Source organism: Cetorhinus maximus, chromosome 31 (assembly GCF_964194155.1).
Source record: "Cetorhinus maximus chromosome 31, sCetMax3.hap1.1, whole genome shotgun sequence".
In the NCBI taxonomy this organism is placed as follows: domain Eukaryota; kingdom Metazoa; phylum Chordata; class Chondrichthyes; order Lamniformes; family Cetorhinidae; genus Cetorhinus; species Cetorhinus maximus.
The window spans coordinates 16,085,282-16,200,102 of record NC_135909.1 but is presented as its reverse complement, the minus strand read 5'-3'; the positions used below and the strand labels follow the sequence as shown (position 1 = coordinate 16,200,102).

General features: G+C 44.0%; 11 non-coding genes across 11 annotated transcripts; 3 read left to right on the top strand and 8 right to left on the bottom strand.

Moving 5' to 3' along the window:
• Positions 1–16,808: 16,808 nt before the first annotated feature.
• Positions 16,809–16,882, top strand: trnat-agu (transfer RNA threonine (anticodon AGU)). Its single transcript has one exon. It is a non-coding gene; the product is annotated as a tRNA-Thr (tRNA).
• Positions 16,883–27,709: 10,827 nt separating this feature from the next.
• trnam-cau (transfer RNA methionine (anticodon CAU)) lies at positions 27,710–27,781 on the bottom strand. The gene has a single exon. It is a non-coding gene; the product is annotated as a tRNA-Met (tRNA).
• Positions 27,782–37,670: 9,889 nt separating this feature from the next.
• trnap-ugg (transfer RNA proline (anticodon UGG)) lies at positions 37,671–37,760 on the top strand. The gene is given in 2 exon segments: positions 37,671–37,706; positions 37,725–37,760. It is a non-coding gene; the product is annotated as a tRNA-Pro (tRNA).
• Positions 37,761–38,390: 630 nt separating this feature from the next.
• trnas-gcu (transfer RNA serine (anticodon GCU)) lies at positions 38,391–38,472 on the top strand. The gene has a single exon. It is a non-coding gene; the product is annotated as a tRNA-Ser (tRNA).
• Positions 38,473–41,491: 3,019 nt separating this feature from the next.
• Positions 41,492–41,564, bottom strand: trnaf-gaa (transfer RNA phenylalanine (anticodon GAA)). Its single transcript has one exon. It is a non-coding gene; the product is annotated as a tRNA-Phe (tRNA).
• Positions 41,565–50,344: 8,780 nt separating this feature from the next.
• On the bottom strand, positions 50,345–50,416 carry trnag-ucc (transfer RNA glycine (anticodon UCC)). Its single transcript has one exon. It is a non-coding gene; the product is annotated as a tRNA-Gly (tRNA).
• Positions 50,417–59,960: 9,544 nt separating this feature from the next.
• Positions 59,961–60,050, bottom strand: trnar-ucg (transfer RNA arginine (anticodon UCG)). The gene is given in 2 exon segments: positions 59,961–59,996; positions 60,014–60,050. It is a non-coding gene; the product is annotated as a tRNA-Arg (tRNA).
• A 9,377-nt stretch (positions 60,051–69,427) lies between these two features.
• trnar-ucg (transfer RNA arginine (anticodon UCG)) lies at positions 69,428–69,518 on the bottom strand. The gene is given in 2 exon segments: positions 69,428–69,463; positions 69,482–69,518. It is a non-coding gene; the product is annotated as a tRNA-Arg (tRNA).
• Positions 69,519–73,960: 4,442 nt separating this feature from the next.
• Positions 73,961–74,042, bottom strand: trnan-guu (transfer RNA asparagine (anticodon GUU)). Its single transcript has one exon. It is a non-coding gene; the product is annotated as a tRNA-Asn (tRNA).
• A 7,631-nt stretch (positions 74,043–81,673) lies between these two features.
• Positions 81,674–81,757, bottom strand: trnal-cag (transfer RNA leucine (anticodon CAG)). The gene has a single exon. It is a non-coding gene; the product is annotated as a tRNA-Leu (tRNA).
• A 7,819-nt stretch (positions 81,758–89,576) lies between these two features.
• On the bottom strand, positions 89,577–89,666 carry trnar-ucg (transfer RNA arginine (anticodon UCG)). Its single transcript is given in 2 exon segments — positions 89,577–89,612; positions 89,630–89,666. It is a non-coding gene; the product is annotated as a tRNA-Arg (tRNA).
• Positions 89,667–114,821: the final 25,155 nt, after the last annotated feature.

Below are 114,821 nucleotides of genomic sequence, written 5' to 3'. Positions count from 1 at the left end.
AATTTCACTACGATTGATGTTAAGCTAACTGGCATATTGTTTCCTGCTTTCTGCCTCCCGGCCTTTTTGAATACAGGTGTTAAATTAACTATTTTACAACTTAATGTAGCCTACCCCGAATCTAGAGAATTTTGGAAAATTAAAACCAACTCTTTAACTACATCACCAGGTACTTGTTGAAAATGTTGTTTCTCTCGGCAAATTACATTTCCATCACATCAGGTCACGGATTTTTATGAATGGGCTGATGTGAAACACTGCAAGACCATGTGCAACATGTTTCGTCACATTGTAAATATAACATCGCGGAATAAGCGGAAGATCTAATCATTGGATCGCATCAACATGGCCATCACACAGACGCCTTAAACATTAAGCCATTTTCGAAGTAATGAGTCTTCTAATATGTTTTAAAATGCCAACTGACAGGACGAGTTGATTTAATTCCACATGAGTGGCGAGGCGCAGCCTCAAGCGACGAGGCGGATGGTGCTGCTGATCTTCACCAGAACAGACAGTGAGACGGAACATTGGTCATCAACCAGACCGTGAGAGAATTCAACAAAACAAAACGTGCGGAAAAACAATGAGAAATAACAAATCGATTCGATTGGAATGTAAAATATCGTTTAGAAATGAGAAACCATCGATGGAAAAGGAAAGGAAATTGGAATTCCCGTTATTTTCTAGACCCGGGAGAGAAAAGAGAAACGGAGGGAAAAAATGTCGATAGGAAGAAAAGAAATGATGGAGCTGCTCCCTTGTTTTCTGTTTATCCGGTCGCCAATCAATACTGCATTAAAACATGTAAAAAAAACTGGGTGAATTTAACGGAAAGTGATTTTAATCGCTGCCCGATTGCGCCTGACCTCTCCAATTGGATTTGTTGGACATCGCTGGATTTGAGCTCCAGAACTAGCTGCCAACTAGAGACAGAAGAGGCATCTACACGCCAATGTGCACAAATTCCGAGGCATGTTCTGTCCAGAAGAAGCAGAACAAATCCACCCCATCCTAATACTGCTCCATTAGTTTATTCTTCATCATGAACAAAGTGATGAAAAGTGTCGTTGACCGTGCTATCACCACTTACTGCACTTACCCAGCAAAAACCTGCTCACTGACTCTCAGTTTGGGCTCCGTCTGGGCCACTCAGCTACTGAAATCATTGCAGCCTTTGTCCACACATGGACACAAGAGCTGAACTCAAGAGGTGAGGTGAGAGTGACTGCCGTTGACATCAACGCAACATTTGACCCAGTGTGGCAACAAGGAGCCCTAGCGAAACTGAAATCAATGGGAATCAGCTGGACAACTCCCCATCAGGGGGAGTCAGGCCTAAAAGAAAGGAAGGTGGTTGTGGCTGTTGTAGGACACTCAGCTCAGTTGCAGGACATCACTGAGGGAGTTCTTCAGAGGAATGCCATTGGCCCAACAATCTTCAGTTGCTTCATCAATGAACTTCCCTCCATCATAAGGTTAGAAGTGGGGATGTTGGTGGATGTTGTGCAATGTTCAGCACCATTCATTCATCGGATAGTGAAGCAGTCCGGACATATACAGCAATATCTAGACAATATTCAGGCTTGGGCTGATAAGTGGAAGATAACATTCGTGCTATTAATTTTAGGAAATGACCATCCACGACAAGAAGTAATCTAATCATCAGTTCTTGACATTCAATGGCAGTTCTGCCTCAGAATCTCCCACTATCAACACACTGGGGGCTACCATTGACCAGGAATCGAACTGCACCATCCACTTGAATGCAGTGGCTGCAAGATCAGAGGTCAGAGGCTGCGAATTCTGTTGAGTAACTCACCTCCTGACTCCCCAAAGCTGCTCCACCATCTTGAAGGCACAAGTCGGGAGTGTGATGGAATGCTCTCAACTTGCCTGGATGAGAGCAGCTCCAACAGCACTCAAGAAGCTCGATACCACCCAGGGCATAGCAATCCGCTTGATTGGCACCTCATTCACCACAATACACATGCACTCTTCCCACCACTGACGTACAGTGGCAGCAATATGTACAAGAGGCACTACAGCAACTCACCAAGGCTTCTTCAATCGCACTTTCCAAACCCGCAGCTCTACCACCTCGAAGGGCAAGGGCAGCAAAATCATGGGAAGGCCACCATCTGCAATTTCACCTCCAAGCCACACACTATCCTGAGATAGCACTTTTCCGTGGTTACTTCACTGTTGCTGGGTCAAAATCCTGGAATTTCCTCCGAAACAGCACTGTGGATGTAACTACAACACACGGACTGTAGCTATCACAACAGTATAATAATTCTCATAATGTTATTGTGATTTGTTTTAAAAGTGAGTTAATAGCGCGGTATGAATAGTTTTTGTGCGCGTGTGTGGGCTTTAATTGAGTTAGAGACAGCTGGTCTGGAAGCTTGACTCATCAAGAGGAAGCTTTGTTTGAGATGCTAATTTCGTAAACATGGCTGAAATTTTAGAATGTGAGGTGAGGAGAATTTGTATTTTTAGATAAATCAGGGTAGTATGAATTTCAAAGAGATGATAGAATGTTACGCCTAGCCAGAGAAGCTAGGCCATGCACTGTAATTATTTTCCCCCAGAGGTTTCTGATAATATGAGCACCATGCAATGATTTATATTATGAGAAAAGTAAAGTTCCAAAGGCATATGGGAAAAATGGAATATACATTAAAAGGGAGAAACTTGTCTAAAGGAGATAGAAGTTCTGTGTAAGGGAAGGCATTGCAAGATCCACCAGAAGTGTGAAAAGCCACCAGTGTTTGCTCATTAAGGCACTGTCTATAGAAACCGAAGCTGGGAAAAGCCACTTTGAATTCTACTGTTCAGGGTATTGTGTTTGACTTGGCTGGAGCAGTTTAAATCTATTTTTTAACGCTGCCTTAACGGGGGTGTAACTGGAAGCCATATTAATTAGCGGATTTACAAGTTATTGTAGCAGTAATGTGTAGACCTATGTATGTACTTGAAATAATTTATTTTGCTAATAAATGTTTAATTTAGTTTTGAAAACACCTTTATAGTCTTGGTAGATATAATACTACTGAATTCAGGGCACGCACCTTGAAATAAAATGCAAATTGCGAAATCGTTGTGACCGAGTGATCAAGTTTCCTTTGTGGATTTGATCCGCTTGGCTCACGCCATCTGCCGCGTCATAACAGTAGCGGATTAAGAAGGCAACACACCTCCATCTTCTCAAGGGCAATTCAGGATGGGCAAAAAATGCTGGCCGATCCAGCGATATCAACATCCTATGAACGAATACCAAAAATAGATGGGGGAGCTGTGAAATATTTAAAGGGAAAACTTTTTCACAGATCTTCCTGCTTCCCTCCCTCTCAATCACACAGAACAGCAAACTCACGGAATCGTAACATACCCAGAGACGGAAAATTCAGAGCTAAACACATCAAATACACCCCCAAGACTCCTCAGATCAAGTCTTCAAGCTCCTCTGCTCTGATTCTATGAGAATTTAGTTAAAATATCCTCCTAACAAACAGGCTGTGGTTAAATCCCTGTCGAAGAAACTAACATTTGGATTAATTTGTGAAGTTGAGCAAAACAGGGCCGAATCATTTTCTTTTCAGAAAGGTTTTCAGAATGGCTGTTTGAAATTGTCCCTTCTCATAAAGTAATTCGCTGCACAAATTCACAATTCAAAGTTGCCGCAATCCCCCACAACTTCAATCAACGATTCTTTTTGCGATTGCATTGGACCTGGAAACCGCTCTCGGCATTAATCTCACTGAACCAGTGCGTGACCACCTTGTATCTGTCAGCGTGGAGGTGACGGTGTGAGGGTCGCTTTGGGCCACTTAAAATGAGACTGGGGCACGACGCAAGGGGGAAGGGCGAGTGTTCACCGAGGTTTCTCATACATTCCAAAAGCGAAATAATGAAGATGCTGCAAATCTGAAGAAAACTCAGAAAAAGCTGGAAATACACAGCAGAACTGGGAGCTTTTGTGGCGGGACAAACAGAGTAAACGTTTCAGATCGGGATCCGTTTGGTTAAATTCATCCAGTTATTTCCATTCTGTTTTATCCAGTATTGAAGGGTGAGTGAAGAAACAGATAATAAGGCAGCAGTTTTAGTTTTCATTTCTTATCGTTTTTTTTTCATTTTTCATCAGTTTCTCTTTTCTCTTCCGGATCTATAAAACGACGAAGATCCAATTCAATTGGCTGTTTGCGATATATCAATCGAAATTCAACATTTCAATCCAATAGATTTGTTGTTTCAGGTTATTTATCGCTCTTTGTGTTTTATTGTGATTTAATCTCTCGCGGTTTGTATGATAATCAATGTTACATCTTACTGCCTGTCCTGGTGAAGGTCAAAAACAAAAACGACATTTCCAACATTGCACATCTGGCTGCACAGTCGGATCCGTTTTCACGGACAGGACGGGCCTCATTCTGCGCTGTTGTAAATCTTAGAGTTTATGTTTCCCTCTCTCTGGCCAAACTGCACAAACTTTATTCTCCTTTTATCTTTACTGATTTCCAATACATCGCAGGCTGCCGCTTTTGCTTTTTTCTTGCGTTTCACTGATGTGAAACGTGAACATCGGTTTCACTGTTCTTATTACTGCCCGAGATGCGGAGTAATTGCCAAAATGTCTGATTTCCCAATCACGATGTCCAAAGATGTTTGGTCGCCTGTAGGTGCCATTGAAACGATTCCTTAGTTGCACCAGGGGTACGTTACCGGCTGGCTCGTTGGTCTAGGGGTATGATTCTCGCTTAGGTGTCTTCATTGTGTGAACTAGCGAGAGGTCTCGGGTTCAAATCCCGGACGAGCCCTGCTTGTTTTCAAATTCTAATTGCGGAAATCAGGGCGAGATTGAAACACCCTAGAAGTTCATTGCAGAGAATACTTCACTTCACCGGACGTGAAGAAAATGAACGCAAAGCCTCCTCGTGTTATGGGACTCTGAATTCATCCCACTGCACCAAATGCAGCAACTCCTTCCTTGTGGATTCAGGTGGGATGCCCAATGCAGTCACTTGCAATTTTGCCTGAACGAACACACAGCATGGCATAATTTGATTTATTTTTTCGATATTTGAGCTGTTTTCTAGTATTTGCACTGAGCAGAAAGTGAGCGTTTCAGCAATCCGGTTCAGGGGGAATTAACAATCAGGACACCTGGGCAGGACTAAAATTGTGGAGCAGCAAAGTGTTTCACTCCCCGCATTACAGCCGGAGCTGAGCTGGAATTGTTCATTGCTGTCTTTTCACTATAACAATGTAAATGGGTAACTGAAGCACTTTGATGGCAATCAACATCTATATTCATTGAAGCGGGTCATCTCCGCTGGCTCTTTGGTCTCGGAGTGCGATCCTTAATTAGGGATTCTTGTTGAATTGGTTTGCGAGAAGTGAAGGGTTCAACCCCCAGCCAAACATCATTGTTTGTGGCTTTTGGTCCAAGATGTGGGCCGCGTAAGGAAAACAATGAAGAGCTGTGCTCTGGAAGGTGGGATTTACCGAAATCGGGAGCAGGTTTGAGAATCCGGGTCGTTATTGCTTAGAATTTATCTACGCTGCACATGTGGGGAAAATAAACACAGGCCTTATAAATGTTTGCCTATATAATCTGACTCTGAAATTATCCCAAAACAGCAATTCAGGTAACCCCATGCTTGTGAGTTCAGGTTGCAGGCTGATGAGTTCTGTTTTAATATTATCTGAAAGAACTGACAGAGCTGGTAACCCCGCAGCTTGGTTTTTATTTGACCGCATTTACACTGTATTCCAGGAGTTTCACTGAGGAGAAAATGGGCATTTATATGGTTCCGCAATCTCGTTCAGAGGGAATTAACAACCAACATGTAGTTGTAAGTAAGCATTTCCTTGCAGACGTTAACGTGTTCCATCCCGCGCTCATATTCACATTTGAAAATGAACAGTGTAACCAGCTCCCTTTCCTCGATGTGCTATTTGAGAAATCCGCTAAATGATTTCTCTGCTACTGTCAACTTCAAGCCGATCATCACTGTTCAGATTAGTGTGGGTAGAAAATTGGCAGCTGGCAGAAAACAGAGAGCAGTCATAAATGGGTAATTTTCTTCTGTTTGGCAGGATGTGACGAGTGGAGTCGCGCAGGGGTTTGTGCTGGGGTCTCAACTTTTTACAATTTATATCAATGACTTAGATGAGGGTAGGCAAGGCATAGTTGTTAAAATTGCAGAAGAAACAAACATAGGTAAGTTGCGAAGAGGACATAAGAAGTTTGTAGACGGATATAGATAGGTTGAATGAATGGGCAAACATTTGGCAGATGGTGAAGTTTTTCGGTTTGGCACAAAGATAAAAAAAAACAGATTATTATTTAATGGGGTACGCCTGCAGAATTCCGAGATGCTGAAGGATCTAGCTGTTCTAGTTCTCGATTCACAGGAAGTTAGTGCAGGCACAGCAAGTAATTGAGAAACTCATGGAATGCTACCCTTTGTTACGAGAGGAATTGAACATAAAAGTAACAATGTTATGCTTCAGTTATAAATGGCATTGATGAGAGCATATCTCCCACCCTTTGTGCAGTTTTGGTCTTATTTAAGGAAGCAGGTAAATGGGTTGGAGGTGGTACAAAGGAGGTTGACTGGATTAATAACTGCAATGAGCGGGATGCCTTATGGGGAAATGTTGTACAGACTGGGCTTGTTTCCACTGGAGTTACGGAGATTGAGGGGTGACTTGGTTGAAGTATATAAGATCCTGGATGGTCTTGACAAGGTGGACGTGGAAATGATATTCACTCTTGTGGGTGAGTCCAGAACTAGGAGTCACAGTTTTAAAATTAGGGGCCGCCATTTTAGGACAGAGATTAGGAGAATTTGTTTTCTCTAAGATGGTTGTGTGACTTTGGAATTCCCTGACTCAGAAAGCGGTAGAGGCGAGATCACTGAAAATTTTTAAGGCAAAGGTACAAATTTTCATGTTAGGTAAGAGAATCAAAGGTTGTCGGAGGTAGATGGGAATGTGAAAATCGAAACACAAGCAGAGCAGCCATGATCTTATTGAATGACGGAGCAGGCTTGAGGGGCTGAATGGCCGACTTCTGCTCCTATTTCGTAAGCTCGCATGTTGATATGTTTGACCAATCAGAGTTGGCTTGCCTTTTTTTGGAATTAAAACAAAAGCTTTGGATTAACTGTTTCTTGGTGCATTGTCCATGGCAACGCCTTAACCAGTCAGATTCCACATGCCAACCAATCAGCACCCTATTTATCACATACTTTTCAATGTTGTTCCCTTTGAAATTTGGCGTTCGTGTGTTTGTCCTGATAAGTGCAAGATGAAAAACTTCGACAGCATGTCTCTTTTTTTATCAGAAACACTCCAGTTCTGTGCCACCAAGTGGCTATTTACCTTAAAACTGGGTCCTGTGGTTACTGACCCTTCTGTCACTGGATTAAAAAAAAGTTCTCCTTATTTAGTCTACCAAAATCATTCATCATTTTGTGCAACTCATTACTGTTTTGTCGACATAGGCGACATGAGGAAAATGCAGGGGACACTTTCTTAAGATTGAAGAAGAATGTGTGTTTATCCACATTCAGGCCATTTCAACACCGTGCAGTCGTAAACCCGACCAAGGAGCTTTCCAGGAGAGGCAACAAGCAGCATTTGATACCGATACATGTATTAGGCCAGGTGGCCAAACACTTCATCAAAGAGGAAGATTTTAAAGAGATCGTTAAAGGAGAAAGGAGGGGTGGGAGGTTTAGGGAAGGAATTGAAGAGCTGATGGTTCCGACAGCTGAAGGCACGGCCTCCAATGGTGGAACAAGGAAATGCGCGAATCATCAAGGGACCGGAATTAGATTCAGATCGAGTAAGGGAATTGTCTGGAAATGGACGCGAAACTCCAGCCTGACAAGTGAGGAATCTACCCCCGGCCCTCCAATATTCTCACTGCCGCTCGCCCCATGTATCCAGTTGGAAAACATTCTGAAGCAGCATGTCATCTGACAGGGAACCCGGGATAACCCTCCACTGTCTGATCGAAAACTGCAACAGGAGCTGTTCATTACAGCTGTGAGAGCCGCGTGGTAATGGTGTTGGTCTTGATATCCAGTGGTGTAGGTTCACATCGGCCTCATCATGTTATTGTTTAAAGGTGTCTCCCAGAAACAGTCTGGAGAGATGACAGGGCAGTTCTGAGAGGCAGTGTCATGCTGCATGTCACTATTACCAACTGGCTGCTTATGAACAGGTTGAAGTCTGCCTGAGGGCTGAGAAAACTGACTGCGTTCGAACAATTCTCAATGTGTTTTGGAGGATTCGTCCGGAGAATTTGATGATTCTGCTCAATGGTTCGGAGGGAAAGTGAATAGTAACTTGAGTCACCATCGCCAACCGACATTAACGAACCAGTTTCTCATTTAAACCACAATCATGGAGTTATAGAGTTTTACAGCACGGAAAGAGACCCTTCGGCCCATCGTGCCCGCGTCAGTCATCAATCCCCTATCTACTCCAATCCCATTCTCCAGCACTTGCCCTTTCTCCGGTACATCGATGACTGCTTCAGTCCCGCTACATGCCCTCGTCTGCATCTGGAAAAATGTTTTAATTTTACTTCCAAATTCTTCCCCTCCATCATTTTCACCGGTCCATCACTGACACTTCTCTTCCCTTCCTTGACCTCTCAGTTTCAATTTCTGGTGATAGACTGTCCACCAATATCCACTACAAGCCTATCGACTCCCACAGCTACCTCGAATACAAATCCTCACACCCCGCTTCCTGTAAGGTTTCTCTCCCATTCTCTCAGTCCCCTTGCCTCCGTCGCATCTGTTCTGATGATGCCACCTTCAAAAACTGTTCGTCTGACATGTCTTCCTTCTTCCTTAACTGAGGTTTTCCATCCACGGTGGTTGACAGGGCCCTCAACTGTGTCCCGCCCATCTCCCGCGCATCTGCCCTCACACCTTCCTCTCCCTCCCAGAACCATGATAGGGTCCCCCTTGTCCTCACTTATCACCCCACCAGCCTTCGCATTCAACGGATCATCCTCCACCATTTCCGCCAACTCCAGCATGATGCCACCACCAAACACATCTTCCCTTCACCCCCCCTGGCGGCATTCCGCAGGGGTCATTTTCTCCGGGACACCCTGGTCCACTCCTCCATCACCCCCTACACCTCAACCCCCTCCCATGGCAAAATAAATTTTTCCAGGTCAAGACGAGAGCATAAAGCAGCACCGAAGTAATCATCGATGTATCGGAGAAAGAGTTGTGGGAGGGGGCCGGAGTAGGACTGGAACAAGGAATGTTCCACATAACCCATAAAGAGACAGGCATAACTGGGGCCCATGCCGGTACCCAAAGCCACATTTTTTATTTGGAGGAAGTGAGAGGTGTTTAAGGAAAAGTTGTTCAGTGTGAGAACAAGTTCACCCAGAAGGAGGAGAGTAGTGGTGGATGGGGATTATTCGGGCCTCTGTTCGAGGAAGAAGCGGAGAGCCCTCAGACCATCCCATTGAGGGATGGAGGTGTAGAGGGATTGGACGTCCATGGTGAAGAGGAGGCGGTTGGGGCCAGGGAACTGGAAATTGTTGATATGTAGGGTGTCAGAGGAATCACGGAAGTAGGTGGGAAGGGACTGGACAAAGGGAGAGAGAATGGAGTCAAGATAGCACGAAATGAGTTCCGTGGGGCAGGAACAGGCTGACACGATCTGTCTGCCGGGACAGTCCTGTTTGTGGATTTTGGGTAGGAGGTAGAAGCGGGCCGTCCGAGGTTGGGCGACTATCAGGTTGGAAGCTGTGGAAGGAAGATCCCCAGAGGAGATTAGTTCAGGAACAGTCCGTGAAACAATAGCTTGATGTTCAGTGGTGGGGTCATGGTCCAGGGGGAGGTGGGAGGAAGTGTCTGTGAGTTGACGCTTAGCCTCTGCGAGCTAGAGGTCAGTGCGCCAGACAACAACAGCACCACCCTTGTCAGCAGGTTTGATGACAATATCAGGGTTGAACCTGAGAGAACGGAATGCAGCAAGTTCAGAGAGAGAGAGATTAGAGTGGGTGAGAGGAGCAGATAAATTAAGACGACTAATGTCACGCCGACAGTTCTCAATGAAAAGATCAAGAGAAGGTAAGAATCCAGAGGGAGGGGTCCAACTGGAGGGAGAATATTGGAGGCGGGTAAAAGGATCCGTTGAACGGGGAGAGGACTCCTGCCCAAAGGAGTGAGCATGGAGACGAAGGCTGCAGAAGGAAACTGCAGCATCGTGCCGAGCCCGAAATTAATTGAGATGAGGGCGTAATGGTTTGAAACTAAGTCCCTTGCTGGGCACTGAACGTTCAGCATCGGAGAGGGGAAAGTTAGGGGGTATGGCGAATACACGGCTGGGGCTGCGATTGGAAGATGGGATGGGGACAGAGGGACATGCAGGGGTGGAGGGTCCTGGATGGGTGTTGGTGTCGATGAGTTGTTGGAGCTTGCGTTCCTCTGCACCTGAAAGAAAGAGACAAAGTTTCTTGTTGAGGCGTCGGATGAGACGAAGAACAAAATGAAACTGGGGGCACGGGCAGCTTAGAAATAGGGTGCGGCGGTGCTGCTGGATGGAGAGGTTGAGTGTGTTCATATGGCTCTGAGTGTAGATCTCAGAAGGCGACGAGAACAGCAGTCCAAGGAGTATTGTATGGCCCGGAGATACTTGTAATCCTGGGTGGATTCGAAACATGAGGGTTGGAGCTTCAGTTGAAATCCCTGTGGGGTAAGTCGGAGACGGAGACAGTCACTGAGAAAGGAAATATGGCTGTGAAAGCGGGTTTTAGTAAACACCTTGTCAAACACCAGGAGAGAAATGGAAAGCAATGAAAGTGAACAAGGAATAAGAGAGATACGGAAAGCCTGATGGAGAGAAGAGCAATACTTCTTCAAGGTAGGCATTCCTTGAAGTGAAGTGGCAGTCAATTAAACAGAGAGTTAAAAACAAATAACTGCGGATGCTGGAAAGCCAAAACAAAAATAACAGTACCTGGAAAAACTCAGCAGGTCTGGCAGCATCTGCGGAGAGGTACACAGTTAACATTTCGAGTTCGTATGACTCTTCAATAGAACTAAGTAAAAATAGAAAAGAGGTGAATATAAGCTGGTTTAAGGTGGGGGGCGGGGGGGTGGGGTGGGGGGGGTGGGGGGTGGGGGACAGGTAGCGCTGGATAGAGGGCCAGTGATTGGTGGAGATAGCCAAAAGTTGTCATAGACAAAAGGACAAATACGTGTTGAGGGTGCCGATATTATCTAAGGAATGTGCGAATTAAGGGTAGAAAGCAGGACAAACAAGGTACAGATAGCCCTAGTGGGAATGGGGGGGGGATGAAGGGATCGAAATAGGCTAAAAGGTAGATAAAAAACAATGGATGGAAATATATTTATAAATAATGGAAATCTGTGGGTAAAGAAAAATCTATATAAATTTATGGAAAAAAAGGGGAATCGGAAAGGGGGTGGGGATCGAGGAGAAGTTCATGATCTAAAATTGTTGAACTCAATATTCAGTCCAGAAGGCTGTAAAGTGCCTAGTCGGAAGATGAGGTGCTGTTCTTCTAGTTTGCGTTGAGCTTCACTGGAAAAATGCAGCAAGCCAAGGACGGACATGTGGGCATGAGAGCAGGGTGGAGTGTTGAAATGGCAAACGGCAGGGAGGTCTGGGTAATGCCTACGGACAGACTGAAGGTGTTCCACAAAGCGGTCACCCAGTCTGTGTTTGGTCTCTCCAATGTAGAGGAAACCGCATTAGGAGCAGCTAATGCAGTAGGCTAAATTGAGGGAAGAGCAAGTGAAATGCTGCTTCATTTGAAAAGAGCGTTTGGGCCCTTGGATGGTGAGGAGAGGGGAAGTAAAGGAGCAGGTGTTGCACCTTCTGCGGTTGCACTGGAACGTGCCGTGAGAGGGGTTGAGGTGTAGGGGGTGATGAATGAGTGGACCAGGGTGTCCCGGAGGGCACGATCCCTGTGGAATGCCGCCAGGGGGGTGAAGGGAAGATGTGTTTGGTGGTGGCAACATGCTGGAGTTGGCGGAAATGGCGGAGGATGATCCTTTGAACGCGGAGGCTGGTGGGGTGATAAGTGAGGACAAGGGGGACCCTATTATGGTTGTGGGAGGGAGATGAACGTGTGAGGGTTGATGCACGGGAGATGGGCAGCACACAGTTGAGAGCCCAGTCAACCACCGTGGGTGGAAAACCTCGGTTAACGAAGAAGGAAGACATGTCAGAGGAACTGTTTTGGAAAGTGGCATCATCAGAACAGATGCGACAGAGAATGGGCTGGACTCCTTACAGGAAGCGGGGTGTGAGGAGCTGTAGTCGAGGTAGCTGTGGGAGTCGGTAGGCTTGTAATGGATATTGGTGGATAGTCTATCACCAGAAATTGAGACAGCGAGGTAAAGGAAGGGAAGGGAAGTGTCAGAGATGGACCTTGTGAAAATGATGGAGGGGTGGAAATTGGAAGCAAAATTAATAAATCTTTCCAGTTCCAGATGAGAGCATGAAGCAGCACTGAAGTAATCATCGATGTACCGGAGAATGAGTTGTGGGAGGGGACTGTGTTGTGCTGCGTGCCACTGTTCCCGCTGGCTGTATATGTCAACTTTGGAAACTGTTTGAAGAATGAACAGACTGATTCTGGCCAGGCCTGGTGTTTTCCAGTTTCATGAAAAGTTGCCGTGAGAAGGTGAGATTCTTCTGGTCAGTGGTTCAGATAGAAAGTGGGGGCGGACAGGAGCCCCCCCCCCCCCCCCCCCCCCGCCCCCCCGCACCTGTGGAGAATGAAACAGAGTTAACAGAGTGATAGCGGACTCGAAACATTAACCCTATTCTCCCTCCACAGACGCTGCGAGACCTGCTGACTTTCTCCAGCATTTTCTGTTTGTCTTTCAGATTGCCAGCATCCGCAGTGTTTTATTTCTACTTGCATGAATGATGACTCATTGATTTGCTTGTAACCTGATCTAAAATCCGACTACAGTGGGACTGTAAACCACAACCTTTGAATACCTTAATTATCACTGCCTAGAAGTTCAACCCGCTTTCCATTGCGCCGCAGAACCACTTCGGTTTGCGTGTGTTCCTTAAGGATTTCCAACAATGTATAATTGTTCCAAAGTTCAGCAATTTCCAACATTAGACCATTAATTAGACTTGAAAAGTGTTTCATTCATTGTAACGCGTATTGAGACCCCTTGTGGTTGTTACAACAGCTTTAAAAAGGCAAGCATTCAGTTCAAATGCCTCCTTGATATCAAGGGCAGTTGCTGTTACCTCGCCAGTTAAGCTCAGTTCTTCTCCATGTTTGGGCCAAGGTTGCAGTGCAGTCAGGAGCTGAATGGTCCTGGTGTATCCCAAACCAAGCATCAATGAACAGGTTATTGCTGAGTAACTGTTGCTTGATGGCACTGTCGAAGTCCCCATCCATCATTCTTTTTTTGATCAGGAGCAGACTAATTGGCCGGGTTGGATTTATTCTGCTTTTTTTGTGGACAGGGCACATCTGCTGGCCTCGCCAGCGACGCCCACATCTCTGCAAAAAAAGGAAATGTTCCAGTTCTTGTGTACAAATCTGGTTAAACGACAATGGGATTAATGTCTTCAAGACTCGGCTGCATCTGTTAATCGCTGGGAGTAAATTTGATTGTGGGATTCATGTCATATCCATAAAACTCTGCTTCTGTACCTGAATGAGCTTTGTTCACTCTGGAACCGTTTGTGAGAGTAGAATTCCTTCTTTATGTGTCTTGTACTGTAAGTGAGGGTGGGATAAATTTTGTATCAGTCAGTGGTACTGATTGCCAATGTGGGAGTCATTCTGTATCTATCAGCCATTATTACTGTTAGGGAAATTGGGATTAATTCGTTGGCCAAATGTCTATGGTATTTTCTTATTCACAGTGTAAGAAACATATTTTCTCATTTCTGTTGGGCTGTTGTAAAGAACATATCTCTTTATTTCCTGTTGGACTGTGGATTAGAATTACAATGGCTGCATGTTGAAAGACATGCTCATTGGAACAGAATGAGAGATATATACAATGCTGCAATCCCGGAACAGAGTGTGTCATGAAAGACAGGATGGTGCCAGGAAGGATTTCTGGACCAAGGGAGCTGTCTGCCAACATTTTCATTGGCTCCTGACCTGGTGATCAAGGTTTTGTGTGAAGAGTGGTACAGCAGTTAGCTCTTGGCCTGCAAAGAGAAAACATTTAAAATCTCTTTCCTCATATCTCTATAACCAGCTCTCTCTCTGAGGAAACCAGTATAAAAAGGGAAAGGGAAAACCACTGTTAGAGACATTGAAAGGCAAGTTGTCATCCAATTAACTAAATTCTGAAAGTGCTGGAAGGCCACCTCGTGTCATCAACAAGATCTGAAAGGAATTTCGAAGACATCAATCAAAATCAACCCATTGAACCCTGTACTCCAGATTGGTGCTAATGAACTGTTTTTTCCAACCCTTAAAATACATGTTTTGTGTGCCTTGTGTGTATGTGTGTGTGTGTGTGTGTGTGCGTGCGTGTGTATGTAGGGGTTTAAGAAGGGGGTGGAGTTTAAGTTATCGTGTTATAAGTTAGCAGCTATTTTTTTTTCTTTTGCCATTTGTTAAAGACAATTTGATCAAAACAATTATTTACTTATTAAGTTTACAAACCTAGTGCTCATATTCTGTTAGCCTAAATTAAACAGTTAGGTAGGATTGGGGCAATCTGGTGGCTGATCAAACTTTTTCACATTTGTCGCTGCTCGGGGAGCAGTGGGGTTTGATATTGCAGCGAACTATCCCCAATGAGTCGTGACATTCGGCAGAGCCTCGGTATACAGGTTGATTCCGCCGTTTGATGGGAATATTAGGGTGGGTGATGTGCTGGGCCAGGAGCGTATCAATTATGGTCGAATACAATTCTGCTGCTGCTGATGGCTCTCAGAGCATGAGCCTGGGATCGCTGGATTACTCTTCCAGTAACAGGATCAGATTTCTGCATCTGTCATTCCCAGACACAATATATCTTCGTCATATTCAGTATGTATCTTTGCATCTTCTGATACTTTATGAGGTTTTGGGCATAAGTTGAGTCTGTCAGTGGAGCTGTACGTGTGCAATTGATTTGCCTGACAGTCAGCTTCCGGTGCTTTAAATGACCGGGTTTGTTCTGTATTAGTCAGTCTTTGGTATTGTAAGCAACTTTCTGAATCTCCTCATCCTGAATCTCACAATGGCGCTGTGTGTGTCTGTGTGTGTGTGTGTGTGTTTGTTGGGTGGCGGTTGGGGGCTGGGGTGTGTGTGGTTGTACGTGTGTGTGTCTGTGTGATTAACCCATTATCACTCAGTGCTACTGAATGTGAGTGTGGATTAATTCTCCCCTCGTCTTTGCGAATTCCTAAGAAATGCTTAGACTGCGTGAGGTGTAATTGCGTGGCGGGGGGTGGGGTAGGGGGAGGTGTGTCGGGGAGGGAGGGATTGAAATCCATGGCGCAGGATGATGAGTGTGAAAACAGCCGACTTTAAAACATGTGTGTAGGAAAGTGAAGAGAGAACATGTAGGTGAGGAGATCACAGAAAATCTATGGCTGGAGCTGCCCCGAGAGACAAGTTTTGGGTTATCAGTGAAAAAAACTCCTGTGATGAAGGCACAAAATCAGAAACAGGAAATGCGGGGAATATTCAGCAGGTCCGAAAGCAGCTGTGGAGAGATATTCCTGTCGCCAGGATGTAACTTTCCAATGGACACTTCACGTCGCTCAGATCTTACACTCTCATCACCTTCGTGTGAGGAACAGGTCGGGCGGGAATTGGGTCTTTGTTGATTTGAGCAAACAGAGCAATGCAGCAATGAGAAGCTCCTCACCCCCCGGCGGCTTGGGGAAGGATGGGACTCAGATACAGGAACCTGACAGGTGCTGAAAAAAGGAAAATCACATCGAGCTTCTAATGCAATGAAGATGAAAATAGAATTCAAAACATTTGTGCAAAGTTCAATGGGTTAGTGTCCCAATACATCACAGCTGCGATTTATGATGGCCGAGTGGTCTGAAGTGCTGTGTTTATATTGCCCTATTCTTCTGGAAGAGTGGGTGACGAATCCCCCTCCTGACATTAACTTTCCTTCCACAGCTCATTCCAAACCCGCCACTCCTGCCGGCGAGAAGGACAAGGGCAGCAGACGCATGGGAACACCATCACCTGCAAACACACGACATTAAACTGAAAAATAGGACAAGTGCATCACTGCTTCACTTGGAAGAGGTGTTTGGGTTTTGAGGAGATAAAAAGCTGACGTTGTATCCCATGCATTAGCACAGAAAGGTGCGGTTAAAAGGGGAGGGGATATTGGCGGTAGAGCAGCGGTCGCGGAGGGGATTGTCCCTTCAGTATGGTGAGCTCCCCATTCAGTGGAGACACACACCGCCCTGACTTAGAAATATATCGCCATCCCTTCCCTGTCACTGGGTCAAAATCCTGTTCTGCCCTTCAACTGGATCCTGGATCATCTGTATCTGAACTCCAGCTTCCTGGCAGGATTCACAGACAATCATACCAGTGCTGATTCAAAAAAAACCTCGATCCACCTCATTTTTAAAATTGCCATTTGACTCTAAGTTTCGTTCGCTTTTTGGGAGGAAAGTTCTAATTTTTCACCACCCTTTGTGTGAAGTGTCTCTTTACCACATCATGAAAGGCTCTACACTCATTTTATACTTTACCCCAGTTTTCTGGACCGAAGTCGTGCCCGATCTGCGACAAATAACTAACTGTTCATGAGATGTCCCCACGGGTGTTGGGCTCTGTGGCTTAGTTGGTTAAAGCGCCTGTTTAGTAAACAGGAGACCCTGGGTTCAAATCCTAGCGGAGCCTTGCTTCCATTTACAAGTTTTGAGCTGATTTGAGCAAGTCCTCCGTAACAGTGCAAATCATTTCTTGGTTCTGATGAGTATTTCCAAATTGCTAGCTCAAATTGCCCTCGCTTGTACAGCAGGTTTCCTTCTAACATTTCAACACAACTGAAGAAGAGATTTCTGGAAAGTGGCCACTCACACTGAGAAACCCTCCCTCGTGTGACTCCACCGGAAGAGATGGGCGCTATTCTATTTAACAGTTGAAGTTCAGAACACTGACATCCAGACTCTGGAAGAACAAGACAACAGAGCAAGGTAAAACTCACTGGGTCAGCGATAGGATTCAAACTTCATCACCGGAAATAAGAGGAAGAGAGGTGAACAATAGTTTACTGTGTGAACGCTGTAACAAGCAGTTGGCAAATTCTGTTTTCTGAGACCTCACTGCAGATGTGCAATGAACCTGTTTTCCACTCCGTTTAAAATGCTGAATGCTCTGAGTTTACATCTAGGTGGACATTCGGTTTAAATGTATTTGTGAAAAAGTGTCAATTGTTTACATGTTGTTAACGTGGCAGCACATGAACATTTCAAAGCGTTCTCCTCACAACCTGCTCAACACGTTTCACCGAAAGAGATTATCATTTATCTTAAATATCCTTTCACAAAGAGGGATATTAGGTGTCACTCCACGGACATTCCAATGGATTTGGGACGGATTCATTACAAATAATCAGGACTTTCTAAGCACCTCAATCAGCCACAATTTCTTCCCGAGAAACCGCTCTCGACATTCATCTCACTGAAGCAGAGTGTGACCGTGTTGTATCTGCCAGTGTGGAGGTGACCAGTTTGGTGTCGGTATCGGCCTGTTCCACCCTAGACTGGGGCAGGATGTAAGGGGAGGGTTTCCCCGAATTTCGGAAAACATCGTTATTCGGAAAAATGAGACAAATTGAAAGGAACCAATGAATAAACCCCAGGGCCCAGATTGGAGAATCTGTAGATTCCCTTTGGGAAAGTGAATCGGAGCAGAATGAAGGGTGAACATTCCCACTGCCCAGAAGCGGTGAAGACACAGCTCAGTCAGCCCGGCCCCCTCCATTCTCACACTGGAACATTCCTCACATGGAAATTATTTAACCCAGTGAATTAAATCCTTACAGCCGATAATTTATACAACTGATTGAAGGAATGTCGAGCGTGGTTACCGAGTGACGGTCAAAAGTTTAACATTTGTTCCGTTCAACCAAACTGCGATGAAATGTGAACATTTCTTCTCATTGTTAAAAATAAATTGAAGGGCCTGGATAAAAATGTTCAGTGTTTGTGAGAGTGGGGTCTGGGTGAGCAGCTGGTGAGTGCGACAGGGCCAGTGCTGGATGCAGGAAGCTCCCGTCAGTGTGGGTGGGTCTGATGGGGCTGAGTGATTGACAACTGGCGGCTGTTGGTGTTTCCATAAATCATGGAAATTCCCTCCGACAGCTTATTTTCTTCATTTGATTGCAAACAACTTGAGCAAAAGTGAATCAGGGCAGGAACATTTTTGGTCTGTATGAAAGCGGGGCGTGGGGTAGGTGGGGGTTGGGGGGGAGGGGGAGGGGAGGAGGGGGGAAGGGGGAATGATTTCAGCTGCCATTGTCCAATGGTGAAAAGTTTCGACGACAAATCCACTGGGTTTTTCCACTTTGACTTGCGTCCTGCTCCCTGAGGATCTGTTCAGTATTTTTAATTCTGTTTTATTTTGAATCCTCTATTTCCACAGGATGCTGGCACCGAAATGGCTCATACTTGGCGCTGTTGTTATCTATGAAGCAGGTATTGTCAGCGCGGTGGGCGGAGGCGCTGCTGCCTCACAGCTTCAGGGATCCGGGTTCGGTCGGGTGTCTGTCCGAGTGGAGTTTGCACTTTCTCCCCGTATCCGTGTAGATTTTCTCCGGTTAGGTGGATTGGCTTCGGTAAATTGCCCCTCAGTGTGTGTCTGTGTGTGTGTGAGTGTGTGCCTGTGATGGACTGGAGTCCACGTCCTGGGTGAACTCCGCCAACGCCTATTGCCTGTCCGGATGGTCTCGGACTCCCCGCGATCCTGAATTGGATGAAGCTGCTCATGGAAAAGTGAGTGACTGCACGGTCTAATGGAGACATACGGCCTAATGGAGACATGTTCAGAGGGCTGTGCCAGAGGGTTTCTTTCAGGTTTTAGGCATCTTTTGGTCCATTAGCAGCAACCGGATGTCTGCAGAGGAACTCGGAATGCCGAGCCCCTCTTCTCAGGGTGGACTTAATCAGGGGAGAAAATGTTGGTTAAGGAGATAATGAAGGTCTGGGGATTTGGGCCGAGATTCCCGGAGTTTGGGGGAATAGCATAAATCGGTGGAGCAATGTGAGATTAGCGGGATACCAGCTTGGGACATTATCCAGTCTGTACTGGGGGACTGCTGGGAAGGAAGTTGTTTTGTCTGCTTATCCAAGCGGAATGTTGGGGGTAGAGCGGCGGTCAGAGCCCGAGGGGAGGGTGAAAGCCTTTCACTGAGTTTCAAGGTTGTAAATCAGATCCTGGAAGTATTGTTGCTGTGTTCCCAGGAGGTGGGGTCTCATATCTAGAGGAAAAAACTTACATCAAAACTGAGATGTAGGGCGTTGGAATCTGCTCTGCGCCGATTAAATTCTATTCATTTTTGTTTCCCGTAATAAACAAGAGTTGTGAAGCAAAAGCTTACATCAAGGACCGGTCACTGAAGTAAAAAAGAATTGGAGACCCGGGACGTTAGAACCTGCTCAGCACCGATTCATATTAACTCAATATTGTGTCCTGGGATAAATAAATGGTTTGTTGCTGTCCATTACAAAAACAAATTGAATTCTGAAGGTTCTGGCCAGTAACGTCATAATTTCCACTATTACATCTCTCAGCATCGTCAGCTGCATCCCATTAAGTCCTTGCGATTTACCAACATAAAGTTCAGCCAGTCCGTCCAGTACCTCTTTTTAAACAAGAGTTAAATAGAAAAGAAGGCAGTTGTAAATTGTGGATGGATAAAATGAGCACTTTTGTTGAAGAGGATGTAAAGGAGAAGAGGGAAAGCTTTGTAGTAAAGAACTAGGATTAATAGAAATAAAAATAGCAATAAGTGGAATGAAGGAAGTGGGGTTTTCATGGGCTGATTAGCGAATTTCACAAAGATTCTTTTAATAAAGATTGAAAATTCATTTTTCGACGCCTTTAATGAAATTAACATTGATGGAAGCCTTTCCTCATCTATAATGCATCATATCTTAGTTAACAAGAATCATGTGGGTAGATGGGATTCAAAGAATTGGAGGCATATCCCATTATAATAATGAATATAAGATCCTGGTGAGGGCTATGGAAAAGTTATGGGAAGAACAGCAAGACCTTGGAGAGCGTACAGTGGAGATTTACTGGAATGGTATGAGCGGTGAGGGATCCTGTATATGGATGGACTGGGTTAAAAACTGCCAGTGTTCTTCTTATCACAGGGAACGTTAAGGGGAGATTTAGTACAGGTATTTAAAATCATCCCAAGTATTTTGTTTCTTATACAATACGGTTTACCAATTGACAGAATGTTTGACAACCAATGAAGAGTACATACACTCTGTAAGATTTTTCTATTGTCACAATTTAATTTGTCAGGAAATGTTTCACTTTGGTCCATTCCAAACAGTCCCTGACCTGATGTAATAGAAATTCCTTTCACTTACAGAAGCTGCATTTCCAACATTGCGCACCAGGCGGCTCATTCAGAACCTTCTTACCAACTTTTCATGGATGGAAAAAGGGTGTGAGACTGTATTCTAAAACTCAGACAGGTGATCAGGTGACTGAGAGTTTAAGGTGCTGGATTGCTAATCTATTGTGTTTTGCATATGTGGGTTTGCTAGTTGGTGGATATTATTAATTAATTGTTGCTTCCTGTTTTGTTACATTTTGAATAAAAGAAAACTGAAATCCGTTGCTTGTCAATATCTCACTGGAGATCACGGATTTCTTCAGACTTCATCAAAACTGTGACTGACAATTACAGTTCTTCACCCAAATTATACTGGAATGATTATCAGACAGGATTCATGAAAGGAGGCAATGGAAAAAGTTAATGACGATGGAGCAGGAACATAACATTATCCTTGGGGAACACATTTAAGTTGAAATTTGCTTGATGAGTTCAGTGAGTGAGCAAGTTTTAGCAAATGAACTTTAAAGTGATGGGCCGTCTAATTAATCCTATGGAGGATAGAGCAGATTGTTTATTTATGTGCTGAGATGTGGGAAAATGTGGAGGAGCAGGAAGCTATGTACAGACATCATTAAAAGCTAGTGGACAGGAAGGTAAAAATACGCTAACAATGCTAGTAGAAAACAAAGGATTGGACTTCATGCAACAGCTTTATAAAACTCTGTTTAGATCCCATTTAGATCACTGTGTTCAGTTCCGGACAACACACTTCAGGAAGGATAGATTGGCCTCCGAGTGGGAGCAGCAGAATTTCACCAGAGTGATACCAGACTCAAATGATGACGGATTTCGAAAACTAGTCTCGTAATGCCTTGAATATCGAAGATTAAGGGGCGACATAACTGAGATATATATGATGATTAAATGATTTAACAGGGTAGATCGGGAGGAACTATTACCTCTGGCGGGGGAAGACCAGAAGAAGGGGACATAACCTTCAAATTAGATTGAAGCCTTTCAGGGATAATTTCACGAAGCACTTCTTCACACAAAGGGTGGTGGAAATAATGAATTCTCTCCCTCAATCAAGCGTTAAAGCTGGGAGTCAATCAAAAATTTCCAAACTGAAACTAATGGCTTTTGTTTGGTAAGAACTTTAAGAATTACAAAACAAAGAGGGATAGACGGAGCTAAAATACAGACCAGTCATGAGTTCATTAAATGGCAGAACAGGCATGAGGGAAGAATATTTTACTTCTGTTTGTATATTCAGATTTTCATAGTCCTGGACCGAGCAGGCTTTCAAATTATGATCCAGTGTGTACATATTGCCTCATGAAGTTAATTCCTCCACCCACTCTTCATAAAGAAAAAACTAAATCTGGAGGGAACTGAAACGAGGTGTTAGCCTTTGTTGATGCCATTATTCTCTCAATATTGACAGTCTCCAGTCCTGAACTAGAATTCTGCACACAACTCAAGCCCGAGTAAATACTGCAGATAATTAAATTATCCTCTCCAACCTGCATTTCCTAGATTTTACAAGCTGCCAATCCTTTGATCAATATTTGGGAATTTAAATCCTGAAACATCTGTCTGTTAACCCAATTCTATCGTTTTTTTTCAGCGGGGCGGAATTAGAATCCAGTTGTTTCCCTCTCTGTTCATATTCTCTCAGTGTCGACTTCCCTCACTGATTGGACGGGAAGTGTGTTTGTATTAATTCTGTGAAGGACAAACCTGCTCCGTGATACAAGCATTTTCTGTGTCTTTTTAAAAATTTCAGCTGATAATTTCTCATTGAAACACAGGAAATCATGAAAGTTTCCCGGCTCCTGCATACTTTTGTGAGCTGATGAAACAAAATAAATCCAATTCCTGCACATAATGAATTCAGGCAGGAGGAGGTGCCTGTATCTCAATGATAAGATATTGGATCTGATGAAGAAAGTTTTTTGAAGGGCGATATGTTCCTGTGTGAAGCCGGGAAGGGGTTTGGTTTTCCACTTTAAACTTTGATCCTTCCGTTAGTTCTTTGTGTGCAGCAGTTTCTGGTGGTGTTATTGAGTCAGGAAAGTTGGTCAAGACAGTGGGAGAATTCCCCGCGCTCCTTTCAATAGCGCAGGGGAACCTTCATCAACATCAGGGCTCAATTTAATCATCTCTTCAAAAACCTGCTGCCAGTTATTGTTCAGGGTTACATTGAGCTGGGACACCGAGGTTAGTGACTTAATGAAATCAGTTCTTCATACAGAAAACATTAGCCCCTCACACACTCTGATCAATTAGACCCTCTATCCTTTATTAATGATTCATTTGTTGTGATTTTGAGTGCCACCCGAGTTGAGTTTTCAGTCAGATTTCATGTCTAATTGAGCAAAACCGAAACTGGTTAAGGGAAAAGGAACATACACTTTCTGTCAGAAAGGGGCAGCTAATTTGCACAGAGGAAACTCCCACAAACATCAATGTGATCATACTTCGGGCTGTTGATTGATGGATAGATATCAGCCAGTACTCGGGACGGGGATAACTCCACTGCTCGTTTGTTTTCTACCGCAGCACCATCCGATCACTTACAATAAAATGAGAGGATGGACGGTGCTTTGTTTTAATGTCTCTTCTGAAGGACAGCACCTCCCTCAGTACTGGAGTGTCAGCCTTCCATGTTACAAGAAAATTTCGTAGTGGGATTTGAAGAAAGACTCCTGTGTTTTAAAGGAGACTGTGACCAAGTCAGCCCCAGTGAAAGTGTTTAAGAAATCGCCCAATCTACAGGTACATGACTCGGGTAAATATGTGGTCATCCCCTGTCAGGTCACATGACAGCTGGAGCCACAAGGCATCACAGCCAGATTTGTGACTGGATTCAAACCCAAAATCCTGTCTCAATGACATTTCAAATAAAGCTGTCGGCTGCTTGAAAACACAACAGTTAAACTTTCTGCCTGATCATGAGAGCGACTGTGACATTTACAAAACTAAATCATTAGATAAATAGTTCAAAAACCATCAAGTTTGAAATCCTATGAGGAAAAGTCAAGTTATTATTGAGAACTCTGCTGAGAAAGCTTCATTGGACAGCACAGAAGTCAGGTGAAGAGTCTGAGTAAATCGACACCAGCGAACAAGTCAACACTAAATCTGAATCAACTCTTGTGAAGATCAATGAGTAAAAGCTGAGTGCTCCATGCACCATCAGCTCATCAAGTAGATGTATTGTCTGGATAAAGCGTTCTGTTTAGAACAGGATTTATTGAACTGAGGCACGTTATTGCAGAACAAATAAGTCACTTCTAGATTTTCCTTTGAAAACATAGAAGCTAGGAGCAAACTTCCAGTTTGTTGATATATTGAATTCAGATAAACTGGAATTACAATGCAAATGAATTCATATTCAAAATCAAACCTTACTTTCAGGTAAATTACGTGGAACGATTAAATTACAAACAAGAACTCAAGTGACCTGTGAGCTCAAACACAGAGAGAGTAAATTTCAGACTGAAGACTTAAAAAATTCAATTATTTGCAAGTGAGGGTTAAGTGCAGTGGGTGAAGGAGCTGCTGTGTAATTTTAACCGAGATACTGCAGCAAAAGTACAAGAGGGAAGGAGTGGAACTCTCTAAATTTTAACCGGGAGACTAGAGCAAAAGTACAAGAGGGAAGGAGTGGAACTCTCTAAATTTTAACCGAGAGACTACAGCAAAAGTACAAGAGAGAAGGAGTGGAACTCTCTAAATAACGAGAACTTTAATTAAATAGACAACTCATTTCAGTGAAATGTTGGGACAGCTGAGAGCTGTTGCCTACACATCCTGTGCTCTGTGGAAACTCCAAATAAGACCGATGATAATAGTCAGATTCATAATACATTACAGAACCAAGCAGAATACAGAAAGTGCAGAGGAGAGATGAGAAAAGGAAATTAGATCAGAAGAGAGAGCGTATGAGAAAAGATTTGCAGATAACAATCGAAAACACAGAAGATTTTTTACCAGCATAAGGGCAGTCACTGAAAGGGGGGCTGATTTGGAGATCCTGTGCGGGGAGAGGGCATGGCTGACGTACTAAATGAGAACATACAAACAAACTAATTAGCAGCAGGAGTAGGCCACTCAGCCCCTCGAGCCTGCTCCGCCATTGTAACCTCAACTTCATATTCCTGCCTACCCCCAATAACCTATCACCCACCACCCCCCCAACCCTTGTTAATCAAGAATCTATCTAACTCTGCCTTTTAAATATTCAAAGTCTCTGCTTCCACCAGCTTTGAGGAAGAAAGCTCCAAAGACGCTCGACCCTCGGATAGAAAAGAAACTCTGTCTGAAATGAGCGACCCCTTATTTCTAAACAGTAACCTCTAGTTCCAGATTCTGGTACAAGAGGAAACGTGTTCTCCACCTCCACCCTGTCAAGACCCTCAGGATCTTAAAGGTTTGAATCTAGTTGTCTCTTACTCTCCTGAACTCCAGGCGATACAAGCCTAACCTGTTCAACCTCACCTCATAAGACAACCGGCCCATCCCTGGTATTTGCCTCGTAAACTTTGCACTAACCCTGTCATCACCAAACAAGCGGATGCTGCTAATGTCATTGGTGGGGAAATTGGATAGGATGAAAAGGATGCTATCACAAGGCTGGCACCGCTCACAGTAGAAAAGCTGCTCGATCCGCATCGGATACACCTTGGATTACTGAGGGAATGAAGGGTGGAAATAGCGGGGATTCGAGCCACAATCTTTCAATCCTCCTTGGATACGGGAGTGAAGCCAGACAACTGCAGGTTGTTCATGTTACATCCGTGTTTAAAATGGAGAGGGATAAACCCAGTAACTACAGAGCAGTTAGTCTCATGCTGGTGGTGGGGAAACGTTTAAAGACAATAATCCAGAACAAAATTCATTGTCACTTGGTAGAACATGAGTTGATAAATGATAACCAGCACAGATTGTTTAACAGAAAATCAGCACTGAAATACTTAATACAGCTCTTTGGTGACGTGTCAGAGAACATTGACCAGGGAAGTGAGGATGATGATGTGTGTCTGGACTTCCAAAGGGATTTGAAAAAGTCCCACATAATGAACTTGGTAAAATTCCAGCAGCAGGGATTAAAGGGGCAGCGACAGCATGGATACAAAATTGAATAAGGGACAAAAAGGGTAAAGTTGTGGCGAGCTCTGAAGAAGAGTCATATGGACTCAAACGTTAACTCTGTTTCTCTCTGCACAGATGCTGCCAGGGCTGCTGAGTTTTTACAGCATTTTCTGTTTTATTGTACATTTTAATAACTTCCAGCCTATATTCAAGTTTGCTGATAACACTAGGTTAGGTGACATGGTTAGTAGCGTATGTGGGAGCAGCAAGTTTCAAAGTGTCAATGACAGATTCAGTGAGTGAATAAAACTGTGGCCGGTGGTGGTCAACACTGGGAAGAATGAGGTCATCCATCTTGATCTAAAGAAAGATCCGAGAATTTCCTAAACAGTCAGAATCTTGGGACTATGCCGGAGGAGCCGAGAGTGAGAGCTGAGTGAGACCGGAGGGTGGAGAAAGAGTCTGCATAGATATGTAGATGCTAAAGTGAGTAGGGATAAAATGCAAGTACAATGTAGTAAAATGTCAGCTTGCCCACTTCTGCAAGAAGCATAGGAGAGAGGAATATTACTGAGATGGAGAGAGACTGCAGAATCCTGTGGTACAGAGGGATCCTTGTACAAGAATTACAAAAAAATGTTTCGATGACATTGCAGAATGCTGCAGTACAGATGGATATGGGTGCCGCTGTATAAGAATCATTGAAAAAAAAGTTATCATTTAGGTGCGTCAAATACTTAGGAGGGCAGGTGGAATGTTGATCTTAAATACAAGGGGACTGGAATAGAAAAGCGGAGAAGCCTTGATGCAACTGTTCAGGGCATTGGCGAGACCACACCTAGAATAATGGGTGCTGATTTGGCCTGATTACTGAAGGATGGATATACTTGCTTTGGAGTCAGTTCCCGAGAAAGGTGACTGGGATATTCCCTTGACTGAGGGGGTTTTCTAATGAGGAAGAGTTGATCAGGTTGGAACTAAACTCACTCGAATTTAGAATGACTTAACAATATGATAGTGAATGAGCATCTGGCAATGGGTGAACGCAATATGTTAGAGACAGACATTCAGTTCGAGCAGAAAGGTCGCATACATGATAGTTATCACCTCAAGTAAGGCCAATAAGGATGGAATTTAGCGGTAAACTGAGGACGTTAAATTCCCATCAGCTGTTAACAGGTAAAACAAGACAGGAAACAATCAGAGGTACTCAAAGAATAATTTAGTGTAATCTGTACCGAAGGAATGAAACTCATGATAATTATGGTTAATTATTATGGTTAATATTATTAATAATGGGGATGGAATTCCATAAATTAAACCAGTGATTAAGAAGGAATGACAATTTCTGTCCAGATAATGATGAACTGTGTATTTGGTGCGATGCTGTCTCCGCTATGCTGATAGTTTTGTCCTTCTCGGTGGTTCATGTCACAGGGAGGACGCTGCTGTTCAAATAAAGATGACGAATTACTGCAGGGTGTCCTATAGATCGGAAAACCTGCGGCTAAGTTCCCCTCCGAGTCAATCATCATCCTGACATGTAAATATATCGCCGTTCCTTCACTGTCGCTGGGTCAAAATCCTGGAACTTCCTTCCTAACAGCACTGTGGGTGTACCTACACCACACGGAACGCAGCAGTTCAAGAAATCAGCCCACCACCACCATCTCAAGGGCAACTCGGGATGGGCAAATAATTCCGGCCCAGCCAGCGAAACCAACATCCCGTGAATTAACTTTAAAACATATGAACTTCACGATGTTGCTTCCATCTAAGAGGATGTTTTTTTCTATTCAGATAATCATAGTGATAGTGAAGAGGAGGTGGCCACTCCGGCCATTTGTGTCTGTGCCAGTTCTTTGGGGTCAATGGGCTGAGGGAATTGGCTCGGATGAGTTCACAGAATTTCCAGCTTGTGTCCGTCTGTGACTAAATGCCATATCAGAGATTTGTTGAAGATTGAATTTTTGCAGGAAGCTGATGTAAATAACAGAGACGATTAGTGGGTAACAGGAAATGCTCCCTTTTGGCATTAATGAGAATGTAAATAGCAGAGGATGGTTTCGATCCATCGACCTCTGGGTCATGGGCCCAGCACGCTTCCGCTGCGCCACTCTGCTGCTTGGTATTTAATGTTTACTGTTCCATTATGGTGTTAAAGTGTTTCACATGTTTAGAATATATTTCCTGCTGTGGAATTGTGCTCTCTGGTGTTGAGAAATGTTCTTTGTTGTTGTGTAAAATGCTTCCTTGCAGTACAAACGTGTTCCCGGTTGTACAAATATGATGGCCGAGCCAGCGAATCTTATCCATTGAATTTAAAAAAAAGTTCCGCTCTGGTGCACTTCTCAGCTCTGGCCAGTAGATGTCAGCACACTCAGAGAGCGACAGAACAGACAAGAACCGTTCACATTTTATTGGACGGCGAAGGGAGGTTTTTGAAATTACGAACGGTGGTGATGACATTTCATGATATTTTGTTGTACCAAGCAGAATTTATAATGTTGTGCTGAAACCTTCAGACCGTTGTTTTGTATTTTGTCTTCACTGCCCTTTTCTGGCCCATTTTTTGAACGTGGGATTCAATATCTATGTCACTCACTGGTACTGTGTGAAACTGAAAAACATTCTGAACCTGTCAGTCTTGGTTACTGTATGTGAGTGTGGAGACAATGTCAGCGGAACTGCCAATGTGTTTGGATTTATTATGACAGTCACTCTCTTGGACAGTATATTTGTGTTATATTCCATTCCTATCTGTATCAGTGTTTTCTGATACTGAAGAAAGGTGGGTTACATTCTGAAACTGTCAGTGGAACTGTATGTGTGGAAGGATTTTGCTCTATCAGTCAGCTTCTGGTGCTGAAAGTGAGTGTTGGAGTCATTCTGTGTCTCTCATTCTCTGGTACAATATACCTGTGTCATATTCAGACTGCACATTGCATTTTCTGGTATTGTATGAGCGTCTGGTCACTTTTTGAGCCTGCCAGTAGAACTGTAGGTGTGCAAGTGTTTTGTTCTCAGTCACTTTCTGGTAATGCAAATGAGTTTGGGACTCATTCTGAATCTCATAATGGTGTGTGTGTGTGTGTGTGTGTGTGTGTTTAACTCTATCAGTCAGTACTTCTGTACGTGAACATGGAAATCATTCTGAATCTGAAGTCTTTGGTGCCCTTTTTTATTCATTCATGGGATGTTGGCTTCGCTGGCTAGGCCAGCAGTTATTGTCCATCCTTAATTGCCCTTGAGTAGGTGGTGGTGAGGTACCTTCTTGAACCACTGCAGTGCATTTGGAGCAGGAACATCCTCAGTACTATTCAGAAGGGAGTTCCAGGATTTTGACCCAGTGACAGTGAAGGAACAGCGATATATTTCCAAGTCAGGATTTTGAGTGTAGTATCCACTCTGTATCCGTTACATACATGTCAGACTCTCGTAACGTGTGTGAGCACAGCATTCAAAGCAGATCTGTCAATGGCACTCTGTATCTGTGATATTGTAAAGTAAGTGTGGGAGTCATATGTTTCTTTCATCACTTGGCTGTGTTTGTGAGCATGAGATTCATTCTGTATCTGTCGGTGCGATTAATTTTACGTCTGTCAAACTTTGGTATTATAAAAAAAATGTGAGATTCAATTGGTGTTTTTCAATCATCAGTATTGTTTGTGAAAGTGGAGTTTATTGTGTGTGTGTTAGTGTGTGGTCTTCCATTTGTATCCGTCAGCATCTGTTACTCTATGTGATTCTTGGACTCTTTCTAAATCTCTCAGTGGGACAATTGGTGTGTCATATTTCTTTAGTATCACTCAGATTCAGCTATTGTGAGTGAGTGCAGTGAACAGCCTGTATCTTTCAGCATCTGGCACTGAAAATGTGCTTGAGAATTATTCTCTGCTTCGGTGAGTGTGGGATTCATTATATAACTTTCAGTCTCTGGGACTAATTATAAGTTTTGATTCATTCCACATACATTTCCAGCAGAACAAGTCACTGATGTGGTAGGTTTAAAGCAAACAATGTGTGTCAGCTTTGGCTGAGTATTAAATCCCAGTCACTGTGAACACAATTGTGAAAGATAATGTATCCTTCAGTCTGATCCTGGATTGGTCCGCAAGTGTAACTCCAGCTTGTACGAAATGATTTGATATGTGGCTTTCAGTCTGATTCTAAGTCAGAATTTCCACACAAATGCAAAATGGAGCTCAGTCCTGAATTGGTAAAGTATCTTTAATTTGACGCTGTGTGAGGATTGAGAACTAGCATGTAGTTTATAGCTCAATCCATACTCATCAAATTAATATTGTATCTCAGTTTCTGAATCAGGGTGAGTTTTAACCAGAATCTGAGTTTGGATCTCAGGTTATACTCACTTTCAGAATATCTCAAACTGATAGTGCACTTGAGGTTTGGATTTGTATCTAATGTATGTGTCAGGACAAAATGTGGGAATTAATACTGCAATTTATAATCTAATGATGTGTGCAAATATTGGACCGGTGCTTAACATGAATCTCAATGTACATTATTAATGTTAAGCCTGTAAACTTGAAACTGGAAACATGCATCAGTTTTATTGGACATTTAGTTTGTAGCTGAGGCTGTACTATTGTGGGATTGACCTGCTAAAAATTGGATCGTGGGTGAGAATGTGGATTACCCGTCTGTGGTACTGAGTCGAGGTAACATGGGAACAACGTCTATCTCTCCTGCACTGTTTGATTGATGGATGGAAAGTGTGACTCTGGAACTATTTCTGCTGTCTGAGACTGAAATTGATGTCCTGTCTGTGTCTCTGCGCTCTGTCAGTGATAATGTACGGACTGTGTGGGAGGACCTGGCGGGAATCTTCATTCTAGCTTGGCTGGAGGAAACACCATATTTATTCTGGTTCCTTCAATTATTTGCCTGTTGGAAAAAAGTATATTTTAGGACTCAAGTACAGGTGGGGTAGAAGATACAGTTTCCATCAGTTTGACCTCTATAAATAATCATTGTGAATGTTTTGAGAAACTTTAGTTAGGCTCAAGCTCTGATTGGTCAGTCCATTCTCAATCCAAATCTTCAACCAATCGGAGAACCAGGTAGAAGGAATTGGAAGTGCCGATTGGCTTATATTTTATTGGCTGATAAACTCGAAAAGCCCGCCAATTTGAGGGGAAAAAAAGATGATAGCCAAACGGCTTAATTTCCAGGCAATTTTAATCCCACACTTTCGGAGCTGTAATATTGCATTTTGCGTCACAGAATCCTGGCGCTATTTTAGGAACAGATTAACTTTCTCAATCTCTTATCTGTAACTGGCGGTAACAAAGCAGCGATTTAAAACAGAGCCAATGGAAACGCAATAACATAGGTTACCAACCGACTCCTTCACACAGGCTTCGCCGGGACAGAGAGAAACGGCTGATTTCTGATCCTCTCCCCTGAAAGCGGCCGGGAATGTTACAATCGGAAGAGCGGAGCGCTCCAGCAGCCACACGCTCAGCATAGCTGCTGTTTCTCAAGAGCCTGTGGACACGGCCCGCGGAGAGCTGCAGTCCAGCCCGGGAGGAGCGAGACTTGACTTTGGCTTTGTCCTGGGCTCTACTGCTGGTCTTTCTACAATCTTACACACACTTACACCACGAATGAAGAATTCCTCCCGCACTCACCCTTCCCCGATCTTCTGGGGAATGTAGTCAGCCGACTTCCGAATTGTCAATGTTCGTAATCTCATTGGGTGGCTTTTGTAACCAATTAGAGAGCAGCCTATTTCACCAACTTTCAAAGATCAATGAGAAAATGGGCCGGAGATTGACTGAACCAAACTGGCAGAGCTGAAACGGGTTTTCAAATTGAAAATAAGCGCCAATGTATTTGAGAATGGCTGAAAAAAAGAGACATGTCAAAGCTTTTTCTTCTGCACTCAACAGGACACTCCCAAAATAACCAATATAAGGGGAAGACAACAATTTATACTGATAGAGAATATACTTCAGGGTGGAAAGTGACTGTCTTAGGCCCGGTCATGAGCTTGTGTGATACACAGCGCGAAATGATCTGATCAGGGTAGCCATTACCCTGCAGGATGTTTTTTATGAGCCCGGTTTCAGCATCAAGCTTGCACGGTGAGCAAATGGCTCGGGTCTATTTACAAGGTTGCCGATAAGACCAATCTTACAGAGCGTGGAACTGTAAGAATCCCAACGCGTAGATTGACCAGTGAAGGTCGGCTTGCGGTAAACCTGGTAGAGAATCCTCTGGAAGATTTCTCATCTAGTGTGTCAAGGGAGGGGAGATATTTTGACTGCTCTATTTCATAGGTGAATTTGAGCGCAGGATGGAGCCCATAAAGACATGTAAGGAAATTGTTACATGCAGCTGCGGATTTAAATATAGCAAACGTATGATCCACATATCGGAAATAGGCGAGAGGGAGGAGGTGAAGCGTCTTTCCAGCCAAGGCCCGAATTTTACGATCGAAAAACGTGAGTGATGAAAATGTTAGAATTATTTTATTTCGTTAGTCCATTATTTTCTTGTTGGAAATCTTCCCACACTTTCTGTTGTTCTTTATCTCATTTTGGAAACCACAGAGATTAACTCCTCGAGTCCGGAATTGTGGTCTGACCACGGGTAAGGCGGAAAAATAAGCAGCAACTGCGGGGAATCGAACTCCGGTCAACTGCTTGGAAGGCAGCTATGCTCACCACTATACCACCATCGCACACTTTTTTTAATTACAGTCAGCATTTATAGTACCGCGAAACACACTATATCTTTAGCATATTGTGTCTGATTGATAAACTGTTTTGCAATAATTCTCACCATGTTTATGTCGTTTCACATTCATTTAAAATGTCCCCATAGAAGTTACCTCTTTGCACGTCTCACATGCAGCCAGCAGACGGCACCAGTCCACAATAAATTGGCTCCTGCTGTTTCTGTGGACACATCGAGACAGGAAAAGGCCTGTAACAAAAACAGAAATACCTGGAAAAACTCAGCAGGTCTGGCAGCATCGGCGGAGAGGAGCACAGTTGATGTTTCGAGTCCTCATGACCCTTGAACATAACTAAGTAAAAATAGGGACGGGGGTGAAATATAAGCTAGTTTAAGGGGGCGGGGGAGAGGGTGGTGTTGTTTGGACGAGCAAGCAGTGATAGGAGGAGATAACCAAATGACTGTGGGGTTCATTCTGTCTCTATCAGGCTTTGATTCTGAACGTCTGCTCATGATTCCTCTGTGTCTGTAAGTCTGGGCTACTGTGTGAAAGTCTGATTCATTCTCTATTTCTACATCTCAGACAGTTTGAAATTCATTCCGTATCTACTGGTCAGTGATACTGTGTGAGATGTGGGATTCATTCTGCATGTGTCAGTCTCTGGTGCTGTCTGTGTATTGGGCAGTTTGTCCGTGCCTGGTAACGTATAGGGTTTGTCCAGTAGTTCACCATGTCCAGTTTTGTGTGTGAATGTGGGGTTTATTTTATTGTTCTCAATCTTTGATGTTGCTTATGACTCTGGGATTAATTCTGGATCTGTACTCAATAGTTATCTCAGGCATGGTGTTGTACATGATTCACATCTTAATACCTGTCAGGAAGGAAACCTCTCATCCCAATCCTTACCCAATTAGGTTTACATGTGATCTTAGAACCAATCACAATAAACAGGTTAACCCTGAACTGCAGTCTACAATGTGAAATAAATGGTTTTGCTGACCACTCTTGAGATACCTATTAAATACAGATATGGAAGAAAAGTACCCTCACATACAGCTCCCAAGTCACATAGAGTACGAATCCCACTCACATACACAGTCCCAGTAACCGAGTGATATACAATTAATCCCACAGTAACTCTCTGCCCCAGATGTAGACATATATTAAAATACATTATTCCAAATTCCAATTCAGTACCAGATTTTGACAAATACAGAATGAGCCCTGCATGCACATACAGACACACACAAAGATAGTGACTGATACAGGATGTGACACAAATTCACATGCAGTACCATGGAATAAAAGTTAAATGTTAAATCCCGCCATCAATTCCAGTAACGGAAAATAATGCACACAAAATGAATTTTACTGACATTCATTAACAGAGATTGTAAGATACAGAATGAATCCCATAGTCCTTTTCAGTTCCAGATACTGACAGATGCAGAATTAATTGCAGAATTACCTGGAAAAACTCAGCAGGTCTGGCAGCATCGGTGGAGAAGAAATCAGTTAACGTTTCGAGCCTTCACGGCCCTTCGGCAGAACTGAAGCATAGTTAGGAGAAAGGAGAAATATAAGCTGGTTTAAGGTGGGTGGGGGGGGGAGGGGGGCGGGGGGAGAGAGAAGTTGAGGGTGTGGTGATTGTGGTGATAAGCAAGCAGTGATAGGAGCAGATAATCAAAAGATGTCACAGACAAAAGGATCAAAGAGGTGTTGAAGGTGGTGATATTTGTCTAAGAAAAGTGCTAATTAAGAATGGAAGACAGGACACTCAAAGTCCAGCTCGAGTGGGGGTGGGGTGGAAAAGACTAACAAGGTTTTAGTTTTAGATTTAAAAATAATGGAAATAGGTGGGGAAAGAAGAATCTATATAAATTATTGAAAAAAAAAGGGGAGGGGGGAGAAACGGGGTGGGGATGGGGGGAGGGGTAGTTTAAGATCTAAAGTTGTTGAATTCAATATTCAGCCCGGAAGGCTGTAAAGTGCCTAGTCGGAAGATGAGGTGCTGTTCCTCCAGTTTGCGTTGGGCTTCACTGGAACAATGCAGCAAGCCAAGGACAGACATGTGGGCAAGAGAACAGGGTGGAGTGTTAAAATGGCAAGTGACAGGGAGGTTTGGGTCTTTCTTGCGGACAGACCGCAGGTGTTCTGCAAAACGGTCGCCCAGTTTGCGTTTGGTCTCTCCAATGTAGAGGAGACCGCATTGGGAGCAACGAATGCAGTAGACTAAGTTAGGGGAAATGCAAGTGAAATACTGCTTCACTTGAAAGGAGTGTTTGGGCCCTTGGACGGTGAGGAGAGAGGAAGTGAAGGGGAAGGTGTTGCATCTTCTGCGTGGGCATGGGGAGGTGCCATAGGTGGGGGTTGAGGAGTAGGGGGTGATGGAGGAGTGGACCAGGGTGCGCCGGAGGGAACGATCCCTACGGAATGCCGTCAGGGCGGGTGAAGGGAAGATGTGTTTGGTGGTGGCATCATGCTGGAGTTGGCGGAAATGGCGGAGGATGATCCTTTGAATGCGGAGGCTGGTGGGGTGATAAGTGAGGACAAGGGGGACCCTATCATGTTTCTTGGAAGGAGGAGTAGGCGTGAGGGAGAATGCACGGGATATGGGCCGGAAACGGTTGAGGGCCCTGTCAACGACCGTGGATGGAAAACCTCAGTTAAGGAAGAAGGAGGACATGTCAGCGGAGCTGTTTTTGAAGGTAGCGTCATCAGAACAGATGCGACGGAGGCGAAGGAACTGAGAGAATGGGATGGAGTCTTTACAGGAAGCGGGGTGTGAGGAGCTGTAGTCGAGGTAGCTGTGGGAGTCGGTAGGCTTGTAATGGATATTGGTGGACAGTATATCATCAGAAATTGAGACAGAGAGGTCAAGGAAGGGAAGAGAAGTGTCAGAGATGGACCATGTGAAAATGATGGAGGGGTGGAGATTGGAAGCAAAATTAATAAATTTTTCCATCTCCAATATTCTCCCTCCACTTGGACCCCTCCCTCTGGATTATTACCTTCTCTTGATCTTTTTATTGAGAACTGTCGGCGTGACATTAGCCATCTCAATTTCTCTGTTCCTCTCACCCATTCTAATCTGTCTCTCTCTGAACTCACTGCACTCCGTTCTCTCAGGTCCAACCCCAACATTGTCATCAAACCCGCTGACAAGGGTGGTACTGTTGTTGTCTGGCGCATTGACCTCTACCTCGCGGAGGCTGAGCGTCAACTCGCAGAAACTTCCTCCTACCTCTCCCTGGACCATGACCCCACCACAGAACATCAAGCCATTGTTTCCAGGACTGTCACTGACCTCATCTCCTCTGGAGATCTTCCTCCCACAGCTTCCAACTTGATAGTCGCCCAACCTCAGACGTCCCGCTTCTACCTCCTACCCAAAATCCACAAACAGAACTGTCCTGGCAGACCGATCGTGTCAGCCTGTTCCTGCCCCACGGAACTCATTTCTCGTTATCTTGACTCCCTTCTCTCTCCCCTTGTCCAGTCCCTTCCCACCTACATCCGTGATTCCTCTGACACCTTATGTCATGTCAACAATTTCAAGTTCCCTGGCCCCAACCGCTTCCTCTTCACCATGGATGTCCAATCCCTCTACACCTCCATCCCCCACCAGGATGGTCTGAGGGCCCTTAGCTTCTTCCTTGAACAGAGGCCCGAACAATCCCCATCCACCACTACTCTCCTCCGTCTGGCTGAACTTGTTCTCACACTGAACAATTTCACCTTTAACTCCTCTCACTTCCTCCAAATAAAAGGTGTGGCTATGGGTACCCGCATGGGCCCCAGCTATGCCTGTCTCTTTATGGGGTGTGTGGAACATTCCTTGTTCCAGTCCTACTCCGGCCCCCTCCCACAACTCTTTCTCCGGTACATCGATGATTACTTCGGTGCTGCTTCATGCTCTCGTCGGGACCTGGAAAAATTGATTAATTTTCCTTCCAATCTCCACCCCTCCATCATTTTCACATGGTCCATCTCTGATACATGTCTGTCCTTGGCTTGCTGCATTGTTCCAGTGAAGCCCAACGCAAACTGGAGGAACAGCACCTCATCTTCCGACTAGGCACTTTACAGCCTTCCGGGCTGAATATTGAATTCAACAACTTTAGATCTTAAACTCCCCCTCCCCCCATCCCCACCCCGTTTCTCCCCCCCCCCCCACCTTTTTTTTTCAATAATTTATATAGATTCTTCTTTCCCCACCTATTTCCATTATTTTTAAATCTAAAACTAAAACCTTGTTAGTCTTTTCCACCCCACCCCCACTAGAGCTGTACTTTGAGTGTCCTGTCTTCCATTCTTAATTAGCACTTTTCTTAGACAAATATCACCACCTTCAACACCTCTTTGATCCTTTTGTCTGTGACATCTTTTGATTATCTGCTCCTATCACTGCTTGCTTATCTCCACAATCACCACACCCTCAACTTCTCTCTCCCCCAACGCCCCCCCACCCCCCCCCCACCTCCCCCCCACCTCCCCCCCCCGCCACCTTAAACCAGCTTATATTTCACCCCTCTCCTAACTATGCTTCAGTTCTGCCGAAGGGCCGTGAAGGCTCGAAACGTTAACTGATTTCTTCTCCACCGATGCTGCCACACCTGCTGAGAATAAATTCAGAGTCTCATGGCACGGAGAAACGTTGTTTAAACTTGGCATTCGTTTAAATCGCGTGTGTTGAAGTGATGCATTCCCTGCAATGACTTCCCGGGTGTTCGAACCTGGTCCTGATTTCCGGAACTGCCACCACCTCGAGCGTAAAAAAAATGCTGCATTAAGATGGGCACGTCCGGGAATAGAACCCGGCAGCTCTCGCATATTCATGCAACGAAAGTCCCAAAGCGAGAATCATACCCCTAGACCAACGAACCACCTGCATAACAAAGCGCAAACAAGGAATCCTTTCATTGTCAGACAAAGTGCATCAATCATAAGCGAATTACAGTACATGCTGGAATTCTTTTCCAATGTTTTAGAAACCCCGGGGACGACTCCAACCAGTGGAGAGTTTCCCGCCTTACTTCCTTTCACTTCAGTTTCGCTGGAGTTCCTTGATGCCACATTAGGTCAAATGCTTCTTTGAACTCAAGTGCAGTCACTTGCACCTCACGTCTTGAGTTCGGCAGTTTTATTCAGGTTTGGACCAAGGCTGCAATGAGGTCAGGAGCTGAGTGACCCCGGAGTTTCTAAAACATTGGAAAATATTTCCAGCATGAACTGTAATTCGCTTATGTTTGATGCACTTTGTGTGACAATGAAAGGATTCCTTGTTTGCGTTTTCTTATGCAGGTGGCTCGTTGGTCTAGGGGCATGATTCTCGCTTTGGGATTTTCGTTGAGTTGATATGCGAGAGGTCCCGGGTTCAAATCCCGGACGAGCCCATCTTAATGCAGCATTTTTATTTCGTGCTCGAGGTGGTGGCGGTTCCGGAAATCAGGACCCGGTTTGAAAACCCGGGAAGTCATTGCAGGGAATGCATCACCTCAACACACCTGATATAAATGAATGCCAAGTTTAAAGAGCGTTTCTCCGTGCCATGAGACTCTGAATTTATTCTAATGCATCAAATGAGGGAACTGTCTACTTGTGGATTCATGTGGGAGGCTGATTGCACTCAGTTTCAATCTTGACTGAAAGGACAAGCAGAGCTGGGAACCCCAGTGTTTCATTTTAATTTACCACATTTTAGCTGTGTTCCGGTGCTTGCAGTGAGCTGGGAGGGGTTTCTTTTTGCTACCAAATGCTTGTATGTTCCGGTCTTTCCGCGGTGGGTTTTCACACTGTGTAGAAACATGTTGGATATCAGGTTGAAGTGTTGAAGCGTTTCACATCAGTCGGTTTACAACAGTCCGTGATCTGATGTGATGCACATTTATTTTAATGACATAAACTACGTTTCCATCTTTACACATCTGGCCGAATATTCAGTGCTTTTACCAAAGGGGATCATTTATTTCAACGGTTCATGGATGCAAAAAGTATAGAAGGGGGTTTAATAGACCGCATTTTGCGATGAGGTGGCCGAGAGGTTAAGGCGATGGACTGCTAATCCATTGTGCTTTGCACGCGTGGATTCGAATCCCACCTTCGTCGTTACTTTATCAACTGTTTCCGCCTTATTGCGACGATTTTGCAGAAGCTCTGCCTGGAATCACTGATGTGATTCTCCAACCCAAGTTATGAGGCCAGCTTGCTTCGGCTTTCCTTGTAAGATCTTGGATTCGATACTTTTGTTCACAATAACATGGAGATCCGACTGAGAGTCCATTCGACATGATATTTCCATCTCTCTCTAAGGTCAAACATTGGAGCAGTGGAAATATTCCGGGGACTTGGGTTCATTTCCCACCATAGTTGCTGATGGAAATTAAACTCAATAATTAAAACCTGCAATTTAGCACTAATCTCAGTGGTGGTTCTCGGATGTCTTCCCTGGTCTGGCCTCCATATGAGTTTGATCCTTAACTGCCCGCTGAGAAAGACACTGAGTTCAAGGACAGTTTGAGATGTATTACAGAGACTGGCCTTGCGAGCGATGCTCACATCCCCTGAAATAATGTTTTAAAAGGGTGAATGCGCACCTCACTGATTGGATATTCCATCAGCCCCTGTAATGGACAGAAGTGTTAAATAATAAAGCGCTTTGTGACGTCAAGAAAAAGATCAATTCAGAACATCTCAGTGAAACCGAGGCTCAAACCCACATCTGCGAACAGACGGAAACCAGAATGTTGGCAGTTTTTACAGAGCGATATTGTTGAGCTGAATGTTCACACTGGAAGGCTGTAAAGTTCCTCATTGAAGGATGAGGCGCTGTTCCTCGAGCGAACCTTGAGTTTCATCGGAACATTGCAGGAGTCCGAGAACCGAGTGATCAGGGTGAGAGCCAGGTCGCCATTCATTTCGTTTCACCAGCTTGACTGTGTGGATGAGTTGTTGGACTTTCTGTTAATTTACCGCACATTCTTGGCTATCAGTTTTGTCGCAGGAAAATGCCACTTCAACACTTTCTGTCAAAAGTAACCCCATCCCAACTCTTACTGCCCTGAGAAACTGCCACTTAGACATGTGATGACCAGTAATTGAAGTGAGCACTGCCTAACTTCCCTGACCGTTAATTCCCCCTGAGCTTCTTTACTAAGTCGAATTAAAGCTGAATTTCTGCAACTCCTATAACACAGCTAAAATATGGTCAAGTAATATGAAGCTGTAACCCTCCCGCCCAACCCACCAACATCCGCCGCCACAACACGTCCCTCCCCTCAGTGCATCCTCCCAACTGCCACCACACTCGCCTCCCGGACCCACCACTCCACCCACCCCGGCCACACAGACACCCCCAGTTCTGCCAGTCTGAATGTTATTTCAGACAAGCCTACAACTCCATGTTGAAATCAGGCTGTGAACATTTCAACCCGATAGGGCTGTGTTCAAGTAGGGTCACATGGTTTTCATGGTTCTGAAAGAAAACATACCTCGGAGACTGTTTTAAAAAGTGGACTTTTTTTTCCTTTGAGAAGAGAAGGACCAACTGCTTGATGTTGTCACGGATCAGTGCTGGGGGAGTTACTGTGGAACACTGACCCCATCTCAAGGACTGCACACCCTGACCTTTGCCTTGAACCATTGACGTTTAATGTTTGGCAAAATTGTCCCCTTTCTTAAGAAGGGTCATAAGGACTCGAAACGTTGACTTTGTATTTATTTCTCCCCACAGATGCTGTTAGACCATCTGATTTTCTCCAGCATTTTCTGTTTTTGTTTCTGATTTTCAACATCCCCATCATTTTGCTTTAATTTCCCCTATTTCTCTTTTTAATATCGTGGTTTTCTATTATGAGTGTATGTGTGTATGTGTGTTTGTGTGTGTTTGTGAGAGAGGGAGAACGTGTGTGTGTGTGTGTTTGTGAGAGAGGGAGAGCGTGTGTGTGTGTGTTTGTGTGTGTGTGTTTGTGAGAGAGGGAGAGCGTGTGTGTGTGTGTGTGTGTGTGTGTGTGTTTGTGAGAGAAGGAGAGCGTGTGTGTGTGTATGTGTGTGTGTGTGTGACTTATGGTATCTCGAAAGATTAATTCGCATAATTTCAGATCCATACTGAATGTTCATAAGCTTTATTTTTCTATTCGAAAATACCTTTTTTTATAATAAACAGACAAATTTATGGTTAATTGAAATAATCCACTTTTAAACCTATTTTATTCTCGGGAACACTGGTGAAGGTAAATAATTGGCCATTTTGGTGAGTGAAATGAACATTTGAGCTAATGTTGCGACCTGTGGAGTAGTGGGACTAGACCAAGGGCGCACTCCTCCCATCCCGCTCGTAACAGGGTGCTCACTAAGAAACTTAGCTCCAGGTCACTGTCGACTCCTTCTGTAAAGCAGATGACATATTGGGCTTCTCACTAAACATGCAGAAAACTAAGATCCGATACAAATATCCATGACTGACGAAGACCCCCAGAAACGGCTGCACACAAAGAGCTCTACTGAAAGGTCAAATTATGTTTTTTCAGTGAGTCATAGAAGTGCCCTTAGAGCAGGTTAAGCAGCATTCCCTGTGTTTCAATGGTAAATTCGGATCTGAATTTAAAAGGAAAGGGTAAATATTTGTAATACTCATGAGCTCCGTCCGCCGCATGACAGAGGCGAGCTCATTTCTCGACCTAATCACTGAGAGACACAGACACAAAGAAATAAAAATAAACAAGAGGGAAACAATGGATTAATTTGATTCCAGTTACGGTCCCCTGGTTAATGTTAAAAGAAGCACCATTGCAATGGATCAACAGACGGATTTTCAGGAATTTAAATTCCCAATGACCGATCGATGGACCAGAAGCTGGGAACATATGAGAGTTGCACGGTTGTTAGCATAGTTTAATGGGAGCTGAGTTGACCAGCGGTTTTTCATATGTTTTTATCAAGAAAGGTGAAACCGAGCTTTATTCCAGTAACGTGGACCAGCGGGCACAGAGCTGCCCGTGTGCTTTGGAGGAGGGCAAGTCTCCCCTCCCCTCAGAAGCTGCACTGGGTATCCCCAAAAACTGATGGCACTATCAGCTGGCAAATAACACGAGCAGCAGCTGCCCAGTTAAAAGGATTTGCAACTTGTTGCCGAAACCCGGGATTGAACCAGGGACCTTTAGATCTTCAGTCTAACGCTCTCCCAACTGAGCTATTTCGGCTGAGAGTACCTGACGATGGACTGCTAATCCATTGTGCTTTGCACGCGTGGGTTCGAATCCCACCTTCGTCGTTACTTTATCAACTGTTTCCGCCTTATTGCGGTGATTTTGCAGAAGCTCGCCTGGAATCACTGATGTGATTCTCCACCCCAAGTTATGAGGCCAGCTTGCTTCGGCTTTCCTTGTAAGATCTTGGATTCGATACTTTTGTTCACAATAACATGGAGATCCTACTGAAAGTCCTTTCGACATGATATTTCCATCTCTCTCTAAGGTCAAACATTGGAGCAGTGGAAATATTCCGGGGACGTGGGTTCATTTCCCACCATAGTTGCTGATGGAAATTAAACTCACTAATTAAAACCTGCAATTAAACGCTAATCTCAGTGGTGGTTCTCGGATGTCTTCCCTGGTCTGGACTACATATGAGGTTAATTTCTAACTGCCCGCTGAGAAAGACACTGAGTTCAAGGACATTTTGGGATGTGTAACAAAGACTGGCCTTGCGAGCGACGCTCACAGCCCCTGAAATAATGTTTTAAAAGGGTGAATGCGCACCTCACTGATTGGATCTTCCATCAGCCCCTGTAATGGACAGACGTGTTGAATAATAAAGCGCTTTGTGACGTCAAGAAAAAGATCAATTCAGAACATCTCAGTGAAACCGAGGCTCAAACCCACATCTGGAACAGAAGGACACCAGAATGTTGGCAGTTTTTACAGAGCGATATTGTTGAGCTGAATGTTCACACTGGAAGGCTGTAAAGTTCCTCATTGAAGGATGAGCCGCTGTTCCTCGAGCGAACCTTGAGCTTCATTGGAAGATTTTGTGACTGGATTCAAACTCAAAATCCTGTCTCAATGACATCTCAAATAATGCTGTCGGCTGCTTGAAATCACAGCAGTTAAACTTTCTGCCTGATCATGAGAGCGATTGTGTCGTTTACAAAACGAAATCATTTGATAAAATAGTTCAAAAACCATTAAGTTTGAAATCCTGTGAGGATAAGTCAAGTTATTATGAGAACTCTGCTGAGAAAGCTTCATTGGACAGCACAGAAATCAGGTGAAGAGTCTGAGTAAATCGACACCAGCGAACAAGTCAACATCAAAACTGAATCAACTCTTGTGAAGATCAGTGAGGAAAAGCTGAGTGCTCCGTGCACCATCAGCTGATCAAGTGGATGCATTGTCTGGATAAAGCGTTCTGTTTAGAACAGGATTTATTGACCTGAGTTGAGCAGGCACGTTATTGCAGAACAAATAAGTCACCTCTAGATTTTCCCTTGCAAACATAGAAACTAGGAGCAAACTTCTAGTTTGTTGATATATTGAATTGAAATAAACTGGAATTACAGTGCAAATGAATTGATATTCAAAATCAAATCTTACTTTCAGGTAAATTACGTGGAGCAATAATATTACAAACAAGAACTCAAGTGACCTGTGAGCTCAAACACAGAGAGAGTAAATTTCAGAGTGAAGACTTAAAAAATTCAATTATTTGCAAGTGAGGGTTAAGTGCAGAGGGGGAAGGAGCTGCTGTGTAATTTTAACCGAGATACTGCAGCAAAAGTACAAGAGGGAAGGAGTGGAACTCTCTAAATAACGAAAACTTTACTTAAATAGACAACTCATTTCAGTGAAATGTTGGGACAGCTGAGAGCTGTTGCCTACACATCCTGTGCTCTGTGGGAACTCCAAATAAGTCTCATGATAATAGTCAGATTCATAATACATTAGCGAACAAAGCAGAATACAGAAAGTGCAGAGTAGAAATGGAAAAAGGAAATTTGATCAGAAGGGAGAGCGTTTGAGAAAAGATTTGCAGTTAACAACCGAAAACACTGAAGATTTTTTACCAGCATAAGGGCAGTCACTTTAAGTGGGGCTGATTTGGAGATCCTGTCTGGGGAGAGGGCATGGCTGATGTACTAAATGAGAACATACAAACAAACTAATTCGCAGCAGGAGTAGGCCACTCAGCCCCTCGAGCCTTCTCCACCATTCATTAAGACCCTGCCTGATCTGATTGTAACCTCAGCCTCACATTACTTCCTACCCCCAATAACCTTTCACTCCCCCCCTTGTTATTCAAGAATCTATCTAACTCTGCCGTTAAAATATTCAAAGACTCTGCTTCCACGAGCTTTTGAGGAAGAGAGCTCCAAAGACGCTCGACCCTCAGATAGAAAAGAAATTCTTAACTCTGTCTGAAATGAGCGACCCCTTATTTGTAAACAGTGACCCCTAGTTCCAGATTCTGCTACAACAGGAAACGTGCTCTCCACCTCCACCCTGTCAAGACCCTCAGGATCGTAAAGGTTTGAATCTAGTTGCCTCTTACTCTCCTGAACTCAATGTGATACAAGCCTAACCTGTTCAATCTCACTTCATAAGACAACCGGCCCATCCCTGGTATTTGCCTCGTAAACTTTGCACTAAACCTGTCATCACAAAACAAGCGGATGCTGCTAATGTCATTGGTGGGGAAATTGGATAGGGTGAAAATAGATGAAGTGGAAGCTATCACAAGGCTGGCACCGCTCACAGTAGAAAAGCTGCTCAATCAACATCGGATACACCTTGGATTACTGAGGGAATGAAGGGTGGAAATAGCGGAGACTCGAGCCACAATCTTTCAATCCTCCTTGGAGATGGGAGTGAAGCCAAACAACTGCAGATTGTTCATGTTACATCCGTGTTTAAAATGGAGAGGGATAAATCCAGTAACTACAGAGCAGTTAGTCTCATGCTGGTGGTGGGGAAATGTTTAAAGACAATAATCCAGAACAAAATTCATTGTCGCTCGGTAGAACATGAGTTGATAAATGATAACCAGCACAGATTGTTTAACAGAAAATCAGCACTGAAATACTTAATACAGCTCTTTGATGACGTGTCAGAGAACATTGACCAGGGACGTGAGCATGATGAAGTGTGTCTGGACTTCCAAAGGGATTTGAACAAGTCCCACATAATGAACTTGGTAAAATTCCAGCAGCTGGGATTAAAGGGGCAGCGACAGCATGGATACAAAATTGAATAAGGGACATAAAGGGTAAAGTTGTGGCGAGCTCTGAAGAAGAGTCATATGGACTCAAACGTTAACTCTGTTTCTCTCTGCACAGATGCTGCCAGGGCTGCTGAGTTTTTACAGCATTTTCTGTTTTATTGTACATTTTAATAACTTCCAGTCTATATTCAAGTTTGCTGATAACACTAGGTTAGGTGACATGGTTAGTAGCGTATGTGGGAGTAGCAAGTTTCAAAGTGTCATTGACAGATTCAGTGAGTGAATAAAACTGTGGTCGGTGGTGGTCAACACTGGGAAGTGTGAGGTCATCCATCTTGAACTAAAGAAAGATCCGAGAATTTCCTAAACAGTCAGAATCTTGGGAATATGCCAGAGGACCTGAGAGTGAGAGCTGAGTGAGACCGGAGGGCGGAGAAAGAGTCTGCATAGATATGTAGATGTTCAAGTGAGTGGGGATAAAATGCAAGTACAATGTAGTAAAATGTCAGAAATGTCTCTTCTGCAAGAAGCATAGGAGAGAGGAATTTTACTTAGATGGAGAGAGACTGCATAATCCTGTGGTACAGAGGCATCCTTGTACAAGAATTACAAAAAATGTTTAGATGACATTGCAGAATGCTGCAGTACAGATGGATATGGGTGCCTCTGTATAAGAATCATTGATAAAAAGTTATTATTTAGGTGCGTCAAATACTTAGGAGCGCATGCGAAATGTTGGTCTTAATTGCAAGGGGACTGGAATAGAAAAGCGGAGAAGCCTTTTTGCAACTGTACAGGGCATTGGCGAGACCACACCTAGAATAATTGGTGTTGATTTGGCCTGATTACTGAAGGATGGACATAACTTGCATTGAAGGCAGTTCCCGAGAAAGGTGACTGGGGTATCCCCTCGACTGAGGGGGTTTTCTAATGAAGTAGAGTTGATCAGGTTGGATCGAGACTCACTGGAATTTCGAATGACTTAACAATATGATAGTGAATAGTAGGTGGCCACACCGGCCATTTGCGTCTGTGCCAATTCTTTGGGGTCAATGGGCTGAGGGAATTGGCTCGGATGTGTTCACAGCATTTACAGCTTGTGTCCGTCTGTGACTAAACACCATGTTCAAGATTGAATTTTTGCATTAAGCTCATGCAAATAACGGACATGCTTGTGGGCAACAGAAAATGCTCCCTTTTGGCATTAATGAGAATGTTAATAGCAGAAGATGGTTTCAATCCATCGACCTCTGGGTTATGGACCCTGCACGCTTCCGCTGCGCCACTCTGCTGCTTGGTCTTTAATGTCTACTGTTCCATTATAGTTTTAAAGTGTTTCACATGTTTAGAATATATTTCCTGCTGTGGAATTGTGCTCTCTGGTGTTGAGAAATGTTCTTTGTTGTTGTGTAAAATGCTTCCCTGCAGTACAAACGTGTTCCCGGTTGTACAAATATGATGGCCGAGCCAGCGAATCTCGTATCCATTGAATTTTTAAAAAAGTTCCGCTCTTGTGCACTTCTCAGCTCTGGCCAGTAGATGTCAGCACACTCAGAGAGCGACAGGACAGAGAAGAACCGTTCATATTTTATTGGACGGCGAAGGGAGGTATTTGTAATTACTAACGGTGAAGATGACATTTCATAATATTTTGTTATACCAAGCATAAGTTATAATGTTGTGCTGAAACCGTCAGGTTGTAGTTTTGTATTTGAGAGTGAGATACATTCTTCACTGGCCTTTTCTGGCCCATTTTGTAAATGTGGGATTCAATATCTATGTCACTCACTGGTACTGTGTGAAACTGAGAGACATTCTGAACCTGTCAGTCCTGGTTACTGTATGTGAGTGTGGAGACATTGTCAGTGGATCTGCCAATATGTTTGGATTTATTCTGTAACAGTCACTCTCTTGGACAGTATATTTGTGTTATATTCCATTCCTATCTGTATCAGTATTTTCTGATACTGAGAGAGGTGGTTTACATTCTGAAACTGATAGTGGAACTGCATGTGGAAGGATTTTGCTCCATCAGTCAGCTTCTGGTGCTGAAAGTGAGTGTTGGAGTCTTTCTGTGTCTCTCATTCTCTGGTACAATATACCTGTGTCATATTCAGACTGCATATTGCATTTTCTGGTATTGTATGAGGACACTTTTTGAGCCTTCCCGTAGAACTGCAGGTGTGCAAGTGTTATGTACTCAATCACTTTCTGGAAATGCAAATGAGTTTGGGACTCATTCTGAATCTTTTAATGATGTGTGTGTGTTTAACTCTATCAATCAGTACTTCTGCATGTGAACGTGGAAATCATTCTGAATCTGAAGTCTTTGGTGCCCTTTTTTTATTCATTCGTGGGATGTTGGCTTCGCTGGCTAGGCCAGCAGTTATTGTCCATCCTTAGTTGCCCTTGAGAAGCTGGTGGTGAGCTACCTTCTTGAGCCACTGCAGTGCATGTGGTGTAGGTACATCCCCAGTACTATTCGGAAGGGAGTTCCAGGATTTTGACCCAGTGAGTGAAGGAACAGCAATATATTTCCAAGTCAGGATTTTGAGTGTAGTATCCATTCTCTATCCGTTACATACATGTCAGACTCTCGTAACGTGTGTGAGTATAAGATTCAATACAGATCTGTCAATGGCACTCTGTATCTGTGATATTGTAAAAGAAGTGAGGGAATCATATGTTTCTTTCATCACTTGGATCTGTTTGTGAGCATGAGATTCATTCTGAATCAGGTCTGTCAAACTTTGGTATAAAAAATAGTGAGGTTCAATTGGTGTTTTTCAATCATTGGTATTGTATGTGAAAGTGGAGTTTATAGTGTGTGTGCTAGTGTGTGGTCTCCCATTTGTATCTGTCATCATCTGTTACTCTTTGTGATGCTTGGACTCTTTCTAAATCTCTCAGTGGTACAATTGGTGTGTCATATTTCTTTAGTATCACTCAGATTCAGCTATTGTGAGTGCGTGCAGTGAACAGCCTGTATCTTTCAGCATCTGGCACTGAAAATGTGCCTGAGAATTATTCTCTGTGTGAGTGTGGGAATCATTATATAACCTTCAGTCTCTGGGACTAATTTTATTTTTGGATTCATTCCACATACATTTCCAGCAGAGAAAAAGGCCACTGATATGGTAGCTTTAAAGCAAACAATGGTATTAAATATCTGTCACTGTGCATACAATTGTGAAAGATAATGTATCCTTTAATCTGATCCTGGAGTGGTCCGCAAGTGTAACTCCAGCTTGTACGAAACGATTTGATATGTGGCATTGTGTCTGATTCTGAGTCAGAATTTCCACACAAATGCAAAATGGAGCTCAGTCCTGAATTGGTAAAGTATCTTTAATTTGACACTGTGTGAGGATTGAGAATTAGCATGAAGTTTATAGCTCAATTCATACTCATCAAATTAATATTGTATCTCAGTTTTTTAATCAGGGTGAGTTTTAACTAGAATCTGAGTTTGGATCTCAGGTTATACTCACTTTCATAATATCTCAAACTGATAATGCACTTAAGGTTTGGATTTGCATCTAATGTATGTGTCAGAACACAATGTGGGAATTAATAATGCAATTTATAAACTAATGATGTGTGCAAATATTGGACCGTTGCATAACATGAATCTCAGTGTACATTATTAAGGTTAAGACTGTAAACTTGAAATTGGAAACATGCATCAGTTTTATTTGACATTTAGTTTGTAGCTAAGGCTGTAATATTGTGGGATTGGCCTGGTGCAAATTGTATCGTGGGTGAGAATGTGGACTACCCGTCTGTGGTACTGAGTCGAGATAACATTGGAACAACGTCTATCTCTCCTGCACTGTTTGATTGATGGATGGAAAGTGTGACTCTGGAACTATTTCTGCTGTCTGAGACTGTGAAATTGATGTCCTGTCTGTGTCTCTGCGCTCTGTCAGTGATAATGTACGGACTGTTTGGGAGGAGCTGGCGGGAATCTTCATTCTAGCTTGGCTGGAGGAAACACCATATTTATTCTGGTTCCTTCGATTATTTGCCTGTTGGAAAAAAGTTTATTTTAGGACTCAAGTGCAGGTGGGGTGGAAGATACAGATTCCATCAGTTTGACCTCTATAAATAATCATTGTGAATGGTTTGAGAGGCTTTAGCCAGGCTCTAGCTCTGATTGGTCAGTCAATTCTCAATCTAAATCTTCAACCAATCGGAGAGCCCGGTAGAAGGAATTGGAAGTGCCGATTGGCTTATATTTTCAAACTCGAAAAGCCCGCCAATTTGAGGGAAAAATAGGTAATAGCCAAACGGCTTAATTTCCTGGCAATTTTAATCTCACACTTTAGGAGCTGTAATATTGCATTTTGCGTCACAGAATCCTGGCGCTATTTTAGGAACAGATTAAATGTGTCAATCTGTTATCTGTAACCGGCTGTAACAAAGCAGCGATTTAAAACAGAGCCAATCTCAGCTCACTGGAAACGCAATACTATAGGTTACCAACCGACTCCTTCACACAGGCTTCATTGGGACAGAGAGAAACGGCTGATTTCTGATCCTGTCCCCTGAAAGCGGCCGGGAATGTTACAATCTGAAGAGCGGAGCGCTCCAGCAGCCACACGCTCAGCATAGCTGCTCTTTCTCAGGAGCCTGTGAACACGTCCCGCGGGGAGCTGCAGTCCAGCCCGGGAGGAGCGAGACTTGACTTTGGCTTTGTCCTGGGCTCTACCGCCGGTCTTTCTACAATCTTACACACACTTACACCACGAATGAAGAATTCCTCCCGCACTCACCCTTCCCCGATCTTCTGGGGAATGCAGTCGGCCACTTCTGAATGGTCAATGTGTTCGGAATCTCGTTGGGTGGCTTTTGTAACCAATCAGAGTGCAGCCTATTTCATCAACTTTCAAAGATCAATGAGAAAATGGGCCGGAGATTGACTGAACCAAACTGGCAGAGCGGAAACGGGTTTTCAAATTGAAAATAAGCGCCAATATATTTGAAAATGGCTGAAAAAAGAGACATGTCAAAGCTTTTCCTTCTGTACTCAACAGGACACTCCCAAGAAAACCAATATAAGGGGAAGACAACAATTTATACTGATAGAGAATATACTTCAGGGTGGAAAGTGACGGTCTTAGGCCCGGTCATGAGCTTGTGTGATACACAGCGCGAAATGATCTGATCAGGGTAGCCATTACCCTGCAGGATGCCTTTGATGAGCCCGGTTTCAGCATCAAGCTTGCACGGTGAACAAATGGCTCGGGTCCTATTTACAACGTTGCCGATAAGACCAATCTTACAGAGCGTGGGACTATAAGAATCCCAACGCGTATATTGACCAGTGAAGGTCGGCTTGCGGTAAACCTGGTAGAGAATCCTCTGGAAGATTCCTCAACTAGTGTGTCAAGGGAGGGGAGTTATTTTGACTGCTCCATTTCATAGGTGAATTTGAGCGCAGGATGGAGCCCATAAAGACATGTAAGGAAATTGTTACATGCAACTGCGGATATAAATATAGCAAACGTATCATCCACATATCGGAAATAGGCGAGAGGGAGGAGGTGAGGCGTCTTTCCAACCAAGGCCCGAATTTTACGTTCGAAAAACGTGATAACGAAAACGTTTGAAGTATTTTATTTTGTTAGTCCTTTATTTCCTTGTTGGAAATCTCCCCACACTTTCTGTTGTTCTTTATCTCATTTTGGAAACCACAGAGATTACCTCCACGCGTCCGGAATTGTGGTCTGACCACGGGTAAGGCTAAAAAATACACCGCTGCTGCGATGGCCGGGAATCGAACCCGGGTTAACTGCTTGGAAGGGAGCTATGCTCACCACTATACCACCATCGCACACTTCCTTACATCACAGTCAGCATTTATAGTACCGCGAAACACACTATATCTTTGACATTTTGTTACTGGTTGATAAACTGTTTTGCAATAACTCTCACCATGTTCATCGACACCAACACCCATCTCGGACCCTCCACCCCTGCCTGTCCCTCCGTCCCCACCCCATCTTCCAATCCCAGCCCCGGCCGTGTATTCACTATACCCCCTGACCTTCCCCTCTCTGACGCTGAACGTTCAGTGCTCAGCAAAGGACTTAGTTTCATACCCTTACACCCTCATCTCAATTAATTTCGGGCTCGGCACGATGCTGAACACTTCTACCGCCGCCTTCATCCCCGTGCTCACTTCTTTGGGCAGGAGTCCTCCCCCCGTTCAACGGATCCTTTCACCCACCTCCAGGATTCTCCCTCCACCTGGGCCCCTCCCTCTGGATTCTTACCTTCTCTTGATCTTTTCATTGAGAACTGTCGGCGTGACATTAGTCGTCTCAATTTCTCTGCTCCTCTCACCAATTCTAACCTGTCTCTCTGAACTTACAGCACTCCATTCTCTCAGGTCCAACCCCAACATTGTCATCAAACCCGCTGACAAGGGTGGTGCTGTTGTTGTCTGGTGCACTGACCTCTACCTCACGTAGGCTGAGCGTCAATTCACAGACACTTCTTCCTACCTCTCCCTGGACAATGACCCGACCACTGAACATCAAGCCATTGTTTCCAGGACTGTCACTGACCTCATCTCCTCTGGAGATCTTCCTCCCACAGCTTCCAACCTGATAATCGCCCAACCACGGACGGCCCGCTTCTACCTCCTACCCAAAATCTACAAACAGAACTGTCCCGGCAGACCGATCGTGTCAGCCTGTTCCTGCCCCACGGAACTCATTTCTCATTATCTTGACTCCCTTCTCTCTCCCTTTGTCCAGTCCCTTCCCACCTACATCCGTGATTCCTCTGACACCTTACGTCACATCAACAATTTCAAGTTCCCTGGCCCCAAACGCTTCCTCTTCACCATGGACGTCAAATCCCTCTACACCTCCATCCCCCACCAGAATGGTCTGAGGGCCCTTAGCTTCTTCCTTAAACAGAGGCCCGAACAATCCCCATCCATCACTACCCTCCTCCGTCTGGCTGAACTTGTTCTCACACTGAACAATTTCTCCTTTAACTCCTCTCACTTCCTCCAAATAAAAGGTGTGGCTATGGGTACCCGCATGGGCCCCAGCTATGCCAGTTTCTTTATGGGGTGTGTGGAACATTCCTTGTTCCAGTCCTACTCCGGCCCCCTCCCACAACTCTTTCTCCGGTACATCGATGATTACTTCGGTGCTGCTTCATGCTCTCGTCGGGACCTGGAAAAATTGATTAATTTTCCTTCCAATCTCCACCCCTCCATCATTTTCACATGGTCCATCTCTGACACTTCTCTTCCCTTCCTTGACCTCTCTGTCTCAATTTCTGTTGATAGACTGTCCACCAATATCCATTACAAGCCTACAGACTCCCACAGCTATCTCGACTACAGCTCCCCACACCGAGCTTCCTGTGAGGACTCCATCCCATTCTCTCAGTTCCTTCGCCTCCGTCGCATCTGTTCTGATGATGCTTCCTTCAAAAACAGTTCCTCTGACATGTCCTCCTTCTTCCTTAACCGAGGTTTTCCACCCACGGTCATTGACAGGGCCCTCAACCGTGTCCAGCCCATCTCCCGCGCATCCGCCCTCACACCTTCTCCTCCCTCCCAAAAACATGATAGGGTCCCCCTTGTCCTCACTTATCACCCCACCAGCCTCTGTATTCAAAGGATCATTCTCCGCCATTTCCGCCAACTCCAGCATGATGCCACCACCAAACACATCTTCCCTTCACCCCCCACTGGTGGCATTCCGTAGGGTTCGTTCCCTCCGGGACACCCTGGTCCACTCCTCCATCAGCCCCTACTCCTCAACCCCCACCTATGGCACTTCCCCATGCCTACGCAGAAGTTGCAACACCTGCCCCTTCACTTCCTCTCTCCTCACCGTCCAAGGGTTCAAACACTCCTTTCAAGTGAAGCAGCATTTCACTTGCATTTCCCCTAACTTAGTCTACTGCATTCGTTGCTTCCATTGCGGTCTCCTCTACATTGGAGAGACCAAACGTAAACTGGGCGACCGCTTTGCAGAACACCTGCGGTCTGTCCGCAAGAAAGACCCAAACCTCCCTGTCGCTTGCCATTTTAATACTCCACCCTGTTCTCTTGCCCACATGTCTGTCCTTGGCTTGCTGCATTGTTCCAGTGAAGCCCAACGCAAACTGGAGGAACAGCACCTCATCTTCCGACGAGGCACTTTACAGCCTTCTGGACTGAATATTGAATTCAACAACTTTAGATCTTGAACTCCCTCCCCCATCCCCACCCCCTTTCCGTTTCTTCCCGCTCCCTTCTGTTTTTTCCAATAATGTATACGGATTGTTCTTTTCCCACCTATTTCCATTATTTTTAAATATATACCTGTAATGCCCTGTCAGTCTTTCCACCCCACCCCCACTAGAGCTGTACCTTGAGTGTCCTGCCATCCATTCTTAATTAGCACATTCTCTTAGATAATAGCACCACCTTTAACACGTCTTTGTTCCTTTGTCTGTGACATCTTTTGATTATCTGCTCCTATCACTGCTTGCTTGTCCCTACTACCACTCCCCGCCCAACTTCTCTCCCCCCATCCCCCTCCTTAAACCAGCTTATATTTCACCCCTCTCCTAACTTTACTCAGTTCTATTGAAGTGTCATGAGGATTCGAAACGTCGACTCTTTTCTTCTCCACCGATGCTGCCAGACCTGCTGAGTTTTTCCAGGTAATTCTGTTCTTGTTTTGGATTTCCAGCATCCGCAGTAGTTTTTTGGTTTTATTCAGAATAATTTCCCGGCCCCGCTCTCTGGAATCAGGTCTGACAGTATCTCTCGCGAAGAATCAAACATTAACTCTGTCCCTCTCTCCACTGATGCTGCCAGACCTGGAACAGGGCGAACGTTTCGATTCCAATGTGACTTCTTCGCCAGTTCCGGGAGGCTCTGTTTCACTCGCCGCAGATGCTGCCGGAGCTGCCGAGTTATTTTCAACAGCTTCTTTGTTTTTATTTCAGAATGTCAACAAAGCCGGGGCATTCAGGAGAGACTTTAAAAATATTGTTTCACGCAAAGATAGAGGTGTGAAACTGTCTTCCCTAATAAGCAGTAAATGCTGCCTCAATGAATAATTCCAAATCCGTGAGTAATAGGTTTTTGCGAGGCAACAGTATAATAGGATATGGAATCAAGGCAGCTGGATGGAGCTAAGACGCAGATCAGCCATTGTCTAACTGAGTGTTGGAACAGGAAGGAGGGACTGAATGACCTTCTCCTGTCCCTCCACAGATACCCGGAACTCTGGGCTCAGACACTCTCTGTCTCCATGGATCCCCGTCATTCTAGACTCGGGCACTCACGTCAGGATCACACTTCACAGATAATCACTGACATGATCGGATTCTCCCGCTTTTATAGCTATATTTTCAGCTGCGGTACTTTTAAAACTCCTGTTTTATAATTAGAGTGAATTTTACTGTTTTTATAAAATGAACGACATTGAACTTGCGCCTAACACAGGGATCCAGGCAGGGATGGAATGTCCAACTTAGAGTGAGTGAAGACGAGTCTCTGAGGTTGAAGAGTGCACCAATATCTTCAACATCTCAGGAGGGCTCGTCCGGGAATTAAACCTGACAACTCGAGCAAACTAATTTAAAGAACACCCCTAAATGAGAATAATACCACTAAAGACTGGAACAACGAGGCAGCCAGTGACGCTACATGAACCAAAGATAACTTTCATTGTCTCCCAAATCCTTTTAACCAACCTGTCACATCACAATTGTTAAGTCAGAAAATGCAAGAGTTACACCACAGCTCAGGTAGTAACAAGGAATGTGAAACTGGGTCCATGTCTCACATCGATGACCTTTCACCAGAACTGGGAAAAGTTAGTTTTGTAATTAGTTGTAAGCCTGTGTAAGGAAAGAAAAAAAAAAATCAAAAGCGACAGCCTGTGATATTTTGGAAGCCGGTTAAAAAAATGAGAAAATAGTTTATGCTGCATGGCCAGAGAGAGGGAAACATAAGCTCTTTGATTTTCAACAGCACAAAATGAGGCCCGTCGTGTCCTTGAAAACTCTCTGTAAGATCAATGGAACAAGTAAAGAAACAAAGGATGTTTCTGGAGGAGGAGTGAATGGCAGATTGATGAACAACTGCCATCCGAAAATAAAAACACGTGGAAAAGGAATCTCGAAATAACCTCTGTAAACAGGAAAAGCGAAGTCAAAATGGGGCGCGGGAGGGAGGGAGAATGGGTGGGTGGGTTGGGGACACTTTTCCAGAGCGATATTGTTGATCTCAATGATCTCACTGGAAAGCTGGAAAGTGTCTAATTGAAAGATGAGGCGCTGTTCTTCGAGCGTACCTGAGCTTCATAGGAACATTGCAGGAGGCCGAGAGCCGAGTGATCTGCGGAAGAGCCAGGACGCCAGTCATTTTGTTTCACCAGCTTGACTGTGTGGATGAGTTGGGTCGAGTTCCTGCTGATTTACCGGCGGAACTTGGGTATCAATTCAGTCACGAGAAACTGACACCCCGACAGCTTCTGTCCAAAGATACTCCAACTCCAACATTTACTGTCCTACTGTGTCCCTGAGTCACATTCTGCAGAGTAATTTATTTCATTCCTGCTCAAATCCCTGATTGTTAATTCCCTCTGAACCGGATTGCTCAAACACAAGAAAAGGCTCAAACTCGTCTCAGTGTAAATACCACAATACAGTTAAAGTGTGGATAAAATCAAATTAAACTGCGGGACTCCAGTTCCGTCGGTTTCTATGTTCTTTCAGGCACGATTGAAACCGACTGATTTCAGCATCAGGATCAATCCAGATTCCCGTTACATGGACAAACCTTCTTTAACATTTGCGTGCATTTTCATCACGTGCGTTGCAGTGATATACTGTCTGCAATGATTTCTCGGGCTCTTAAACATGCTCCTGATTTCAATAAATGTCACCATCTCCAACGCAAAGAAGTTTGAAAAACCTCTTGGACAACGCACCCTGATCCGGCCAAATCAAAATCAAACTGTGGGACTCTCAGGCTGTGTTTAAACTTAAGAAAGCCTCTAGGACTGAGGTAATGGCAATCAGCACGTAAATGCATTGAATGGGTACATTAATGCTGATGAACTTCCAGCAAACTCTGGTGAACTCACTTCGGTGACTCTTCATGCTCTGTCCGGACCTGGAAAAATATATCAAATTTGCTTCCAATTTCCACCCCTCCATCACCTTCACATCGTCCATCTCCAACACTTCCCTTCCCTACCTTGACATCTCTGTCTCCATTTCTTGTAATAGACTATCCACCAATATTCAAATCCAGCTCACTGACCCCCACAGCTACCTCGACTACAGCTCCTCACACCCCGCTTCCTGTAAGGGCTCCATCCCATTCTCTCAGTTCCTTCAGCACCTTCGCATGTGTCCCGATGAGGCAACTTTCCAAAACGGCGCTTCTGTCATGACTTCCTTCTTCCTAAATCCAGGTTTCCCACCCACTGTGTTTGGCAGTGCCCTCAACCATGTCCCACCCATCTCCCGCGCCTCTAGTCCTCACACTTACCCCTCCCTCGCAGAACCACGATAGGGTCCCCCTTGTCCTCACATTCCACCCCACCAAACTCCATATTCAAAGGATCATCCTCCGCCATTTCAACCAACTCAATCATGATGCCACCACCTTCCCCTCATCCTCCCCGACCACCTCCCCCTCCCCCCTCCCCCCCAAACCGTCAGCATCCCAGAGGGACCGTTCCCTCGGGGGCAACCTGGATCACTCCTCTATCACTCCCAACACCTCATCCCCTTCCCATGGCACCTTCCCATGCAATCGAAGAAGGTGCAACAATTGCCCCTTTATCTCCTCCCTCCTCACCATCGAATGGCCAGAATACTCCTTTCAGGTGAAGCAGGGCTTCACTTGCACCTCCTCCAATTTGGTCGACTGCATTCGCTGCTCCCAATGCGGCCTCCTCTACATTGGGGACATCAAACCCAGACTGTGTGACCACTTTGAGGAACACCTTTGGTCTGTCTGCAAGCATGACCCAGACATGTCTGTCACCTGTCATTTCAACACACCATCCTGCTCTCATTGGCCTGCTGCAATTTTTCAGTGAAGCCCAACGCAAACCGGAGGAACAGCAACTCATCTTGCGATTAGGCAGTTTACAGCCTTCCGGACTTATCTTGAGTTCAACAGCTTCAGACCAGGAACTCTCTCCTCTATTCGCACCCCCTTTTAGTCCCCTTTTTTCCTAAATTTTTAAAAAAATTTTATCCACTTAGTTTTAATTTTATTCGTTTATCCACAACTTAATCCGCTTTTTACCCCCTTCTATCTCATTTTCTAACTTTTTATTCCTCACCACCGACCCCACCCCCACCCCATCCCCCAAAGGGTCCCCTGTTACCTGTTGCATGTTGTTCTTTCACACAATGCTACCCGTGTTTCCTATTATCACATTCTGCTTTCTGACCTTTACATCACTATCAACACCTTTTTTTAAGCCCTTATTGCTACCATCAAAATTACCTTTGTCCATTATTTCATGGCACCTTTGTCAATCTGTCATTTTTTCCCACTATCGCTGACCTTCTATCCAGCTTCACTTCCTCCACACTCCACACTTTGACTCTTGGGCTCCCTCCAGAAGCTGCATAGTTACAGAAATTAAATCACCACTCAGTCCCTTCATTTAAACCAATGACTGCTTCTTTAAGGAAGTTCTTCATCCCGATTTATAGAGTAATTTGATGGAACATGCGAATACGAAGCAGGGGTAGGCCAAGAAGTTTTCCGATGTTGCAGGGATGGGGTCAGACTGAGAAACCATGCCTGACGGTCGAGAATACAGGACGACGAGCCCGCGACAGATTGAGACAGATTAGGCAGTGAGAAACAGCTTCTCTTTGTGCAAGGCACAGGTTTTAAACGAATCAGTGGGGACATGAGGATTCATCTTCCCTGGTGAGTGGTAAGGATCTGGAATGCAATGCCTGGGATAGGTGGTAGAGGCAGGTTAAAATCGGTGCTTTCATAGTGGAACTGGACAACTGCCTGAAGAGAAATGTTTACATGGCTATGGAGAGAGGGCAGGGGACTGGGATAGCTGAGTTCCTGTTGAAGAATCTCAGGACAGACAAAAGGCTGAATGGTCTCCTTCTCTGCTGTAACTTTTCCACTTGTACGGGTGTGAGGTTCTCTCTGTATCACTTTGTCGCTGGAACAGGATTTTAGTGTGGAATTCATTCTCCATTCTGTATCGCTCTGTCTCTTGTACACCGTGAGAGTGTGCGATTCAATGTGTATCAGTCAGTGTCTCGTGCCACCCCTGAGTTAATGATTCATTCTGGATCTCTCTGTCTTTTACTCGCAGTTTGGGTGTGGGATTCATTACATGTCTGTCAGTCCCTGAGACACTTTGCAAATCTGGATTCATTCAACCCAGAATATACCTCACTGAAAGTGGGCCATTTGTTCTAACAGGTAAACTGCCCGACAAGATCCTCCCTCTAGAATACTTCATGTAACATTCTCTGTTTATCCCTGAAATTCATTCTCCCTCCTAGACTTATCTAGACTTCCTTTAAATGCAGTTTATCTAATCGTCTCAGTTGCTCCAGGCAATAGTTGGCCTGTAACTGCTGCCGATTCAATGGGAATAAATTAACTAATCATGTTTTCTTAAATGTATTTCATATTTGTATTTCTATGTCTGCCCCATCACATCACATCACAAATTCATCACATTGACCTGTTTCTGCAACACCGACAATGTGAGTTTCTACCGCTCTGTTGCGGCCAGTAGATGGCAGCACATTCTGATATAGTGAAGTTGAGAGATCAGAGACAATCGAGAAGACTTGTTCACACGATTTGGAAAGGGACAGTTTTAGAAATACTATGAGAATGGAGATGACCTTTTCTTATATGTATTTTGTAACAAGCAATAGTTATCGTCTGTTCCTCGATACGATGATGACATCCACTCAGGGCCGTGAGTTTCTGCCATGGGGCTTCATGTGAGTGAACAGGCCGATTCTCGGTCCACAGATCATTGGACACATGGGGACAGGATGTCCCAAGAGGTAGTGAGATCCGGAGTGCAGGATTTGCTTCCTGTCACTTCTCCTCAGTCGTCGTTCTGCCTCATGATTGAGACCTTGTGACTCAGAGTGTGCTGCAGCTTGTGGGATGAGTTTTGGTCATTTTGAATGATGAGAAGCAAGCTCCTCGCGGTCATTAATATGAATGCTGCAGCGCTTGAATGAACATTTCAGAGAATGTTTGTAGCGTTTTCGTTGTCCTCCCCTGGAATGTTGGCCATTTGAGAGTTGAGAAAACAGGACCTGGAGGGTGCGACACTTTTCGACCATCCGGACACAGTTTGCAGTCCATCCAAGTTAATGTTTCAGGAGTTTGGCCTGAATGATTGATGAGCTGCATTCAAGAACACCACTCCAGTTTGTTCGGCAGCGCTCCCATGGAATCTGGAGAGTGCCGCGGAGACATTGCGGATGGAATTTATCCAACACTCTTATGAGTCGCCGATGCACAGTTAAGTAATTATTACGTTGTATTCGACCCGTCAGCCGTTGTCTTGTGTGTGTAAGCGAGATACAGGCTTGTCGCCCCTTCTCCACTCCATTATTGCTGCATTCAGCCTCCCAAAATCTTTCATAATTTTAAAGACCCGTATGAGGCCACCCCTCAGCCTTCCTTTTTCAAGAGAAAAGGTAGACATCCTGATAATCATGTCGTGCCTGTTTACCACTTGTTTATTTTTTCATGGAATATGGGCGCTTTTTGCAAGCCCAGCATTTGTTGAGCATCTCACATTATCCTTGAAGTTACGAGTGAAGCAAATTACTGTGGGTCTGGAGTCACATGTAGGGCAGGCAAGGGAAGGGCGGATGATTTCTTTCCGTAAAGGGCATTCGTGAACCGGGTGGGTTTTTACTACAATCGATGATAGTTTCTTAGCCGCCATTACTGAGCCGAGATTTCAATTCCAAATTTAGGAAATATTTTAATTTAAATCTGCTCTGTTGGGATTTAGACCCGTGCCCGCAGAGATTAACCTGGTCCTCTGTATTGTTAGTCCAGTGACATCAGATTCAGCTAATCCAGATTCAAGCGAAGATTGCAATTATGCCAAAGCATTTTATTAAACCGATTGATGCAAAGATTTTTGTTCCAGTTGGGAATATCAATAACTTCACGAACTTGATCAGATATTGTGGGTCTGTTAGGAACTACACAAAATACAAAGGTGAGTTAGAATCTAATGCACAAATTAACACGAGCAGAGAGTGTGAGAAAGAGCCTTGAAATGTTTGGAAGGAGACGCAGAAACTTCAGCTGACGAGTGAGACCGCGGTTTTCAGGAAGTTAAACAAATTTCAGCATAAAATGACCACGGCAGGACTCGAACCTACAATCTTCTGATAACCTCAGCCAATACCACCGAAGTCAGACGCCTTATCCATTAGGCCACGCGGCCAGCTCTCCCATTCCGTGTCGTGGCCTCCCCTCTACCGTTGCTAAATTCCAGAAAATAAACCACAGAACAGCCCCTTCATATCAACCATTACCAAAGGAAGCCGTTCTTCCCGAATTAATGAGCAATTTTATCTATGTTTCCGACGTGTTAAGACGATAGTGTCAGAGAGAGAAAAACTTCTGCGAATTTTGGAATTGGGGGAGGGGTAGGGGTGTGGGGGCGTTGGGGCGCAGTCAAAAAAACATGACGTTTCCGGGGTGAAATTAGGAAACTTCTCTCTCAGCAAAGGGGACTGGAATTTCAGAGATCCCATCGGGAAACAGCACTTTAATTTTAAATCTCAGTTTGATAGATATGTATTCATCAAATATATGATGGATCAGTGAGAAAATGGGTATTTATCTGTATTGGAAATTTGTTCTTTGAAATATTATTGAAGACATTGAGTTATGCATTTACTGCAATCGAACCCAGGTTTCTATGATGATAAATAAGAATTCTACGCCAGAATCACCAATCATGCTGAAATCAATTTATTTCCCTAACTGCAAGATCACTGCCCTAAAACAGAAAGCAAACTGAAAGTAACCTGACCTCGAAGAAAATAAAATAATTTAGGGACTGTGATGCTGTAACAAAATAGGCAACTTGTATGTAGGCGTCGAGAATCTAATCCGAGTTTCCCACGCCCTAGTGACGCATTGTGCTCCTGAACCCGCAATGCACAGGTTTGGACGGATTTCTTAACTTTCAAACTATTTCCTAATCTGATTACCAAAGTATCACTTCCCTTATCATTGATCTACAGTCCCTCATTGTTCAAATCCCACGTCTGGCTTTCGGTATTTTTAATCACTCCACAGACAGAACTGTCAAGAGGGTTTAGAGAAAGTAAATAAAGATGAACTGTTCCCACTGGCACCAGGGTCAGTAATCAAATAGGGCAGATTTTATTTCATTCAAAAAGGATCCAAAGACAACGTGTGGAAAATATTTTCTCGTAGTAAATTGTTAGTATTTGGGTAGACTGCCTAATCGGCAGGGAAACCCTCGACTGTCACCGTCTAGATGGGCATTAATTCGAGAAGAACGGCTTCCTTTGGTAAGCAATGAAGGTGAACAAGGCAGAAGAGAGATACGAAAATCCTGTCGGAGAGCAGAGCAGTACTTCTTCAAGGTAGGCATTTCTTGAAGGGGTGTGGCAGTCAAATAAACATAGAGATAAAAACAAATTGAAGGGTCATGAGGACTCGAAATGTCACCTCTTTTCTTCTCCGCCGATGCTGCCAGACCTGCTGAGTTTTTCCAGGTAATTCTGTTTTTGTTTTGGATTTCCAGCATCCGCAGTAGTTTTTTTGTTTTTATTCCTTTGGTAATGGTTTGTATGATGGGGCTGTTCTGTGGTTTATTTTCTGGAATTTAGCAGCGGTAGAGGGGAGGCCACGAGGCAGAGGGTGAGAGAGCTTCAAAACACTGCAGGAGAATGATGACATGTTAAGACAATATTGTCAGAGAGAGAATCTTCTGCGAATTTTGGAATTGGGGGAGGGGGAGGGGTGTGGGGGCCTTGGGGCGCCGTCAAAAAACATGACATTTCCGGAGTGAAATTAGGAAACAACTCTCAAAAAAGGATACTAGAATTTCGGAGATCCCATCGGGAAACAACACTTTAATTTTAAATCTCAGTTTGATAGATTTGTATTCATCAAATATATTATGGATCAGTGAGAAAATGGGTATTTATCTGTATCGGAAATTTACTCCTTGAAATACTATTGAAGACATTGAGTTATGCATTCACTGTAATCGAACCCTTTTTCTGTGATGATAAATAAGAATTCTACTCCTGACTCACCAATCATGCTGAAATCATGATACTGCACATAATGAGAACACTCGGCCCGTCTGGACTCTGCTGTCCCTCTGAACGAGCATCTCACCTACTGAACTCCACAGCCTTTTCCCTCTAAAACTGCACATTCTACATTTCAGATCAAGATCCAATTCCCTTTTGAAAACTTCAATTGTCCCTGCCTCTCCCACACTCTCCGGCAGTACATTCCGCATCCTAAACACATGCTGCATGAAAAAGAAAATCCTTATGTTATAATTGCTTATTTTGTAAATTAACTTAAATCTGTGCCCTCTTGTTCTGGATCATTCCATCAATGGATCAATTAACCCGTATTTACTCTGTCCAGACCACTCGTGATTTTGAATACCTCTATCAAATCTCCTCTCTAACTTCCTCACTTCATGAAACACATTTCCAAAATTTACGATCATTCAATGTGAATGAAGTTCCTCATGCCTGGAATCTGTCTTGTGAATCTTTTCTGCAATCTCACTAATGCCTTCACAACCTTACTAAATTGGGTTACAGAATTAGATACAATACTCCAGGTGAGGTCGAAGCAGTGTTTTCTACAGGCTTCATATAACTTTATTTTTTTTTTACTCTATGCCATATTGATGAAGCCAGTGACGTTCTACGCTTTACTGGCTATTCTCTCAACCTGTCCTGTAACGATAAATGATTTATGAACATATACGCCCACATCCCTCTGTTCCCACAATCCCTTTAGAACTTTAACTTTTATTTCATGTTGTCTCTCTCTGTTCTTCCTCCCAAAACGAAGGACACCAGGTTACTCTGCAATGAATTTCATCTGGTAATTGTCCGCCCATTCCATCAACATATCTAGATACTTTTGGAGTTCTACTCTGTCCTCCTCACAGTTGGCAATGCTTCTAACTTTTGTATCATCGGCAAATTTTGGAATTGTGAGCTTGCAACAAGGTCTGGGTCATTAATAAGTAACAGGAAAATCAGGGGCCCTAAGACTGGACATAGCAACACAAGACATAGGAGCAGGTGTAGACCACACGGCCCATCGTGCTTACTCTGCCATTCAACGCTATCATGGTTGACCTTGGGCCTCAACTCTATTTTTCCACAAGATCCCGATATCCCGCAAGGCCCCGAGAGACCTGGGGAGCTCCACAAGATAACTTTCTCCAGCCCAAAATGCAACAGTTCACCAAAAATATTTGGTTACCGTCACTCAGCTCGTTTTGTATCTGTGTTGCTACTATCCCTTCAATTGAATTAGATACAATACTCCAGGTGAGGTCGAAGCAGTGTTTTCTACAGGCTTCATATAACTTTATTGTTTTTTTACTCTATGCCATATTGATGAAGCCAGTGACGTTCTACGCTTTACTGGCTATTCTCTCAACCTGTCCTGTTGAGTTCTATCTTACCTCAGAAGTCCTTTGTCCGGCACTTTATCAAATGCCTTTTGCAAGTCCATGTAAATTACATCAACGTCTTCACCCTCATCAAAACTCTTTGTTGTTGCATCAAAAAAAAGCTAACCAAAGTTAAGTAACACGATTTGTTCTTATCAAATTGTTAGGAAATAGAGTGGTTTAAGTAAATTATATTGGTATTTGTAGTTGTTAGGAATGAGTTTTAGCTTTAAAGTTTAAGTTTGATTTGTTTTTCTGTACGTGTGTTAAGAAAGGTCAAAAGGAGTTTTAGTTTCGTTTTTAAAATGTGTTTGCATTTCTAATGAGGTTTAAGAAGTGAAGCAAACACATCAATTCGGGCTGTTGCCTAGCAACAGGGAGGCTGAGAGGCAGGTCCCTCCCACAGACACACACGCAGAAGAAGAGAAATAGCAGTTTTGATTTGGAAGTTGCAGACCTCAGTTGGCTTTTGAAAGTTGCTGCCAAGAGAGACTGGAAACGGGGGCAGATAGTTAGTCCCAAGCTAAAGAAAAATCCCAAAATCCAGGAGTGGGAGATGGGAAAGTCCAAAGCAGACCTTCTGGTCCAAGGAAGGATGGGAACCTGTATAATGTCCTGTTAATGAATTTAAGAGTGAGGGGCAGAGGAAAAGGCTCTAAGTTTCAGAGTTAAAGAGACAAAAGCTGCAGGAAACAGATTTAAAGCGAGAACAACTGGCAAGGGGAAAGAAGGCCCAAAGAGACTACTGAAGGTCTTTAAATCTTTGCCATGGGCAGGTGAAGCAGCAGTGTGCTGTTCACAGCTGAGTCGATGAGAGAGAAAGAGCGGGGAAGATAGCTTGTATGCATGTGGTAACCCATGGGAGAGGAACATTGCAAGGACAGTTCGAAACCCTGGAGCTGAACTGTTGCGGAAGGCGTCAGAGTGAAAGCATTGGTTTGGGAAAAGATTCCAAGGCGAAGTGTGGAAAGCAGAGATTGGAAATCCTCATGTGAAGGACGGAGTGCAGTGAAGCTGGTTGACTCACGGTTTGACAAGCATCTGGAGGGAGTTGAGGAGAGATCCATAGCATCTGGTTAAGTTGGCATCTGTCACTTGGTTTCATAGTCTGGCATGCCTGACCACAGGGTGCCTATTGATACATGGATTGTGTAATTAGTGTGGAAATTAAAGTATAAGATAGCTTTTGTAACTTACGTTGTCCATACAAATTTGTATACACCTGTAAAGGTATAGTTGTGGGTGAAAGAGTTTTGGAACATAGATCATTTTTTCTCTTTGAATAAATGTTTTATTTATTTTTTGTTAAAAGATGATCAGCTGACTCCTGTGACTCTGTTCAGTAGCTACTTTCCACCTATTTAAACAAACAAATAAAAGTTAGAATCTATCAAGCTGGGTTCCACTCTGGGTTTAGGATTATCCAGGGGTAATCTCAGCTCGGACCATAACATAATCCATGCTGCTTTTACTTATTAATGTGCATTTTCCCAGGTACTTTTCATGTTGTTAGGAATTTTCCTTTCTGAGAGGTAGCTCACCACCCAGGTTAAACTGACTGCCCTGTAGTTTCTGGGCTTATCCTTACACATTTGTTTGCACATAGATGCAACAATAGCAATTCTCCACTCCGCTGTCACCCCGAGTCTAAGGAATATTGGAAAATTGTGGCCAGCATCCCTGCAATTCCTGCTCTCCTTCCTCAGTATTCTAGATGCACCTCGTCTGTGTCTGGTCCTAATCAACTTTAAGCACACTCAGCCTATCAAATACCTTTTCCTGAAATCGTTTATTACCTTTACACTAAAATATCGGTCGAGGTGAAACGGTTCACTTTCTGCTCAGTGCAACTCCTAGGATACAAACAAAATATGATCACATCAAAATCAAACCATGGGGCTACCAGATTTGGCAGTCTCAGAGAAGTTACAGTTCCATCAGAGAATATTACAATTCTCTCAGAGAAGATTACAATTCTCTCAAAGAAGATTACAATTCTCTCAGTGAAGGTAACAATTCTCTCAGAGAAGGTTACAATTCTCTCAGAGACGATTACAGTTCTCCCAGAGAAGATTATAATTCTTTCAGTGAAGATTAGAATTCTCTCAGTGAAGATTATAATTCTCTCCGAGGAGATTACAATTCTCTCAGTGAAGATTATAATTCTTTCAGTGAAGATTCCAATTCTCTCAGTGAAAATTATAATTCTCTCAGAGACTACAATTCTCTCAGTGAAGGCTACAATTCTATCAGTGAAGTTTACAATTCTGTCAGAGAAGGTTACACTTCTCTCAGAGACGATTACAGTTCTCTCAGAGAAGGTTACAATTCTCTTAGTGAAGACTACAATTCTCCCTAAGAATACGACAGTCCAATGCATTCATCCAGAAAATGGGTTTGTGTCATTGGTGTGTTCGGGTAACACCACAGTGCGATTGTTTTTTTTTTCAAATTGTCTTCATTTCCTTCATGTGTGTTTCGTTGATGAATTCTCTGCAATGGTGGGCTCATTTCGCTAGTATAAGCAAACCGCTCCACCTAGACTGCAAGAGTTTTCGACAATGCACTGAGCGGCTTACACGACAAATAACAACACGTGAGAGCTCGCTTGATATTTGAAACAGTGACCGCTCACATTCTCACTTATGAAACGTCAAATAGCGAGAACCACACCGCGAGACCAATAATGTAACTGCATGTATATAACTCAGCCAATATAGATTTTCATTGGCTCCCAAAACAGATCAGCCATTCGTTCAGAGCGCTATAGGTAAAAGAGACCATTAAAGAAAAACACTATAGGCGAGGCAGTATCCATAGAAGTGGGAAGAAAACTCAAGCTTCAGTTACACTCATTCTCTTCTTGGGATAAATTAACTCTTAAACTTCTCTTATTAGGATAAATTGACCGTCCAATTACATGAGCAACAGTTCCTCCATTTACTCCACGTGTTTTGCAGTGATAATTTCGCTGTAATGATTTCTCAGGTTCTGAAGCCTCGCCCCGGTTTAAGTAAAATCCGCCCTTTGGATCGCAAAGAAATTTGGATTTCAACTGGCGACACACGAGGGATCGTCCGGGATTATGAAACCGAGATCTCTCGCACAACAAACATCCTGCAGCGCGAATCTTACCTCTACACCAACGAGCCTTTCACAGTTGAGCGACATAACCGCTATGTACATTCATTGTCCTCCAGAGTGCGTCAACACTCCTTTTGGATTTCTGTCGTAACACCAGAAAACAATTAAGAATTACACCTCATGGCAGGCAGCAGCGTGGACAGTGAAAGAGTGTTCACGTTTCAGGTCGATGACATTTCATCAGAACTCAGCAATGCTAGAATTGTGATCAGTTTTACACTGTAACTCCTGACACCGAGCTGGAACAGGAACTCGGCACCCACTCAGTCTGCCGGTGCGTGCGCCGTTCCTCCCACCGCTGACGTCCTCGTTGTTCAGCCGTTAACGGTCGCCCACTTGCTGCCTCCCACTCACTCCCCTGCTCCCGAATGCCAGGTGCCCTGACCCCAGGCCCTCGCCGCCTCGCTCGCTGCGTTACACGCCAACACTTATGCCGCACCGCTCGCTACCGACTACCAAGCCGCTCACCTCCCACTCGGCACCTCCCTCCTGACCCCTGTCGCCGCCCATCTCACCACAAGAACTGAGGAGATGGTGACAAGCAGAACAGCAAGTGAGGCGGTGAGGGGTAGGGAGCAGGTCGCAGAGCGGGAGGTTACTGAGGCGCCGAGCAGTCCGGCAAGCGAGAGGGTGAGCAGGACAGGGACAGCAGTGCCGAGAGAGGCACACAAGAAGAAGAACACGAAAATCAGGAGCAGTAACAGGCCATTCAGCCCCTTGAAGCTGCTCCAGCATGGCTGATCTGAATATGGCCGCAACTCCACTTTCCTGTCTGCCCCCAATAATTCTTTACTCATTTCTTTGTCAAAAATCTCTCCAACTCAGCCGTGAACATTTTCAATGACCCAGCCTCCACTGCTCTCTGGGGAAGAGAAATGCACAGATTAATGTCCCACTGAGAGAGAGAGAAAACAAATTACCTTCTGTCAGTCTGAAATGGGAGAGCCCGATATTTTTAAACTGAGTCACCTGATTGTAGAGTCCCCCACAAAAGGAAACATAGTCTCAGCAGCCACCCTGTCAAGTCCCCTCAGGATTTTATATCTTTCAATAAGATCACCTCCCATTCTTCAAAACTCCAATGGGTATAGGCCCAACCTCATCAACCTTTCCTCAAAAGAAAACCCTTCCATTCCAGGAACCAGTCGACTGAAACTTCTCTGACCTGCTGTGATGCAATTATATCCTTTCTTAACTAAGGAGACTAAGACTGTCCACAGTCCACCAGATGCTGCCTCACCAACGCCCTGTATGACTGTGGGGAAACTTCCATAATTTTATATTCGATTCCTTCTGTAATAAAAGCCAACGTTCCATTCGCCTTCTTAATCACTTGCTGCATCTCTATACCAACTTTTTGAGGCTCATGAACCAGGACCCCCAGAACCCTCTGCACTGTAGAGTTCTGCAGCATTTCTCCAGTCACATGATGTACTGCTTTTAAATTCTTCCTGCCAAAGTGGACAAGTTCACATTTTCCCAAGTTTTTCTGCATCTGCCAATTATTGTCTACTCACCAACCAATCTAAATCGTTCTGTACACTCTATATGCCCTTCTTCTACAGTGAAGGCAGAAACAAAATACCCGTTCTACAGTTCTGCCAGTTCCTTGTTTTCCATTATTAATTCTGCAGTCTCACCATCTGCGGGACCAACACGCACTTAAATAAATATTTATAAACATTTATAGAGTGAATTCCGGCTCGGGAGTGGGCCAGCGAGCGGAACACAGCAAAAACAGTGTTCATTTCGGGCTGAGTTTGATCTGCACCATCTCCGCTGCTGAAAGTGACCTGGAGCGTCACTGGCTTTGACGTCACAGACACTGAAACTCCACGTGTGGAGCGCGTGCTCTTTGCTGTTCCGGTGTCAACAAACTCAGCCAAAAGGTCTTTCCCATGTGGACTAACGTGAGAACTTCCCGGGAAGTTTACATTTACCCCTCCTGCCGTGGACCCTCCTCGAATGCCTCCGACTCTGAACTAGAGTCAGAAACTTGGGACAAATCCCAAACAATTAGCTTACTAGATGCCCAGGAAAGGTTAAACAGTTTAAATTCTGGTCTATCACCTGGGTTACTGCGCAACCGAATACTCAGTCGCCGCGATCCGACCAGCTGACCTCTCCGCGGATCTCTTGACTTGCTCCCAACCTGTATGTTGACGCGTTCACGCACTTAAACCATCTGACCCACCAACGCACTCACCCACCAAACTCATTCACTCAGCCAGCTATCTACCTACACACGTCACTCACCTAACCATTCAGTCAGTCACTAGCTCATCCAGTCAGTCATATATGCGCTCCCGCACAGTCAATGACTCGATATTTAAACTACCAGAATATGGCAGTTAATGTTGTAAAAAGGGGCCATGTACTTTCGTTCCATGACTCTGCCGCTGCGTTTAGATGTCCTACCACCTTTAATGATTTACGTACATAAACACCCAAGTCCCACTGCTTCTCCACCTCCCTTAGAGTTATACCCTTCATTTTATATTGTCTTTCCAAGTTCTTCCTACCAAACCTCTCTCCATTGAACTTCATCTGCCACCTGTCTCCCCATTTCCACCAACAGGTCCAAGTCCATTTGAAGTACTACACTATCCTCCACACTGTCAGCAATGCTTCCAAGCTTTGCATCCTCCGCAAACTTTGAAATTTTGTCCTGGGCACAAAGGCCTCGGTCATTGATATTGATCAGGAACAGCAAAGGTCCCAACCCTTCCGCCAGGCAGAAAAACATCCATTTACCACCAACCTCTGTTTCCTGCCACTCAGCCAATTCTGTATCCTTGTAGCGGCGAAGTGGCTCTACTCCTTTTGCCAACTGTTTCACTATTCGGTGGCGAGTTTTCTCCTGTTAAGTGGTTCAGATTGGAAAGTGGGGTGTGACTGGATTCACCTGTACAGAGAGGGGTTGGTGACGGCAGTTTCCCTTCTCCGATGAACCAGTTGCTGATTTGTTTTTATCTAAAAGTCGACTCTGGTGGGACTCGAACCCACAACCTTTGAATCTCTTGTACAACAGCAGCTCGAAGTCCAACACGCTATCCGTTGCGCCACAGAGCACAGCACATCTAGAGCTCATTTCCTATTCCACATAAGGGAATTTCTGACATTGAAGAACAAAACGTTCAAACGGTCAGCAATTTCCTCCATTTGAACAATGACGACATTTCAAGAGCACTCATTGCCTGTGAAGTGTTTTGGACGTCCTGTGGTTGTGAAGAGACCGATAGAAATTCGAGTAAAAGAGCAATTTCCTTCAAAAGGACATATTCAGGTTGGAAAATAGGGCGGCTGATTTTTTTTGCAGAGAAGGGTGAAGCGATTCATTTTGGTCGGAAGAACACGGGGAGAAAAGAGAAAATAAAGTTTGCAATTCCAAAGACGGTGCCGGAACAGCGGGAAATGATGTACATCTGCATAAATCATTGATGGAGGCAGTGCAGGTTGAAAGAATAGTTCATGAAACATACAATATCCTCGGCTTTATGAATGGGAGCATAGTATACAAGAGCAAAGCGGTTGTTTTGAACTTGGAAAAGACAGTATTTCGGCCACAGCTGGAGTATTGCGCACAGTTCCGGGCATCACAATTTAGGAAAGATGTGAAGGCAGTGGAGAGGATGCAATAAAGTTTCACGAGAATATTTGGCGGCGAGGAACTTAAATTACTTCGATACATTGTAGCGGTAGGGGATATTTACCTTGGAGACGAGGAATTTGAGAGGAGATTTCTTAGAGTTTTTTCCAGTCCCGAGTCTTCTGGACAGAGGGAGGGTGATGATTTGGACATGGGCTGTTTCAGAATCGGAGGTGTTGAAAATGGTGCTGAACATTGAGCAATCATCAGCGAACATTCCCAATTCTGCTGGAAGGAAGGTCGATGGTGAAGCAGCTGAAGATGGTTGGGCCTAGGACACCACACCGAGGAACTCCCACAGTGATGTCCTGTAACTGGGATGATTGATCTCCACAACCACAATCATCTTTCTTTGTGCTGGGTATGACTCCAACCAGCAGAGAGCTCCCCATCCCCCGCCTCCGATTCCCATTGTCTCCAGTTTTGCTGGGGATACATAATACCACACAGTCAAATGCTGCCTTGATGTCAAGGGCAGTCACTCTCACCTCACCTCTGGAGTTCAGTTTGCGTTGGAGGACGAGGGGAAGCAGGTTGTTTTGTTTGCCCACCCAAGCTGAATATTGGGCTTGAGGTGGCGATCAGATTCGGAGAGGAGGGTGACAACCTTTCACTGAGTTTCAAGTTTGCAGATCAGACCTTGGCGGGATTGCTGCTATATTCCCAGGACGTGGTGATCTCATTCTTAGAGCAACACACTTACACTGAGGACAAGTTGCTCCATTTAAAATAAAATGGAGATGTGGGATTTCAGAATCTGTTCAACACTGATTCACTTTTATTCATTTCTGCATCCTAGAGTAACAAAGTGGTTTGTAACTGTAAAAAAAATAATTAAAATTTAGAAGATTCAGTCCAATACCTCCACAGTTTCCACTATTACAGCTTTCAGCGTTTTCCGATGCATTCCATCTGGTCCCACTGACCTATCAACATTTAGCACAGCCAGACCTTCTCGTATCTCTTCTTTAACACGAGTTATATGTTAAAGAAGTAATTTGAAAATTGCAGATGGAGGATTTGTGCCCCCTTATTGAAGAGGGTTTAAAGGAGAGGAGCGAAGCATTTGTGCTGAAGAAGTGGGATCAGGGAAAATAAAAGTAACAATAAGTGGAATGAAGGGGGCGGGCTGTTCATGGGCTGACTGGAGAATTTCATTAGGATTTATTCATTGGAGATTGGAAGGTCATTTTTTCCAAATCTTTAAGGAGATTAATGTTGAAGGAAGCCTGTCTTCATCCATAAGGAATCATTAGCTAAGTTTATAAAAATAAGGTGGATAGATAGGATTCAAAGAATTGGAGGGGCAGCACGTTGTAATGTGGAATATAAGATCTTGGTGAGGGCTTGGGAAAACCTTTAGGAAGAACACCAAGTCCTTGGAGAGCGTGCAGTAGAACTTTTCTGGAATGGGATCAGTGGTGAGGGATTCCGTATGTGGATGGACTGAAAAATACAAACTGGAGATGCTCTTATCAGAGTGAATGTTAAGGGGAGATTTAGTACAGATATTTAAGATTAGCCGATGTATTTAATATCAGCCCAGGTATTCATTTCTTATACACATTAAGCAATATTTTTCCCATTGATGGAATGTTTGAAAACCAATGATTAGATAAAAAATAAATGGTGAGGAAATGTTTCACACTGCTCCGTTCCAAACAATTCCTGACTTGGCATGATAGATTTTTTTTTTTGCTTACTGAAGCGCTGGGAACAGTTTTACAGCAGGGAGCACAGTTACACAATAGGAATTACATTTAAAACAGGTCCTATCTTTATGCAGCAGGAAATACCTTCTCGTAAATGATCAGTTTCTCCATCGTAATATCTTTCTAGTTTGCTCGGCACCTTTTCCTGTCAGCCATTGTGTTTCTCCTGAAAGTCTCTTACTACTTTACTGTGTGTCTTTCTCTGTCTAATACATTCGTGGTAGCGGAAGTGGATTTGCGGAGCTTGGGTGAACTTCCCAAAAGTAATGAGGAAGGGAATAGGTGTTTGGCTACCAAACAACAGTAATAGACAGAAGAAAAATGTTGCTTTGGAGGAGACGCATTGCAGAAGCGTGCTGGCCTCCTAACCCAGCGATCGATGTATTGAAACCGTATTCAGTTGATTTAAATTCGCATTAACACAAAAAAAAATATGTCTGCGACACAAAATCACCTCTGAATTTGCTTCATAGTAAATTTACATCAGCTTCTTGCTTCCGGTGAACACTTCAATCTGTAACCAATCTCTCAAATCGTTTTATTTCACACACGAACGCAGCAGAAGTGCTGCAAAAATACACCAGCCGAGGATTTCCCCTTTCTCTCAGCCAATTTCAGGCCATGGTCCGAAGGGCCTTCCCTTGCTCTCTATCACTCTATGATTATCTGAGTAACAAAAAAGAAAACAAATATCTTATTTGTACCCGATATAGTGAAGTTTATACATATTACCTTCAGCATATCCGATTTACAGGACACCCTGCAGTAATTCCCATGCTTATTTGGACAGCAGCATTCACCCTGAGACATGGACCATGAGAAGGACAAGATTATCAGCATAGTGGAAACAACATCACGTCAAAGACACAGATAATTATTGTTTTGACAGATATGATTGTTCATTCTTAATCACTTATTTAAAAAATGGAATTCCATCCCCAATATCACCATGAACTGGGAAGGTTTCATTCCTTCAGGTTTGCATTCGAGACACATTGTACAAAACACTCTATGAGTGTCTCTGGTCAATGAACGGATGATGCGCGGAGATCTCAGCTTTTACTCATTGATCTTCGCAAGAGTTGATCCAGTTTTGACGTTGACTTTTCCTCTGGTGTCGATTTACTCGAATTCCTCACGTGATTTCTCTGCTGTCCAATGAAGCTCACTCAGCAGAGTTTTCAACATTAATTTGATTTTTTCCTCACAGGATTTCAATCACCATGTTTTTGAACAATTTGTTAAAAAAAATTCTTCCAGGAGCAGCGATGTGATAAAGAAAATATAATCTGTTATAAAGTGATTTTAATTGAGGGATGAATGTGGGCTCCGACACGATGGAATAACTCCCCCGCCCCTCTCCGAAATGGTGCTTGGTATACTGTACCTGAGAAGGCAGAGGGCACCTCAATTTACCATATCATCTAAAAGCTGGCACGACTAACAGTGAAGCATTCACTGATTACTGCACTAGTGCGTCAGCCTGAATTTGTGCTCAGGATTCTGGAGTGAGTTTTGAACTCACAACCTGCTGATTGTGAAAAGCAAGAGAACAACTGACTGGATAATAATTCACAGCAAAGGAAAGACGACAGAAGACATTTCACTCCAAGGAGAGGCTGAAGTAGATTGTTAATTGAAGAAATGTCACAGGCATTGAGAGATAAACACCCACAGTTGAAAGAGACCGACTTTTTCTCACGGCAGGGTGAGAGATTGTAGCAGGAATTTCGATTCCCAATGCTTCTTGGCAACACCCCAGAACAAGCTAAATAGTTTGCACACTGCCCGCTAGACTAAAAAACGAAGCTAGAATGTTATTTAATCATCGTAATAGTTTCAATCAGATCGACCCTGAAACATTGATATTCACGGTATTACAGGAAACGTCATAACTTGGGTCTGATACAACAATGGTAATTTCAGATTTCCTTTCTGCATAACGCCGTCCCATAAAGAAACAAGATTTAAACTCACGCGTGGGAAGCACAGTGGATGAGCAGCCTTAAATTCAGATAATCATGGAGTGATTAGCGACATTATCCCGACGCCACCTCCTCTGTAAACCTGGCCTCGGAAAGATTACATCAGTGATTTCAGACATGCCTTCTGAAAAAAGCACCGCGTTCACGAAGAACCAGTTAATAAACTGACGACAAAGGTGGGATTCGAACCCACGTGTGCAAAGCACAATGGATTAACAGCCCATCACCTTAACTTCTCGGCCACCTCGTCACGAGTAGCTCCTTCATTAAACATCCTTCCGTACTTTTTTGCATTCATGAACTGCTTGTTTCAGGTCCTGAATAATCAATCAGGTGTCTCATGTAGTTTGTCAATAAAATACATTTCCATCACATCAGATATGAACTGTTGTAAATCGACTAATGTGAATCACTTCAACACTTCAACATGTTTCTAGACAGTGTGAAAACCCATCGCGGAAAGTCCGAAACATACATTCATCTGGAAGAATAAAGAAACTCCTTCCGACTCACAGCAAGTACCGGAACACAACTGAAATGTGGTTTCTCACTCAAGACTGTAACTGACAGCAATCAGCATCCGACAGAGCCCACAAGGAGAGAGTTGCCGTATTCGATGCATTAGGAGAAACTTTGCGTTCATTTTCTGTGTTGTGATTTATTCTCCGCAATGATTTCCCGGATGTTCAAACCTGGTCCTGATTTCCCCAACTGGCACCGGCTCGAGCACACGAATTAATGTATTAAAATGCCGGTGGGGCTCGTACGGGTATTGAACCCGGGACCTCTCGCATATTAATTCACTACAAATACCCAAAGCGAGAATCAGACCCCTAGACCAATGAGCCAGGCGCTACAAAAACCGCAATCAACATATCCTTTCATTGCCACCCACAGGAAATTAACAAAATGCGAAATACTGTGGATGCTGGAAATCTTTTGGAATGTATTAGAAATCCCGGGGCCGACTCCAACCAGTGGAGAGTTTCCCTCCTTGTATAATTTAAATTCAGTTTTGTTGGGTTTCTCAGTGCCACACTCTGCCAAATGCTTCTGTAAAGTCAACTGTGGTCACTTGCAACTCACGCCTTGAGTCCAGCTCTTTTGTCCATATTTGGACCAAGGCTGCAATGAGGTCGGGAGCTGAGTGGCCCTGGCGGAAACCAAACTGAACTTCAGTGAGCAGGTGATTGGTGAGTTAGCGCCACTTGCTCGCACTGTCGAAGACACAGCAATGTGGTTGACTCTTAAATGCCCTCTGAAATGGCCTAACAAGCCTCTCACTTGTAACACACCGTGACAAAGTCAAAAAAAGGGAATAGAACTGGGCGGACCATGCGGCATCGATCTCGGCATCGTCAATCTCAGCCCTGTCCAGCCTGCAAAGTCCTACTTACTAACATCTGGGGGCTAGTGCCGAAATTGGGAGAGCTGCCTCACAGACTAGGCAAGCAACAGCCTGACATAGTCATCCTCCCAGATCATGTCCCAGGTTCCACCATCACTATCCCTGGATATGCCCTGTCCCACCGGTAGGATAGGCCCAGCAGAGGTGGCGGCACAGTGGTATACAGTCGGGAAGCAGTAGCCCTGGAAGTCCTGAATATCACCTCTGGACCCGATGAAGTTTCAAGGCATCAGGTCAAACATGGGCAAGGAAACCTGCTGATTAAGACGTACCGCCCTCCCTCAGCTGAGGAACCAGTGCTTCTGCATGTTGAACACCAATTGGAGGAAGCACTGAGGATGGCAAGGGCACAGAATGGCCTCTGGGTGGAAGGATTCAATGTGCATCACCAAAAGTGGCTCGTTAGCACCACTACTGACCGAGCTGGACGAGTCCTAAATGATATAGCTGCTAGAATGGGTCTGTGGTAGGTGCTCAGTGAACCAACAAGAGGGAAAATCATACTTGAGCTTATCCTCACCAATCCGCTTGCCGCAGATGCATCTGTTTGCGACACTATCGGTAGAAGTGATTATCACACAGAAGTTGCAGAGACGATGTCCCAACTTCACATTGAGTTAGTCTCCATCGTGTTGTGTGGCACTACCACCGTGCTAAATGGGATAGGTTTTGAACAAATCGATCAACTCAAAACAGGGCATCCATGAAGCACTGGGAGCCATCAGCATCAGCAGAATTGTACTCGAACACAATCTGTAAACTCATGGGCTGGCATATCTCCCACTATATCATTACCATCAAGCCAGGTGATCAACCCTTGTTCAATGAAGAGTGAAGAGGGCATTCCAGGAGCTGCACCCGCCTTATATCAGTTATAGCCTAATAATGAGTTGTCAACCTGGTGGAGCTATAGCACAGGACTACTTGCGTGCCAAACAGTATCTGCAGCAAGTGATAGACAGAGCTAAGCGATCGCACAACCAACGGGCAGACATTAACTCTGCAGTCCTGCCACATCCAGTTGGGAATGGTGGTGGACAATTAAACAATTCACAGGAAGGGACGCCACAAATATCCCCATCCACAATAATGGAGGACCTCAGCACATCAGCACTAGCGATAAGCATGTGCTACAAGAAGTGTCGAGTGGATGATCCATCTCAGCCTCCTCCAGAGGTCCCCAGCATCACAGATGCCAGTCTTCAGCCAATTCGATTCACTCCACATGATTCCAAGAAACAGCTGAAGGCACTGGGTAGTGCAAAGGCTATGGGCCCTGACAATATTCTGGAAATAGTAGTGAAGATTTGTGCCCCAGAACTTGTCACGCCCCGAGCCAAGCTTTTCCAGTACAGCTACAACACTGGCATCTACCCGGCTATGTGGAAAATTGCCCAGGTATTTCCTGTACACAGAAAGCATGCCAAATACAACCTGGCCAATTACTTCCCAATCAGTCTACTCTCGATCATCAGTTATGTAATGGAAGGTGTCATCAATAGTGCTATCAAGCGGTACTTGCTTAACAACAACCCGCTCACTGACTCACAGTTTGGGTTCCGCCAGGGCCACTCAGCTCCTTACATCGTTACAGCCTTCTTTCAAACATAGGCAAAAGAGCTGAAATCCCTAGGAAAGGTGAGAGTGACTGCCCATAACATCAAGGCCGGATTTGCCTCAGTGTGGCATCAAGGAGCGCTAGGAAAACTGGAGTCAATGGGAAACAGGTGGAAAACTCCATTAGTTTGGAGTCTTGCCTAAGGCGTTCAGTCATCTCAGCTGGAGGATATCACTGCAGGAGCTCCTCAGGGTAATGTGCTCGGCCCAACCATCTTGCACTGCTTCATCAACGACCTTTCTTCCATCAAAAGATCAGAGGTGGGGATGTTCGCTTATAATTTCACAATGGTCAACACCATTCGTGATTCCTCAGATACTGAAGCGGTCCATATCCAAATGCAGCAAGACCCGCACAATACCCAAGCTCGGGCTGAAAAATGACAAGTAACAATCATGTCACATAAGTGCCAGGCAATGGCCATCTCCAACAAGAAAGAATCTAACCACTGGCCCTTGACGTATAATGGCGTTACCACCACTGAATCGCCCACTCTCAACATCCTGAGGGTTACTGATGACCAAAAACTGAACTGGACTAGCCTTATAAACACTGTCGTTACAAGGGCAGGTCAGAGGCGAGGGATTGTGCGACGAGTAACTCACCTCCTGACTCTCCAAAGCTTGTCCAGAATCTATAAGGTACCAGTCAGGTGTGTGATGGAATGGTCGCCAATTTCCTGGTGGAGTGCAGCACCCACAACAATCAGGAAGCTTGGCATCATCCAGGAGAAAGCTTGAATTACACCACACCCATAAACATTCACTCCCTCCACCTCCGTCGCATCTCCAAGATACATAGAGGAATTCACCAAGCTTCTTTAAACAGCACTTTACAAAACCACGACCACTACGGTCGAGAAGGGCAAGGGAAGCAGCTACATGGGAACATCACCACCTGAGAGTTACCCTCCAAGACACACGCCATCTTGGCTTCGGAATATATCGCCTTTCCTTCACTGTCGCTCAGTCAAAATCCTGGGACTCCCTTCCCCGCAGTGCTGTGGGTGTACCTACACCACATGGACTGCAGTGGATCAAAAAAGCAGCTGATCACCATCTTCTCAAAGGCAACTAGGGATGGGCAATAAATGCTGGCCCAGCCAGTGAAGCGCACATCCCATGAATGAATAAAAGTTTTCCTGTCACCTTCAATCATTTATGAATATGCCCACAATTTCTCCCTGCTCTTGCACGCCCTTTGGGTGTACACGCTTTATTTAATGTTCCCTCTTTGCTTTCTTCCGACCACAATTAATCTTTTCACATTTCCCTGGAAAAGGAAATCAACTGAAAAAGCGCTGGTTAGTCCACAGCTGGAATTTTGTGTACAGCTCTAGTCGCCACCTTACAGGAAGGACATAATTGCACTGTAGAGAGCACAGAGAGGATTTACTAGAATACTGCCAAAGCTTGAAAATTGCAGCTACGAGGAAGGATTGGATAGGCTGAGAGGTGACCTAATTGAGATGTACAAAATGATGAGGGGCCTAGATAGGGTGGACAATAAATACTTGTTTCCCCTCGCTGAGGTGTCAATTGTCAGGAAGCGTTGATTTAAGGTCATTGTTAAAAGGATTAAAGGGGAGACGAGGAAAGCTATTTCACGCTGCGGGTGGCGAGCATTTGGATGTCACTGCCTGAACCTGTTCAACTCAGTTAAAATGTACTTAGATCTGCATCTGGAGCGCTGTAACCTGCAAGGCTACGGATCAGGTGCTGTGAAGTGGGTTTAGAATGAGCGGCCAATTTCTTCTTCATCTTTTTTCTATCCAGCACAGACATGATGGGCTGAATCACCTCTTTCTACGCCGTCACTTTTGTAGGGTTATGTGGTTCTCTCTGCCGCTTAAACGCCCATTCCACCAACCTGCCCATGTCGTTTTGAAATTCTACTGAATTTCTATAGCTCTTTACTCAACCACAGGACGTCCAAAAACATTTTACGGACGATGAGCACTTTTGAAATGTAGTCACTGTTCAAATTGCTGAAATTTTGAACAGACTGTTCGTCAATGTCAGAAATTTCTATGTTGAGAGGAGAAACAAGTATCATTGCTGTAAATCTGTGGCGCAACTGATAGCGCGTTGGACTTGCGGTCGGTATAAACAGAGACATTTAAAGGTTGTGGGTTGGAATGCTTTAGATAAGTATTGAAGAAAGTCAGCAAGAGGTTTATCAATGTTCTCAGAAAAGGGAAACTGCCGTCCCGAACTTCTATACAGGTCACTCCCCACTTTCCCATCTGAACCACTGAACAGGCGAAATCTCATCATCGTCTGAGGACAAAACAAAAACCTTTGAAAGATGCTGACCAGAGTCAGTCTGCTCAGTCCTCAGAATGATTTAAAATTGGACATATACAGCCACCGCGGAAACTGCTTCCCATTACTGCTCAGTCATCTTTCCAGACTGTTCCTGACAGACAGCTCGAAACAAGGATGATGTGAATCTGCACCACTGAATACCAAGACCAACACGGTTATCACAGCTGTAATGAACAGCTCCTGATACAGCTTTAGATCAGACAGTGGAGGATTATCACAGGCGTCAGACTGCATGTTCCTTCAGACAGGTTTCCAACTGGACACATGGAATGAGCGGCTGTGTGAACATTAGTGGTTCAGGGGGGATTTCTCACTGGCCGGACTGGAGTTCCAGTTCCATTCCAAGACATTTCTCTTTCTGAATCCATCTCTGTCCTCTTGCTCATTTACACTTTGCATTGTTTCATCATTGGCGGCCACGTTTTCAGCTGTCTGAGCCTTTAGCGCTGCAATTCCTTCTAGAAACATCCCCACTTCACTCTTCCCCTTAATACCCTCTTAAAATCTATCAATTTTACTAAGATTTTGTTCATCTGGCCAAATATCTGACTCGATGTCGAATGTTGCTTGATCAAGCTCCTTTGAAGCGCTTTGGGGAGTTTTGTTAAATCACGGCGCTGCTGCTGGAATGGCTCGAATTTGGAGAAATTCACATACAGCTTCAATCTTCTTAAAGATTCACCTTTATTCCCACCACTTGCTTTGCATCGAAAAAAACATCTCCTATGAGGTGTTCAAAATGCTGACCAGTTTACTGGAGTAAATAAGGAGAAACTGTTTCCACTGACAGGAGGGTCGCTAACCAGAGGACACAGTTTGAAGCTGATTGGGAAAAGAACCAGGAACGGGATGAGTAGAATGTATTTTACACAGTGAGCTCATTGTGAAATGGAAGCTACCTGGGGAGTGATGGAAGCAGATAAATGATTAACTTTCAAAAGAGAGTTGGAGGGAAAAAAACACTTGAAAGAAGGTAATACAGGGCAATGGGGTCAGATCCCGGATCTCGGAGTAATTATATCGCTCAACCCAAGAACCAACGCAGGCGGAATGAGCTCCTTCTGTCCTTTAGCATTCTATGATTTATGGATAGAAATCAGTCCTACATTCTGTAGAGCAGGAAGGGTGTGAGAAGCCGGCATGGGAATTGATCCCGTAGGCACAGAATGGAATCGGTAAAATTCTGTATTTTGTCAGGGAATCGAAACTGTGTAAATATGACTCTGTCTGTTTAAAAGTGGCTTGTTACGAATTCCAGATAATTGACGCTTTGCTTAAAAGGGATGTGTTATCAGTCAATGAACAGGCTATAATATAAAAACGGAAAATGCTGATAATACTCAGCAGCAACTGTGGAGAGAAAAGGAATTAATGTTTCAGGTTGGTGGCCCTTCATCTGAACTGAGGGAATATAGGAATGTAATAGGCTTGGAGCAAGGGACCAGTCCGGGCTCTGGGAAGAGGTTGAACAAAAGCGCAGGTTTGTAATGGTTTGGGGGCCCGGAGAGATTCAATTACAAAAGGTTTCACGGCGCCAAAGCCAAAGGACTGGAACAGGCAAAAAACAAAATGTGGGTCCAGATGAGGTGAGAATGGCTAAAGATCAGCCGCCCAATTGCAAAGTGAAGGAATTAAATAAGAAACAGAAAATAAAATGATAATCCTGAAAGAAACACATGAAACAAGAGGTAGGCTGAGTTTATAATTTAAAAATTTTGAACTCGACGTTGAGGCCAGAAATGTGCAGGGTGAGGTGTTCTTCCTCGAGCTTATGTTATTCTTCACTGGAACACTGCAGCAGACCAAGGACAGAAAGGTCAGAGTGGGAGCAAGGTGGAGAATTGAAATGACAAGTGACAGGAAGCTCAGAGTCAGGCTTGCGGATTGAATGGAGATTCCTCAAAGCGCTCACTCACCTGAAGCAGATGAGAACATATTGCGGCAGCAAATGCAGCACATTAAACTGAAAGAAGAACAAGTGCATCACTGTTTCACTTGGAAGGCGTATTTGAGGCTTTGGATAGGAAGGTGTCATTAAAAGGGGAGGGGATATTGACTGAGTCAAGGATTTCACACTGAGAGAGAAGCAAATGATGATCTCACCGGCCTGAAATGCTAGTTCTAAATTTCTCTCCACAGATGCTGTATAATTGTTGTGTATTCCCAGCACTTTCTGATTGTTACTATTTCTGATTTTCAGCATTCGCAGTATGTTGCTTTTGTATCCAGTTTACTTTATGAGCTGTTTTCAGGGGATCCGGTTGCCTCGAGTCTGGCTCGGCCGACCGCAATTCCCCTTGAGAAACTGGCAGTGAGCTGCCTTCATGAACTGCTGCAGCCCATATTGTGTAAGACCGTCCACAGCGCTGTTAGGAAGGGAGTTCCAGGATTTAAAAGGGCGATTCAGTTCCAAGTCAGGGTGGTGTGTAGCTCGGAGGGGAGCTTCCTGCTGTTCTCATACATCTGCTGCCTTTTTCCTTCCAAGTGGTGGAGGCCTCGGGTTTGGAAGGTGCTGAAGGAAAAAATAATGTTTAGGAGTGGGATTCGAACCCACGCCTCCAGAGGAGACTGCGACCTGAACGCAGCGCCTTAGACCGCTCGGCCATCCTGACTCTGCTACGCTCCTCTGCGTAAATGATTTTGAACTTCACATTCATCGTCACTGCTTTAAAACACGCGATGTGATTTTCCTTTTTTCAGCACCTGTCAGGTTCCTGTATCTGAGTCCCATCCTTCCCCAAGCCGCCGGGGGGTGAGGAGCTTCTCATTGCTGCATTGCTCTGTTTGCTCAAATCAACAAAGACCCAATTCCCGCCCGACCTGTTCCTCACACGAAGGTGTTGAGAGTGTAAGATCTGAGCGAGGTGAAGTATCCAATTGGAGAGTTACATCCTGGCGACAGGAATATCTCTCCACAGCTGCTTTCGGATCTGCTGAATATTCCCCGCATTTCCTGTTTCTGATTTTGTGCCTTCATTACAGGAGATCTTTTTACTGACAACCCAAAGCTTGTCTCTCGGGGCAGCTCCAGGCACCGCTTTCCTGTGGCCTTTAAAGTCGGCTGTTTTCACACTCATCACTCTGCGCCATGGCTTTCAACCCCCACCACCACACACCATCCACCACCCCCACCCTCCGCACCTCCCTCTCTGTCCCCAGTCCCGCGCCCCACTCCCATCCCCCCTCCCGCCTGCTCAGCTCTCAGGTCTTCTTAGCGTTTTTTTTTTCGGAATTCACAAGGGCCCGGGGATCACAGAGTCTGTGAGGGAATATAAGGGGTTAATCCACATTCACATACAGGGAGCTGTGACTCTCTTAAGATGGACGGAAGTTGGTGTCCCTTCCAGATCCACTAGGAGGTCCAGTTACTGGAGCTGGGGGAATTCCTGCCATTTCTATCCCACAGGGAGTGGCGCCTCTCCGTTGGTCCCGCTGGGATGGTGATGGCTAAAGTGAGTGGCCGAGAAAGCGGGTGGTCCCCCTGTCTCTCTTGGGCTTGTTTTCCCTCATCCAGCTGTGAGGGGGCGGGGGGTAGAGTTTGTGGGGTGGGGGCGGGATCTTGCTGGTTTGCGCACCTTTTCCTGTCTGTCACTGTGTGTGTCCTGATCGTCTCTACTGCTTTTCTGTGTGTCTGTCTTTGTCTGTTGCATTCGGAGTGGTGTGAAGTGTAATTGCGCAGCCAAGGTGAGCTTCTCAACACGTGTGCTCTTGATTAAAAATAAGTAAGAAGTCAATATTTGCTTGGCTACCGTAAAGTATTCAGCGGCAGGAAGGAATTACGGCTCCGTCGCAGGGCGGTGCAGCGAAGCCCACAGCACAGAGGCCGATGAATCCAAACCATCTTCTGCTATTTTTGATCTTATTCACACTAAAAATAACCAGCTGTCCGCGACCGAAAAACATACCTGGCTTTTTCTGTACAGTGAATTTGTATCAGCGTCTTACTTGCAGTAAACACTTCAATCTGCAACCAACCTCTCAAATCGTTTTTATTCTCACACGGACAGAAGTAGTAAATGCTACAAAAATACACCAGCCGAGTATTTCCTCTTTCTCTCAGCCCATTTCAGGCCATGTTCCGAATGTCCTTTCCTTGTTCTCAATCACCCCAAGATGATCTGAATCGAAAAAAATAACAAAACAAATCTCTTAGGCGGAAACATTGTTGCGGAGATTATACATATTAGCTGCAGTATGTCCGATCTACAGGACACCTGCATTAATTCCTATGCGTATTTGGACAGCAGCGTCCTCCCTGATACATGTACCATCGAGAAGGACAAGATTATCAGCATAACGGGAAGAGCATCACGTCAAAGACACAGATAATCATTATTTGGAGTCCTATGTTTATTCATTCTTACTCATTTATTAAATATATGGATATCCATCCCCAATATCACCATGAACTGGTAAGGCTTCGTTCCTTCAGGTTTGCATTAGAGACACATTGTACAAAACACTCTGTGAGTGTCTCTGGTTAATAAACTGATGATGCGCGGAACTCTCCGCTTTTACTCATTGATCTTCGCAAGAGTTGATCCAGTTTTGACGGTGACTTGTTCTCTGGTGTCCATTTACTCGAATTCCTCACTTGTTTTCTCTGCTGTCCAGTGAAGCTCACTCAGCAGAATTTTCAATAATAACTTGAGTTTTCCTAACAGGAATTCAGTCATCATGTTTTTGAACAATTTTTCAAAGGATTTGCACACAGTCAGCTTCCAGGAACAGCAATGTGTTGAAGGCAATATGATCTGTTTTGAATGTCTCCGACATCATGGAATAACTACCCCGCCCCTCTCCGAAATTGTGCTGTGGTATATTTTACGTGAGAAGGCAGATGGCAGCTCAGTTCAACATATCGTCTAAAAGCTGGCACCAGCAACAGCAATGAATTTTCTAGAGCGTGAGCCTGAATTTGTGGTCAGGATTCGGAAATGAGTTTTGAACTCACAACCTCCTCATTGTAAAAAGCAAGGGAGCAGCTGACTGAATCATAGTTCACTGCATAGGGAAAAAAAGACAGAAGAGATTGCACTCTGTAAGGAGAAGCAGAAGTAGATTGTTAATTGAAGAGGTGTCACAGACAATGAGAGATAGACACCCACAGTTGAAAGAGGCGGATTTTTTATCACGGCAGGGATAGAGAGTGCAGCAGGAATTTCGATTCCCAGTGTGGATAACAAAAAAAGTTAACTTTGGGTCAAATATTGGACCTGATAAGGGGTCAGAGACTGACTGACCTTAATGATAACAACTGTATCAGTCGGAGTCACACAGGGAGGGAGTGATCATTTCTGAGTCCCACTTGTCTCCCAGGAATGAAGCAGACAGCATTACAACACTGAGAATCTCAGAGTAACAAAAAAGGGAAACTCTTCAACCGAGTCTCCCTGAGGGAAAAAAGGCAACATCCGCTGTGGAGTGTGAGTATTTTTGGTGCCTATATTATATCTCCACTGCCTGGAAGATGTTATATTTCATTATCACAGTTCAGGTGAATTAGTAAAGATAGAACCAGGATTTCTTCAGTGCTTCCAACTGCTTGAAATTCTAGAAGAGGCAAATAAGTTTCACAAATTGTGTAATGCCCCACAGAGGGGCAATAAAGATACATGACTATTTCACTCATAAATCACAATTTAAACCGAAGCCCCATTTCCCCTTTCGGACGGATGTGAACAATCCGACCAGACTATTTACAACAAGACAAGCGGAGTCTTACCCGGAGTCCTGGGATCAATATTAATCCCTCAAACAGGGTCTCTGAACCAGATTATACAGTCATTGATCAGGTTGCTGCGGTGAGATGTTGCTCTGCACATTCAAGCAGCAATCTCACTTACCAAGACACACCTCCGCTCACGCACCATTGGCCGTGAGGTTTTTGGTCTTCCTGAGGTTGCAAAATGTGGTGAAAAAATTCAAGTTCCTCCCTCCCTCCCGCCCGCTGCCTCTCTTCCTGCAGCTCCGCCCTTCTCTAACTCCCTCCCTCTCTCCCTCGCTGTCTCCCACCCTAACTCTCTCCCCGGCTCTCCCTCCCCCTCCCCGCATCACCCCGTCCCGCTCCGCCCCGCCCGCACCCCCTCTCTCCTTCAAATCTTATTTCCTGTCTCTGGGGCCTGTTTTAACCCCAGGCTACCCACTGACCCCGGCCTCAGGCCGGCCCGAACTCTTTAACCGGCTCCATTCACAGGAAAAGTGACTTCAGTTTTCACAATAACATCCGCACTCCCTGTACCCCTCTACCCACAAAAGTGAAATTCAGGTCATTGCTAACATGAAGACTGCGGGCTGCGGTTTCCACTCCTGCAATTTGAAACAATTCGCTATATGTTTGCACAGTGAGCAGAAAGAAATTGCTGTACTTTGTAAACCTTTCTTACTAAACTCACTGTCATTCTGCTTTAACAGAACTAGTTTGAATCTCTTGATATATTCGCAAAATGATAAATGAACTGCATTTGAAATTAAACCATATCAGAAATTGCTCTAATATTCGGCTGGTCTGTCCGCCACTGGACCGATGAAAGATCAACTCCTGTGTCCAATCAGTAAGATATGCAGCCACCGAGAAAGAGGATAACAGAGAGGGAAAAGCCCGGTTGATTGGATGTGGTTATTTTTAACAAAATCATCATCTGACTGATTTTTCAGGATAAATATTCCCCAAAGCTGATGGAAGAATTTGCAGCTGGGGAAATATAGAGAATGCAGGGGTGACAGGATTCTCTGTGGGTCAGTAGCAGTTACTGGTAACTGACCGGTGGATGGGGTTCTAGTATTCAATCTGAAATCGTTAATCGTGAGAGGAAAATGTTCTCAACAAAGGAATGCACCTAGTTTCAGTTCCCTCCAGAATTCGTTTTTCGTTATGAAGATGGGAGGAGAAATTAACTTTGACTGTTAAGAAAAAATAGAATGGGTGATGATTTGTTTGGTGCAGGATTAGGATGATGTGAATATAGGAACGGACGGAGACTGTTCTCCACTCAATCCTGTTCAGCTCAGGACTGTTCTGTATTTGAACTTCATCCATCTATCGTGTTTTTATAATCCTTAAAATACTTACTGCACAAACAAACAAACAAAAACTAACAGATGCAGTTCCTAAATGTTCGAATTGACCCCCAGGTTCAAAAGCAGGAGAGGGGTTGCAGATTTGCGCGGCCCTTTGTGTGAAGAAACCTTCCTGATATCACCCTCGATCGGTTTAGCTCAAATTTTATGTTAGGCCCTCTTGTCTTTTAGAAATGGAGATCGGAAACTCAGCCCCAATTGCTCGCTCTCTCTCTTCTCACCATTCCCCTGAATGTTTCTGCTCTCTATAACTCTCGTTGGCCCTTGAGCTCCCTCCAGGACCTACTTGGTTCCAGAAATTAAATCACAGCTCGGTCCCTTCATTTAAACCAATGACTGCTTCTTTAAGGAAGTTCTTCATCCCGTTTAATCGAGTAATTTGATGGAACATACGAACAAAAAGCAGGGGTTGGCCAAGAGATTTTCCGAAGTTGCAGGGATGGGGTCAGACCGAGAAACAATGCTTGACGATCGAGAATACAGGATGACGAGGCAGCGACAGATCGAGACAGATTAGACAGTGAGAAACAGTTTCTATTGGTGCAAAGCACCGGTTTTAAACGAACCAATGTGGACATGAGGATTCATCTTCCCTGGTGAGTGGTGAGGATCTGGAATGCACTGTCTGAGATATGTGGTAGAGGCAAAATAAAATCGGGGCTTTCATAGTGGAACTGGACAGCCACCTGAAGATAAAAGTTTACATGGCTATGGAGGCAGGGCTGGGGACTGGGATAGCTGAGTTTCTGCTGAAGCATCTCAGGAGGGACAGAGGGCCGAATTGTCCCCTTCTCTGTTGTAGCTATTCTATGTGCATGTGTGTGAGGTTCATTCAGGACCACTTTGTCTCTGGAACAGGGTTTGAGTGTGGAATTCATTGTTCATCTGTCGGTCTCTGTAGATTCATTCTTTATCACCTTGTCCATGGGACAGGATTTGTTTTCGGGATTAATCGTGGATCTGTCAGTTTCTGATGATGTGCCTGTGTGTATGAATCATTCTGTATCATTCTGTCCATTGAATACTGTGAGAGTGTGCGATTCAACGTGTATCAGTCAGTCACTGATGCCAGGCCTGAGTTAATGATTCATTCTGGATCTCTCTGTCTTTTGTTCACAGTTTGAGTGTGGGACTCATTACGTGTCTGTCAGTCCCTGAGACACTTTGCAAATCTGGATTCATTCAACCCAGAATATACCTCACTGAAACTGGGCCATTTGTTCTAACAGGTAAACTGCCCGACAAGATCCTCCACCTAGAATACTTCATGTAACATTCTCTGTTTATCCCTGAAATTCATTCTCCCTCCTTTACTTATCTAGACTTCCCTTAAATGCAGTTTATCTAATCGTCTCAGTTGTTCCATGCGATAGTTGGCCTGTAACTGCTGCCGATTCAATGGGAATAAATTAATTAATCGTGTTTCCTAAATTGTATTTCATATTTGCATTTCTACGTCTGCCCCATCACATCACATCACAAATTCCTCGCATTGACCTGTTTCCGCGACACTGACAATGTGAATTTCTACCGCTCTGTTGCGGCCAGTAGATGGCAGCACATTCTGATACAGTGAAGTTGACAGATCAGAGACAACAGAGGAGACTTGTTCATATTATTCGGGAAGGGACAGTTGTAGAAATACTATGGATGGAGATGACCTCTTCTTATATGTATTATGTAACAAGCAGTGGTTATCGTCTGTCCCTCGATACGATGATGACATCCACTCAGGACCGTGAGTTTCTGCCATGGGTCTTCATGAGAGTGAACAGGTCAATTCTCGGCCTACAGACCTTTGGAGACATGGGGACAGGATGTCCCACGAGGTACTGAGATCCAGAGTGCAAGATTTGCTTCCTGTTACTTCTTCTTAGCCGCCGTTCTGCCTCATCATGAAGACCTGGGGACTCACAGCGCGCTGCAGCTTGTGGGGCAGGTTTTGGTCATTTTGAATGGTGAGAAGCAAGTTCCTTGCAGTCATTAATATAAATGCTGCAGCGTTTGAATTAACGTTTCAGAGTGTCTTTGGAGCATTTTTTTGTCCTCCCCTGGCATGTTGTCCATTTGAGAGTTGAGGAAACAGGACTTGGCGGATGCGACGCTTTTCGATTATCCGGACACAGTGCGCAGTCCATCCAAGTTAATTTTTCAGAAACAAAAACAAAAGTACCTGAAAAAGCTCAGCAGGTCTGAATACAGTTAACGTTTCCAGTCCGAATGACTTTTCATCAGTTGAACAGTCATACGGACTCGAAACGTTAACTGTATTCCTCTCCGCAGATGCTGTCAGACCTGCTGAGTTATTCCAGGTATTTTTGTTTTTGTTCTAGATTTCCAGCATCCGCAGTATTTTGCTTTTATCTTAATTTTTCAGGAGTTTGGCCTGAATGCTGGTGGAGCTGCCTTCAAGAACGACACTACAGTTTGTTCGGCAGTGCTCCCACGGAATCTGGAGGGTGCCGCGGAGACATTGTGGATGGAATTCATCTACCGCTCTTATGAGTTGCCGATGCGCAGTTAATTAGTATAACGTTGTATGCGACCCGTCAGCCTATGTCTTGTTTGTGAGAGCGAGACACATACTTATCTACTCTTCTCTGCTCCATTTTCCCTAAATTCAGCCTCCCAGAATCTTTCATAATTTTAAAAACCTGTATGAGACCAGCCTCCAATCTTCATTCTTCAAGGGAAAAGGTAGACATCCTGAAAGTCATGTCGTGTCTGTTTCCCACTTGTTTATTTTTTCATAGTCTATGGGCGTCTTTTGCAAGCCCAGCATTTGTTGATCATCTCACATTATCCTTGAAGTTACGAGTGAAGCAAATTACTGTGGGTCTGGAGTCACATGTAGGACAGGTAAGGGAAGGGCGGATGATTTCTTTCCGGAAAGGGCATTCGTGAACAGGTTGGGTTTTTGCTACATTCGATGATAGTTTCATAGCCGCCATTACTGAGCCGAGATTTTAATTCCAAATTTAGGAAATATTTTAATTTAAATCTGCTCTGTTGGGATTTAAACCCGTGCCCGCAGAGATTAGCCTGGCACCTCTGTATTGTTAGTCCAGTGACAGCAGATTCAGCTAATGATCGAGCCGCTTCATGAGAAGATTGGAATTCTCCCAAACCATTTTATTAAACCGATTGATGCACAGCTTTTGTTCCAGTTGGACACATCAATAATTTAACGAACGTGATCAGTTAAACAAAATCAGTTAGAAATGAATGCACAAATTAACAAGAGCAGACATTTTGAGAAAGAGCCCTGCTATGTTAGGAAGGAAACGCAGAACCTTCAGCTGACGAGTGAGACCGCGGTTTTCAGGAAGTTAAACAGATTTCTACATAAAACGACCACGGCAGGACTCGAACCTGCAATTTTCTGATAACCTCACCAAGTACCATCGAAGTCAGACGCCTTATCCATTAGGCCACGCAGTCAAGTAATGTAATACTGGAACTGATGTTAGTGCCATGTAAATAAATATCGTGGCTGTATATTTTTCAGTTCGATTTTTGGATGATCCGCTGAATCCCAGATCCATGGCCTCAGGGTCTGAGTTCGACTCTGTGTCCTTCGTTGGAAAATAAGGATTGGGAGATCGGGAACTCAGTTCCTATTGTCCGCACCCTCTCCTCATCATTCTCCTGTAGTGTTTTGAATCTCTCTCACTCTCTGCCTCGTGGCCTCCCCTCAACCGCTGCTAAATTCCAGAAAATAAACCACAGAACAGCCCCTTCATATAAACCACGAACAAAGGAAGCCGTTCTTCCCGAATTAATGAACAATTTGATCGCGGTTTGCGACATGTTAAGGCGATAGTGTCAGAGAGAGAAACTTCAGCGATGGTGGGAATTTTGGAATTGGGGGAGGGGGAGGGGTCTGGGGGCTTTGGGGCTCAGTCAAAAAACAAGTCGTTTCTGGTGTGAAATTAGGAAACATCTCTCTCAGCAAAGGGGAATTTCAGAGATCCCATCGGGAAACAGCACTTTAATTTTAAATCTCAGTTTTATAGACTTGTATTCATCAAATATATGATGGATAAGCGAGAAAATGGGTATTTATCTGTCCCGGAAATTTGATCCTTGAACCATTATTGAAGACATTGAGTTATGCATTCACTGTAATCGAACCCAGGTTTCTTTGATGAAAAATAAGAATTCTATCCCTGAATCACCAATCCGCCCATCATGCTGAAATCAATTTATTTCCCTAAGTACAAGATCACTGCACTAAAACAGAAAGCAAACTGAAAGTAACCTGAAGAAAAGAAAATAATTTAGGGACTGTGACGCTGTTACAGAATCGGCAACTTCGGGAATCTAATCCGAGTTTCCCACGCCCTAGTGACGCATTGTGCTCCTGAACCAGCAATGCACAGGTTTGGACGGATTTCATAATTTTCAAACTATTTCCTAATCTGATTATCAAAGTATCACTTCCCTTATCATTGATCTACAGTCCCTCATTGTTCAAATCCCACGTCTGGCTTTCGGTATTTTTAATCACTCCACAGACAGAACTGTCAAGAGGGTTTAGAGAAAGTTAATAAAGATGAACTGTTCCCACTGCCTCAAGGGTCAGTGACCAACCAGGGCAGATTTTAATTCATTCGAAAAGGAACCAAAGATAACGTATGGAAAAGATTTTCTCGTAATAAATTCTTAGCATTTGGATTGTCTGCCCAATCGGCAGGCAAACCCATGACTGTTACCATCTGGAAGTGCAAAGGCAGCAGACACATGGGAACACCAACACGTGGAAGTTCCCCTCCAAGCGGCACATTATCCTGACTTGGAAATAGATCGCCATTCCTTCACTGTCTCTGGTTCAAAATCCTGGAAAGCCCTCTCTAACAGCACAGTGGGTGGACTTACACCACAGGGGCTGCAGCAGTTCAAGATGGCAGCTCACCGCCAGTTTCTGGGGGGCAATTATGGATGGGCAATAAACTCTGGCCTAGCCAGCGACGCCCACACCCATAAATAAATAAATCAGCCCCTACAATATTTTTGTTGTTGTTGTTATTTCTGTGTAGGTGTTTACCTGGATAAAGAAACAGGTTCTGATTAGCCCTTTGACAGACAGCCGAGATTGCGTCTATTAAGCCTGCGAGATCAGACTCCAATGTGTGCAGGGAATGTGGAAGAGCGAGAAGGAGGGAACATCCTGCGTTGGATAGGTTTTCTCTAAAAGAAAACAAAGGTTTGCTTTTCTTCAGCTGTTTTGACAACCACAAAATTTCACAACGACGCGTGACAACCACTGGAGAACTTCTCAAGTGTATTCGGCATTTTTATGTAGGAAATTGCTGAAATTTCCAACCGTTTGTTGCACATTGTCAGGCTGTATGTTCCTTCAGACAGGTTTCCATCTGGACACATGGAGCGAGCGGATTTGTTAACGTCAGTGGTTCAGGGGTAGATTCCTCACTGGCCAGACTGGACTTCTGGGTCAGTGGCTTAACATCATTTTTTCGTTTTGTGAATTCAGTTCTGGTCTCTGAATCATTCATATTTTTAATCATAAAACTGGATTTATCTTGGCATTACAGATCTAAGGTAATTGTTAAAAGAATGGCAAATACTGTCTTTCCGTCTCCCCTTACACAAGTTTACAATTCAAAGTACAAAAGCACTTTAAGTAGGCAAGCAAAATGTGAGCAGAGTGTAAAGTCTTTGTAAATGAATAAAGATAGGTTGAGATGGTGGACAGAAGTTTGGTAGATACAATAATGTGGGAATATGTGAGGATCACCACTTTGGTGGGATAGATTAAAAAAAAAATATTCTTTAAATAAAGAGAGATGGCAGAATGCTGTGCTGCAGTGAGACTTGGGTGTCCTTGTACATGTATCACAAAACAAAGCTACGTTGCAGGTACAGCAGGCAGTTAGGAAGGCTAATGTGGTGTTGGCCTTTATTGAAAGGGGAATGGAGTTTAAACTCGGACATTCTTGTGATAACTGAAGAGGGCGTTGATGGTACAAAACTTAGAGTATTGAGTCCTGTTTAGGTCTCTTTCTTTAAGGGGGAATATACTTACATTGGAAAGAGTTCAGATTTGCCCTGAGAAGGCGGTGGTGAGCTGCCTTCTTGAGCCACTGCTGGGAGTGTTGACCATGACTTTGGTACTCAAGCCCAGGATTTAAATTTGGCTCTATAAACTTGTGAATGCCACCAACCGAGACATCCTGTGTAGAAGTAATTTATCAGGGTGAATAGCTGTTGTTGATTTGTTAGGAACTAAAAATAGAAAGATGACAGAGAACAAAGTTTCAAAACAGCAAGATGAAGCATTTCAATAAATAACACTGCAATGTTTGCAAAGAAAACAGCACTCTCACCGAATGAGTGGGGACGTGCTTTGATTTCATTGAGTTGAAACTGATTTCTATGTGAAATTAACATGAATCAATCTCAACATCAGCAACTTGCATAGATCAACCAACAAATCCATGTCTCCCAAGTTCTCTGTCAAGTGATTCTAGTGCCTGTCTTATACTATTGACAGAAGATTGAAGGTTTTTGAGTGAACTTGTCTGTTAAACTAAGTAACTACATCGGTTAGGTTCAGATGGATGTTGCATTTTGTGCTGTTAAATAATTCCATTAATTGATGGCGAATTGCCATAGGAAGCTGGGATTAGAAAGGGCACCTGAGTGTCCTCGGGCTGGCATGGACAAGATGGGCCTAATGACCTCCTTCTGTGCTGCAACTTTTCTATGGTTCTATTTCGCCGAATGTTTTGTTCCAGGAAACTGTCACTTAGTCACATCCTGTCCCAGGAAATTCCAACACTTACTGCCCTGTAAACCTCACTTAGACACTTGCTGCTCACCAATTGATCATAGTCGTGACTAACTTCCCTGATTCTTTATGGGGTAATTGAATCACAGAACATAATGAGAACATTCGGCCCGTCTGGAATCGGCTGGCCCTCTGAACGAGCAGCGCACCTGCTGCCACTCCACACCCTTTTCCCTGTAACACTGCTAATTTTTCTTTTCAGATCAAGATCAATACCCTTTTGAAAACCTCAATTGTCCCTGCCTCCAGTACACTCTCAGACACTGCATTCAACATCCTAAACACATGCTACAAGGGGAAAAAAAATTGTTATGTGGTAATTGCTTTTTTTGTAAATTAATTTAAATCTGTGTCCTCTTGTTCTGGATCATTCCATCAATGGAACGATTAAACCATATTTACCCATTCCACACATCTCGTGATTTTGAATACCTCTATCAAATCTCCTCTCAAACTCCATCTCTTCAAGAAACACATTCCCAACTCCAATCATTCAATGTGAATTAAGTTCCTCATTCCTGGAATCTGTCTTGTGATTTTTTTCTGCAATCTCACTAATGCTTTCACATCCTTGCTAAATTGTGGAGCACAGGATTAGATACGATACTCCAGTTGAGGCCGAAGCAATGTTTTCTACAGGCTTCACATAACTTTATTGTTTTTGTACTACATGCTATATTGATGAAGCCCATGACGTTGGCTGTTTTACTGGTCATTCTTTCAACCTGTCCTGTGACGATATATGATTTATGCACATATGCACCCACATCCCTCTGTTCCCGCAATCCTATTAGAATTGTAAACCTTCATTTTGTGTTGCCTCTCCCTGCTCTACCTACAAAAACGAATGACACCATGCTACTCTGCAATAAATTTCAACTGGTATTTTTCCGCCCATTCCATCAACATTTCTAGATCCCTTTGGAATTCTAGACTATCCTCCTCACAGTTCACAGTGCTTCTAACTTTTGTATCACCGGAAAATGTTGGAATTGTGAGCTTGCAACAAGATCTGGCTGATGAATTACAGGAAGGGCAGGGGCCCTGACACTGGGCGCAAGAAATAGGAACAGCAGTAGACCACACGGCCCATCGCGCCTACCCTGCCATTCGATGGTATCATGGTTGACCTTGGGCCTGAAATCTATTTTTCCGCCAGTTCCCGATATCGCACAAGTCCCTGAGAGACCTGGGGAGCTCCACAAGATAACTTTCTCCAGTCCAAAATGCAACAGTTCACCACAAATCTTTGGTTCCCGTCACTCAGCTCATTTCGTATCTGTGCTGCTATTGTCCCTTCTTTTCAATGAGCTCTAACTTTCCTCAGAAGTCTTTTGTCCAGCACTTTATCAAATGCCTTTTTCAAGTCCATTTAAATCACGTCAAGGGCTTCACCCTCATCAAAATCCTTTGCTGTCGCATCAAAAAAAAAACTAACTGAAGTTAAATAACACGATTTGTTCTTACCAAATTGTTAGGAAGTAGAGAGGTTTAAGGAAGTTATATTGGTATTTGCAATTGTTAGGAATGAGTTTTAGCTTTAAAGTTTAAGTTTGATTTGTATTTCTGTATGTGTGTTAAGAAAGGTCAAATGGAGTTTTAGTTTCGTTTTAAAAAGGTGCATGCATTTCTAATCAGGTTTACGACTTAAGAAGTTAAGCAAACACATCAGTAGAAGAATTGGGCTGTTGCCTAGCAAGAGGGAGGCAAAGAGGCAGGTCCCTTCCACAGACACACACAGAGGAGAGAAACTGCAGTTTTGATTTGGAAGCTGCGGACCTCGGTTGGCTTTTGAAAGTTGCTGCCAAGAGAGACTGGAAAAGGGAGCAGGTTGTTAGTCCCAAGCGAAAGAAAAATCCCAAAATCCAGGGGAGTGGATGAGGGGTAAGTCCAAAACAGACGTTCTGGTCAAAGGAAGGATGGGAACCTGAAACAGGTCCTGTTAATGAATTTAAGAGTGAGGGGCAGAGGGAATGGCTTCAATCCTCGTGTGAAAGGCGGAGTGCAGTGAAACTGGTTGACTCACAGCTTGACAAGCTTCTGTGGGGAGTTGAGGAGAGATCCATAGCATTTGGTTAAGGTGGTATCTGTCACTTCGTTTCAGGGTCTTGTGTGCCTTACCACAGGGTCCCTATTGATACATGGATTGTGTAATTACTGTGTAATTTAAAGAATAAAATAGATTATCCAACTTGCGTTATCCTTACAAATTTGTCTCCACCTGTAAAGTTATAATTGAGGGTGAAAGAGTATTGTAACATGATTCATCTTTTCTCGATGAATAACTGTTTTATTTATTTTACGCTAAAAGTTGATCAGCTGACTCCTATAACTCTGTTCAGTAGCAACTTTCCACGTGTTTAAACAAACAAATAAAAGTTAGAATCTATCAAGCTGGGTTCCACTCTGGGTTTAGGATTGTCCCAGGGTAATCTCTGCTGGGACCATAACATAATCCATCCTGGTTTTACTTATTAATGCGCATTTTCCCGAGGTAATTTTCATGTTGTCGGGAATTTTACTTTCTGAAAGGTAGCTCACCACCCAGGTTAAACTGAGTGCCCTGTAGTTTCTGGGCTTATCCTTACACGTTTGTTTGAACAAGGATGTTACACTAGCAATTCTCCACTCCGCTGTCACCACCGCGAGTCTAAGGAATATTGGAAAATTGTGTCCTGTGTCCCTGCAATTCCTGCTCTCCTCCCTCAGTATTCTGGATGCACCTCGTCTGGTCCTAAACAACTTTAAGCACACACAGCCTATCAAATACCTTCTCCTGAAATTGTTTATTACCTTTACACTAAAATATCGATCGAGGTGAAACGGCTCACTTTCTGCTCAGTACAACTCCTAGAACACAAACAAAATATGATCAAATCAAATTCACACTATGGGGCTACCAGACCTGGCCGTCTCAGAGAAGACGACAATTCTCTCAGAGAATACAACAGCCGAATGCATTCATCCAGAAAATGGGGTTGTCTAATTAGTGTGTTCGGGAAACATTATAGTGCGATTAAGTGAGCAATTGTTTTTTTTTTTCAAATTGCCTTCATTTCCTTCATGTGTGTTTCATTGATGAGTTCTCTGCAATGGTGGGTCCAGTTCTCAAACTTACCCCTGATATAAGTAAACCGCTCCACCTAGACCGCAATGAGTTTTCGACAATGCACTGGGCGACTTACACGACAAATAACAACACGTGAGAGCTCGCCTGAGATTTGAAACAGAGACCGCTCACATTTTCACTTATAAAACGTCCCATAGCGAGAATCACACGGCGAGACCAATAATGTAACTGTATGTATATAACTCAGCCAATATAGACATTCATTGGCACCCAAAAGATATCAGCCATTCTTTCAGAGCGCTCTAGGTAAAAGAGAACATTGAAGAAATACACCAGGCAGTGTCTAGGCCCAGGCAGTATCCATGGAGCCGGCAAGAAAACTCAAGTTTCAGTTACACTCATTCTCTTCTTGGGATAAATGAACTCATTCTCTTATTAGGATAAATTAACCGTCCGATTACATGAGCAACCGTTTCTGCATTTACTCCACCTGTTTTGCAGTGATAATTTGGTTATAATGACTTCTCAGGTTCTAAAAACTCGCCCGGGTTTAAGTAAAACCCGCCTTTTCGCTCGTAAAGAAATGTGTATTACAAGTGGTAACACACGAGGGCTCGCCCGGGATTTGAACCCGGGACCTCTCGCACGATCATTTAACGAAAATCCCCGAAGCGAGGATCATACCTCTAGACCAACGAGCCTTCCACAGGTAAGCGCGATAACCGCTTTGTGTATTCATTGTCCTCCAGAGTGCGTCAACCCTCCTTTTGGGTTTCTGTCGTAACACCAGAAAACAATTAAGAATTACACCTCATGGCAGGCAGCAGCGTGGACAGTGAAAGGGTGTTCACGTTTCAGGTCGATGACATTTCATCAGAACTCAGCAATGCTAGAATTGTGATCAGTTTTACACTGTAACTCCTTACACCGAGCTGGAACAGGAACTCGGTACCCACTCAGTCTGCCGGTGCGTGCGCCCTTCCTCCCACCGCTGACGTCCTCGTTGTTCAGCCGTTGACGGTCGCCCACTTGCCGCCTCTCACTCACTCCCCTGCTCCCGAATGCCAGGTGCACAGACGCCAGACCCTCCCCGCCTGGCTCGCTGCGCTACACGCCAACCCTTCTGCCGCACTGCTCGCTACCCGACTACCAAGCCCCTCACCTCCCTATCGGCACCTCCCTCCTGACCCCTGTCGCCGCCCATCTCACCACAAGAACTGAGGAGATGGTGACAAGCAGAACAGCAAGTGAGGCGGTGAGGGGTAGGAAGCAGGCGGAGGAGCGGGATATTACTGAGGCCCCGAGCAGTCCGGCAAGCGAGACGGTGAGCAGGGCAGGGACAGCAGTGCCGAGAGAGGCACACAAGAACAAGAATACAAAAATCAGGAGCAGCAAGAGGCCATTCAGCCTCTCGAAGCTGTTCCAGCATGGCTGATCTGAATGTGGCCTTAACTCCACTTTCCTGTCTGGCCTTTGCAAAGAAAGTCTGGAGAGAGATGCAGTGGTTGCTGTCGAGGTTCATCCCGAGCAGTTCTGTGACACAGGACTCTGTGCTCTACGGGCTGTTCCCAGGGACACACACCGAGACAAACATCGACTGCAGCTGGAGGATCATCAACTCGGTGAAAGACGCGCTTTGGTCTGCCCGAAACTTGTTGGTCTTCCAGCACAAAGAGTTGTCCCCGACCGATTGTTGCGGACTGGCACAATCCAAAGTCCAGGACTACGTGCTGAGGGACGCACTAAAGCTTGGGGCAGCTGCCGCAAAGGCGCAATGGGGAAGGGTCGCTGTCTAAGACCTTTCTACCACAGCGCACCGAGAGACTGGGAACTGTTTAGAGCCCCTCGGGCTGTACAGATCAAAATGAAAGGCTGTAAATGATTGTAATATTGTTTGTACTGATGCACCTGGTGATACATTTTGTAAAAGTTTAACCTGGATCGTACCCTTGTAATGTTGTTTTTGAAATGGTTTTGAATGTGATTGAAGATTTTTTATGAATAAAGTATATTTTTACAATAAAAAAAAACTCCACTTTCCTGTCTGCCTCCCATAATTCTTTACTCATTCCTTTCTCAAAAATATCTCCAACTCAACCTTGAACATTTTCAATGACCCAGCCCCCACTGCTCTCTGGGGAAGAAAAATCCACAGATTAATGTCCCACTGAGAGAGAGAGAAAACAAATGACCTTCTGTCAGTCTGAAATGGGAGAGGCCGATATTTTTAAACTGAGTCACCTGATTGTAGAGTCCCCCATAAAAGGAAACATAGTCTCAGCAGCCACCCTGTCAAGTCCCCTCAGGATTATATATCTTTCAGTAAGATCACCTCCTATTCTTCAAAACTCCAATGGGTATAGGCCCAACCTCCTCAACCTTTTCTCTAAAGAAAACCCTTGCATTCCAGGAACCAGTCGACTGAATCTTCCCTGACCTGCTGTAATGCAATTATATCCTTTCTTAACAAAGGAGACTAAGATTGTCCACAGTCCACCAGATGCTGTCTCACCAATTGTGTATGACTGTGGGGAAACTTCCATAATTTTATATTTGATTCCTTCTGTAATAAACGCCAACGTTCCATTCGCCTTCTTAATCACTTGCTGCATCTCTATACCAACTTCTTGAGGCTCATGAACGAGGACCCCCAGAACCCTCTGCACTGTAGAGTTCTGCAGCATTTCTCCATTCACATGATGCACTGCTTTTAAATTCTTCCTGCCAAAGTGGACAAGTTCACATTTTACCAAGTTATTCTGCATCTGCCAATTATTGACTACTCACCCAACCAATCTAAATCGCTCTGTACACTCTATATGTCCTTCTTCTACAGTGAAGGCAGAAACAAAATACCCGTTCAACAGTTCAGCCAGTTCCTTGTTTTCCATTATTAATTCTCCAGTCTCACCATCTGCGGGACCAACATGCACTTATAGAAATATTTATAAACATTTATAGAGTGAATTCCGGCTCGGGAGTGGGCCAGCGAGCGGAACACAGCAAAACAGTGTTAATTTCGGGCTGAGTTTGATCTGCACCATCTCCGCTGCTGAAAGTGACCTGGAACGTCACTGGCTTTGACGTCACAGACACTGAAACTCCACGTGTGGAGCGCGTGCTCTCTGCTGTTCCGGTGTCAACAAACTCAGCCAAAAGGTCTTTCCCATGTGGACCAACGTGAGAACTTCCCGGGAAGTTTACATTTACCCCTCCTGCCGTGGACCCTCCTCGAATGCCTCCGACTCTGAACTAGAGTCAGAAACTTGGGACAGATCCCAAACAATTAGCTTGCTAGATGCCCAGGAAAGGTTAAATAGTTTAAATTCTGGCCTATCACCTGGGTTACTGCGCAACCGAATACTCAGTCGCCCCGATCCGACCACCAGACCTTTCCGCGGATCTTCTGACTGGCTCGCAACCTGTATGTTGACACGGTCAAGCACTTAAACCATCAGACCCACCTACTCACTCACCCACCAAACTCATTCACTCAGCCAGCTATCTACCTACACACGTCACCCACCTAACCATTCATTCAGTCACTAGCTCACCCAGTCAGTCATGTATTTGCTCCCGCACAGTCAATGACTCGATATTTAAACTACCAGAATAAGGCTAATACTGTAAAAAGGTGCCATGTACTTTCGTTGCTTTACTCTGCCGCTGGGTTTAGATGGGGGAGTTAGATAGCGGCGGTGCTGCGCATTTCTCTGACATCAGGTCCGGAAGATCCATGGAGAAATGTGCTGGAACATCGGGGAGGCAAAATCTTTGTGTGAGGTGGTAATTGCTGCTGACCGGAAATTGCGGATTATTATGTGCTGTGTACATTGAGCGGAGCTGATTCAGTGGCGCTTGTTTTCACCGTCCAGCCCGCCAGTTTCCATATTCGACACATTATCCTCCGATATTTTTACCACAGCCAGCATGATATGACCACCAAAAACATCCTCCCTTCTCCTCCACAATCACCATTCCAAAGGGGCCATTCACTCGGCGACAGCTGGTGCTCCCCCAGTACACCTTCCCTTTACTAGGGCACAATCTCATGCAAGAGCATGAGTTGAAACTCCTCTTTTACCTCTTCCCTTCTCAACATTCAAGGCCCCAAACACTTTTTCCAAGTTTAACAATGATACACTTGTCCTGCTTTCAATTTAGTATAATATATTTGGTGTTCACAGTATGGCCTCCGCTACTTGATGAGGCCCCACAGACTGAGTGACCGCTTTGACAACACCTCATTTCAGTCCGCAAGCCTGACTCCGACTTTCCTGCCACTTGTAATTTCAATTCGCCACCTTGCTCCCACTCTGACCTTTCTTGGTCTGCTGCACCGTTCCAATGAAGATTAACGTAAGCACGAGGAAGAACACGGTCATTTTTCAACTCGGCATCTTACAGGTTTCAGGGCTCACACTGAGTTCAATACTTTTAGATTATAAACACTGTCCCAATTTTGTTTCATGTGTTTTTTGCTATTTCGTCTTTTCCCTCATTCTCTATTCTATCTCATTGCAATTGGACGGCTGCTATCAAGCCATTCACACCTCATCTGGGCCAATCGTTTGTTTATTTCACTGTTCCAATACAACTCCCTGTCCTATGGGGAGATGTTTGGCATAGTGGTAATGTTCCTGGATTAGTGCTCCAGAAACCTAGCCTAATATTCTGAAGACACAGGTTCAAATCCAACCACAGCAGCTAATGGGGTTTACTCTGAAAGAGTTAAAACTCCCTGTGGCGTTTGCCCCGTGAAACTTATTTTTGTAATTTCATCTCTCCGGGCACGCACACCATCACAGACCTGCGCTTTTCTTCAACCTCTTCCCAGCACCCGACTCTTTCACTTGTTCAAAACCTATTACATTTCTACCTTTCCTCAGTTCTGCTAACGAGTATCGTTAACTTGAAACATTAATTAATTCTCCCTCTACAGTTGCTGCTGAGTGTTTCCAGCATTTTCTGTTTTAGTATCATAGTAAGCTCTTTGCCTGATAACACATCCCTTTAAATTCAATAATCTGGAACTGGTAACAAACCACATTTAAACCGACATAGTCATACCTCAATTCAATTTCGATTCCCTGAAAGAAGACAATATTTTACCGTTTCCATTCCGCACCAAAGGGATCAATTCTTATGCCAGCTTCTCACACCCTTCATGCCCCACAGGATGTAGGACTGATTTCTATCCATGAATCATAGAAGGATACAGGACAGACAGAGGTCATTCCGCCTGTGCTGGGTCTTTGGTTGAGCGATATAATTACTCCCACATCCAAGCTCCCTCCCCATATTCCTGTGTTGTTTTTCCTTTCAGATATTTCTCCAAATGTATTTTGAAAGTTATTATTGCATTTGCTTCCACCACCCGTCCAGATAGCTTCCATTTCACAACAACACTCTGTGTAAAATATATTCTCCTCATCTCTCTCCTGGCTATTTTCCCAATCAGCGTCAAACTGTGCCCTCTGGTTAGCGGCCCTTCCGTCAGTGGGAACAGTTTCTCCTGATTTACTCTATCAAACTGGTCATCATGTGACCACCTCATGGCAGGAGTTTCGCAACGCGAAACAATTGGAGGAAATTCGAGGAAAATTTTAACAAAATTGTTTCCGAATATTAATTTATCCAAATTTGAACAATTTCAACAACAGCACCGCAATTGAATAAAACTTCCCAAAGCGCTTCGAAGGAGCTCAGTCAAGCAACATTCGACACTGAGTCACAAATTTGGGCAGCTGAACAAAAACTTGGTCAAAGGGATGGATTCTAAGAGGGTCTTAAGCGGGCTGGGGAGTGCGGGTTGTGGTTGGTAATTGGGGCCGTTTCTAGAAGGAATTTCAGAGCTAAAGGCTCAGAGAGATAGAAACGAGGCCGCCATTCATGAAACAATGACAAGCGGAAATGAATAAGAGACCAAGTTTGGATTCAGAAAGAAAAAGACAAATCTCCTGGAAAGAAACTACGAATCTAGTCTGGCAATAGAGAAATCTATCCCTGGGCTACTAATGTTCACACAGCCGCTCATTCCATGTGTCCAATTTGAAATCTGTCTGAAGGATCATGCGGTCTGACAGAGAGCCTGTGATAATCTTCCCAGTGTCTGATCTAAAGCTGTAACAGGAGATGTTCCTTACAGCTGTGATAACCGTGTTGGTCTTGATGTTCAGGGCTGTAGACTCACATCATTCTTATTTCGAGCTGTCTGTCAGAAACAGTTTGGAAAGATGACGGAGCAGTTATGGGAAATAGTGTTATGCTGCATGTCGCTGATGCTCGTTGGCGAAATATCACAGAATCACTGCATTGTTACGGCACAGAAAGAGGCCATTTGGCCCATCATGTCTTCATAGGCTCTCCGAATGAATAACTCTTGAACCATTCCCCCACCTTCTCCCCGTAACCCTACACATTCTTCCTTTTCGGATAACATTATAATTGCCTTTTGAATGCTTCAGTTGATGCTGCCTCCATCACACTCTCGGGCAGTGCATTCCAGACCCTTGCCACTCGCTTCAAAATATTAAATAAAAAAAACTTCTGAAAACAATTCGCTTCTTTTGCTAATCACATATCATTTCGATCCTCCCACGAATGAAAAAAAAATTCTCCCTATCTACCCTTTCCAGAATTCTCATGATTTTCAACACCTCTATCAAATCTCCTCTAAACCTTCTTTTCTCGAAGGAAAACAGCCCTATCTTCTCCAATATATCTTCATAACTGAAGCTCCCCATCCCTGGAACCATTCACGTGAATCTTTTCTGCACCCTCTCCAGCACCTCCACATCCTCCCTAAAGAGTGGGGCCCAGAACCGGACGCAATTCTCTTGTTGAGGCCGAACTCGTGAATTATACAAAGTCAACATAGCCTCTTGCTCTTGTACTCTATCCCTTTATCAATAAAGTCCAGGATACTGTATGGTTGATGAAACACTCTCTCAAGCTGTCCCTTCAATGATTTACGAACATAAACATCCAAGTCCCACTGCTTCTCCACCTCCCTTTGAGTTGTACCCTTCATTTTATATTGTCTTTCCAAGTTCTTCCGACCAAACCTCTCTCCATTGAACTTCATCTGCCACCTCTGTCCCCATTTCCACCAACAGGTCCAAGTCCATTTGAAGTTCTACACTATCCTCCACACTCTCCACAATGCTTCCAAGCTTTGTATCCTCCGCAAAAGTTGAAATTTTGTCGTGGGCATAAAGGTCTGGGTCATTGATATTTATCGGGAACAGCAAAGGTCCCAACCCTTCCGCCAGGCCGAAGCACATCCATTTACCACCAACCTCTGTTTCCTGCCATTCAGCCAATTCTGTATCCTTGTAGCGGCGAAGCGGCTCTACTCCTTTTGCCAACTGTTTCACTATTCGGTGGCGAGTTTTCTTCTGTTAAGTGGTTCAGATTGGAAAGTGGGGCGTGACTGGATTCACCTGTACAGAGAGGGGTTGGTGACGGCAGTTTCCCTTCTCCGATAAACCAGTTGCTGATTTGTTTTTATATAAGAAACGACTCTCGTGGGATTCGAACCCACAACCTTTAAATCTCTTGTACAACAGCAGCTAGAAGCCCAACACGCTATCCGTTGCGCCAAAGAGCCCAACACATGATGTGGTAATTTCCTATTCCAGATAAGGGAATTTCTGACATTGAAGAACAAAACGTTCAAACGGTCAGCAATTTCCTCCATTTGAACAATGACAACATTTCAAGAGCACTCATTGCCTGTGAAGTGTTTTGGACGTCCTGTGGTTGTGAAAAGAGCGATAGAAATTCGAGTGAAAGAGCAATTTCCTTCAAAAGGACATACTCACATTGGAAAATAGGGCGGCTGAATTTTTTTGCAGAGAAGGGTGAAGTGATTCATTTTGGTCGGAAGAACACGGGGAGAAAAGACAAAATAAAGTTTACAATTCCAACGACGGTGCCGGAACAGCGGGAAATGATGTACACCTGCATAAATCATTGATGGAGGCAGTGCAGGTTGAAAGAATAGTTTATGAATCATATAATACCCTTGGCTTTATGAATGGGAGCATAGATTACAAGAGCAAAGCGGTTGTTTTGAACTTGGAAAAGAGTATTTCGGCCACAGCTGGAGTATTGCGCCCAGTTCCGGGCATCACACTTTAGGAAAGATGTGAAGGCATTGGAGAGGAAGCAGTAACGTTTCACGAGAATATTTCGCGGCGAGGGAACTTAAATTACCTCGATACATTGTAGCGGTAGGGGTTATTTACCTTGGAGACGAGAAATTTGAGAGGAGATTTCTTAGAGTTCTTTGCAGTCCCGAGTCTTCTGGACAGAGGGTGGGTGATGATTTGGTCATGGGCTGCTTCAGTATCGGAGGTGTTGAAAATCGTGCCGAACATTGAGCAATCATCAGCGAACATTCCCAATTCTGCTGGAAGGAAGGTCAATAGTGAAGCAGCTGAAGATGGTTGGGCCTAGGACACCATACCGAGGAACTCCTGCAGTGATGTCGTGGAACTGGGATGATTGATCTCCACCACCACAATCATCTTTCTTTGTGCTGGGTATGACTCCAACCAGCAGAGAGCTCCCCACCCCCCGCCTCCGATTCCCATTGTCTCCAGTTTTGCTGGGGATCAATAATGCCACATAGTCAAATGCAGCCTTGATGTCAAGGGCAGTCACTTTCACCTCACCTCTGGAGTTCAGTTTGCGTTGGAGGACGTGGGGAATCAGGTTGTTTTGTTTGCCCACCCAAGCTGAATGTTGGGCTTGAGGTGGCAATGAGATTCGGAGGGGAGGGAGACAACCTTTCACTGAGTTTCAAGGTTGCAGATCAGACCTTGGCGGGATTGCTGCTATATTCCCAGGACGTGGTGATCTCATTCTTAGAGTGACACACTTACACTGAGGATAAGTTGCTCCATGTAAAATAAAATGGAGATGTGGGATGTCAGAATCTGTTCAACACTGATTCACTTTTATTCACTTCTGCATCCTGGAGTAACAAAGTGATTTGTAGCTGTAAAAAAAATAAATAAAATTCAGAAGATTCAGTCCAATACCTCCACAGTTTCCACTATTACAGCCCTCAGCATTTTCAGATGCATTCCATCTCCCACTGACTTATCAACATTTAGCACAGCCAGACCTTCTCGTATCTCTTCTTTATCACGAGTTATATGTTAAAGAAGTCAATTGCAAATTGTCGATGGAGGATTTGTGCCCTCTTATTGAAGAGGATTTAAAGGAGAGGAGCGAAGCATTTGTGCTGAAGAAGTAGGATCAGTGAAAATAAAAGCAACAATAAGTGGAATGAAGGGGGCGGGCTGTTCATGGGCTGACTGGAGAATTTCATTAGGATATTCATTGGAGATTGGAAGGTCATTTTTCCAAATCTTTAAGGAGATTATTGTTGAAGGAAGCTTGTCTTCATCTATAAGGAATCATTAGCTAAGTTTATAAAAATAACGCGGATAGATAGGATTCAAAGAATTGGATGAGTATCACGTTGTAATGTGGAATATAAGATCTTGGTGAGGGCTTGGAAAAACCTTTAGGAAGAACACCAATCCTTGGAGAGCATGCAGTGGAAATTTTCTGGAATGGGATCAGTGGTGAGGGATTCAGTATGTGGATGGACTGAAAAATACAAACTGGAGATGCTCTTATCAGAGAGAATGTTAAGGGGAGATTTAGTACAGATATTTAAGGTTAGCCAATATATTTAGTATCAGCCCAGGTATTCATTTCTTATACACATTAAGCAATATTTTTCCCATTGATGGAATGTTTGAAAACCAATGATTAGATAAAAAATAAATCGTGGTAAATGTTTCACACTGCTCCATTCCAAACAGTTCCTGACTTGACGTGATAGATTTTATTTTTACTGGAGCCACATTTCCAACATTGCACACCTGGCTGCACTTTCAGAACCTTCTTGCCAACTCTTCATGGCTGGAAAAAAGGATACGAGATCATGACTTAAAGCTAGGATCGGCTCTGAGGGGATGTTAAGATGAGGGATTATGAAACCATTGTGCTTTTCACACGTGGGTTCGAATCAAGTTATTAGATATTTTTAGTCCATTGCTTCTTCCTGTTTGAGTAGGTTTTGCATAAAAAAGGCCTGGAATCGGATGGTTATCAGTGTCACAATGGAGGTGACAAGTTTCAAGTAACATTTGCACCTCACAAATGTCAGGCAATAATCATCTCCAAGAAGTAAGAATCCAACTATTACCTTGATGTTCAATGGCATTACCATCGCTGAATCCCCCACTATCAACATCCTGGGAGTTACCATTGACAAGAACCTGAACTGGAATACCCATATAAACATTATGGCTACAATAGCAGGTCAGAGGCTAGGGATTGTGCGATGAGTAACTCACGTCCAGGCTCCCCAAAGCCTTTCCACCATCTACAGGGCAAAAGTCAGGAGTGTGATTGAATGCTCCCCGCTTGCCTGGATGAGTGCAGCTCCCACACCACCCAAGAAGCTTTACACCATCCAAGGCAAAGCAGCTCGCATGATGGAGACCACATCCAAAAACATTCATTCCCTCCACCGCCGACGCACAGTAGCAGCAGTGTGTACCATGTTCAAGGTGTACTGCAGGAACTCACCAAGGCTCCTTCGACGGCACCATCCAGACCCTGGACCACTACAATATAGAACGGCAAGGTCAGCAGATAGATGGGAACACCACCACCTGGAAATTCCCCTTCAAGCCATGAATTGGAAATATATCGCTGTTCCTTCAATGTCGCTGGTAAAAGTCCTTGAACTCCCTTCCTGACAGCACTGTGGACGTACCTACACCACATGGACTGCAGAGGTTCAAGAAGGCAGGTCACCACCACGTTCTCAAGGGCAATTAGGGATGGGCAATAATTGTTGTCCAAACCAGCGAAGTCCAAATACCTAGAATGATTTTTTTTAATGGAATATTTCAGACTTAATCAAAATTGATATTGAGCTATTACAGTTCTTTATCTAGGTTTTATTGGATTGATGAACAAATAGGATTCAGGAAAGGGAGCAGGACTTTTCCTTCCCTTTCATTCTTCAGATTTACAGTGGCTGAAAGAGCAGCTGGAAAAGTTAATGGCGATGGAGCAGAAAAAAATAACATTGTCCTTGCGGAACACATTTAGTTTGACATTTTCTTGATAAGTTCAGTGAGTGAGCAAGTTTTAGCAAATGAGCTTTAAAGTGAAGGGCCATCTAATTAAACCTATAATATATAGAAAAGGTTGTTTATTTTTGTGGTGAGATTCTCAAAACTGTGGAGGAGCCGAGAGAGATGAACAGACATCATTAAAAGCTCGTGAACTGGAAGATAAAAATAATATCTAAGAGTAATAGAATACGAAATATTGGGAATCATATTACAGGTGTATAAAACCCTGTTTAGATCAATGCGTTCTGTTCCTGACAACTGACCTGAGGGATGTTAGATTGGCCTTGGAGTGGGGGAAGCAGAATTTCATCAGAGTGATACCAGATTCAAATGACGAGGACAGATTGTAAATACTAGTATTGTAATGCCGTGAATATCAGAGACTAAGGGGTGATCCAACTGAGATGTTTATGGTGCTTGAATGATTTGACAGGGTAGATAGAAAGAAACTGTTACCTCTGGTGCGACGGGAGGCGGGGGCCGGGGGTGGGGGTGGTGCCCTCAACAAGGGGGCTTAACCTTTAAATTAGAATGAAGCCTTTCAAAGGTAATTTCAGGAAGTACGTCTTTACACAAAGGATGGTAGAAACTCCCTCCCCCAAACAACTGTAAACGCTGGGGGTCAACCGAAAAGTTCCAAACTGAAATCGATAGCTCTTGTTTGTTAAGTGTTTTAAGGATTACGAAACAAAGAGGGATAAATGGAACAAAAAGACAGACCAGTCATGAGTTCATTAAATGGTAGGACAAACTTGGGGGAAGATTACTTTACTTTTGTTCCTCCACCACGAATTCATAAAGAAAAACTAAATCTGGAAGGAACTGAAATGAAGTGTCATCACTTGTTGGTCCTATTATTCTCTCAACATTGACAATCTCTAGTGCTGAGCTACAGTTCCACACACAACTCGTCTCCCAAGAAATCCTGCAGGAAGAAAATTATCCTCTCCAACCTGCATTTCCCATATTTTACCAGCTGCCAATCCTTTGATCAGCATTTGGAAATTGAAATCGGTCTATTGCCCCATTTCCATGGTGATTTTGGGAATAGTCAGCAGGGGAGCAGAATTAGAAAGCAATTGTTTTCCTCTCTGTTAATATTCTCTCAATGTCGACATGCCTCATTCATTGGAAGGAGAATTGAGCTTGTATTAATCCTGTGATGAACAAACCTGCTCCATGTTACAAACATTTTCTGTGTTAATTTTTTAAATATCAGATGACAATTTCTCATTGAAATACAGTAAACTGCTCCCAGGTACTTTCATGAGCTTGTGAAACAAGACAATTCCAATTTCCGCACATAATGAAGCCAAGCGGGTGGAGACACCTGTTTCTCACTGATCAGATATTGGAGTTGATGAAGAATGTTTTCTGAAGATCAATGTGTCCTTTTGGAAATCTGGAATGGGTATGGTTTTCTATATTAAACTTTGACCCTTCCGTTAGTTCTCCATGTGCAGCTCTTTTTGGTGGTGTTATTGAGTCAGGGATGTTGGTCAGGGCAGCAAGAGAAATCACTGTGCTCCTTTAATAGCGCTGGGAAATCTTTCATCGCTTTAAAAACCTGCCACTAGTTATTGCTCAGGATTAGCCTGGAGTGGTACACTGAGTTTATTTACTTATTGAAATCAATGCTTTACACAGAAAGCATTAGTTCCTGTCAAGCAAGTATAACAGTTTCATAATAATTTTCTGGTTTATTGCGAAGTAATTTTATGGGGTAAGTATAGCTGGGTCTGTCTGTGTGTAATGTAATTACATTTGGAGTCATGTTTAACTTATCAAAAGAAGCTGGGTGCTTGACATGCTAATGAGTAAACATGGAACCTGGATTAGCATGTAAAGTGTGAAGGGAATTTGCAATTTTACATAATTGAAGGGATATTTGGATTTCAACGGTATCTCAGTCTGTATACAACTAGTCAGATAAGCAAGGCTAAGGAACATGTTGATTTTTCCCAAAGGTTACTGGAAATAGTGGCGACATGGGAGTTTTTTATATTGTGAAGATGATACAATTTCATCGAGAGCTGGGTCTATAGAATTTACATATTAAGAAGAGAGGAACATATATAAAGGAGAATGAAAGGTTATGTTGAAAAAGGCCATGTAAGATCTAACAGGAGTGTGTGAAATGGCCTCAATGAAGCCTCCAGCATTTTTGCGTTAGTCTGCTATGTAACTAAACGGGAGTTGGAGAAAAGCCATAAGGCATTCCATTGTCCAGGGTACAGTGTTAACTTGCTGAGTCTGCTTTAATTCTAAAATCTATTTTGAACCTTAAAGGGCGTGTAACTGAGGGGGCCAGTTTAATTAGTAACTTGAGGAGTTATTATAGCGCTATTTGTAGTCTTATGTATGTGCTTGACATCTTTTATTTTTAATAAGATATTAATTAATTTTTTTTTTAAATTTCTAAATGTCCTGGCAGGCATGTTGCTTCTGAATTCAGTGCACACATCTCGTAATAAATACAAATGTAAAACCCTTGTGACAACACGACCAACTATCCCTCTTGGATTTGGTCCATATCTTCTGCAACGTCATAACAGTCCTTCACACACTCTGATCAATTAACGCCTGTACCCGTTATTGCTGATGGATTTCATGTCATTTTGAGTCCCACCTGAGTTGAGTTTGAAGTCAGATTTCATGTTTTCTGAAGCAAAACTGAAACTGATTCAGGAAAAATGAACAGACACTTTCTGTCAGAAAGGGGCAGCCAATTTCTGCACAGGAAACACCCACAAACAACAATGTGAACATGCTTTGGGATGATGATTGAGTGCTCGGGGGCATAACTCCACTGCTTGTGTGTCTACAGCACAGCGCAATGGGATCACTTATGATAAAATAAGAGGTTGGGCAGGGCCTTGGTTTATCATCATTATTTAAGGGCTGCACCTACAATAGTGCAGCCCTCCCTCAGTACTGTACTGGAGTGTCAACCTTCTTTGTTACACACAAATTCTGGCACGGGTTTTGGGGACATACACTTATCTTTCAAAGCCAAATGCGACCAAATCAGCCCCACTGAAAGTTTTTTTACAAATCGCCCAATCCACAGCTACAGGACTGGGGCAATTATGAGGTCATCCCCTGGCAGGTCACGTGACAGGTGGGGCCACAATGCATCACCACCAGGTTTGTGATTTGATTCAAACCCAAAATCCTGTCACAATGACTTTTCAAATAAATCTGTCGTCTACTTGCCAACACAGCAGTAACACTTTCTGCCTAACCATGAGGAGAGCTAGGGAGACATGCACAAAACTAAATCCTTTCATAAAATAGTTCAAAAATCATTTAGACTGAAATCCTGTGAGGAAATGTCAAGTTATTATTGAGAACTCCGCTCGGAGAGCTTCCTTGGACAGGAGAGAAATCAGGCGAAGAATCCGAGTATATCGACACCAGCAAACAAGTTGACAACAAAACTGGATCAACTCCTGTGAAGATCAATGAGTAAAAGCTGAGAGCTCCGTGCACCATCAGTTCATCAAGTAGAGATATTGCCTGGATAAAGCATTCTGTTCAGGACAGGATTTATTCAACTGAGTGGAATAGACAGGTCTTTGCACAACAAGTCAGTCATCTCTAGATTTTAATTTGAAAACTTCCAGTTTGTTGCAAGATGGAATTCATATAAATTATAATTACAGTACAAATAAGTTGATAATTCAAACACAAACGTTGCTTTCAGGTAAATTAAGTGGGACAATGAAATTACAACCAAGAACTCAATTGACCTGGGAGCTCAAACACAGAAAATTGCAGAGTGAAGAGTTTATAATGTGGATTTGTTGAAAGTGGAGATTAGGTGCAGAGGGGAATGAGCTGCTGTGTAAATTAAACCGAGAGACAACAGCAAAGATACAATCAGGAAGGAGCAGAACATTCTAAATAACGAAAACTTTAATTAAACAGGCAGCTCATTTCAGTGTAATATTGGGACAGCTGAGAGCTGTTGACTACACATCCTGTGCTCTGTTGGAAATCCAAAACCAGGCTGATGATAGATGTCAGATTCATAATAAATTAGGGAACCAAGCAGAAAACAGGAAGTACAGAGGAGAGCTCAAAAAGTAAACTTGAACAGCAGAGAAAAGATTAGCAGGTAACACAAGGTAACACTGAAGGCTATTACCAACAAATGGACTGTCACTGAAAGGGAGGCTGTGGAGACAGAGGGGATGGCTGAAGCTCTACATGGCAGGAGAGATTAAATGACGAAAGAATTGGTGCTGCACGGCAAAAGGGAGAGGTGAAGGAACAAGTAACAAAAAACTGAGATGTGTCAAAAAGAGGTGCGAATGGAAAAATGAGGAGCAGCTGCCACCCGAAAGCAAATGCAACAGAAGAATGAGGTTAAAACCAAATGTGAAAAAAAGGAGTAAAAATGGGGACAGAAGTTACAGTCTGAAGAACATTAGAGATTTGAGCAGCTGCAGGTCATTCAGCCCTTCGAGCCTATTCTGCCATTAAACACGATCATGGCTGATCTGATTGTGCCCTCAACCCCACTTTCCTGCCTGTCTCCCACAACCCTTGACTCCCTCGTAGAATATGTGCAACTCAGCCTTGAATATGTTCAATTTTCTAGCCTGCACTGCTCTCTGGGGAAGATAATTCAAAGGCCAATGATCCACTGAAAACAAATTACTCCTCATCTCCATCGTAAATAGGGGACCCATTATTTAATAAACTGTGTTCCCTAGTTCACACTGCAAGTGTAATCCTTAGCACAATTGGGATTGTTTATTAAGTGTTGTCCAATTGCGGAATGATAGTGTGGAGTAATGAACTGCCTGGTGGAGTATAGGGTAGGTTTTGCCCTCATGGTTCACTGTGTGCACGTATACATGGGTTGCCAAAGACTCAGAAAAGTGATGTCCCTTTACATCCTATCTCATCTCTGACTGATTCTTCACAACATGAATTGGCCAAACGGCTGAGTGAGTTGCTACAAACAGTTCTGAGCGAGTTTTCCACATACACGGTGAAGGGATTCTTCTCCTTTGTGAAGCCCATACAGGACTTGCATATCGATAGCAATGGCGTGCGCATGCGCTTGTTGCCTGTTTGACTTTGCTAGCCTCTTGATTAATGTACCACTCAAGGAAGCCATTCACACATGCACCATGTCATTATTTCATGATGATCAAGTCTCACTGCCATTGTCTGAATCTGTATTCAATGAACATATGAACTCAGTAACTCATGAAGTTCATTTCAGTTTTAATGGCACCATGTATGCCCAAAGAGATAATGTTGCCATGGGACACCCTCTAGGCCCAGCTGTTGTAAACATCTTTGCCCATTTCCACGAGAAACGTATCTTCAATGAAATGACCCCTAAAATCCTATCCCTTTCCTTTTTCTGATACACAAATTACGTGTTTTCTATATCTGCATCTGCAGCTACATGTAAAACATTCCTGTGACACCTTAATGGGCTCTAACCTGCTCTATTCTCATTGAAATTTACCAGTCAAACGAGCCCCCTTTCCTCAATGTACTACTTGAGAAATCTGCCAATGCGTTCTCTACTACTGTCTCCTGCTAGCCCACCGCCACTGTTGGGATTCCCACAGTTCCATGCGGTATAAGATAAGTCTTGTCGGCAAACTGATAGGTAGGGACCAGGCCATTTGCTAATCATGAAACATGATGCCAAAATCAGGCACTTCAAAGCTATCTTGCAGAATAATGGCTCCATCGATCAAATGATTGCTCACTGCCTATCACACAAACTCATCAATGGGCCTAAGCCCGTTCTGAAAAGTCTGTTCTGAAGAGTGGCCAGTCTACCTGACATAACCCTGGAATGGTTACGGTATCTGAAAAACGTGAACAACTAATAAAGCTACCCGTTTCACAATGCTACTATGCAGTAGCAACACGAGTGACATTCTCCACTAACAGGATGCTGCCGTCAAGACTAAACATATGTTCTTCCAACAACACAAATAACTAATGTTGTATATGAATTTCACTGTCAGTGTGATGTGAGGTCTGTGGCCATTTGCCCCAATGACTGTTGGATCATACCAAACAGCTTAGGCCTTCAGCTCTTCACAACAGGCAAAGTACTGAGCATACTCACCAAGATCCTGCTTGAAAAGCTCAGAACATAGTATCCAACATTGGGTGTGATTTCACAGAAGGACAATACTTACTGATCAATCCCGATTGTGCTAAGAATTACAGTAACAACTGTTACGATCCCGGCTGATGGTAAAACTGGATAAGTCAGTTCCCAGAGTGAAACCTGGCTTGATAGAACCCAACATGTGTAGGATGTGAGAAAAGATTCTGAAGAAATTCACAGGTATTTGCTCATGAACTTTGAACACAAAGAATAAAATATTGATCAAAACAAGAAAAACAGACTACATTAACCGGACAAAACAGTCAGAAAGATCTCAATACAAACAAAAGAAGGTGATTCAATTTCCCGATATTCCTTTGCCCAGCAATATCTTTACAGATGGATAAACCAGTGAAGAGTTACCACGGGCTTGTCACAAAGGCTTCTTTCTTGGGGCTGGCACACGTGCAAACTGTTTTCTTGAGGTGAATTCTTGAGCATTCACTTGATCCTCATCAACCAAGACTTATCTCACCCAAAATAACTGCACTTTATACTCACTGTTTCAGTAGCAACACCACTGAACTGATCACAACAATGATTCATATAACTGACTCTACAGTTAACTACTGTCCCGTTAGCCTTGTAATTTTCTCTTCTCAAGAGCCTAAAACATCCCTGCTTAACTCTTTGATGCACATTGAACTCGTCCCTGTCTTTCTCTGTCTCTGTGTCACTTGAACACTGTCGGTAGGCAGCAGCCTAGTTTTTTTTTCTATTGTGTGTTTCTTTTTTCCCCAAAATCACTAAACATCTAACCCCTTTACTTGCCTGTCAGCCAGGGATCCACCCAGGCTTCGAAGTCCCAAGGCGAAATGAAAAAAAAACTTGTGAAACTGGAACGACTCTACATTTCTGACACAAAAAATACACACACATGTATCTATCTATACACATTATATATATATATATATATATAATATATATATATATATACATATGCAAACACTCATTAAAAATTGTACATAGTTCCTAATAACCTATTGAAGATTATCTGTCGAGCTCGCTGTGTGCCTCACTTACACATGCTCAGGGATACATTTCTTCACACACAGGCCACTACCTTGGCAACCAAAATGGACATGTCCACGCATTGCCCTTCGTGCAACTGAAGAAAAGCTTGGTGGACAATCATTCCCTGATTCCTTCCCAGGGAAATGCCTGGAGCAATCAGAGTCGACTTGGCTGTTTGAAATAAGACAAAAGCTTGTCAGTTAACTCTTCCCTGTTGCATTCCCATGGCAACCCCTCTACCAATCAGCAAATACTTGTCAACCAATCAGCACCCCGTTCTCATACAGTATAAGTTTTTGTTCCCTTTGAGATTTGGTATAATTATATCTGCTCTGTAAGTTAATGTATTCTCAATGAGTTATATAAGGTTTGT